A 124,724-nucleotide genomic window follows, 5' to 3' on the forward strand; every position below is an offset into this window, starting at 1 on the left:
CTGTTCGGAATGAACTACCTAATAAACGAACTACTAGGCAGTCCTTTTATCATAGAAGCCCTGAGAGAGATGCTAAGAACCCACGAAGTGAGAAAGTTTGGGACTCTGCCATGGGCATCCCACCCCACCCACGGAGGCAACCACAGATGCTGGGTTTTGGTCCGTCCTAGAGATATTTAATGCACGTGATAGCAGCTAACATTTATTTAACTTCTACTTTGTGTCAAGTGCTGTTCTAAGCTTTGTGTTGCTTAACGAACTTAATCCTAGAGATGAGGCCACAAAAGCGCCTGAATCCACATCCCCCCACCCTACCCCCACTAAGGGCTTCAGGGGCTGAGCTGACACAGACCTGCTCTGCCTTACCTCTGTGCAAAGTCGGGGCATTAGCTTTAAATACGTGTCCGTTTGATAGGAAAAAATAGCAGTTGTTAGAATATTAGTTTCGTTAAATGCTTTTTTGTGTCTTTTTTGGTCATTTATGTTTATTCTTTCCATGACTGTCCTTTGTGAAAATCTTTAAGCTTTTGAAACGTCACCGCTTTCTAGGTGTCTCTACAACATGAATGTGTTAATTATTTTGAAACACCCAGTCGTGCTAACTGGAACCTTCTCCTCCTCTAAACTTCAGTAGGTCGGATCCATTTTTAAAAATTAGATGTTTACCTGCTAGACTCACAAAACGAATCCTGAGCTTTTCCCTCATAGCTTCTAGGTTAAAATGGTTATTTGAGAAAAAATAAAAAGAGAAGACTCTCCCTACCTCATAAAAGAAACCTTAGGGCTTGCCTGGTGGCGCAGTGGTTGAGAGTCCGCCTGCCGATGCAGGGGACACGGGTTCGTGCCCTGGTCCGGGAAGATCCCACATGCCACGGAGCGGCTGGGCCCGTGAGCCATGGCCCCTGAGCCTGCGCGTCCGGAGCCTGTGCTCCGCAACGGGAGAGGCCACAGCAGTGAGAGGCCCGTGTACTGCAAAAAAAAAAAAAAAAAACCCAAAAAACCACCACCAACAACAAAAAACCCTTAAAACGTTTGTCTCTGACAATCCGTGACTGTGAGCACTGCAGAAGTCACTTCTGCTGCTTGATTTTCTGGTAACAGGGGATTGTTTTTTTCCAAGTCTGAGGAAGAAATCGATGCTGTGTGACATTTTCTTATCCAGGTTTTCTGATGTTCACAATTGACCTTTGCTGACTGTCCTTCACTTCTCCACGTGAGACCTTGTTCCGCATCCTGGTTGGTCTGGAAGGGCTTTGGTCTCGCACTGCTGAGGCCTCCATTTACTGGCTGGCAGCCCCCTGAGTTCATGTGAGGAGTGGAGTTCTGAAGAGTCATGTAGGTTTCCTTTTATTATGTTACTAGTTAGTCCAGACAGGTTTAGTCCAGACAGCTAACCTGCAGCACAGGTGTTACGAAAACAAACTTGGGTCTGCTTGCCCCAGCGCGGTAAAGCCAATCCACTACCCCCAGGTTGTGGTGAGGAAAGGGCAGTGTTTATTGTGCTTAATTGCAGGCACCAAGCAAGAAGAACAGGCAGCTCAATGCTCAAAAGACCCAAACTCCCTGATGGCTTTCAGGGAAGGCCTTTTAAAGACGGGGGAGGGAGGGGGCTTGTGGAGGGCATGATCAGCTCATGGACATCCTTCTCATTGGTTGGTGGTGAGGTAATTGGGAGTCAACATCATCAACCTTCTGGTTCCAATTGGTCTGGGGTCTCCGTGCTTGTGGGCAGCATGCAGTTAACTTCTCCCACCCGGAGGTGGTTTCAGTATCTGCAAAAGAGCTCAAAGAACATGGCTCAGAATATGATCTACAGCCCTGGAGGAGGAACTAAAGGTCCTTGACTTTGTTTAATGGCTAAACTATTATCGTTTTGTCTTGCTTGACTGTTTTCCTTTCTTTCTGCATTTTCTCACTTCTCTGATTAATTTACTCTTTGGAACTCGGGGAAGACCTATGAGGCAAAGGTTTCTCTACAGACAAGAGGCAGGTGGAGGGCATAGCGGGGATGGGGGGGTGGGTGTGTGTGGTGTGTGTGGTGTGTGTGTGTGTCTGTCCTGGGAAGGCCCCACAGGGTCCCAAACAGTCACACATCAGCTATGATCTGGACTTCAAGAAAAGGTTGTTCCCATAGAGCGTGCTTTTCTTGGATCACTTCACTTTTTTTACCCAAAGAGTGATTGTTGTATAAAAATATAAAGGATTCCTTTTTCCAAATAAACCTGTCTTTTCCAATTAATCTGGGGTCCTTAGAAACTAGTAAAATAATGTAGGTGAAAGACACTAGGTATATAGGTATAAACAGAGGAACAATATAGAAACTAAGATAATGCACTTTATGAGTGGATCTATGAGTTTTTTTGTTTGTTTGTTTGTTTTTTGCGGTACGCGGGCCTCTCACCGTTGTGGTCTCTCCCATTGTGGAGCACAGGCTCCAGACGCACAGGCTCAGCGGCCATGGCTCACGGGCCCAGCCGCTCCACGGCATGTGGGATCCTCCCAGACCGGGGCACAAACCCGTGTCCCCTGCATCGGCAGGCGGACTCTCTACCACTGCGCCACCAGGGAAGCCCTATGAGTATTTTTTAAATTATTATTTACTTTAATTAAGGAGAAATAACTAGAATCCACCTTGGCGGTTTCAAGAAGGCTTTAGTACTTGGAATGAAAAATAGTTTAAAGCTAGGGAAAGAAAATAAAATTGTTGCCCTAAATACAGCTGCAGGTTTTCTTCCTAATTAAATTAGTTGTTTTTCCCCCAGAATTGTGACCTTAAAGAGCTGATGAACTGAAGATGAAGGCTTCGGTTCAAGGCAGAGGTGGCCCCAGGGCATCATCTCAGCAGCTTGGGGATTTTCTGTTGAAGTGGCTAGTTGTTTGGATAAGTGGGGATTCACACCTAGGGGCTTTAGAACTCAATAGGTGGGGTTTGGCTACTCTGCCCTGATCTTCCACAAATAACTTACAGAGATCATTACAGAGATCATTTTGAATTTTGTTGAGCAGATTTTTTTTTCATGTTTCTCTTCTGGCCCATGTAATTTGTACTAAATAGATATAAATAAATGTTGCAAGTCATTTCTTCACAATAAGAGGTTATATGATCACAGCTGAAACAAAAACAGAGATACTATTGAATATAATAGTAAGAATATATAGAGAAATGCTCTTGTGCAAATGTGTTTGGTGGTTTGATTTCCTTTACTCTGGAATATACATACAGAATAGACTCGCCTGTGCCTACTCCAGTAATAATGTATCCTGAATTCTATACAGAGTTTTAGTCCAGAAGGTACCACAGATTCTCTGAGTTCCAAGTTCAACCAACAGGCAGCAGAGGGAGCTGGATGCTTTCGCTACTGAGATTTGTGCTCACTTTGAGGGCTCACAAAATGTCTTGGCGTGCCCTTTCCACGGAGAGGAAAGTAAGGATTCTTATTAAACCACTCGCAAATTGCAGTGTTTTCTTTTCACATTTTTAAAAAATTGAAGTATAGTTGATTACAGTGTTGTGCTAATTTCTGCTGTACAACAAAGTGACTCAGTTATACATATATATACATTTTTTTAATATTCTTTTCCATTATGGTTTATCTCAGGAGATTGGATATAGTTCCAAGTGCTATATAGTAGGACCTTGTTGTTTATCCATGCAATGTTTTCTTTATTTCTTTTTATATCTATATATGCTAGGAAGGTGCTGTTGAACCTACACAGTCACTTAGAAGTGATAAGTACTGTGCAGATTTCTATGTTAAGGCAAGTCTGCATTACGTGTCCTTCCCCTTCCCTCCTCCCCACAATTTAAAAACTAGACAATTGTCAAGGGACCCTGGAATGGCATGGCTTACTCTGTTCTTGAATCGCTGTGGGCACCTACTATTTGTTCATTACACATTGAGTCAACAGAAATATATCGGGCAGCACTGCGTTCAGTGTGTATATTGAGCGCCACCTGGCACATATTGAACCCTTCAAATGGAAGCTTGAATGTTTTAAAAGCCATGGGAGTCTCTACATAAATTTGTCACAAGTTTTTTGCAGGACGAACAGTATGAAGCAGATGGGATTAGCTGATTCAATGAATAAGTTCTCTAGTCATTACTTTCCTCAGACTTGGAGAGAAGATTATGTTAAGGCTACGGAAAGAACAGAGTTTTACCTGAAACGTGACTTTTCCTTTTATGTAAACAGTGCGGGGACACAGTCGGCCGAGCCGGCGGAGGCTGTCTTTGAGAAGGGGTGGGCTTGCACTTTGTTGGAGGCTACACAGGACTGCAGTCATCACAGGAGGCAGGGATGCGGCTCCAGCTGAGGGTGGCAGTCGTGGGGACCGTGGGACCAGACTGGCCAAGGTTGTTAGAAAAGCAAGCAAGCCAGCACTTGCCAAATGCCGTGTTCCTTCCTACCAGACAAATCGGAGGACGCTCTTCCAGACGGCTGCATTCACCAGTGCAGCGGTTCTCACAGAGTTTTGTTTTGGATCCTTCACGGTCTTTTTTTTTTTTATATATAAATGTATTTGTTTTATTTATTTTTGGCTGTGTTGGGTCTTCATTGCTGTGTGCGGGCTTTCTCTGGTTGCGGTGCGCAGGCTTCTCATTGCGGTGGCTTCTCTTGTTGCGGAGCATGGGCTCTAGGCACGCGGGCTTCAGTAGTTGTGGCACATGGGCTCAGTAGTTGTGGCTTGTGGGCTCTAGAGCGAAGGCTCAGTAGTTGTGGCTCACGGGCTTAGTTGCTCCGTGACATGTGGGATCTTCCTGGACCAGGGCTCGAATCCATGTCCCCTGCATTGGCAGGCGGATTCTTAACCACTGCGTCACCAGGGAAGCCCTCCTTCACACTCCTAACAAGTACTGACAGCCCCACTGAGCCGGTTGCTGGCTGAGCTGTCAGGTCAGGAGAGGAGCTAACCGCTCTCCTTCTGGGCCTCTGTGAGGCAGGCCCCTCACCCCCCGGGGCTGCCGGATTTACCTGTTTTGCTGGCATCAGGTCCACGCTGATGACACAGGGCTTTGTCCAGCAGGTAGAGGGATGGATCCAGAAGACCCTGCAGGGAGAGCCCATCCTCCCAGGAAGAACTGAGGAAGATAAAAATGAGACCAGAGGCTTTAAAAGGACCAGAATATTTTGGAATGTTTGGCAAAATATTGAAAGTTGCCATCAATAATGACACATAATACTCAGGTCAGAGGGTCCAAGTGCCAGTGTTAATGGCACCTGTGTCTGGTTGGAGGATGCTCTCAGGGCTCAAAGTGAGAAGACAGCTGGGTGGAGATGGCAGGACACCTCTGCCCCCAGGCCCAGAGCTCCTACGGGTCAGAGGACAAGGCCAAACACATCAAGAGCATGAACAGAAGCTGCTTCAAGACATGTATAAATTAAATCCCCGCTTTCTCAAATTACCTGTTGGCTTAAAATGTGAAGAACAAAGCAGAGCTCTGCTGACAAAGCCCCAGATCCTCTCTTGGGGGCCTAGTGATTATTCCCAGGGGCGTCCAGCAGGAATAGCCTCCCCCAGGCCTTGTTCTGTGGAAACCCAGCCCAGGCGTCACTGTCGGTTCCTGGGTCGCAGGGCTCGAGCCCCTGTGGCAGGGGCAGGGACAGGGTCGCAGTTGCTGTTGAGACAAACCAACCCCGTCCCTGGGGGGCCTCCTCCTGGCCCAGTTCCTGGGGACTCACGGCAGAAGCCAGGCCGTGTTGTCCTTGGATGTCAGCCCTCTGAAGTCATTTAAGAGCCCCATCAGGCCTGCTTGAGGGGAACTTGGCCCCAGGCCGAGCCTGCCCTCCGATCCCCTTGCTGCCTCCACCCTCAGCTCTGCCGGGGCCCCGGGCTCCGACCCTGATGTCCAGCAGCACCCCTGCTGCCGCCTCTCCATGACACCTTCTCAGTCTTGCCCCGAGGCGCCTGCAGTTTCCATCTTCTGGGCCCGGAAGCCCCTGCTCTTCGGTGGCCTTTCCATGCAATGACATCATGCACTCTTTCTTTTTTTTTTTTTTTTTTTTTTTTTGCTATATGCGGGCCTCTCAGTGTTGTGGCCTCTCCCGTTGCGGAGCACGGGCTCTGGACGCGCAGGCTCAGCGGCCATGGCTCACGGGCCCAGCCGCTCCACGGCATGTGGGATCTTCCCAGACCAGGGCACGAACCCGTGTCCCCTGCATCGGCAGGCGGACTCCCAACCACTGCGCCACCAGGGAAGCCCCCATCATGCACTCTTGAACGGTACAGCAGCCTTTCAGATGGTCACTCCTTAGACGGAGTCTCTGGCCAGGGCGTCAGGAGGACTCCCAGCAGCAGGAGGCTCGGTTAAAGCCTTTGGGAATCTGTGAACAACTCATGCCTTTAGGTTGTTGGGTTGTAGGGACAATTCCAGAGATTTGTCTGGAAAAACAGAGGTCTTTATCACAATCTCAAAAAATTTTAATGGGATGGATGTCTTATAATGTTGAGCTTTATAAGGAAGGTGGCATATTCTACTTGGTTATTGATTAGAAGCATTTTACTTAATAGGAGAGTTGCTAAGTTTTTACATATATAAATTTTAAAAAGAAAGAAAAAGAAAAATAGACTCTATAATTATGGTGCCACCCTGCTGAATACGGTTCAACAGCGTGAGAAAGTCTTGATTTCATGTTGTAAAATTAAAGTGGTTCAGAAATAAAGTTCAAGATGATAGGTTGTGAGAGCAGAAGGAATAAAGCCACTGACTACTTTTTGCAATTACTTTGATATACACACATCAAAACTGTGCTATATTAATCAAGTATTTAGTATTTAAGAACTCCAAAGAGTAACATTTCACAGACATATCATATGTGCAGAAATACACTTTCTGTACAAGAGAACTATTTTAAAGACATATTTCCCTTTTGGTTTCATGTTTCTGTTTCTGGGGAAATATATTAAGTTCCTATAAATTTGACACCATAATACTTTCGGTTCTATACTGCTACCTTGAAAGATTTCAGAACTTTGGGTTATAAGATCCTTTAACACTTTCTAGATCAGGTGTCTTCTATATCAAAAGGAATTATTAAGTGTTCCCATCTAATTTGGGCTTTAGAGATGCCTTCTAAAAGAGAGATTTTGATCTTTTATGGAGTCTCTCAAGTAAAATAGAATAATCTCTCACTCTGTTGCATAATTCATCTATATTTGTATAAGGGCCTCACTGTAGTTTTGATTTGCGTGAAATTATTTTCTTAATTTCCTTTTCTGATGGTTCGTTGTTGGTATATAAAAATGCAACTGATTTTTTAAAATTGATTTTGTATCAGGCAACTTTGCTGAATTCATTTATTAGTGCTAACAGATTTTTGTGGAATCTTTAGGATTTTCTATATATATGATCACATCATCTGCGCACAGAGAGAATTTTACTTCTTCCTTTCCAATTTGGTTGCCTTTTATTTCTTTATCATGCCTAATTGCTCTGGCTAGCACATCCATTAGTATGTTGAATAGAAGTGGTAAGAGGGAGCATATAGTTCGATCCTGTTTTTTATCCATTTAGCCAATCTATGTCTATTTTTAAAGTTTTTTAAAAAATAAATTTATTTATTTTATCTGTTTATTTTTGGCTGCGTTGGGTCTTCATTGCTGCACGTGGGCTTTCCCTGGTTGCGGCGAGCGGGGGCTACTCCTCGTTGCGGTGCATGGGCTTCTCATTGCAGTGGCCTCTCCTGTTGCAGAGCATGGGCTCTAGCTGCACAGGCCTCAGCAGTGTGGCATGCGGGCTCAGTAGCTGTGGCTCGTGGACTCTAGAGTGCAGGCTCAGTAGTTGTAGTGCATGGGCTTAGTTGCTCTGCGGCATGTGGGATCTTCCCGGACCAGGGCTTGAACCCATGTCCCCTGCACTGGCAGGCAGATTCTTAACCACTGTGCCACCAGGGACGCCCCCAGTCTATGTCTTTTGATTGGGGAGTTTAATCAATTTAAAGTAATTACTGATGGGATGATAGCCATATGAAAATTCTTTTGACCCAAGACCCTCTGATAGGATCTTAGGGACCTACTAGGTATTCTGGGACTTAACAAGTGTCCCCAGGCCACACTTTGAGAACTGCTGCTCTAAGGTATTTCATCAGTATGTTTATGTTGACAAGATGTTTATGACTTGAAAAAAACAAACAAACCCAAACTAAGCCTATGTTTCCAAGGAAAAATATATAATATACTCAACTAATCACTTTTGGTTAAGAATAAGTAGGAATAATTTTGCACCCCATGACATCATAGGTGTTAAAGGCATACCCTAAAAGTACAGGGGATGTAATATTTGTGAAATGTTTTTGATTCCAGGAACATTTCGAGCAGATTCTTAGGCCATAAATATTTTTCTTTTGTGTCTAGTGAGAAATTATTGGAATTTGCACAACTTTCTTCCCTTCTACTTCAGGATACGAAGAGCCTGTGGCTAGGCTGGACTACTACTCCTTACCCCGTCCCACCCCCCCAGGAGGGCGCTACTGTTGCATAGTAAACCAAGAAATAACAAGAGTCAGGCATTGGAGGGGAGGTTAAATTAGTGGGTAAATTCTAGAATCTTCCAACAGTGAAACTCTACAACCCTGCCCTAAAATTCATGGCTCCATTATGGGAGATGTAACTTCAAAATGCTAATTTGAAAGGAAGCATACTCATCCTCACATTTAATACTTTTCCTTCTTCCTCTTTCTTAAAGAGTGTCTAGATGGAAAGTTCTTATGTAATTGCACAAAACAAATGCTTTGGAATACAGGGCCCAATCTGAAGCGTTATAAGCCTCAAACATTTAATGTCACAAAATATTCATTTGTCTACACTTTTGCAGGTATATCATGGAACTGCCGTAATTACTATTTGTAGCGGGTAGAGACATTTTGTAATCTTTTTGTAGGTGACTTTATAAAGATCTTCCTTGACTTAGGATGGGATTATGTCCCAATAAACCCGTCGTAAGTTGAAAACATCCTAAGGTGAAAATGCTTTTAATACATCGAAACTACCAAACATCACAGCTTAGCCTCCCCTGCCTTAAACGTGGTTAGAACACTTAATATTAGCCTACAGTTGGGCAAAATCATCTAACACAGAGACTGTTTTAGAATAAAGTGTTGACTGTCTCATGTAGCTTGTTGAACACTGTACTGAAAGTAAAAACCAGAATGGTCGTAAGGGTACCAGTGGTTCACCCTCGTGATTGTGCGGCTGACTGGGCGCTGTGCCCCACGAGGGCATATCGGACAGCGCATCGGGACCGCACATCGCAGCCCCGGAAGAGATCAAAAATCGAAGCACGGCTTCCAATGAATATGTAACGCTTTCACACCATCGAAGTCGAAAAATCGTTAAGTCCAGACGTCTGTACTTAGTGAAGTATTTATTGAATGCCTACTACATGTTAACCACCTAGTTTCACACAATTCTTAAAGTAAAAAAGGCCATTCACTGCACTCACTTTGCCCTTTTGTAACGAAATAAAAGGTACTTCGTTTCTCAAGCAATAAAAGCCTTGTTAATTCACTTCCTCAACTTCAAGTTGTAGAGATGCCCAATATAAGAAACCCGTTTTTCAATGGAGCTAATAATGCAATTCTGTTGCAGCAACATAAAAAAGGGAAAACCCCAAAGTATGGCTTATGTACCACTGGAAGAGATAAAGGAAGACGTCAACAGAGGAAACTTAACGAACACTTTAATGAACGTGACTTTCTGTGCAGCCCCAAGAAGCAGAACAGCACCAAGAACTAGAAACCTATGCGTAAGTAGGTGTCAGCTCAGAACAGAACAAGGTTTCCAGCAGTTGGAGCTGGTGTGAGAGCTGAAACAGTGAGGGGAGGAAGGGTGGGTTCCGAGGTCCCCTAACGGACCTTCCCTCCAGGCTCCACACCGAACATCGCTGCCGCGACGTCCCCACACGGCACAGCAGGGGCGGCGCGCTCCACCGACTCCGGCTGCCCGCCGAGGGGGCTCCGGCCTCGTCCCCGTCCGGTGCCCGCAGCTCGGGGCTGTGTGAGGGGAGGACGCGAGCGGGGAGGACGCGCGCTCCGCGGGGTCGCAGACACTTCTAGTCCCGCAGGCCGCCCTGCCCCGGAAGGAACGCGGCCGCAGAGGACACGTTCGGGCCGGAGGCGCCCCCGGGGCGGCCGACAGACGGCGGGCGGGAAGGCGAGCAAGCGGGCAGGCGGTGACCGGCCCGGCGGTGACCGGCCCAGGGCAGGGGAGCGCCCCGCCGCGTGCCCGCAGCCCTAACCCCGCGACCCCGCGTCGACGTCGGCGGCGGCGACGGCTCCGGCGGGAGCGCGCGAGCCCGAGGCGCCGCGCGATTGGCCGGCCGGGCGCCCGCTCCCAGAATGCAGCGCATGGCGCGTCATTGAAGAGAGACCATGATGGCGGCGGCGCTGGGGCCCCCAGAAGTGATCGCTCAGCTGGAGAACGCGGCCAAAGTTCTGATGGTGAGTGGCCGCGCCCCCGCGCCCCGCGTGCGCTGCCTCCGGCGGCCCTGCTGCGCTCGGCCTTGGCGCCCGCCGGGCTGGCGGCCGGCCGCGGCCTCCCGGGAGCCCGGGGCTGGAGGGGGCGGCTGGCGTGGCGCAGGACTCTCCCTCCGGCTGTGCGCCTGCCTCCGTGCCCCCTGGCCGGACTGTCCCTTCTCTGGGTGTCCGGTGCCCCCGCCGCGCCGTGGAGTGGGGAGTCGAAGGAAAGGGGCTTCTTGCGCCCCAGCTCTCCCGTGCGGGGTCGGGGAGAGGCGGGCGCGAGGTCGGGGGCTTGTGCGCGCCGCTGGGGAGTGAGTGCTGGCCGAGGGCTGGCCCGGCTCGGGTGCTGTTAGCAGCGCTCGTTCCCCTCGTGCCTTCGGGTCCTCGAGTGCTTTCTCCGGCCTGCAGCCACGGCTGGGCAACCTCAGTCGGCCGCACGTGGAAGGACCGGCGGGCGGGCGGGAGGGAGGGGAGTCTTAGAGACCAAGGTCATTGGGGGAAAACTTTGTCTAGTACTGAGCTCCGTGCGGGTCGCGCGTTGAGAAGAGTTGGGTCTATGGCCCTCGTTGACTTCTTTCTTCCCCTTACAGTACAGTGAACAGAGCAGTTTAGTGAGTAGGTTATTTACCTACTCAAGGAGGAGGTGAGGCCGAGTCAGAGGGTAAAGCCTTCCACGCAGGGAGTAGAAGTAAGGCTAAACCATATTTAATTACTCAGTAAACTGTATTTGCTGTCTCAGTTTTGTTTTTTGTAAATCGTGACTTCCGTGCTTGTAGATCTCTTTGGAAGTTAGAGGCTTATTTGATTCCTTGAATTGACACAGTCTTTCTAAGAATTGAATGTAGCCAGCTTCGTTACCTTTTTGCACCTTTTTTCCCCTTTTGGTTCGGTGTTTGGGTTATGTTTTCAAGCATCACATTTTAAAATATTTGAACTAATTCTAGCATAGTTTGTAGTTCCTTTTCTCAAGTTTTGTTTTCACACACAACACCAGGTAGCTCATGAAATTTAGCTCATGAAACTGAGAAGCCTAATTAAAAGCAGGATTTACTTGCTGCATTATGAACAAAGTTAGGTGAATCCTAAATCTTACTTGGCTAGTCAAATTCATAGAAACAGTGTAGGATGGTGGTTACCAAGGGCTGGAGGGAGGTGAAAAGGGGGAATTTTGTCACAAAAACTGACTTAGAGAACGTTTTCAGACTCTTGCAAGTTAAGTCCAGAAAAAAGTAGCTACTATTCCCCCTTAATACAAAGTTCTTAAAATCTCTGACTTACAGCATTTCCTGAAATATCTGAAAAATGTCTAGGAGCTAGAGGCCCCATTTTCATTAGACTTTGGAAGGAGTATGTGACCCCCAAAACACTGCTTTAGTTCTTAGGTCGATAAGGTAAAAACGCGCCTTTCATCGTTGGCCTGAGTATTAATTAGCATTTGTGCTTGCTAGGACCTTCTCTCTTCCCCGGCAAAGCTAGTTTTATCACTTATAAAGGAGGAGCTGAGAAGGATCGGAATACTGTTAATTGAGTGCACGTTACCTGCCAGATGCTGTGCTTGATGCTTTACATACTTTGTTAATCCTTGCAGCCGCCTTACAAGGTTGAGAGAAAGCGTAAGGTGGCCCAGGTTATGTAATTACTAAGTGGCTGAATTAGGTCTAGAACTTGCATCTGTCTGGCTCTAATACTCGCTCTCTTTCTACTCTACCTTACCACCTCTCATATGTGTTGTATAGGTATCATTTACGTACTTTTAAACCTTTCCAGAAGAGAAGAGTATTGAAAAAAATGTTATTAAAAATAGGAAATTCCTGGGAATTCCCTGGCGGTCCAGTGGTTAGGACTCCATGCTTCCACTGCAGGGGGCCCGAGTTCCGTCCCTGGTCAGGGGACTAGGACCCCACAAGCCTCGAAGCACGGCTGGAAAAAAAAAAAAAAAGGAAATTCCTTTTTGGAAGTGTCCACTTACTATTTAAAAATGTGGAAGAGTAGCGCTTACTGCATGATTTCTCAGTATGAAAGCTGCATTCCATTTTATTATAATTAATAATAATAGCTCACATTTTATTGGGTGCTTACCGTGTGTGAGGCACTGTGCAAGCACTTTGCATATATTACCGTATTTAATCATCAGTAACTATGGTAGTTATTACTTTCATTTCCATTTTATGGACTAAGGGACTGAAACATGTAGATGCTAAGTAATTTACCCAGATTTTCAAGGCATTTAGTAGAGTGGGGACTCCAGCTCAGGTTTGTCTGTTATCAGCCTGTGGTTCTTGGCCTATGGGGTAGTGGGACTAGAAAGCAGGTAGATTAATTAATTTCGGGATAGTTAAGATTGTCAAATCTCCTTCAGTTACTTAGCATTAGAAGATTAAAAAAAAAAAGAATGGGTGATTGTAGCATTTATCGGTCTGCGGGTCAGATGGATATCCATCTGAAGAAATTTTTTTTTCGGCCGCGCCACGCGGCTTGTGAGATCCTAGTTCCCTGGCCAGGGATCAAACCTGTGCCCCCTGCAGTGGAAGCGTGGAATCCTAACCACTGGACCGCCAGGGAAGTCCTTGAGGAAATCTTGTTTGTAGAAAACTGCTGTGTATTTTAGCTGTTGATATGTTCTGGAATTCAAAGTAATTAGTGATGTCTTTCACAATTATTTTTGCTTAATTTTTCCATTTGGTAGGCTGTATATTTCTTTCATGAAAATCAGCTTGGAGTTTTAGTGTGTAAAACAATCTCAGGAGATCTTTTCGTGCAGAGGTCTTAGGGAGTTCACGATGGGTATTAGAAGGAAATTGTAAGTAAATTTTTGGGTGCAGAGATACATTTTTGGTAATAGGGTTATTTTTGGTAATAGGGTTTATAGCTTTTATCAGCCTCTCTCAGGAAATAGAGACCCTGAAAAAAAAATCTAGTTTAAGTGTTTTGCCTTCCATTCTACGGATGGGGAAACTGAGGTTCAAAGAGATAGAAGTGACTTGCCAAAGGTAGGTCACAGAACAAATTTGTGATAAGAGTGATCCAGAACCTAGATCACCAGACTCCCATTTTAGAACTCTTTTAAAGTTTACTTACCCAACCATGTTACTTCTCAAAGTCAACATATTATAATACTATAAATGTTAAATTTTATTGCTTGATGGGAAATTTCAAAATGTGTTTTTGGTTATTGCAGTTGCTTCACTGTGAACACCTATATTCTTTCCTCTTTAGGTTATTGGGTAAGCTGCCAATAAAGCAGTATATTAGACCTTTAGAGTAAAAAAGATATTTATGGGATGTATAGATGTAGGTCTCAACATAAAGCCTGATCCTCCCCCCCAAAAGTAGTAATAGGGAGTATTTTCTGTACATGTTTGTGAATACTGCTTAGTCTTCTGATTCAAGACAGTGAGGTTACTTGCTGGAAAATAAATTTGAAGGTGAACAAACTAGAATGAGGAAGGGCTTTTGTAAATTAGTAACAGTATGCACGTGACACCATCTATTCTGAAAACAGGGTGCAAATGGAGCGTTGTTTAAAGAGGTCTTGAAATTTTCTTTTCCAAAAAGATTCCAGTTGTGGGCTTCTGCTTAAGATACCTAACCATGCGTCTTTTGAGAGGATATTAAATACATACAGAGTAAGTAAAGTGGACCACACTTCTGTGCTGACATTCTCAGCAGTGAGAGAGTGTCTCTGACTGTAAGAACTTATAGCAGGTTACAGTTCCAGAGCTGAGAATTTGGTGTTGCTGATACATTTTATGTCATTTACAAATTAGGCCAGTAATACTGGAATGTGTTATTTTAAAGTACATCAACAGCACACAGTGTACAGAATAAAAAGTGTTCCCTCCTTTCCCCACTCTCCGTCCCCCTTCCTAAGCAATCTGTATTAAGTTTGAATGTACTGTGACCTTATTTCCTATGCTTTTACAATATACATTATGTAGTGCTTTTTGTATAAATGATACACTGTAAATATTATCCTTGATTTAAAAAAATCTTATCAATGCCTTTCTGAATAGTAAGAAATTCAAGCTGTGCAGAAAGGTATATGGGGAAAGTAAAGGCTCCCTAAGCTCCCATCTCCTCTCTTCAGGTCACTGTTCCTTGGGTATCCATCTTGAAGATCTCTGAGCATATAAGAGCACACATATGTCCTTTTTTAAAATAATCAATCTATCTATTTATTTATTTTTGGCTGCATTGGGTCCTCATTGCTGTGTGCGGGCTTTTCTCTAGTTGCGCCGAGCGGGGGCTACTCTTCCTTGCGGTGTGCGAGCTTCTCATTGCGGCGGCTTCTCTTGTTGTGGAGCACAGGCTCTAGGCGCGCGGGCTTCAGTAGTTGTGGCACAGGGCTCAGTAGTTGTGGCTCGCGGGCTCTAGAGCGCAGGCTCAGTAGTTGTGGTGCACGGGCTTAGTTGCTTTGTGGCATGTGGGATCTTCCCGGACCAGGGCTCAAAGCCGTGTCCCCTGCAGTGGCAGGCGGATTCTTAACCACTGCGTCACCAGGGAAGCCCCTAATGTATTTTTTACATAAATGAGATGGTGTGATCCATATCCTCCTGCACTTTTCTTTGTTGATTTCATTGTGGATGAATTTTAAAGAAGTTTATTTCCATTTTCTCCTTTATGTGAATAGATATAAAATAAAGGATGTGTTAGGATTTTACAGACACCATAATGGAGAAACTTAGTATTCTTTTGTTATTAATGTTGCATTTGTTTGAACCATAAATCCAAAGAGTGATTTGTTTATTGTCTTAAATTTCCTTGGTTTTGCTTCCCTGGCTTCCTTGGATAAAGGGTTGTCCATAACGAGTGTGTGCAGTGATAATATAAAATAATGCAGAGCACATATGTTAATTGATACTTTATAGGAAAGTAATTTCATATGTATGTTAATTGATACTTTATAGGAAAGTAATTTCATATATTTGTTTTAAAGCTGGAATGGATTTTTAAAATTTTTTTAAATTTTTTTATTTTTTTCCGGTACGCGGGCCTCTCACTGCCGCGGCCTCTCCGGTTGCGGAGCACAGGCTCTGGACGCGCAGGCTCAGCGGCCATGGCTCACGGGCCCAGCCGCTCCGCAGCATGTGGGATCCTCCCGGACCGGGGCACGAACCCGTGTCCCCTGCATCGGCAGGCGGACTCTCGACCACTGCGCCACCAGGGAAGCCCTGGAATGGATTTTAATATATCTAAATGCAACTTTAATGAGAGGGATTCATGATTGGTTTCCATGGCTTTTATTTTGGAATTTGGTTAACATTTTAAAAGCACCTGCAAAAATGTAGTGCTGTAGAAAAATTCTTACCATCTTGTTTGATTCACTTATTCTGCAGCATTTCTTCAGTACATGTGTGCTGGGCACGATGTTATGTATGCTGAGGGGACAGGAGAAACAGGCCTTGTTTTCAAGGAGAACAAAAGTCTAATGGGGAAGAAAGGCAAAACTATTAGCAAGTATTAGGTGGTGTTATAATAGGAGCGTATGCTGCTGCTCTGTGAGAGTACAGAGGAGGGACGTCTATCTGAGGCTGAGATGGGACCTAGAGAGGGCTTCTCAAAACCTAGGTGATCCTTAAGCTGAGACGTGAAGGACAAATTGGAGTTCTCCAGTTGCATAGGGGTGCTCCAGGTAGAGGGGTGTATTTGTGTGAAGGCCTGAGAGAACCAAGTGCAGTGTGTTTGGGGAATAGTTGAGCATTTATTTAGTGTTTCCTGAGCCCCTTCTATGTATAAGGTATAATGCTTTGTGTGTGTGTGTGCGTGCGATCAATAGTGCACATCAGGGCTTCCCTGGTGGCGCAGTGGTTGAGAGTCCGCCTGCCGATGCAGGGGACACGGGTTCGTGCCCCGGTCTGGGAAGATCCCACATGCCACGGAGCGGCTGGGCCCGTGAGCCATGGCCGCTGAGCCTGCGCGTCCGGAGCCTGTGCTCCGCAACGGGAGAGGCCACAACAGTGAGAGGCCCACATACCGCAAAAAAAAAAAAAAAATAGTGCACATCATAAAATTAATAATTTTGCTTATAGCATATACTTTTCGTATTGAAAAGATTCATTGTATCGTGTAAGCATTTTTATTTATTTCAACCTTGTCTTTTCATCTCTGCTGTGGCACTAGATATTAGACTGGCACTAACAGTTCTTATTCTCAAAAAACTAGGTAATGGGAAATTTTTATTTAAAATTCAGTTTAATTAAATTTGTATTTTTCAGTTGGATTTGTGTCAAACTCAGCTAACTGGAACATAGCCAGTGATCCAAAGAAATGTGAAAGACGTTTGAAATCATCCATAGATACCTAAAAGGCAGTTGATAAAATTTAACAGCATTTTATGATTAGAAATTCAATAAACTAGGAAATGATAAATATATGATAAAAAATAATTATTTGAAACCACCAGTAAATGGAGATAGTCTTAAGAGTAAAATAGGGAGTTCTAATAAAACTATTATTCAACACTTTCTGAAGGGGAGGGCCTAGCTGATACAGTAAGATAAGAGAAAGGAATAAGGGACTTCCCTGGTGGTCCAGTGGCTAAGGCTCCATGCTCCCAGTGCAGGGGCCCGGGGTTCGATCCCTCGTCAGGGAACTAGATCCCACATGCTGCAACTAAGAGTTCACATGCCGTAACTAAAGATCCTGCATGCTGCACCTACAAAAAAGAAAAAAAAAAAAAGATTCCACATACCTCAACTAAAGATCTGCATGCTGCAACGAAGACCCAGTGCAGCCAAATAAGTAAATATTGCAAAGAAAAGTAAAAAGATCATAATTTGCAGGTGATATTCAGAAAGAAGAAATCCAAGGAAATTAACTAAACTATTACTAGAACCAATAGTTGTTTGGTAAGGTGGCCAGATATAAGGCAAATCAACCAATTGTAAGATTTCCTTTATACCAACAATGATCAGCCTAAAAGTGGAAAAAAATCTCATTCTGTTAAGAATAAAAACTGGAGGAATAAACTATAGGGCACTATTTAATAAGAAATATACAACATTTTTGTGACAAAAACTAGACAGCTTATTTGAAGAATGTAAAAGAAGATCTGAATTAAATGAAGGTTATGTTCCTCAATCCAAAGAGTTAATCTGGTTAAGGTGGCAGTTCCTTCCTCATTAGTCTATCTACTGAATGTAATATCAGTAAAAATCCCTCTTCTCTCCTCACCCTTTTTTGAGGTGGGAGAAAAGCTTGACTGATTAATTAGAAAATATATATTATCTGGAAGAGTATTGCATGACAGTAACAAAAAATGTTAAGAAAAAGAAGAAAGGAGGGTTTGGGGGAGTTTGTACCAGTTATTGAAATGTATTCAGAAACTACAGTAATTGCAGGGTTGTGGTGCTGGCGTGGAAAAAGAATGGGAAGTTGGAATAGAATAGTGCAGAAACAGACCAGTGATTGAGATGATATTTCAGGCTGTGACTGTATGGAGATGGACAGCGTTCGTGGACGCGTAGCAGGCTGCAAGTTTGGAGATGGTCTGGAGGTGTGTTACAGGAGCCTTGAAAGTCTGCATGCCCTTTGACCCAGCTGTTCCACCTCTGCCCATTCATTCAGCCTTCCGAAAGACTCGCACATGTGGGAAAAGCACTTACTGTAGTGTCTATATACCTTGCTCTAGCAAAGAACTGAAACAGTGTGAATGTCTAGTTGGAAGAAATTTTGGTAAATAAACCGTGGTATTCTGTATAGTGGAATATTATGGAACTTTCAAGAAATGTGGGTCTAATACGTGATCTTTTTTTTTTGTTTGTTTTTTAATTTTTTGGCTGTGCCGCATGGCATGCAGGCTCTTAGTTCCCTGACCAGGGATCAGACCCGTGCCCCCTGCAGTGGAAGTGTGGAGTCTTAACCACTGGACCTCCAGGGAAGTCCCAAATTCAGGTTTTGCTTTTTGGAACTTTCTGGAATTTTTTCCCAAAAAATTTACCCTCTGTAGTTGGTTGAATCCACAGATGTGGAACCTGTGGATTCAGAGGGAAGATGATAATTATTTACAAGTGTAAATTGTAGTACATTTACAGCTCATGATTCTTGCAGAACATTTTTTCTAAAAAGATTGAACTCTTCACATAAATCAGTTTCATGTGAGTTTGAATTTAATTTTAGGTGTAAATTTATGAATATTTTAATGTTCCTGTGACAGTTCTTGTTACTTGCAGAGGTTATACAAGAAACCACAAGTAGCTTAATGATTTGTATGTAATTAAAAACGCTCATTTATGTATCCTGTGGTTGTGTCTTCAATTGTAGGAAAAAAGTAAAATTGTCTTCCTCATTAATAAATGGTTCATACAGAGCTTTATGTTAAAATAGCATTCTTCTCCATTGAATGTGACAATCTCTAAATTTAATTTCTATTTCTAAACCTGTAGATGTTTGCTTTGCTGTAGCAGTTTGAAAATCAGAGATTCTTTTTAAAAAATATTTGTTTATTATTTGGTTGCACTGGGTCTTAGTTGCGGCAGGCGGGCTCCTTAGTTGCAGCTCGCCAGCTCCTTAGTTGCAGCTTGCCAGCTCCTTAGTTGCGGCATGTGGGATCTAGTTCCCTGACTAGGGATTGAACCCGGGTCCTCTGCATTGGGAGCACAGAGTCTTAACCACTGCGCCACCAGGGAAGTCTCCAGAGAGAAGAATCAAACTTTTTGAAAAATTCTAATAACTCCCTGAAATGCTTTATTGTGGTGTCCATTTTTGTTTTGTAGTTTACTGAGAAAGTTTACCGAGTTCCTGTCACAGTGCTCAGGCTGGAGAGTTAATGTTTGTGCAGGTGCCTCAGGGACGGGCTCTGGGGATGGACAGGCAAGCTGTCCTCGCCATGAGTCCGGGTGCTGCTGCCTGTTTGGGCCCAGCTCCCACCCTAGCCACCTTGACCCGGTGCCCCAGGCTGCCTCGAGGCACGTGCACGTGTGCCTGGCCACCAGCCTGTCCTCACTACTCCCGTGCATGCTCCATTGTCCCATTGGCCTTCGCTTACAAAACACAGGTTCAGAGATAAAATGATTAAGAATTTCAGGATGGTGAGCGCAGAGTACCGCATTAAGCATGGGGCCCTGTGGAGAGTTGGGCCCCATGCTGCTGCCCCGGTCACACATTGAGGAAGCTGCCCTTGGGCTGCGCAGACTGGGCATCAGTCCCCACACTGGATCTGCTCCCTCCTGCCTGAACCTTACCCGCATGGATTCCCTCGGCTTGGAACACCCTTCTCCCTCTTTTGCCTAGTTGACATTTAATTTTTCAGATCTCAGTGTAGGTGTTTACTTTGACAGAAAAGTCTGACCACTCTGAACTAGATTAAATTCTCTTCCCATGGCACCATTTGCTTTAGTAACATTGATGGCATCCACAGTTTTATGCTGCTTATTTGATTATATGATTGGCTTCTCTGCTGGATTGTAAGCTCCTTGGGAACACGGATTCTGTTTGTTTTTGTTTATCAATGACTCACTGTTGTGTCTGAAGCATCTAGCACATTGCCTGGCATGTAGTGGACCTTCGATCGTAATTTGTGGATGGAAATATGCTGTAAGGGAAGGGTTCCAGAGACAGATTACCCAGGTTTGAACTGAAGTTTTATTAGTGCTTTCTCTTTGTGAGGCTTTGGATAAGTTTTTATCTTTTCAGCTTCTTCCTTTTTTTAAAAAAAATTTATTTTATTTATTTATTTTTGGCTGTGTTGGGTCTTTGCTGCTGTGCGTGGGCTTTCTCTAGTTGCGGCGAGCGGGGGCTACTCTTTGTTGCAGTGCGCGGGCTTCTCATTGCGGTGGCTTCTCTTGTTGCGGAGCATGGGCTCTAGGCGTGCGGGCTTCAGTAGTTGTGGCTCGCGGGCTCAGTAGTTGTGGCGCACGGGCTTAGTTGCTCCGCGGCATGTGGGATCTTCCCGAAGCAGGGATGGAAGCTGTGACCCCTGCACTGGCAGGCGGATTCTCAACCACTGCGCCACCAGGGAAGCCCATATTTCCAGCTTCTGAGGACCCTTCTCCCATCTCTTTTTTTCTGCATCAGCCACGCCAGTTCTTTCTCCATCCTTCCCTCTCCTGTCCTTGGTCCTGTCACAGAACCTTTCGTACACTGTTCCCTCTGCCTAAAGCACTCTTCCTCTCTCTCACCTGATCCTTCAGGTCTCCCTATAGTCGCTTTCTCAGGAAAGCCTGCCTTAGCTTCTCAGAAAGGTGAGACTCACCTGTCCTATACTCAGATAACACCTGCCCCATCTGGAATTTTACATTTATTTGTGTGGTTAATTAATGAATGTTGGTCTCCCTAGCTAGATGCTAATATGTGTTAGTTTAGGGACCTTGTTTGCACATAATAGTTGCTTGGTAATATTTGTTGAATGAAAGAAATGAATAAAGGGGGAAGGGAGATGAGCCTAGGGAAATAGGCAGGGGCTGGGCTATCTAAGGTCTTATTTGCACAATAATTAGCTTGGACTCACCCTGTAGTGTGACATGTCAGTTCTGTGGTTTCACTCTGACAGCAGTGTGAAAATCTGATCTGAGGGAAGCAAGATGTGAGGTGGAAGACCAGTTAGGAGGCTGTTAAGTTCTGCAAAGAGATGATGAGACTCTGAACAAAGCCAGGGTGGAAGGCAATATATTAATATTCTTAAAAATTTTTTACTGCTAAGGTGACTCTTATGGTAAAAGAGAGTGAATATATATTTGGGGGGAGCTAGGGAGTACCCCAAAACAGCTTGTATAAGCTAAAATTTCTCAATTTTTATCTTAAAAAGTTAATAGAGGAACTTCCCTGGTGGTCCAGCAGTTAAGACAGCACGCTCCCAATACAGGGGGCCCGGGTTCGATCCATAGTCAGGGAACTAGATCCCACGTGCTGCAACTAAAGATCCCGCATGCTGCAACTAAGACTTGGCACAGCCAAATAAATAAAATAAATATTTAAGAAAAGGTTAATAGAAGTTTTATTCTAGTCCATAATATATCCATGTTTTAATATAAAATTATTTGACCCTAGTCTTGCTGGTCTATCTATATTTTGTGGATTTGTGGCAGGGATTAGAGAACTAATTAGAAAACAACAGTAGTAAGATAGTGACCTAATCAGATAAGATGTTAGAAAAATCACCCTATTGCTAGACTAGGCAGCACACACGGAGCAGTGTTGACATTTAGGAATTGAGCAGCAGTAGAACATACAGGGTCTGGAGCCAGACTGTTTGCATTGCTCTCGACTCCACCCCGTGACTAGCTGTGTGACATTTGGCAAGTCACTTAACCTCTATGCGTCTGTTTCTTCATCTCTAAACTAGGAAAATAATTATTTCCAGGGAGTTAACGTGTAGATTAAATGATTTCGTTTACATTAAAAGGGCAGTGTTTAGAATAGTGCCTCGTACATAATAAGTGCTGTATAAGTGATAGCAGTTATTTTATTTATTTATTTATTTATTTGATAGCAGTTATTTTGCACATTAATCTATCACATAACATCGCATCAAATCATATGAATCTAGGTAACCTTATAGTAAGCACTCTGTAAATATTTGTTGAATTAATTAAATTTCTTCAAGAGTAGTGTCTTCTGTATCTGCACTCTCCAGTGTGGTGGCCAGTAGCCACATGTGGGTGTTGAGCTCTTGAAACGTGCCTTGTGCAGAGGAGGAACTGAATTTTTTACTTTAATTAATTTACATAGTCAGTGGGGGTAGGGGTTCCATATTGGGCGGCGCGAGTCTGGAGTGTGACTGTATCTCTTTGCGTTCATCTTCTGCTCTGTGAATACTGAGTTCAGGTTTCAAATACTCCTCATGGGTCCTGTCTCTACTCCTGGTTGTTACATGCTCACCCTCAAAATGTGGTACTGATTCTAGACATCAGATGAATCTTTAATACATTTTCGCTTATTATTCTGATTCTTCTTCCTGCTTCAGAATCATCAAAACAATACTTTTGAAAACATTGATGGCATTTAATATTTTATGTATGTATGTATGTATGTATGTATGTCTGTGTTGGGTCTTTGTTGCTGCGCACGGGCTTTCTTTAGTTGCAGCGAGCGGGGGCTACTCTTTGTTGCGGTGCGCGGGCTTCTCATTGCAGTGCCTTCTCCTGTTGGGGAGCACGGGCTCTAGGCGCGCGGGCTCAGTAGTTGTGGCACGTGGGCTCAGTAGTTGTGGCTCGCGGGCTCAGTTGCTCCGCGGCATGTGGGATCTTCCCAGACGAGGGCTCGAACCCGTGTCCCCTGCATTGGCAGGCGGATTCTTAACCACTGCGCCACCAGGGAAGTCCCAATGGCATATAATATTGATGAACAGAAGATGACCATACTTTTTGCTTCCTAACTGTGAGTCATTTTTATTTTTAGATTTATAGACACCAGTTAGAATGAGCAAGACAATTTTTAAATTATCTTTGTATACACACCTGCCTTTAGCATTTATCCTTTTTTTTTTTTTTTTTTTTGCGGTACACAGGCCTCTCACTGTTGTGGCCTCTCCCGTTGTGGAGCACAGGCTCAGCGGCCATGGCTCACGGGCCCAGCTGCTCCGTGGCATGTGGGATCTTCCTGGACCGGGGCACGAACCCGTGTCCCCTGCATCGGCAGGCAGACTCTCAACCACTGCGCCACCAGGGAAGCCCTAGCATTTATCCTTTAATGAACTGTATCAAGCAAACTTTTTACACAGATATCGTAAGAGAGTAAAAAATATTGTCATATCCTTTTAGCAAAATAAGTTGGTTCCAGTTCTTGTCACAGAATATTGGGTAATAAAGTAATTCTAGCGTAATGACTGACTGGATGAGAATACCATGTTTCCTTTTTGTCCTTGGAAGTATATTGTTCATTCACTGATTCTTGAGTTTGAGAAAATTCACCTAGGGCAGTGTTTCTCAACTTTGTCACTGTTGGTGTTTTGGGCTGGGTTGTGCATTGTAGGATGTTTAGCAGCATCCCTGCCCTTTATACACTAGTTGCCAATAGCACTCCCCAGTGTGGCAACCAAAAATGTCTCCAGACACTGCTAGATGTCCCTTGTGGGACAAAGTTGCCTCAGTTGAGAACCACTGATCTAGAATATCATCATCTCAAGACTCAAGTTCTGAGGTTATACTTATATGATTAGTTTTATCATCATTAATGGAGTTTGTCCGTTAAAACTTTCTGCAGTGATAGGAGTGTTCTGAACCTGTGTTGCAGTGTGGTAGCCACCAGCCATGAGTGCTGTTAAGCACTTGAAATGTGGCTAGTGCAGCCAAGGAGCTGAATTTTTTTTTGTTTAATTTAATTTTAACAAATGAGGCTAGTGGCTGCTGTTTTGGACAGTGCAAGTTTAGTGTGTTGCTGTATGTCTTTTTGCATTCAGCTTCTTACTTATCTCTTAATTGTGAAGTGCCTTTCCTTATCAATTTTTTTCTCTTTGTCATTATGGGTAGAAAATTCTCAATTCTCAACACTCTTCAATGAAACCTTAAAAAAAAAAAAAAGACTACAAAGGTGGTGTTCCCAGATTTCATTTATACCTTGTTGAAAGATCATATTATACTCTGAGCAATGTAGTAAAAAAGTTGAAGATAATGTAATAGTGCTGATTTATTTTTATTTTGTTATTATATTACTTTTTTAGGTGATTTTATCATTTCTTATTTATCTTTTTAATAAATTTATTTTATTTATTTTTGGCTGTGTTGGGTCTTCATTGCTGCGCGCGGGCTTTCTCTAGTTGCGGCGAGCAGGGGCTACTCTTTGTTGTAGTGCGTGGGCTTCTCATTGCGGTGGCTTCTCTTGTTGCAGAGCACGGGCTCTAGGCGCGCGGGCTTCAGTAGTTGTGACGCATGGGCTTAGTTGCTCCGTGGCATGTGGGATCTTTCCGGACCAGGGATCAAACCCGTGTCCCCTGCATTGGCAGGCGGACACTTAACCACTGCACCACCAGGGAAGCCCCCATACTCAGTATTTTTGTAGATTATATTCCATTATAGGTTATTACAAGATAATGGCCGTAATTCCCTGTGTATCCTTGTTATCTATTTAATGTAGTTCTTTAATGGAAATATTTTCATTTTTATCTAGAGAGCTGTAGAGGGTGCTATATCATTAGGAATAGTAGTCTGAACTGGCTTTAGCTAATTATAAGAATTCCTTCAGGCAAGAGATTCAAAGTTAATTTTTCTTGGATTTACTTCTTTTTTTTTCTTTTTTACTATTTTAACTGAAAGTAGAGTAACTAATGTTGCATAATTGATATAGTTTATAATGAATATTAATGTACCTGGTTATGTTTTTCATCTTCCAGAGTCTTTGAATACAGTTGAAATGATGGTTTCCCCACTTTATATTGGTTACAATAACAAAGGTTTATTTTCCTGCCACCTACCCTCACCCTCCCCTCCCCTCCCGAATTGAGAAATCTGATATTTTGATCTGTATGCTGTATAAGCAATCTCTTCTCCTTCCTTCAGATGGGTCTCAGTAAGGTCAGAGATAACCTTTGAATGTATATTTTAGGAATGTATATTTTAGGTACAGCTGGTTCAGAAGAGTATATTATCTTTGGAAGAAAGGCTATTAGAACAAAATGGAATTTAAAAACCTGAGCAGACTTTTAGAAGCTGTTTTTGTTGAGAGAGAAGTCTGGCTTTTCTGGCTGATTAATTTATTATTCAGAAAGGAGTTTTGTAAACTCCAAACTTTGCTGTTCCTAATTTTTCTGGTTTAATAGTGATTTTAGAAAACTTGAGGTAGAATTATCTGATAATATTTCGATCTTAAAGGATTGTTTTTAGAAGTCAATTTTTAGTAACTTTGGATTCAATTTCACCAGGGCTGAAGAATAGAAATTATTTGAACTTGGTCAATTGAGATGGGGTGGTATATTTTGGAATAAAAGGCAAGGAGTAGGCTATGTTTTTTTTTTTTAATTACAAAAAAATGTTAAATAAATAAATATATCTTTCTTAAATGTAGGCAACTTGAAAGGATTCTGATCCAAACCTTGCCAGGAATTTCTTTCTTTTCCCTGAAACTGTATTTTAAATATTTATCATGAAGTTTAATACTATAGTTACTTAAGAAAAATTAAGCAAGAATTTGTACTCCCGTAGTTCCCTGAAAGTGAAAATATTTCTCTTGTTGTGGGTAAAAGGATTGCGGTTGTTCAAGCTTCCTTATTAAACAAGTGTGCTCTGTGTTTGTGTTTGTTTTTAAATCTCAAGGCACCACCTTCCATGGTTAACACTGAGCAGCGCCAGCATGCTGAGCACATATTCTTATCGTTTAGGAAATCAAAATCACCATTTGCAGTTTGCAAGCATATTTTGGGTAAGTGTTTACTTTAAAAATACCTAGTTTTTCTATCTTGAACTTTAGATATTTTAAATTCCTTTAAAAATAAGCAGGTTTGTACAGTTATAACTTTCCATTAATAACCATTCCACTGAAGTGGCTTTAAAGATATTCCATAAAGCCAGAGAGAAGACTCTGATTTTGCTTTGGATTTTTCTTCCCTAAATAAAACATTCAATAAGTTGTTTTTATTATTGACCGTAATATCAAGGCTGTTAATGGTGGGAGGAAAATCTAATGTTTTTTCTGTTGTTTTCAAGTATGATATCACTTATAGGAAATGTACTATAATGTATCCCAGTGTTTTAAAATTAAGATTATTTTTTTGGGTTTCTACAGTTTCTTTTAGTTGTTTTTTCATCGTTTTTTAAAAACCATATAGTTTATACTCAGCTTGCTTAGCGAATATTGGTCAGTTCTGTGTAGGATCTTCATTGTGTGTCCTAAAATGAAGCATTGATTTTTACTCTTGTAAAAAATGTTTTGTGAGTACCTTATATCTGACATATGTATGGAAGTGATCTCTTTCCTTTAAAAATTATCACAGAAGTCATAACTTATTCAGAGATGGCATTTTCTCTGCCTCTTAGGTATTTTTCAATAATAGTTAAGAGATTTCATTGGTTACTGTTATTTTATAGTCTGATAATTGTTGGCTGTTTTTCTTAATTAGAGCCACTTTTTTTGTAACCCATATTGAAGGCTCTGAAAGGAAGGCTATTTGAGTTGTCCATGACCACAGAATTGGTTAGTTCAGTTAGGAGCTAAGCTATCTGACCTTTTATCCTTGTGCTTTTAGGAAGACTCATCTGTAGCCGCCAGCACTCTGGTTTCTGGATGGAAACTGCCTGCCATTCCAGCTCTTGTGTGCAGAGCGCTCTCCAGCTCAGGGCTGGGGCGAGGACTGTGGGGCTCAGTGGGCAGGGCCAGGCACCAGGGTGCCTGCGGCCTGGAAGCAGCTTGAGGAAGTCACTTCACCTCTCAGGCCCTTTTTTCATCTGTGAAATGGGCATAATGATGTCGTTTGCCTTCAATTGACTTGACTGTCTTAAGTCATAGTGAGGTGCAGATGTAGTGACATATGAAAGCACTTTGTGAACAGTCATGTAAATGTCACTGCCCCGTTACTTCATTTCAGACGGCCTTTGAAAATCGCTCAGTCCTCTGCACGGAGCTAGCATCGGCGATAAAGGCAGCCTTGTCTCCTTCAGGAGTTAGATCTTACATTAGAGAAGCAGTTTAATAACCACCTTTAATTCTAAATGAGGCGGGGATTTTTGTTTTTTTGGGTTTTTTTTTGAGTAGTCTGTTTTTATACTTGGTTGAATTTGCTTCTGGCACTGAGAAAATTTGTTACCTTGTGGAGAACAACTCGGTGTTAAATTAAAAGAAGCAAAACTAACCATCGTTAAGGATTTAGGGGAGCCTGACTTCATCCTTACTGACTTGAAACTGTTCAGCATTAATAGACGTAGAAAACCTCAGATGATCTGAGTGTGGCTTTTGTGGCTGTGCCTGCACTGCATAAACAGGGTCCCAGCGGTGTTTCATCTGACTTCCGACTGACTGTGACTCAGTTGTCCTTCTGGACTAGCTGGAAATACCCAATCTAAGTGATAAGTATGTTATTAGAGTGTATTTGCTTATACCGCTCTTTCCTTTTTAGAGTATGTATATTTTATGAAGAACTATTGCTTTGTTATGATGTGAGCTTGTTTTAGAATACTTTTGTTTTCCTGATAAAAATTTCTAAAGAATAGTATTGCTAGTTCCAGCCACGCTATTGGAAGCAGTTTGGGTTTTGAGACATTAACTGTTTAAAAGGTTGGGTGCATGTGTTACAAGCATAATCATTAATGTACTGCAAAGCCTTGTGTTACATTAATGTTTACATCTAAACTTCACAGAAAATCTTAACTCCTTACTCAGTTGCCACCAGCCCAGAAAGGTTAATTCCTCTAAGAAGACTTCTCATGCACGTGGCAGTCGATCGCAATCCAGAATTTTCACATTCTTATTTCGGGATTATAAGCCATTTTTATAGAATGTCTGGGTGATAGATTCTAATGAAGGGGAGACTTTCTCTTGGATGCTTCCCTTTTCTGGCCTCTTAAAATTCTTCCTTCTCACTTCTAACTTAAGTTTTATTATGTTTCTCATTTTATCTCATTTCCTTCTCGTCATATTCTTTTGTTTTCACTGTAGTTTTAATTTCTTTGCTCTTTTCTGTGTGTTTGTGTGCGTGTGTGTGTGTGTGTGCATGTTGCATGCTTGTGCGTTTTGTTAGAAGAGCACTTTCAGACTTCTTGGCCTCAGAAGTCTTTGGCACTTAGGAATTTACTAGTTTTGTAGGGTCAGGTGTTCCTTCAGAAAAACCTGTGAGTTCTGCTCTTGTTAAAGAAATACCCCCAGACCTTGAGGGGTTGGTCCAGCACTTCTGGAGCTAACTTAGCAGCTTTCTTTTGCCCTTTTCTCAGGGAGAAAAGGATTTCTTTCATTTCTTATCTCAGAGGTAGCCGAGACAAAACAGAACGAGCCTGAGACTTACTACATTACTGTTGGTGTGCGTGTGTGTCACTGTGCAGCTTACGTTGCCTCTGCTTTGGACAGGAACCCCAAGGCCAGAGAGGGGGGTGTAGTTGCTGGAAGCCAGAACGCAGTGCTTTTCCTCTCGGCCCTTAACTTCACTCTCGCTTTAGTCTTCCTGGCTCTAATTTCAGATGGCCGACAAGATACATGTGAATTTTATTTACGTAATTATTATTAAAGAGTTACTGTGGTAGGAAGTGAAAGCTTCCTGCTAAAGTGGCTTAAACTAATTTGTCATCTAAACAGTGTCCTAGTCAGTGGGAAATCATCCCTAAGAGTATTAGAAATTCTAGGTGAACTGTGAGTTCTGCACAAGGACCTTGCAATTTTGAGCATCTTTCCAGCAGAGAACAAGAATAAGGCTCCTGTATGTGTCAAGTCCTCATCTTCTGCTGGCAGGCTTCCAGAGCTCCGGTGAGCATCTTCTGCACATTTCTGTTATGTTTAAGTGCAGTTTATGAAGGCCAGTGGCAGTTTTTATGAGAAAGTATAATTTATTAGGTTAGGGAAACTTTTAAATTTGGAATCTGGCTTTCTTTTTTTCAGATTCCTCCATTCTTAGAGACAGTTTCTTATAGGAATAGTAATTTAGAGATCTTCATTTGATACCAAACAGAGAAATCTAAGGAAAAAGAGTTATCTTGAAAACTTCTGAATGTGATTTACTTTCTGTAATTGTCCCCCTACTGACCCCTGCAAAAATGGGAAGGGGGCAGAAGAGAGCTAGGCTGTAAGCACAAGGAGTCAGACGGGAGCGTGTTTCATGGCTCATGAGAAGCAGGAGGGTGTGCTGGGCCTGGGCTAGTTGGCGCCTGCATTTAGGGCAAGGCGCGTGTCACCAGAGGACATCAGCCAGCCACATGGCCTGCAGTTTCCTCTCACAGTCTCTTGGTGCATCAGTTTCTTCAACAGTCCAACGCAGGGATCGGATTAGATCATCTTCTGAGTTCTATTTCTAAAATTCTGTGAGTCCCTACAATTTTGCTTCCTTGTTAAAATCCATGGTTAAGAATTTCAGGTCCTTAAAATGTTTACTATTTCAGTATAAAGTGCAGATAGGCAAACAACCTTCATTTTCTTTCAAGAAGAGGTTTATAATAAGAGATGATTTGAATTATCTTTATGAGGCAGTACCATATTTCTCCTTAGTGAGCAAAATAGATAGAACTGGTTTCTGTTTCAAGTCCTCTTTGAATAAAACACTTTTTTTTTTTCTCCTGGAACTTTAAACACATCTTTTTATAATAGGTTTACATTTTTGGAAGCTGTTGCTTTATTTATTCATTATATTTTAAGGTTTCTCAATTTTTGTGAGTTCTGATTACCATCTCAATTAGAATTCATGTTAAGACGGCATGGACTAATCAAACTTAAAAAAAAATAAAGGTCCAGATTGGTTCCTCTTATTAGTTTTAATATGTTCAAAACTCCTGTGCTGTAGTCTAGTGTGATAGGAATTGATGTAGGCATACCTTTTCTCACACATTTTTATAGAAATTGTGTCAAGATCACTTGTAATATTTTTAAATGATCTGTGCTTGAAATGGAGAGAAAATGATGTGCCTGCCTGTATCTTCATGCTCTTCTGAGAAGTTCTTGAAGGTGCTATTCTGTGCCTAGAGGTATTTCTCGGGCTTCCAGGCACTCCTGTCTAGTGATCTTGGCAGATACCCAGGAGTTGAATCAGACTCTGCATGGGTTTCGCATGATGGTTATTTTGTAGAGCTTCAAATATTTCTGCTTTTTCTTGACTTCATTTTGACTGTTTCTCCCTTTTGATAATGCTATTTGGAAACTGATTGTAGTGGTATTGCTGAATTAAAGAAAAAATAGAAAATTAATGTAAAATATTTCTTCAGTATGTTAATTTTCTATTTTTTCCCCCTCCTGATCCAGTTCTTAGTTTGGATACTGTAACTTGCCAGTTAAAGCTGGATCTTTCTGAGTGTAGCTTTGGGATTTTACTCAGTTTGACCAGTATTGCAATCAGAAAATGCACAAGAACTTCTCACCTTGTGTAAATGTGATTCCCCCACCCCTTTTTTTTAAATTTTGAGAAAAAGAACATGAACATGATTGTGTTTATTTCTGAACTTGCTATTGGAGATGGGCCATCCTGCTGAAAGCTTAATTAATTACTGAACAAACAGATATTTTGACAGCATGGCACCTCACAGATAGTAATGTTCAAAGACTAGTTTATTAGATACTTTTCTGATACAAAGTTCTGTTTTGCACAGGGTGAGAATCTCTTAGGACATTTTCTGATTGCTTTATATTTTTATTTTATTTTTTTTAAAGCTGTGTTATTTTTTAGTTCTTCATGCTTTGGAAGTAACAGTTGAAGAGAGGTGAGGAAAGTTTGTGAAAATTGTGATCGGTGATTAGCTGCCACCTGCCTGAGGTGTCTTCTGAGAGGAACTAACCTCTTTGTGGTGCTAGAGCAAAGGTCACTGGATAAAAAAGGAACAGGTAACCATCTCATTCCTTGTCTGAAAGTTCTCTTTAAAATTAACAAATGCAGAATGTTCAGGGGAAGGTGAGCTGCTGTTTGAAGAAGGTGTCTGTTTCCTCCTTAGAAACGAGTAAGGTAGACTACGTCCTCTTTCAAGCTGCCACAGCCGTCATGGAGGCCGTTGTCCGCGAGTGGATCCTCCTGGAGAGAGGGAGCGTCGAGTCACTGCGCACATTCCTCTTAACCTACGTCTTACAGAGGCCTCAGTAAGTGCGCAGGGGAGGCGCCGCCAGACGCTTCCCTGAGCCATCCTTTGGGATGCTTTTTCCTTTGCTTTTTAATGATTGACATTTATGGTTAAGCTCTGTGTGGGCTTGTATTTTAAAAACCCACACACGATTGTAGGTTGTTTTGGGACTTAATGAAAGAATACATTTTAATTTAAGCTTGTGACACTGGGTTTTGTTTCTTTGAAGAGATTGTGCTTCGATGTTAGGGTTTTTTGATGTTGTTTAGTTCCGGGATTTTGGTTATAAATAAAAGTTGATCTTTGACTTTGTCGAAAATGCTTTATACTTAACTTGATCTTCTTTTGGTTCTTTGTATGTATTATAAGACGTGAGTGAGTAGCCGGGAGGGTGAGGGGGTATCAGGCACCATTATCAAACCATATGTTACACACATGTGTGTACGTGTCCGTACGTAGAAACGTGCAGTGAGAAGGTTGTAGAAGAAAAAGTACCAAATTCTTTAACGATGTTTTTCGGATAGGGGATCAGATTTGAGGAATGGGATGAAAGTGAATTTTCTTTTTATATCATACACATATTGTTTAAAAAATTTACAAGATTGTGTGTATTCATTGCTTGTATGATTTAAAAACAAATGAGGAAAACTATTAGCCGTACAACTTCGGGAGAAATTCATTCACTCTGTACCCTTTTTTTTTTAAAAGTCCCCTTAATTCCAAGTTGTCTTCTAAAACGAGGCAGCGTACATCGTATGTATGCAGTTTGTGCCGTTGAATACTTTTTTCATAGATACTTATTTTCACACTCAGTGAAGAAAATGTTACATAATCAGAAATGCTGGTAATTCGGAATGTTGATTGATGGTGATAAAGATTCATAAAACTTTACAAGTAAGTCGAGCGTGCTGTCACACCTTTGTTCCTGCTGACTTCACTGGCAGCCTCTGAGTTCATACTATTTAATAATAATTACTGGCATGACTTTTGCACTCAGTAAAGTGCTGATAAGTGCTTCACATATCGAAAAATGTATGAGAGAAAAAAACCAAGTGTTACTTAGCCTATTAGCATTACAGGTTTAATGGACAGCGTGTTCCAGGGATGAGCAGGTATACATATCTCTGAGTGAGAGTGTGGCTTATTTTTTCTGATTTTAACAGAATAAGGAAAACTTGCCCCCGTTTCAAACCTTTCTCTTCTCCTTCATGCTGGTTTTCTTCCTTTATTTAAATTTTAATCCGTTGTTTAATGAGCCCTTTTGGGTGGATACCAACTTGCCCTGGATCTGCTGATTTATCACAGCCCCACCTCCACCCCCCACCGAGCTCGGCCGGTTTCAGCTGTGTGTATGCATGTCATCTCTTGTGTTATCCAGAATCATCTCACCGTAATAATTTTGATTCAGGAGTTATTTTAGAGTTGATTGTAGGGTTCCACATTGAAATAGTTCACTTATATATTGTCTCCCAAACTCTTTCTTTGTTTTGCTGCGCAGCTTGTGGGATCTCAGTTCCCCCACTAGGGATTGAACCTGGGCCGTGGTACTGAAAGCCCAGATTCCTAACTACTAGGCCACAGGGAACTCCCCCAAACTCTTATTTTGGAAAAAAGAAAAAAAAAAGTTTTCAGCCAAGTTGAAAGAGTAGTACTGGGAACACTCACGTGCCCTCTCCTTAGTAGAGGCTCAGCCAGCATTTAATACTACATCCCTGAAGACTGCAGCATGTCTCTCCTAAGAGATCATCTCAATACTCTTGATATAATTACTATATTTATATTATTTAATATAATTCTGACCTCATATTTTGATATTCCCAATTTTCTGAAAAATGCTATTTATATCCTTTTTCTCCTTTATAGGTTACTTTTTTGATCCAGGATTTAGCCTCAGATTACGTGTTGTATTTAGTTGTTGTGTCTCTTTTTTTTTTTTTTTTTTTTTTTTAATTTTTTTGCGGTACGCAGGCCCCTCACTGTTGTGGCCTCTCCCGTTGCGGAGCACAGGCTCTGGACGCGCAGGCTCAGCGGCCATGGCTCACGGGCCCAGCCGCTCTGCGGCGTGTGGGATCTTCCCAGACTGGGGCACGAACCCGTGTCCCCTGCATCGGCAGGCGGACTCCCAACCACTGCGCCACCAGGGAAGCCCCCTGTTGTGTCTCTTTTAATCTAGAATAATTCTGCCTTTTTTTGGTCTTTCATGACACAGACATTTTAATCTTGTAGAATGTCCGATGAATGGATTAGAGTCAAGTTAAAACTGTTGGTGCTCTGTGCAGGTAGAATGCTACAGGTTATAGACTGTAGGATACTAAGTACGTAATGTTGTGTACTTCCCATTGCATGCATGGAAGTTTTCCTTTTCTATTTTTTTCCTCCTAATTGTGATTAAAATTTGCACAGAGTGAAATGCAGGGTACACTTTTTATTTTTTATTTATGTTATTTTTTGGCCACACCGCATGACATGTGGGATCTAGTTCCCTGACCAGGGATCGAACCCGCACCCCCTGCATTGGAAGTGCAGAGTCTTAAGCACTGGGCCACCAGGGCACACTTTTGTAAATGCAGTGTGGCAGAGTGGTTGAGAAGGGGACTGTGAAGTCCCCCTTCTGCCGCTTAACTCCATGACCGTGGGCAAATTATTTAACCTCTCTGTGCATTAATTTTCTGATTATTAAATAGAGTGAATAACAGTACTGATAGTACTTTACTAAAAAGATTGTGAGGATTAAGTGTACTAATTTTTGTGAAGTTAGTTCATATAAAGACAGGTCATAGGCACTCAATAAATGTTGGGAATTATTATTTATTTTTCTAGTAATTTATAATTTTTGCCAGTAACAATGTTTAAAGCTAGCTTTATGTACATTTCTAGTAGCAGTCAGTGTGTTTGAAACTATTGTGTCCCCTCAAAAGTACGAATATTCCCTTTGGTCAATTCACATTCTTGCACACAGTAGGATCTTTGCTTTTATTCCCTTAATGAATGCTTCAAGTCTGTTTTGAAGGAACACTTTTCGTTCTTGACAGAGCGAGACACGTTCGTTCGTTTGTATGAATGTCTGGTGAGTGCGTGCTACGCAGCAGGCGGCGTGCTTTTCTGTGGGACTACAGCAGCCTGCCCGGCGCGGCGCGCTTCGTGTCGTGTGAAGTGTGAGGGAGCCCTTCTGTGTATTGACCAGCCACGTGCAGAGAGTGGCGTTTACAGGCCAGGAACTGAAAGAGGTTCGGTGTAGCTGTGGTCGTGAGAGTGTGTGGAGGGGCAGCGATGAGAGGGGAGCACATCCCTGGCCGTGCAGGGCCTTAGAAGTGGGTGGCCATCTCGTTTATGTCCAAATGGGGACACCTTTCAGAGTAAAAGAAAGCACTGTTCATCATTGTTCTGGACAGCAGGTAAATTGGGAGTGCCCCAGGAAGGCTGGGATGGGACCCACTGCTTGCTATAAGCCGTGTTAGGGAATTTGGGTTTTATCCCAAGGGCATGTGGTGGTTGTATCTGTACGGCATTCTAGAGGCTGGATTATAAAGTTCAGGGTTATGTTTTCTGAGCCTTCTTTTTAAGAAACCGTTGTGAAAAGGCAGTTAAATCCGTGTGCCCTTGTGGCCCAACGGCCCTTTGTAGGAGGCCTCCATCTGAGATGGGTGCTTCTGCCACCACACTGAGGGACAGATATGAACATTAGATATGAACGTTTACAAAGGTTTAGAAGAACGTGTATGTTTCCATAATGTTGTATCTTGACTAGCTAGCATGTTGCCTTTCCGTGTTAAAGGGAATGGATCTAAGATGACACTGCTGGTTGGAGATGGAGATTAGGTCCGAATGTGTCTCTTAACTGGTAGAATGTTCATCTGGCTCTTAGTGAGCTGATAACACCGCCCGGAGCTGCTGACACTCACGTAGCGCTTAGTGCGCACGGGGTGCGGTGTTCAGAATATGTAATTCTTGTGACAACCCTGTTACTGGTATCCCCATTTCACACGTGAGAAAACTGAGGCTCTGAGTGTGAACGGTCTTGCCCAGGGTCACATAGCCAGTAATAACTGGAGTGTGGATTGGAACCCAGGTCTCTGGCTGTGGAGTCAGCGCATAACCAGGGGCACGCTACCTTAGATGTGAGCCGTGCTGTCAGCAGCTGCAGGCACAGTGAGAAATTTGGGAGTATTTTTATATTGGATTTGTGTAAAAGTTTTCACAATGATTTTTATGTTTTACAGCCTCCAAAAGTATGTTCGGGAACAGATTCTATTAGCAGTAGCAGTAATTGTAAAACGAGGATCATTAGATAAATCAATTGACTGCAAAAGCATTTTTCATGAAGTCAGCCAGTTGATAAGTAGTGGCAACCCCACTGTGGTAAGTGTGCTAACTATTCGTAAATACTTAAAAGTTTTATTTTGTATTACGCAAATACCGTTATAGCAACAGTAATGGGTATCTACATAAAAGAAAAAAGGCACAGTCTAAGAAATCAAGCAATTTCCATTTGTTCATGTTTTCCTCTAGTCCGTTTTTTACATGTGTACATACTGTAGATACAGTATACTTTGCTTTTTCATTTGATTCTGTTTTTTATGTTGCCAGTGTTCATAATCATCATAAGTTCATAAACCTCGTATAGTTTTCATAATCCTGTTTAAAGGTGTCAAATATTACAAGCTAATGTACCATAATATTCTTAACCATTTCCCTTCTGTTGAACATTTCCCCCATTTTTAATAAACCTTTGACAAGTACTAGTGATAATGGAAATGTGAATAAAATATAAAATGATATCTGACATAAAAATTCTTAAATGTTGCAATACTAATAGGCCAAGGTATGCCATGACTACCAGGTGTGACTGTCAGCTTCCTGAGTTTTCTGGGAATCCTGGTTGGTTTTTCCCCCCTCCACCTCCTGTCTGCCTGTGAGAACCGGTCAGCCGGGAGAGTGACGGGTTGTGGCCGCCCTGTCAGAGGACGGGGAGCTGGAGCCGGTGTTACTGATCAGCTGTGGTTGTTGGCTGGAACCACTGACTTTTATCAGCCGGGTGAGCTTTAACTCATGTTGAACTGGGGTTGGCAATACCTGGCTCTTCTTTGTTCTCTTGTTTCATTGAATCACAGGTGATTTACAACGTTGTCAGCCAGTCCTGGCTCTTCTGATTCTCAGGTGTTAAATCTTTAAATATTCTGGGGAGTCTTTTCACTTTCCCAGTTTCTTTTCTTTAATCATTTGAAAGATATCTGTGAGGCTGTACCCCTTACGATTCTGTATGGATGGTGTCTTCCTTGGGCCCTCAGCACGCGGTGTGATTTTGGGATGTTTGTGGTGTGAGTTGGGGTGCGGTGGTCATTTTAGGGGGACCGTGCGCACTGTCCCTTCCCTTTCCCGGTGTCTGGGTCTCTCCTTGCCACACAGAGACGTGCACTCACCTTCCCGCTCCTGCCGTCTGCCCTCTACTCTGCTGGGAGTGACCCAGCAGGGTCTCCACTGAAGGAATAAATGAGCAAGTTGTCAGGATTTCCTGTATCTACCCTAGGTATTTTTTGTCTTTCCTTTGGAATTTTCCTTATCAACTTTATTGAGGAATAATTTACATGCGTTACTGCGTCCATTGAAAATATACACTTCAGTGAGTTGTGACAGTTCTGTGTACCAGTGAACAGTCACACAGTCAAGATACAGAGTGTCTCTATCTGTGTTTTGGTTATCAGTTGTGTAGGTATATTGTGTTCTCTGTCAGTTTTGTGGCAGGTGTCCTCCAAGAGTAGTGCTGTCCAGTCGAACCTTCGGTGTTGATGCGGTATTCAGTATCTTTCCTCTCCAGGGTGTGGGACCGCCCTAGCCACATGCTGCTTTTCAGTGTTTAAAATGTGACTTGTGTGACCAAGGAACTGAATTTTTAATTTTATATAATTTTAATTAAATTTTATTTGAATTCAAATAGCCACATGTTGCTAATGGCAACCATATTGGACCATGTAGTCTAGAGACTTTAATATCTAAAGGTCTAATTTTATGTTCCTAACACTTCATCTTAGTATTCTAAAATTTAATTGTTTATCTAAAACTAACAACTTCGAAGATGTGCATGTTTGAATCATTACATTTTTCTTGTTTGTTTTGTTTGTTTGTTTGTGGCGGTACGCGGGCCTCTCAGTGTTGTGGCCTCTCCCGTTGCGGAGCACAGGCTCCGGACGCGCAGGCTCAGCGGCCATGGCTCACGGGCCCAGCCGCTCCGCGGCATGTGGGATCCTCCCGGACCGGGGCACGAACCCGTGTCCCCTGCATCGGCAGGCGGACTCTCAACCACTGCGCCACCAGGGAAGCCCAATCATTACGTTTTACGAGTTATTTTGGCTTTGTTTTATGTAGTGAGTAGCTCTGTTGAAAATAGTCCCCAAGTAAGATTCCATTTACAATTTTTTGAGGTGAAAATGATTGGGAAGCTACTTTTTACTAATAATAATCTATATGCTCTCAAAATTCTATTGGTAGACATAGTCTCCCATTTCTGATGAAGAGCTTTGCTCTCAAGATACTGATGCTTCAGGGCTGCCCACATTCATTGTATCAATATATCCGTAGTCTTACATTTCCGTGGATTTTTGTTAGCATTTCCTGCCTAACTAATGGCCGTGTGCGCAGTCCAAGGGGACGTCACTGTTGGTCAAGGGAAAATCAAGTGGTGGTCTGACTACCCAGAACTCGTAGGGAAAAGGCTTGGAACTGAGGCTCCTACTTGGAAATATTATCCCAGCCCCTACTGCTCTAAATCAAGTTACTCTTCATAATTTTGGTTCTCTTTGTAATGTGTCAGGTGACACATTGTTTCACTTGACAATCTGCAGTGAAGGAGTCCAGCTCATTACGGTTGACCAGGATTTAAACTTTAGGAACTTAAGCAGCAACTCTGGGATCTCTGCTTTTATGATTGTAGTTGGGTGATCATGTTGACTGGGCTTTCAGTACTAAGGTAGGATTTCTGCAGTCTGTTCTCGTCCCCACGAGTGGCTTCTTGGCAGCCGGATGCCAAAGGATCCGGATCCCTTGCCCCCCAGGAATGAGCACACACTCGGGAATTGTGTTCTCCGCTTCCTCTCCCCTGGGTAATTTGACCCACCACAAAAAGTAGGCCCACTGCAACCTGGCAATTGGCTTTTTTGAGCCACTGAAATAACTGATGTTCTGAGAATGATTGGAACAGATGTAGCTGTCTAGTTAGAGAGGATTTTGCTCTGTTCACAGTACATACACTTTGAGGGGAGTGGATAAATTTAATATCCTCGTGAAATATTCCAAAGCAGGAGGAGTTTTTTTTTTTTTTTTTTTTTTTTTGTGGTACGCGGGCCTCTCACTGTTGTGGCCTCTCCCGTTGCGGAGCACAGGCTCCGGATGAGCAGGCTCAGCAGCCATGGCTCACAGGCCCAGCCGCTCCGCGGCATATGGGATCCTCCCAGACCGGGGCACGAACCCGTATCCCCTGCATCGGCAGGCGGACTCTCAACCACTGCGCCACCAGGGAGGCCCTGGGAGGAGTTTTTTAAAGTTGAATTTCTGCTGACAGGGTTGAGAACTTCTGTAGCGCTAAGAATTCAGTAGCAGGAGGTAGAATTTAATTTCAAGGTTGCTGGATGAATTTATTTTGGTGACCACACTGAAAACACAACTCAGAAAGCATTCCTGCATTTATATGGCAAGTTCAGAATTCCTGCCTGGAGCCATTCCTGCTCATTCAGCAGGTCTAAAAAATGAGGTTACAGACCAGTAAAACATTTTAATCTATCTTCCTCTCTGTCTTCTTCTCAGACTGTTAAGAATTTGTGCGAGTGCTTCAAGAATTTACTTAAGATTTTCTTAGTCTCAGAGACATGAATAGCAGTGGGAGGGAGGTTTAAAACTTTGATAAGAAAGTAAAATGGTAAAATCAGAACATTGATATAATGTTGGCTAGAAACTTTCTTAAGGTGACTTTAAGATATATTTGAAAGGAAGAGATAACTGACTCTGGTTTTCTTTGGATGAAAGAAAGGGTTGACCTCATGAATTACTAAGTTAGGTGAGTAACTTTACCCTTGCACATCTTCTAGAATGATGCTTCCAGTCAACCCTAATTGACTGGAAACTGTATGTAGTCTGGCTTTCCTGCTTGCTTTCTAAGAGTGTATTTTTTGGTCCAGCATCATGCTAGTCGAGTATGCATGTTTAAATGAGTTTAGGGGCAGGATAACATGATACAACATGATACAGATTTTGATTTTGGATTCACACTTAGGTTCAAATCCTAGCTCTGCCATTTACTACTTACTTAACTTGAAAAATTGTTTAACTTCTCTAGGTGGTGGTTTACTAATACGTGGAATAAATGTGGTAATATCCAGGCCCGGAGGAGGAAAGACAATATTAAGTGCATTTAGTAAGCATTCAGCGAATGTTTTATGTCCCTAGTGGTTTCACAACCCTTTGTTTATAGAATCTTAGGACATGAACTATCATCTCTTTCAAATAATATTTTAAGTGTTGAAAATCAGAAGAAAGTATTTATACTATTATCCATGAACAGAAACTAATTGAGTATTTAAAAAATATATAACCAACGTATTAGCTTTCCTTTAAACGCTCTGAGAAGTATCTTATGGTCTTTGTTCTCTGTAGATATTTATGAGTTAAACGATTTCCTATGGAGATTGTATTTTGTAGCCCCATTCAGTTTTCTGTGTATCGTGATGTCCTCTCAGAGGGACGGTGCTCGTGCGGCTCTTAGGTCCTGTACTGTCTGCTCCAGTCTGTGCACAGGCTGCCCTCCCTCTGTGGCTGCTTCACCTTGCTTTGCAGTGGTTAGACCTGGGAGGGATACATACAGAGGCCTCACTTCCCAAAGGAAAGTGGTCAAATTTTTAATTTTAATTAACATTTAAGCTAAATTTTTAACCTATTTCATGTTGGTTTTATTTCCTTTGAGAGCAGTAGGCCTATTTAAATCACTTTTAAAGCTGTTGAACATATCGTTTAAGCCTCCTTTCTTCCTCTTTGCTGTGCTAGAGAGAAGAGGGTGAGAAATTCCCCGTCTGCTGCAGTGCTGCCCTGGACGTGATAGCAGCTTAATCTCTCTTATCACAAGTCTCATTGATGTTTGCTTAGAGGAGCAGCTGGAAGTCTGCTTTATGTATGGCAACCTTTCATAAAGTTTATTCTTGGTAATAAAGCTCCTGGGGTAAGAGCCAGGCTATTATAAGAGACAATCCTCTCTCTGAACAAGAGTATTTTATTTTGTCAGCTGGAGTTAGTGTTTGAGTATCTTGTTCTTGTGACAGTAAGCTGGAGAGTAAGGCAAACTATCTCTGAAGGGTGTTTTCCCACTGTCATGAAATTAATGTCTTTTACTGGAAATGAGAATTCTGCTGAAAGATTTTTAATGCGAAGGCAGCAGTTACTTCAGTTATTAGCCAGTGAATTAACTTGTGGTTTTTTAGTGCTTCAGTGAAAGAAAACATATTAGACTCTTTCATAACCTCGAGACCTCATTGAATTTCTTCTACTTGTTTTACATATTTAACTTTTCTCTTTGAAATTCATCAGTAGGGAAAAAAAATAGGGAGCACATCATTTATTCATTTTCCACCATCCCTTGTGTTAATGTTGTGTCAGGCAGAGAGGCAAACATTGGTTTATTAATCCAGGTGATGTTTAGTGAGTACGCACTCTATTGCTCTAGTGATGCTTTAGTTTTTTTTTTTTTTAATCGATAACTTATTTTGTGATTTTAATTTGGTGGATTGCAGGTAACAGTCAAGAAGGACTAAGACGCCAAAATAGGTGTTTTTTTTTTTTTTTTTTTCTTGCGGTATGCGGACCTCTCACTGTTGTGGCCTCTCCGGTTGTGGAGCAAAGGCTCCGGACGCGCAGGCTCAGCGGCCATGGCTCATGGGCCCAGCCGCTCCGCGGCATGTGGGAGGATCCCGGGGCGCAAACCCGTGTCCCCTGCATCTGCAGGTGGACTCTCAACCACTGCGCCACAAGGGAAGCCCCCAAAATAGGTTATTTTTTATGATAAGGATGAGAATACTGTTGCCGTTTCACCTTATCTTATCAGAACCTGCTACATTTACATAGTACGATTTGTTGCGTTATCTGATTTGAAAGTTAGGACAATCGTGTGAATTCTGCAGTGTCCAGGGTAGTAGCCCTTTTCATAGATAAGCAAATCGAGACTCAGGTAGATGAAGTGGTTTGCTCTCAGTTACTTGAAGTGATAAATCTTGGACTCTCAGAGCCCAGATTTTCTGACTTCTTTTTCTGCACTATTGAAAGAGACTGCAAGGTGTTGTTATTCAGAATTTATTTGGGAGATAGCTGTGATAACGATTATTGTTTGGTTTCTGACTTACTGTAAATGAAAGTTGTCACTTTGGGACTGCTTGTTAGTGCTGGTCAGGTGGCTAGCAGCAGCAAGTGACAGGCACAGACAGTGACTGGGCAGAGCTGTGGGCAGACGTGCATCGGGGCTTGGGGCTCAGCCCCCAAGTGTCGTAGGCTGGGAGCCCCGCCCTGTGTGTTTCAGCAGAGTCCAGGTGCTCTCCTTGTCACCACGTCAATCATTGCCTTAGAAATGATTCTCTTGGAAAATTTTACATGAAGTAAGTTTCATTAAAAGTGTTTGCTTGTTGCATTTGGAAAATTAACAGATACTACCTGAATTCTTTATGATCTTGGATAAATGAAGCATTGCCATGTGAGCCTCTTAGAGGTCTAAGATTTGTACTAATGGTACTCTATACTGGCTTCATCCCTGTTAACTTCAGTGTTACAACCTCATATATACTGCTTACCAGGCAGTCCGTCACCTTTCAACTGGTTTCATTGAGACTCACCTCTCTGCAGTACCCACCACAGGTTTTGTCTCCGACCCTCTGAAGTACTGGAGTCACCATCTCTAGTGCAGAAATAAGATCCAGCCCTGCCTGAGGCAGAGGCAGCCCTGGAGGCACTGGTCCGTCGGGGGAGGGAGGGGGTTTCAAGAGGTAACACACTCGGGGTGACCCCTGACACCTAGAGTGTGACGCAGGCAGACGGGAACCTCCACAAGGGTAAGGACGACAAGAACTCGTGGGTGCCTTTCCCCCGCTTCCTTCCTCCGTTTCTTTGTCCTGAGAAGGAGCTTCCTCTGTTCTCCCTCTCAGCTGCTTCCCTAGCTGTCTCAGTGCCCCTGCTCCGCAAGTCACTTTATGTTAGTGAGATTTAGTTGATAAATGGTTGTGGAAACGAATAAGCGTATCGGGTAATGCGTCTTAGACACACGGTGTGTGCTTGATTCCTCTGTGAATAGGGAGAAGTGCTTTGCTGATCTGTGCAGAGTGCTTTGCTCTTTTAATGTACAGTCAGTGCTTCCTATTCATCATTCACCAGGAATTTCTTAATTAGCACCTCTGAGCCACAGTAGTATAATCTTTTTTTTTTTTGGCCACACCATGCAGCAGGTGGGATCCTGGTTCCCCCACCAGGGATCGAACCCGGGCCCTGACAGTGAAAGTGCCAAGTCCTAACCACTGGACCGCCAGGGAGTTCCCTATAATTAATGTTTATGATGCTAATCTCAAATCCTTTCAGGGCTTTCAGGTTAAGGAGTAATTAAACTGTTTGGTTATCTTTTTTTTTTTTTTTTTTTTTTTTGCCGTACGCAGGCCTCTCACTGTTGTGGCCTCTCCCGTTGTGGAGCACAGGCTCCGGACGCGCAGGGTCAGCGGCCACGGCTCATGGGCCCAGCCGCTCCGCGGCATGTGGGGTCTTCCCGGACCAGGGCACGAACCCGTGTCCCCTGCATTGGGAGGCGAACTCCCAACCACTGCACCACCAGGGAAGCCCTGTTTGGTTATCTTTTAATGATGAAAATATCTTACTGAATTTTAGTTCTTACAAAGCTGGTAATTTTAGGTGGGTCAAGGCCAGGACATTTGACTTCTGGCATTACCACTAACCATGCTGCATAATTTATTTTCCTATGTATTTCTTAAGTCCTTGAGTGGTAAATTTGGTAAGGAGACACTTGTTTTGGAAAATTTGTCCTTTTATTTCATAAGTGGAAAGTGGAAAAAGTAGAATACAAAATAGTACATTGGATTAATAGTAATGGTATTGTAATAAATAATGTACAATTGCATTTCAAAATTGGAAAGCTGTAAACAAATGTTACAGTAGTAACCTATTGGTGGTTATTTTTGTAGGAAGAAAAAGTTATTTAAAAACAAAATATTCTTATGTTCAACAAGCTAAGTCCACAGTAAGAATGTGTTTTGTTCATACTTATGCACTAAGAACACACTTTCTTTTTTCTTTCTTTTTTTTTTTTTTTATGCAGTACGTGGGCCTCTCACTGTTGTGGCCTCTCCCGTTGCGGAGCACAGGCTCCGGGTATGCAGGCTCGGCGGCCATGGCTCACGGGCCCAGCCGCTCCGCGGCATGTGGGATCTTCCCGGACCGGGGCACGAACCCGCGTCCCCTGCATCGGCAGGTGGACTCTCAACCACTGCGCCACCAGGGAAGCCCAGAACACACTTTTTTTTTTTTTTTTTGCGGTACGCGGGCCTCTCACTGTTGCAGCCTCTCCCGTTGCGGAGCACAGGCTCTGGACGCGCAGGCTCAGCGGCCATGGCTCACGGGCCCAGCCGCTCCGCGGCATGTGGGGTCTTCCCAGACTGGGGCACGAACCCGTGTTCCCTGCATCGGCAGGCGGACTCTTAACCACTGCGCCACCAGGGAAGCCCCACACTTTCTTTTATGGGTGAATTTGTACTTCATTGTCGTGAAGTTTGTAGTTGTGGTGGGATGTCTTTATTGCTACATCTCAAAAGCAGTCCCATCCCACCGAGGGCTCCTTGTTTGTCTGCTGAGGCTTTTACTTTTAAAAACTCTTCCTTTTCCTAAGTAGTAACCTCAAAAAAAAGTTGTCCCTTTTCACTGCTCCTGCCCTTTCCTGCGCTCACTGACCACAAACACGTGCTTGTAATCCTAGGAAGTGTTTATTTCACAGAAAAATAAAGATTTATTGTGAGTACATGTTGGCTTCAATCATTAATTAGAGTCGTGTTACTAAAAATTTAAATATGGTTGTAGTCTAAAAATATGCCGTTTTGTGGTGAATATAATTTGGCACTAAAAAAAAATTTGTGGCAAGTTTTAAATTACTTGTGCAAAACTACTATAGATAATTTATTTGTAAGAACGATAAGTTTGTGTTTGATAGTGCTTCTGGATTCTTTTCAGCTTGCATGTTTTTGTATAAGTTGTGCATGAATTCTGTTTTCAGTACATTGATTATCTTACCTGAGATTCCAAAATTAGTTTCCTTTTTTTAGTAGGACACATTTTCTTAAACATTTAGGTATCTGTTCATAGTGTCCTGTTCACTGAAGTCTTATTTGGAAAGGGTAGGAGAAGAGCAGAAAATACGGGGAAAGATTGTCTTCAGAATCATACCGTCTTGTAATCCATCATGGTAGATCGTTGTAAATTAATTTTTCCTTTTGAATTTCATTAATTTGAATTTAATACTACCCACTTTCCCCACCAAAGCCTAGCTGTATTTAAAAACTGTGTTCATGGTTGATCCCGACGGTATTTAAATGTATCTGAACTTTTGATTGCTGGCCCTTTGATCATTAATCACCATTTTAAAAGAAAGCCATTTTTTAAAATACAATTTTGTTAACTAAAAAAATGAACGATTGTGCTTGATGTGTTTCTAAGGTCTCTTTCAACTGTAAGATGAAGTGAGTATGTGATAAACTGTGTCTCCATAAGAGGCTCTTTAGTGCTTGGTTTCTTCCTCCTTGTGCCTGGGTCCATGCAAAGGCAGTTGAACTTATGCACTTTTCTTGAAGATTGGGTAAAAGGGGACATTTTAATGTTAAAACAGATGTATCAATATATTTTGAAGTACAATTAGAGAGAGAGAGAGAGAGAGAGAGTGTGTGTGTGTGTGTGTGTGTGTGTGTGTGTGTGTGTGTTTAAGCTAATGGAGCTATAGTCAGAGGACTTACTGTTGAACACAGCCCTGTCTGTATACCCCCGGATTCCCAAGGGTATTTGCACGTATTCTGTGTTGTTAGGGCTTCTTGGTGTGGAAAAGTCTGAGAAACTGCTTGAGTCTGGCATAGTGTGCCATCATAATTGTTAATTATACATCATACTTACCCTAGTTAAGATTGAGGCAAATAGGAATTTAATTCTTTTTTACATTTTCTTAGAGGAAAATTTTAGACATATACAAAAATATACAAATATACTACAAATAGTCTATTGGTCACCTATGTAACCATCATTCACCTTCAACAAATATCAACTCATGCTAATCTTTAGGAATTTAATTTTATGTATATTTGCTAAGATTTGCCAAGATAAGCATCTGTAAGGTCAAGGTACTGACATCAGAAGCATTTCTGAGCAAAGATGTTGCAGTTGGTGGGCGGGTAGGACCGTGCTCAGCTGTTGTATAAGCTGCATAAATAGCATCATCTTGACTTTAATCTTTCGGTTGTTCAGAGGTAGTGTGCATATTTCTGTGTAACCCTTGGGAACTTGCCAGAATAATTTGTATCGTCCCCATCATGGCACCTTGAGTCTAAATAGTCCATGAATAAAAGCAGCGAGTTGAGAGTAGACGCTTGTTGGATACAGCCATTGAGAAGGAAAATCGTCATTTTCAATTTTAAAAACTTGGGAGTACTACGTGGTTAATGTTTTGGAGACTATAAAATCCGTTTCACTTTTCATCTATTTGGAAATACATTTTACAGACATCAGAACGTAGAGTCAGACAGACCTGGGTTCAAATCTCAGCTGGCCTGAATTACTTGTCCTTTGAATCTCACTTCTTTCAAATGTAAAATGGGGATAGGGATTGTTGTGTGAATTCAACGAAACGATATGTTAAATACTGATCATCTTAAAATATCATTTACACTCTGTAGTTGAGTACTAGCAGGAGTACTCAGGAGTGTGTCCTGAGTTCAGATCTCAGATAGGTTTGTATAACTGGAGTGAGGAGGAATACTAAGCAGTCTCAAGGCCACTGGGAAAGGAGAGCTGATCTTTATCTTGTCGTATCTGACTTTCTGTCGGGTAGGTATAAGATCTAAAGATACGATGGAAGATCTAAAGATAAAAATGTTTCATTATGTTTGAACAAATATTGTTTTGAAACAAAGCATCGGAAAAATAATGCCTCACAATAATTTGTTATCAAATAATTACAGCAAACTCTGGCCTGTTCTATTCTAACTGCACTATTGAGTGAATTCTCAAGTTCAAGTAAAACTAGCAACATTGGACTGAGTATGGAGTTCCACGGCAACTGCAAAAGAGTTTTTCAGGTACCGGTATTTTTGTTCTTGTGTTTTAATTATTAGATCACTCACTTTTCACTCAATTTGTTGCTAATGGAGTGAGGACATTGCTGTTATCTAGTTGAACAATAGCCTATACTTGAAGGTTTGCGTCGTGATTTCATAGGATATAGTAAAGCGATAGGTTTGGTGAGCATAGTTGACGGTTTAAGATTATTTGTTTAATTCTAGTCTTAAGACAAAGAGGAAATGCTACTATGAAGACGCTTAGCTTATTAATTTTGTTCTTATTATGTTTAGATAGAACTGATTCAATTGGTGGACTCCGCTGGCCTTAAAAATAGGCCTGGCTCTATGCCAGCGAGGGCTGTGTACTTCAGTGTTATTGCAGATGGTGTGGGCGCTTTGTTTCGTGTGTATTGTTAGGCTCTGAAGTAAAGTTGTGTGAAGGCACTGGTTTCAATCCGAGGGCTCCCACTGAAGCTGCTGAGCCCTCAGCTCTGTCGTGGTCGTCAAGACCTGCTTCTCTAGGGAGCGGCATTTATGTGACGGTAAATGTATTCAGACCGGCATCACCGTAAAGTATAAGCAGGCCTAAAAATGGAAGATGTCCTTAAAGAAGTGATGTTTTCCGTTGGAAGTTTTAAGGTTTTTATTTGTTTGTTTTGTTTTATGGTTCTAAAAGGGAACATATCTTGAATAAGCTTTAGATACAAAAACACATGTGGTTAATTTACTGCAGGAAGAAGACCTCCGTCAGATCTTCCTGCTGACGGTGGAAGTCCTGCAGGAATTCAGCAGGCGGGAGCCCCTCAGCGCCCAGATGTCGTCCGTGTTCCAGCGCTACCTGGCCCTCGCCAACCAGGTCCTGAGCTGGAACTTCCTGCCTCCAAACCATATCCTTTCAACAGCCAAACGGTCTATGTGTGGGCATTTTCATAGATTGAATTAATTATGGCTAAAAGTACTTTATCTCTGCAGGTTTATGAAACGTGTTTTTGAAAGAAAATAAGAATCCTTTAGAAATGGAATTTTACTTTATTTTATAATACCACAATGCAGTAGAGTACTTAGAAAATTTTCAATTTCATTCATAACTTTGTAGAGGAGGGTTGAATAAATGGAAGCATTTGGTGGATCCTTGGGCTGTTGCTAACCAAGGGATAGGCGTATGCCTTAGGAAGGGAAGGGAAAAAGGTGGGAAGTGCGTTTTACCAAGAAGCCGAATCATTTTCTCCTGTGACGTGTAAATTCCAATCAGATTTTGACTGACTTTCCTTAAGGCGGGTTTGGAGTTCTCTATTTGATCTTTGTGGATTACAGTTGCTCAAGTGTAGGTAATAAGGTAGTAACACGTTTACCCTTTGGAGAGTGTTCCCAGTATAAAAATAGGAAAATTCCATTTCTAGCAAGTTATTTATTAGGAATACAAATTAAGTTTAAATAGGTTATATTATAGATACAAAGTGTCTGCTTTTTTATCATTTACTAAAGTGGAGAAATTTGTGTTAGAAAGCAGTTCCTTAGTTCAGAGTTTATGATTTGCTTTTCTAGAACACTGCTACCTTGATAGATTAAAAGCAGTAATGTATGGTGGGCTGCCCGTGTGTATCATAGTTGAGTCACACAGATCCAGGCTCAAGGTTCAGCCGATCTCAGGCAGATTACTTAACGTCTCTGAGTCTCAGTTTCTCCAAATGTAAAAGGAGGATATGGATTGTTGAGCGAATTGAAGGAAACAGTACACTTAAAATACACTCAGGAGTTAGCTACTGTTTATTGAGCTCTTGGTAGCCTCCTTGAATGAAGAAGCTCCTCAGCCTGCTGTCTGTGCTGTGCTGTTTCTTCTTGATCTGGAATACTCCTTATGGTAGAGGAAATTACAGGAAGTTTACTTTAACCTGTTCTAGGTGTTGTTAATAGGAGGACGGGGTGGGGTCTGTTTAGGAGAAAAGGGCAGATGATAAGCAAATAGGATATAGATATCCAGCCATTTCAGAGATGAGGATGAGCCGGGAGCCCTGCACTCACCTACACATATCTGAGCTAATTACCTGGGCTGTAAACTGTGAGGTTTTTAAAGGAGCAGGGGCAGGGTGTAACTCCTCCTTCTGTTTTCAAGCTAATACATTCATGTAATAGAAAATGAGTTGTAAGATGCCGTGTAGGGTGATAGGTCTCTGACGGGAACCCCGAGTTCTCCAGTTCTTTCTCAGAGGCGGTCGTGGTGAGTGGCTGCCTTGCAGGGCGGAGCTCACAGGGAGGTTAGTCATGCCCCCTTCTACCCTAGTCTCTAACCCTCCTTCTCCGAATAGTCAATTTTATATCTTCAGTATATTCCTTTTGGTTGTCAAGAGGCACATATTGTCTTAGGTTTGCTTTTAAAAAATTTTCCCCTTTGTGTTTTGCAATCTAATTTTTGCTCTAGTTTTTGTTAGGGAAAAAAAAGATGTTGAAAAACTTTGAGACAGATTTAAAAAGTAACAGGCCATATGGAGCTATCAAAACATTAATTATATATGGGAAAATCAAGGAAAGTTACACTGCATATATTGTAGCCAATTTTAAAGTCTCTGTTTTAGGAGAAAATTCAGTTGGCTGAAAAGTGACTGTTTTGTAAAGGGAAACAGTGCTCTGGGAGTTTGGAAACAAAGTTTGTCTAAAGATACATACACACATAAAATATTTTTATAAAGCATGCAGATGAAGCTTTGGAAAACTTGTCATCTAAAAATGATAGGCAGGACTACAGTGTCGCTGAAGGAAAGAATTCATTGTTTAAAGAAAAGTAGATCTTGCACTTGATGTACAGTGTTCTCTTTCATGGCTTACAAGTGAGTTTCTTTGTGCCTATATATGTTCCTACAGCAGCCATTTGTTGGCCAACAGCTACAGTTAAGCATTCCTTCCTTTAAGTGGATTAGCTTAAGTGTAGGAGAAAGAATATGGCAATGGAATTAAACGAAGCTGCATTGTCAATGCTAATTAAGAAAACTAGTTTCAAGGAACCCAATTCTGTCATAATTTCTAATTTTGGCAATTACTTGCAGATCTGCTGTTCAATAAGCTGGGAAAGAGTTGAATAATTATTTAGTTTTTTAAATTAATTAATTAATTAATTAATTTTTGGCTGCGTTGGGTCTTCGTTGCTGCACGCGGCTTTCTCTAGTTGCGGCGAGCGGGGGCTACTCTCCGTTGTAGTGCATGGGCTTCTCTTTGTCGTGGCTTCTCTTATTGCGGAGCACGGACTCTAGGCGCGCGGGCTTCAGTAGTTGTGGCACGTGGGCTCAGTAGTTGTGGCTTGCGGGCTCTAGAACGCAGGCTCATTAGTTGTGGCGTATGGGCTTAGTTGCTCTGTGGCATGTGGGTTCTTCCTGGACCAGGGATCGAACCCTTGTTCTCTGCAGTGGCAGGTGGATTCTTAACTACTGCACCACCAGGGAAGTCCCAATTATTTAGTTTTATACCTTGAAAAAGGTCTAATGATCATATTTAACTTAATTAATATATTGAGTTGATGTCTTTTTAAAATATGATTTGTCTTTTAGGACAGACAGAATAGCAAGTAGACCTTGTAAAAAATATGTTGTGTGTTTTGTATCACACCTATTTGATCATTTAGAATGGTACGTTAAATGAGTCTGTGTTAAATTACCAGTATCAATTCCTATTCATAATTTTTGTAATCTGCAATCTTTTTTGTATCTTTTTATTTTGAAGTAATTTTAAGCATGCAGGAAATACTACAAGGGTAGTTGAAAGAATTGCCATATGCCCTTTACCAAGATTCACCAGCTGTTTTGTCCCATTTCTTATTCTTCCTGTCTCTGTCTCTCATTATACACACACACACACACACATGTGTACGTGTGTTTGTATGACAGTATGTGTATATGTAAACACATTTCTTCTGAATCATTTGAGAGTACTTGCAGACATTATACCCATATACCTCTGAGTACTTCACTGTTTGTTTTCTTGTGATCAAGAATTCTCAAATTGCACTGCGGTTCTTATAGGAGAATGTCTTACAAAACTCTAGTATGATTTTCAAAACCAAGAATTTAATGTTGACACATTGTTATTATCTAATCTGCAGTCCATATTCAAATTTTGTCAGTTGTCTCACTAATACCTTTTATAACTGTTTTCAGTACTTTGTATGTAGTTGTCCTAAGTCATCTTTGATCTGGAAAGCTCCTCAGCTTTTCTTTGTCTTTCAGGAATTTGACATATTTGATGTGTATGGATCAATTACTTTAAAAAAATGCCCCTCAGTTTGGGTCTGCTGGATGTTCCCTCCTGATAGTTTCGGGTTATTCATTTTCGTAGGACTACTGAGTAGTGGTTCCCTTATGTCAGGAGGAGTGTGATCCAGTTTGCCCCATTTGCGGGGTGGGGTGGGGTTCTCTTTGATCTCTTGGTTAAGGTGGTGTGTGCCAGGTTTTTCCAGTGTAAAGTTGCTGTTTCTTTTTGTAATTAATAAATGGTTTGTGGTGGTGTACTTTATATAAATATCCTGTTCCTCCTAAAATTTCAACCATTAGTTCTAGCATCCCTTGGTACTCCTGGCCTGAAACAGTTAGTATGGTCGTTGCACATTGGTGATTTTTCTCATCCCATCATCTCCTTTTGTGCTTATTTGCAGCTTTCTGCCATAAAGAAGAGGTTTCCTTTCTTCATTGGTTTATTCATTTATATCAGTATTGACTCAGGGATTCTTCTTCTTCAGAATGGATTGTAATCTGTTGCTGTCATTGTGTATTTTGCTGCCCAAATTGTGCCAGGTCTGGCCCTTGTCAGCTGACTTCTGTGTCCTTTTGGTTTGTCCCACTGTTCTGAGTTTTAACTGAAACAACCTGGGTTTAAAGTTTTAGGAATGAGTGACTTATTTTAGATGTTCTATGAAGAGTTCACTCTAACTATTTAAAAGTTTTCTTTTAAATGTTAAGAAATTTAAACACTGAGCTCCCTTAAAGAAAATATCTGCAGGGACCCACTTTGTCTGTGCTTGTGCTCAGGTAGTGTCTGTTGCAGTGATAATTGGCTATTTTCTAGAACAGCTTTATTGAGATGTATTTCACATACCAAACCATCTGCCCATTTAAAGGATACAATTCAGTGGTTCTTTGTGTGATCATAGACTTGTACAGCACGACTGTCATTAACATTAGAACATTTTCATCACCCCCAAAAAGAAGCCCTTGTATCTGTTAGTGGTCATTCCCTGTTTCCCCCAAATTCACCAGCCCATGACACTTACTCTTCTTTCTGTCTCTATGCTGGACATTTCATGTAAATCGAGTCATATCATATATGGTCTTTTGTGACTGGCTTTCATTTAGCCTGATGTTTTCAAGATTCATTCATATTGTAGCATGCATCAGCACTTCATTCCTTTTTATTGCCACATAATATTCTGTTGTAAGGATATACCATATTTTTATTTATTCATTGATTAGTTGATTGACAGTTGGATTGTTTCAACTTTTTGGCTATTATGAATAATGCTGCTATGAACATTCGTGTGTAGTACAAGTTTTTGTGTGGACTTAATATTTTCATTCCTCTTGGGTATACCTAGGAGTGGAATTGCTGGATCATAAGGAAACTCATTGTTTAACCTTTTGAGGAACTGCCAAGCTGTTTTCCAAGGTGGCTGTACCATTTTACAGTCCCAGTAGCATTATATGAGGGTTCCAATTTCTCCACATCCTGTTCAACACTTGTTATCTGGTTTTTGTTTATAACTGTCTTATTTCGTATGGAGTGGTATCTCATTGTGATTTTGATTTGCATTACCCTCATGGTTAATGTATCAAACATCTTTTTTGTGGTTATGGGCCATTTGTGTATCTTCTTTGAAGAAATGTTTATTCATATCCTTTGTCCATTTTTAAATTGGGTTGTCTCTTTAAAATTGAGTTGTAACAATTTTTTTTCTTTTTTTTCTTTTTTTTTTTTTTTGCGGTACGCGGGCCTCTCACTGTTGTGGCCTCTCCCGTTGCGGAGCACAGGCTCCGGACACACATGCTCAGCGGCCATGGCTCACGGGCCCAGCCGCTCTGTGGCATGTGGGATCTTCCTGGACCGGGGCACGAACCCGTGTCCCCTGCATCGGCAGGCGGACTCTCAACCACTGCGCCACCAGGGAAGCCCGAGTTGTAATAATTTTTTATATCTTCGGATAAAAGTCCCTTAGCAGATAAATGATTTTCAGATATGTCCTCCCTTTCTGTGAGTTGTATTTTTACCTTTTTTTAAACATTTATTTATTTAGTTAGTTATTTAGTTATTTATTCATTCATTCATTCATTTATTCATTTATGGATGGCTGCATTGGGTCTTCGTTGAGATGTGCAGGCTTCTCATTGCAGTGGCTTCTCTTGTTGTGGAGCATGGGCTCCAGGTGCCGGGCTTCAGTAGTTGCGGCACGCCGGCTCAGTAGTTGTGGCTCACGGGCTCTAGAGCGCAGGCTTAGCAGCTGTGGCACACGGAATTAGTTGCTCTGCGGCATGTGGGATCTTCCCAGAACAGGGCTCGAACCCGTGTCACCTTCATTGGCAGGCAGATTCTTAACCACTGCGCCACCAGGGAAGTCCCTATTTTTACTTTTTTATGGTGAACTTCGAAGCGCAGAAGGTTTTAATTTTTATGATATTTAATTTATGTCTTTTTTTCTCTTGTCCTGTCTCAGAAACCATTGCCTGATCCAAGGCCATGAAGGCTTATGCCAGTGTTTTTTTCTAAGACTGACTTCTTACATATAGCCTCTTATATTGAGGTCTTTGATCCATTTGAGTTAATTTCTGTATATCATGAGAAATAATGATGCAACTTGATTCTGTTGCATGTGGATATCCAGTTATCCTAGCAGATCACTGACTGTTGATGAGAAGGAGGAAGAGTCTGGTGGAGCAGGAAGCACTGGAGAGAGTGGTGGTGGGTGGTGACTGACTGCAACTTCGTTGCCCTAACATCATTTGTGGGTTATTCGTCTTTTTAAGATTTATGAGTTGTGGGACTTCCCTGGTGGTTTAGTGGTTAAGACTTTGCCTTCCAGTGTAGGGGATGCGGGTTTGATCCCTGGTAGGGCAGCTAAGGTCCCACGTGCCTTGCAGCAAAAAAAACCAAAACATAAAACAGAAGCAGGGCCTCCCTGGTGGCGCAGTGGTTGAGAGTCCGCCTGCCGATGCAGGGGATACGGGTTCGTGCCCCGGTCTGGGGGGATCCCATATGCCGCGGAGCGGCTGGGCCCGTGAGCCATGGCCGCTGGGCCTGCGCATCCGGAGCCTGTGCTCCGCAACGGGAGAGACCACAACAGTGAGAGGCCCGCGTACCGCAAAAAAAAAAAAAAAAAAAAAAAAACAGAAGCAATGTTGTAACAAATTCAGTAAAGACTTTAAAAATGGTCCACATCAGGGGCTTCCCTGGTGGCACAGTGGTTAAGAATTCACCTGCCAGTGCAGGGGACACGGGTTCGAGCCCTGGTCCCAGAAGATCCCACATGCTGCAAAGCTACTAAGCCTGTGGCCCACAACTACTGAAGCCTGCGCTCTAGAGCCCGTGAACCACAACAGCTGAGCCTGCATGCCTAGAGCCCGTGCTCTGCAGCAAGAGAAGCCACCACAATGAGAAGCCCGTGCACTGCAACGAAGAGTAGCCCCCGCTTGCCGCAACTAGAGAAAGCCCGTGCGCAGCAGCAAGGACCCAATGCAGCCAAAAATAAATAAATAAATAAAAATGGTCCACATGAAATAAAATCTTAAAAAAAAAGGTTTATGAGTTGTAAGAGTTCTTTGTGAACTCTGAATATCTAACACAAATTCTTTAGCGGATGTATGATTTTCACATATTTTCTCCCATTTGGTGGGTTGCCTTTTTACTTTCTTGATGATGTCCTTTGAAACATAGACATTTTTAATTTTGTTGATGTCCGATTTATCTATTTTTCCTTTTGTTGCTTTTGATATATTTAAGGTGGCTTTGCATAATCCAAGGTCACGAAGATTTTTTAAAATAGACTTTTATTTTTTAGAGCAGTTTTCGGTCCATAGCACTCTTGAGCGGGAGGTACAGAAAGTTCCCGTGTACCCTCTCCCCAGCATGTGCATGGTCTTCCCGTCATCAGCACCCTACCAGAGGGGGGCTTTTTTTTTAATAATGGAAGATCCTGTATTGACACATCATTGTCCCCAAAGTCTGTAGTTTATATTAGGGGTCACTCTTGGTGTTCTGTAGGTTTGGACAAATGTACAATGACATGTATCCACATTACAGTCTCACATAGAGTAGTTTCACTGCCCTGCAAGTCCTTTGTGATCCACCTGTTCACCCCTTCCTCTTCCCGTACGCTAGGGACCTGCTGATCTGTTCACTGTCTCCACAGTTGTGCCTTTTCCAGAACGCCATATGGTTGGGATCATACAGTGTGTAGCCTTTTCAGATGGGCTTTCCCTGAGTCACATGCAGTTAAGGTTCCTCCACGCTCCTCCATGGCTGATAGCTGATTTCTTTATGTCGCTGATGAATATTGGACTCAGCCATTCTACCAATGAAGGACAGCTTGGTTGCTTCCAAGTTTTGGCAGTTATGAATAAACATGTGTGTGCAGGTTTTTGTGTGGATATAAAATTTCAGCTCCTTTTGGTAAATTCCAAGGAGTGCAATTGCTGGATTGTTTGGTGGGGGGTATGTTTGGTAAGAAGCTGCTAAACTGTCTTCCGAGGTGGCTGCGCCGTCTGCGTTCCCACCGGCAGTGAGCGCGCGCTCCTGCTGCTCCACACCCTCAGCAGCGTTCGGTGCTGTCGGTGTTCCGGATTCTGGCCCTTCTCATAGGGGTGGAGTGGTATCTCATTGTTTTACTTTGCATTTCCCTGAAGACATGTGATGTTGAACATCTTTTCACGTGCTTATTTGACACCTGTATGTCTTCTTTGGTGAGGTGTCTGTTAAGGACCTGGCTCCATGTTTAACCAGATGGTTTGTTTTCTTATTGTTAAGTTTTAAGAGTTCTTTTTATATGTTGGATAATAGTCTTTTATCAGAGATGTCTTTTGTAAATATTTCCTCCCAGTCTGTGGCTTATTGTCTTAGTCTCTTGACAGTGTCTTTCACAGAGCAGAGGTGTTTAATTTTAGTGAGGTCCAGCTTATCAATTCTTTCTTTCATGGATCATGCCTTGTTATTTTGCTAAAAAGTCATTGCCAAACCCAAGGTCATCTAGATTTTCTCCTATGTTATATTTTAGGAATTTTACAAGTTTTTGGTTTTGTTTTTGTTTTTTTGACCACACTGTGTGTCATGTGGGATCTTAGTTCCCCGACCAGGGGTCAAACCCGCACCCCCTGCATTGGAAGCATGGAGTCGTAACCACTGGACTGCCAGGGAATTCCCTTACAGTTACACATTTTACATTTAGCTCTATGATCCAGTTTGAGTTGATTTTTGTGAAAGGCGTAAGGTCTATCCGTATCTTGATTCTTTTTTTTTTTTTTGTATGTGGATGTGCAGTAGTTAAGTACCATTTGTTGAAGAATTTTTGTTGCTCCATTGCAGTTTACTCCTTTGTTAAAGATCATTTGACTTCATGTATGTAGGTCTATTTCTGGTTTCTGTATTCTGTGCCATTGATCTATTTATTCTTTCTCCAATACCATACTGTCTTGGTTATTGTAGATTTGTAGTAAGTTGAGTTGTGTCAGTTCTCTGACTTTGTTCTTGTCCTTAAGGTCACAAAGATTTAGTCCTATATTTTCTTCTGAGACTTTTATGTAGGTCTGTCATACGGTAGGTCTATGTCTGTTTTATGTTTTGTGGAGATATAAGGTATAACAGGATCCTGTTGTTCCTGCATCATTTGTTGAAAAAGGTTTTTTTTTTTCCAGTCGAATTGTTTTGGCCCCCTTGTATAAAATCACCTGGCTGTAAATGTGACAGTATTTCAAGATTATTTAGTCTTCTCTCTGTCTCTTTCATATCCATTTGAAGTTTAGGATCAGTTTATCAATTTCTGCAAAAAAGGCAGCTGGGATTTTGATAGGGATTATGTTGAATCTGTAGATGAGTTTGAGGAGAACTGACATGTTAACAAATGGCAAAATATTAAGTTTTCCAATGCATGAACATGGGATGTCTTTCCATTTTTTTAGATCTTTAGTTTCTTTCAACACTGTTTCATAGTTTTCAGAGTAGAAGTTTGAACTTCTTCTGTTAAATTTATTCTGAGTATTTTATTTTTTGATTCAATTATAAATGGAGTTGATTTTACAATTATTTTTGTGTTCATAGCAGTGTATAGAAAAACAAATTTTTGTATATTGATCTTGTACCATGTAACTTTGCTGAACTTGTTTATTAGTTCAAATAGTATTTTTTTGGATTTTCTGTGTATATGTCTTCTGCAAACCTTTTTTTGGGGGTGGGGGCAGTGCCATGCAGCATGTGGGATCTTAGTTCCCCCACCAGGGATGGAACCTGTGCTCCATGCATTGGGAGCGTGGGGTCTTAACCACTGGACTGCCAGGGAAGTCCCTGCAAACCATTATTTTTCTTAAAGGATTATTACATGTAGGGTTTTTGTTTTGTTTTGTTTTGTTTTTGCGGTGTGCGGGCCTCTCACTGCTGTGGCCTCTCCCGTTGCGGAGCACAGGCTCCGGACGCGCAGGCTCAGCGGCCATGGCTCACAGGCCCAGCCGCTCCACGGCATGTGGGATCTTCCTGGACCGGGGCACGAACCCATGTCCCCTGCATCGGCAGGTAGATTCTCAACCACTGCGCCACCAGGGAAGCCCTACATGTAGGTTTTATACATGTAGAAGGTGATTTAGGAAAGCATCCTCCACTCCAGGCCTGGTGAAAAGTCTGTAGCTCCTGGGCTTTGGCAGGTGTTAAAATCATCTCCTGGCCCAGTGAGCTAATTGCTCTGGCCATTCTGCCCTGGTCTTACTGTCTTGAAAGATCTGAGATGAAATCCACCTGCTTTTCATTCTGTTTTAGATTATTATTGTCTAAAGAAAGTACCCTAGTCCTAGGATCCTCTGTTATACCACCACCCCATTTACAAATGGGCGCTAGGATTCTGGATGATCTGGTCTCTACCTTTCTCTCCGAGCTCTCTTTGTCCTCTTTCTGTTGGTGCTGCCCCCACAGGCCAAGCTTCCTTCTGCCCTGGCATCTTTGCAGGTGGACTTTTCTCTTGTCTCCTAGTTGCGCCTCCGTCATTCACTCCAGACCAGGTCAGGTTTCTTTTGATGTGGCTTTTTTTTTTTTAATTTACATTTTTGGCTGCATTGGGTCTTTGTTGCTGCGTGTGGGCTTTCTGTAGTTGCGGCGAGCAGGGGCTACTCTTGGTTGTGGTGCACAGGCTTCTCATTGCGGTGGCTTCTCTTGTTGTGGAGCACGGGCTGTAGGCGCGTGGGCTTCAGTAGTTGTGGGTCGTGGGCCCAGTAGTTGTAGCTCGCAGACTCTAGAGTGTAGGCTCAGTAGTTGTGGCTCACGGGCTCTAGAGCACAGGGCTCAGTAGTTGTGGCTCGCGGGCTCTAGAGCACAGACTCAGTAGTTGTGGTGCAGGGACCCAGTTGCTCCACGGCATGTGGGATCTTCCTGGACCAGGGCTCGAACCCGTGTCCCCTGCATTGGCAGGCAGATTTTTAACCATTGCGCCACCAGGGAAGCCCCTGCTGCGGCTCCTGATATGCATGTTATACACACTTCTCTCCCATTTGGCCCACTTCTCTCCCATTTGGCCCACTTCTCAATTGTAATTTTCCTTTTGTTAGCTTGCTGGAACAGTACCTGTTTACTGCTTGTCTGGAAGCTCAGGAAAGCAGAGGCCGTGTTTTGTCCACTGTGTTGTCCCCACTGTGCAGTATCTAACATGTAGTAACAGATGCCTGACAAATATGTATGTTTTAGTTATTGAGGCAAGGTGATTCAGAAGTAGTGTCTCAGTTCTTGGATGTTTGTTTATGCTGCTCATATTGTTTAGCCATTAGCTCACCTAGCGTCCATAAATGCTTAGGGGTTTTGGCAATGCTAATCATAAATGACAATATCATTTTGTAATAAGAATGCTTGGCAGGTATGTTTGGTATGTTGGCTTCAGTAATAATTCTTTTTTTAGTTTGGTTACACTGCCTTTTATTGGTATTCTATTTTTGTGTATCTGATTTGGTTTTGGTAAAAATTTTTTCAACTCAAGCTCTTGGGGAAAGCCAACTAGATCATAAAATAGTAACGGCACACAGAAGCTTTCACCTAAATTAGGATTTCCAGTAAAGCCGACGTTACTATTTGGAGGCAAGGCTTTGGAAAACATTCAGGTGAGGTCAGTTCTCCTTTATTTCAAAGGACTTTGGTTACTTGGACTAAGTGCTGTGTGAGACCGGGCTCAGTGGTTCCGTGCTGTGCCAGAAATAGCAGTTTTTGTTGTTAGAAAAATGAGTAGTGACAGAGATTAAATATATAAGAAGAAAAGCTGGGCTTCCCCTTGCTTCTGAAATTTTGTTTTACTAATGAGGTGGGATAAAAAGAATATGGGAAGATGGGGAAATTAAAGTATTCCTTTTGTAAAATGTCCATTGTTGCTACAGAATCTTCCTGTATTGTGAAGTTCTTATAAGAATAGGCAGTGGAGATTTTCAGACTGTCCGTGTTTGCCTGAGGGTAATTTGTAGCTGTTGTGTGCCTCGTTTGTTGTGTTACTGTTGGGCACCACCACAAGATGATCCCCATACAGAAGGTGTTCATAGATGGACTGGACCTCATTTGCATGTGGAAGGCCCGGTGTGTTTCAGAGGTGACCTCCCCCCTTCTGTTAAGAGCATGCACTTACAGGTCACACTGTGTGGTTGAGACAGAAGACTTTGTGGGTTTATCCAGTGGCAGTCGTGGCCGCTGCGGCTGAGCTCTGTCCTCCTGGCTCCTCGGGTGTGTGTGGCGCTGGCCGGCGTGTCCAGGGCAGGGCAGGTGCTGCGTGTCTGTGCCTCTGGTTTCTCAGGAGCGGGTGAGCTTCCCCAGCAGAGAGCTTTAGAGCTCGGTAGGATGGCCGTGGGAGAAGGGCCAGGAGACAGAGAGTTAATTCTTCAGTGTGTGTGTGCGCGCGCGCGAGGTTGAGTTGACTTCCAGCTGTGACTGATATCCAGGGGACTGAGAGCTACAGAGCTCAGAAGACAGGCTGGGTTTTCAGACTTCAGAATTGCAGCCTTTCTCGCAGACGGGCTTGTACGGTGTCCAGTGACAGGAGAGTCTTTGTATGGTAGCTCCTGGTTCTCGAAGTTGGTGAAAACATGGGAAGGTGAAGTGACGTTGATGCGATGACAGATTTTTAAAAAGACATAGGATTATTAAAGGCTGAAAGCAACTCTCTGTGACTGTCATGTGGGTTGAATTTTATTTGATCCCCAAATGAATGATTCTGATACAAAATATAAATTACCTGAGTTTAGTATTTATTTTAGAAAAACATGTAAAGCCATAGCCCCAGAAAATTCTTGGTTTAAAATCTGATTTGAATTTTGGTAAATGATTGCTATTTAATGGTATCAATCTGGTGTGCCTCATATGTCTCCTAAAATCTGACAAGCATATAATAAATGATCAATTAGTAAATAATCACTTCATTGTCAGACTTCTCTTTTATTGGTAATATATTTGGATAAAAAATAAAGCAATATAATGTTGATAGTTTGACATGGATGTTAAAGTAGTTCTGTAAACTGAAACTTTTGCAACTTTTAAATAGGAACCTGCTGTTTTATTAAAACTGTTAGAGACTATTGCTTTGTATAACAATTTTTTGGGAAAAGTTATTTTTGGATATCAGGAAAAGAGAAACATGATTAACATTTGTATATGATAGTCTAGGCTTGGAGAGAATTATAGGTTATTAAACGAGAACTTGAAAAAAGTAAAGATTTTTGAGGAGAGAAGGAATAAAGGAAGATGCAAAACTAAGGAAGAAGGAGGAAATGCTGCTTTATTTACATTTTAAATTGTTTTAAACAATGTCGTCTTAAGAGGAGCAGTGCTAGGATTTTAGTGATGGTCTCCTTGCTGTTTCTAGAGTATTCTACATTAAGAATTATCTGGGGAGAAGTGGTGTTTCGGGGGTCACTTATACATAGATACAGAAATAATTGGTAATACCAAATTAAAAGTTGAATTGAATGTGCAGAAACGGTCCAGATCTGCATGTGAAAGTCTGTTCACACTGTGATAAGCTTCTAACTAGCTTTTTAATTGAAAAGTAGTGCATGCGCCTTCTTAATAACAGTATTTCAGGCAACACAGAAGGGCCCTTATTCCCTCCTCTTTACAGACAGCGCCTTCAGCAGATTCACAGTCCAGTGTGCTGACTACAACGTGTATTTCTTGTTCGAATAGCACTGTTCTTAAAAATTTGTTCCATTCATTACTGTACTGTTCTTTTTGCTGTTTTTTTGTTAAGTTTGTATTAAAATGCTTTTGAAGATAATTACATGTTCTTTTCGTAGCGAGAGAGAGAGATTATTTATAACTAAGTCATACGGTTGTGTCTCACTGTACACACTGGAGCATGTGTTCATTCTTATTATGAACAACTGGTACCGGGTGGCAGTGCTAGGCTGGCTGGTAAAAGGGAAGGTGGGTTAGTCTGCAGTGCTGTAGGGTAACTCTTCAAAGAACAGTTAGTGTGGCCTCTTTGCCAGGAGCGCTACCAGTGAGCTTTCTTAATAGGAGGCAAATGTCATGCCAGAGGTAAAGATCGTTTCCAGGTTTGGAGTTAAAAACAAAACTCACATGGAACTTTAAAATAATTATTGGAGAAAAGTATTTTATGATTGTGTCAGATATTAAAGTCTCAGGTCTCCTTGTGCTGTGGGCAACATGTAAGGAATGACAATTCTAAAACCATGCTGGTTGTTGGCTTTTTAAGAACGTTTGGCCATACAGACTGGGCACTGGGAACAGTGTGTTTAAAACCGACCAAGATCAAGAGAAGCTAACATCAGGATTAAAAAAAATAAATAAAAGATTTGAGGATTATTTTGCACCTGATGTTTAGGTGAGCAATTGCATTTAATTCCATCTCATAGCTGGAAAAAAGGCTTCTCTCAAACTTACATCCTTCTGTTTCCTCTTAATATAGGTAACTGATATCTACAAGTATGTATGGAGTGTCCGCATTTTGTAATTGAATGAAAGATAGGAAAGAGATCTTGGTCTAGGTCTCCTTTCCTTTTGTAATATTTATTAATCTTTGACGTTAATCAACTCTCACTTGCTAAAGGACCTGGACGACCCCCTCGTTGTTTTGTAACTGGCAGGCTTGGTCAGTTTCAGGACTCTTCACTCACTTGAAATGAGCTTTTCCACATTTCCAAGACTAGCAAAGTCCATAAACACTACTCTTTGCTTCCGCCCCCAGCACCCCTCCTCTGTGTTGGGCCTCTGAGGGGCCTCCGCTGCTCTTCACCTGAGGGCTGTGTGCATTTGCTCTGCCCAGGTGGCTGTGTGAACGAGACCCAGGACAGGTGGCCTGACCACTTTATGACGGTTCAGTGACTCGGTCTCACATCCCACCTAAGGTAAAAGTAAAATCACGACACCGATAGTGAGCAGATAAAGTATTAAGACATTCTGTTATTTTCCTCATGGAAAGTGTTTAGTGGTTATACACATATTTTGTTTGTTAGATTTGGGTGTCTGACAGATAAACAGTTTCTTACCATTTTAATGTCAGATTGCGACTCCTTAAAAAATGTAACTAGATTGTCATAATTTGTGCATCTTTGTTCAACGTAGAACTCAATGTAAGTATTTAATAAATACTTTCCATTACTGAACAATTTATATACCAAAAAATTGCCTTTTAATTGAAAAAATAGGACATTGAAAGTTAAGGGAATTAACCTGGAAAAGAAGTGGAATATTTTTTATGAAGTACAAAAACTTTATTGCCTTACTCTCAGGTGCTTTATTTCATGTGCTTGAGCCTCCTTGTTTTATGCCCCAACTTTTACTGTGGAAAATTCCAAAGGTGCACAAAAATAGAATACCCAGCTTCACCAGCTGTAAGTTTTATTTCCTCTCTGCTCTCCCACCCCCACATTATTGTGAAGCACATCCCAGACATCAGATAATTTCACCCACCACCATTTCAGTTTGTTTCTCTAAAGGATAATCAAGCCCCCGTTTTTAGACAACACATGGAAAGACCTAGTGTTTAGCTGTTGTGTTCTCTTCTGGGTGAGAGCCCATTACTAACAGTCTCACACCAGCTAGGTGCCTCGTGAGAAGATGAAGTCGTTCTAGAAGCTACGGACACAGCAGTGGCTCCGGGTCAGGAGGCCCCACGCTGCTGCTGTTGCAGAGTCCGGCCGCTCCTTCCTTTTGGCCCCAGTTCTCCCTGCCCTCCACAAGGGGGCAGACAGAGGAAGAGAAAAGTGAGATTTAAACGAACCTGGTTTGAGTTTCACTTTTCTTCAGCAGTTACGTGCAGTCACGGAACGTTTCTGGAGTGATTGTTTAGAAACAAGCAATGGCTTCTGTTCTGAAAGAACTCTCGGTGCCCCTTCTTGCTCTTCAGACACAAAATAATATTAGATACTTTAAAAGAGGGTTAAACAAAAATCTTAAAAAAAATTTCCAGAGCATTGCCTTTAATTTTCTGTTAATGATTTGGGCTTTAATGAACATGTAGAGTTTGAACTTATATCTAATGTTTGCAAACCATAGTTTGGATAACTTGCTGAAATTTCTCATTGGGTGATGAGAATGGTCTCTAGCTCAGGGGTCCCCAACCTTTTTGGCACCGGGGACCGGTTTCATGGAAGACGGTTTTTCCACGGGCGGGGCGGGGGGCGTGTTTCAGACGGTGATGCGAGCGATGGCGGGGTGGGGGGTGGGGAGATGATGGGGGGGTGGGGGTGGGGGGGTGGGGGGTGTTGGGGAGCCGCAGATGAAGCTTCACTTGCTCGCCCGCCGTGTGGCCCGTTTCCTAACAGGCCGCGGGGCCGATGCTGGTCCTCGGCCTGGGGGTTGGGGACCCCTGGTCTAGCTGATGTATTTCTGTTGGGCATTTGATGAGCGTGGAAGGGGCGTAACGCCGTCTGTGCCCAGACGGCTTTCTCCTTTCCTGAAACCTCAGTTACCGTGTCTGTGTCCCTGACTGAGTTGTGTTCACAAACGCCTGCAGGTGTATTGTATGGTTACTCTCTGTGTGGTACAGACGGTGTTCTGTTTGAAGCAGCTCGACGGTGAACACCTGAACATCATAAGCATTGCTTTTTAGCCTGGGATAGAGTTTTATGTAAAGTGATCATTGTCTTTGTGTGGAGTCGGATACTCTGATGTTTGGAAGTTCTTCTTCTTCAGTAGGATGTATATTTGCTCTTCCTGTTCTTTTTTGTTTCCCAGTAAGTGTATTTCTTTTGGGAAAATGCTATTTTTCCAAGCAGACTGTATGAGGCTCACATTTTGTATAAGTGGTTTTAGCTGCTGTAAGATGTTGGGGGACATGATGGGATCAACATGTAGAAATTGGTTCTTTTCTTGCGTGTGTTTTGGCATCTGTTTTGTGTTAGTGTTTCTCCTCCTGTAGCCACCGCTCAGATCACCTGCGCTCAGACGTTATGTACCCCTGCAGCGTGACATATAATTATGATGAAACTGTTAGCTACATTCCTCTAGCATTCTTTTTTCCAGCACTTAATGCCTTTTATTCCTTAGCTTCAGGCATGAATTATGTAGCATATGTGAAGAGGCTTAAACTGTTTCCATTACATTCTTTCTGGATGGCTCCGTTATATTTAGGATATACTTACATTTTAGACAAAGTCGGAATGTTATTGTGGTTGACCTTGACCCCAGCTAACTGGGCAGACATTATATAGCCATGTTTGAGTCCTCGCAAAATGTGCTTCTGAAGCCCACGGAGTCCTGGCGGGAGGCCCTTCTGGACAGCAGGGTCATGGAGCTTTTCTTTACCGTAAGTCCTACCCTCCCTCGCCACAGGGAAGCCACAGAAAAGTGCCACGGGAAGAATGCGTGCTTTTGTATTTTTTTTAGGTAAATCAAGACAGATTGCTTTTCTCCTCCAAAGCCTTCTCTCCTGATCAGTATATTTTCTTAAACAAAGATTATATAGAAATGTTTTTGCTGGTTTATTAAAATGTTATATAATTATGAAGGGTTTAATGTCGTAGAGCTCAAGCTTTTTGGTCTCAGGACCTCTTTACACTCTTAAAAATCACCGAGGACCCCGAAGGGCTTTTGTTATGTGGGTCATAGCTATTAGTGTTTACCATGTTAAAAATTCAAACTGAGAACTTTAAAAAATAATTTGTTAATTCACTTAAAAATAGCAATACCAAACCACTACATATTAACATAAATAACATTTCAGTGAACAAATAGCTATGTTTTTTAAAACAAGCAGACAAAAAGTTTAGTGAGAAGAGTGGCATTGTTGACCTTTTTGCAGACCTCTCCAGTGTCTGGCGTCACAGAAGAGCCAGGCCCTCTCACCTGCTGCTGCGCTCGCTCAGCTGCAGTGTTACAGTCACGTAGAGCATGGGTGTGTGACGGTAGGAGTGGAAAAGGCAAACACTGCCTTAGTGGTGTTATGAGAGTAGTTTTGACCTTACAGACAACCTGACAGGGTGTCAGGAACCTTTGGGAATCCCTGGGCCACACTTTGAGAAGTGCTATTCTAGAGCAGTACACTTTTTGCGTACTGATTAGCAGCCATGGGTTAGTTAGTGTTACTGAATCACAGTTTCTTTCAGGTGTAACTTTCAGTGGTCCTGTTTATTGTTTACTAAATATCAAGAAGTTAGGAATGTGCTCCCATGTTTGCCCAAGAGGGCCCCCAATGTAATAGTCAAAAGCTGGAGAAAATATGGAAAATACGTGTGTGTGTGTGTGTGTGTGTATGTGTGTGTGTGTGTGTGTGTGTGTGTGTGTTTTGGATACAGGTTTGCAGATGTAGGGCAAGCATACAAGTTTGTTAGGTATAATGACTGGGGCAAAAGTCCAAATAAAGACCAATTAAAAAGAAAAAAGAAAGCTATTTTGCTAAATCCTAACCATTAATTATAGTTTACCTTTTCATGTGTTTTAAAGGTACTATTCACTAGCCTTACAAATTTCACCCCTAGGTGTACATAAAAATATTTTTCTATAGAAATGTTCAGACGGAGTATTACCTTGCATTTTCTTCTTTAAATCGAGAAATGATAGCTAGAAACGTTATCAGTATCAAAGATATTGTAACTACATTTTAACATTCTGTTGCCTGCCTCTGGCAGAAATTGTTTTGATGTGTATCCAAGTTCAGTTCTCTGTGTTATTCATTTGACTGAAATTGGATACCGTTCCAGCAGTTTTTGAAAAGGTGAAAAACTTGCTGGCAGTGCTGGAAACAACCCCCCTGTCTGAACAGCTGTCTGGACGCAGTAGACAGCTGCTCCTGTCAGCTGGGAGCCTCCACATGCAGATAACTTCTGCAGCTGAAAGTTAACCCCTTTCACCTTGTGATTTTAACAGTTTTGTGTTTGTGGCCTATTACTTTCATGTATGCACTTTATGAACAATTTTAATTTTGTTATTTGTTAGAAAAATGTCAGTGACTAATCTTTTTATTTCATTCAGGTTTTTTTTTTAAGTTTATCTTCAATTATGTGAATTCATTGCCTATTTGAAGCAGTTTTCCACTGCATGTCACTTTTTCTCTAGATTTGAATCACTGCACTTACGTGTACTATGTCGTGGCCTCGAGACCCAGATGTGACCCGTCTGGGTTCAGGAGACCTTAGATGGCCTTCTGCGCCCTGCAAGTTGACAAACTTCTCCAGTTTTCTTTTTTCCATTAGGTGTTGGAGAAACCACTCTCCTTAGTTTTTCCTTTTTGACATATTCTTCCTGATCTCATTTATAGACTCTTCTTACTCTGCTCGTTGGATAAATACTGGTGTTCCTGACTGTGTACGTGTTCCTTGGGCTTCTTTTTCCACTCGTAGCTCACCAAGCGCCACTTGTGCACCAAGGACTCCTCGTCTGTATTCAGCACAGGCTGCTTCTGTGTCCCAGAGCCTCGTAATCCTCGCGCTGGGCGCTTTAACTTGGATGCCCAAAGTCGTCTTGGATTCAGTGTGTTCCCATAGAACTCAGCGTCTTACTAACGTACTTTTCTTTATTTCTTGTCCGTATTTCTTGTCTTGCTTCTCCAGTCACCTCCCTGGGTCTTCCGCTAGACTTTGCTTTTCTTTATCCCTCTGCTTTTCCCTATTCAGGTGGTGAATTCAGGTTTTAATTTGTGTAACATAGTTCAGATATGGTAGAATTCTTTTGTAATGGAAGAAGAGCAAGAATCTACCATGTTACATAAGAATCAACCATTGATTTATGTTTTATGTGGTTCATATTTTAGGAAGCATAAGTATGCCCAGTAAAGTCAGGCTCTGAGGACAGTTTCTTATTTTTATTTTATTTAATTACATAATCCATGTTGGCTGTTTCTTTTGCTTCCTCATGTCTGGACCAGGATCGAGCAACCATTTGGCTGTGTGGGTGGAGAAGCAGCCCTCTGTGGTCCCAGGTTGCGTTGTCTCTGTCATGTTTAAATGTTGATAAGGTTAAAAAAACACGGTGACAGAAATGTAGTTACAGTTTTCAGATAAGGAACTTCAGAATAAGCTGTGTTCAGAAGTTCTTGAATAGAATGGATATATGGATTTGTGATTGTGCTTTAAATTTACTATATATAAAACTTAGAATGTATTTTGAAAAACACTTGTGTTGTTCTAGACCAGGGATTGGCTGGGTAGAATATTAGGCTTTGCAGGTCATTAGTTCTCTGGGGCAGCCTCAGCTCTGCCCTCCCAGTACAAGAAGTTACAGCAAAACTTCACTGATGGCTGTTAAAACGTGAATTTTGTATAATTTTCACATGTCTTGAAATATTATTCTTTGGTTTTGTTTTTCTCAACCACATAAAAAGGTAAAAACCATTCTTACCTCACAGGCCACACAAAAGCAGGCAGGAGGCCAGGTCTGGCCTGTGGGCTGTGGTTTGATAACCCCTTTTCTAAACCCCTTTCAGCATGTCAGTAGATAAATTATCTTTGTAACTTAACAGTGAGTTTTTAATATTTTAAATTTCTTAGAACCTTAAGAAGTTCAGGAATTAAAGATTAATGGAATCAACCAGTGAATTAAGGGTTTATGAGTATTCACTGTGTCCCCGCACTGTACCAGTGAATAGTTGGGAAGCATCCTAACTTCAAGTAATTTATAAATGATTTGCAGAGTCAGAGTGAAATAACCTGACACAGGTAGAGAATAACTGTTTAAATTGTGTGACACTCAGAAAGCACAGAGATTTGTGTAGGGAAAGGGGCTGGAAAAGTCAAATCCTTGTGGAAAGTAGAAAGTGGCCACAGTAAATGTGGTGGATTAAGATAACAATTACCTGTGATTTTTCTGCTAAAAATATTTTCCTTGTCTGTTTTAATTATGTAAGTCTGAGAATATTAATGACACTGTAAAATTAGGGAGCAATATTTTGGGAGTGTTTCCTTCATCAGAACACTGTATGCCAGGTGTTTCACTTCAGTATTGCAGTATTGAAATAAATTCTACGTGAGGTTTAAAGTGAATTTAAATATAATTTAAGTAAAATTTAAACATTTAGAAAATTTATTAATAGCAGTGATATAGGATAAAATGAGATTCAAATAAATTGTAGGCAATATCAGAGTTGATGAAAGACTATGTTAATATATTGTTTGAATGAGTGAATTTCTAGGGATTGAGGGGCATGTTGGTTTTGCGAGTGTGTAACTGCCTGCTTCCAGCGAAGCAGCATCTATATGCTCTTGCCCGAACTTTGCTAACTTTAGTAAGACGCTGCAGCGAGGCATAGTTAGCATAATACAGATGACTGTCGTTGCTGCTGTTTTTAGAAGAAGCTGTATGTCTGACTGGCCGGCATCTGTTTCTCTCTTTGTCATAACACGCCGGAGACAGTTCAGTTTTCAAAATGTAGGTAGCTCTCCACTGACAATTAATTGGTATGTTTAAAATCATGGCCTATAACATAAAATGGACTGAGGGACAATTTTCAAATTTAGTTTAACTCGGGAATTAGTTTTCTAGAAATGCTCAGCTACAGTGAATTTTTCTCTCACCTCATTTGGCGCGATAGACACGTGACCCTTACAAAAGAAGAATTTATGTTTATGGATTAGCGATTCTTTCTAACAGGTACATCGAAAAATCAGAGAAGATTCCGACATGGCACAAGACTCCCTGCAGTGCCTCGCCCAGTTAGCTTCTCTTCACGGACCCATCTTCCCCGACGAAGGGTCCCAAGTGGATTATCTCGCACACTTCATTGAGGGCTTACTGAATACCATCAATGGGTAGGTATCCTGGGCCTTAGAACCAAAAAGGAGCTTCAGTTCTTCTTCATGATTAACAGTGGAGGAAAAAAGAAACGAGCGCTTCCCCTGCTTTTATATTTTAGAGTAGAGTTCTCTGTGTCAGTTGAAATGAGTACACAGAGACGTGCCTTTGGAAATGAATGGGTGCGTGTGTGGAAACGAGTTACCTCTGCTTCACTTAACGCTGATGCTCATGCCTTGGGTTGTAGAATTGAGATAGAAGATTCTGAAGCTGTGGGGATCTCCAGCATCATCAGCAACCTGATAACCGTGTTCCCTCGCAACGTCTTAACCGCCATTCCACGCGAGCTCTTCTCGTCCTTTGTGAGCTGCCTGACACACCTCACGTGCTCTTTCGGGCGCAGTGCTGCACTGGAGGAGGTGGTGAGTGGCTCCGACTGCACCCGCGCTGTCTCGCAGGGGGACCCGCTCTGCCTCTGAAGCGTGTCTCATGGCCACTAAGTGTCTTAAAGGAGTGCGTGTTTGTTTATATGTGCAAATCACTTGGCAGTCTGTGCTTGGGAACATGACTTTTTAAAAATTTGTGGAAAATCACTTTAGTAGACTAAATTTTATTTGTCTCAAGATTTAATTTAATTTAATTAATTTATTTATTTTTTATTTTTGGCTGCGTTGGGTCTTAGTTGCTGCGCGCAGGCTTTCTCTAGTGGCGGCGAGAGGGGGCTACTCTGTGTCGCGGTGCGCGGGCTTCTCATTGCGGTGGCTTCTCTTGTTGAGGAGCACAGGCTCTAGGCGCACGGACTCAGTAGTTGTGGCTTGAGGGCTCTAGAGCTCAGGCTCAGTAGTTGTGGCACACGGGCTTATTTGCTCTGCAGCATGTGGGATCCTCTTGGACCAGGGCTCGACCCCGAGTCCCCTGCATTGGCAGGTGGATCCTTAACCACTGTGCCACCAGGGAAGCCCCTGGTCTCAAGATTTTAAGTTGAGATAACTTAGTACCTGAAAGTAGGAAATGGAATGAAATGTTTTTATTAAAAACTATGTTGAAAGCCATTTTAATAATAAACTCTTTAAGTTCAAGGGGCGCTAGGAACTTTATGGTATGGTTGTGATTGTGTATAATTTTAAGTGTTTTATGAGAATTTAAAAATCTTGGGCTTATCTGGAAATTATGTAAATATAATTTGGTTCAAATATTGTAACCCTGCTTATTTTGATTAATTTTTTTTTGGTGTTTTTTATGGTTTTAATAATATATCTTGGTAAATTTAAATTTGCATTAAAATTAAGACCAATTACTGTAGTAAAGATGTTTTTTGGTACAGATTTTTAAATGCTTATCGTCCACATTTTATATTTAATTTGGAAAACTCGTACTAAGCTCCTTGACAACACAGCTGTGTTTGTAACAGTTACTGGGAATAAATATGTTAATCTTGGGAAGTAATTGATTTTTTCCCTACCAAGTAGTTATTAAATTGTTGAAACTAATTTTTTTTTAATGAAATGCAGATTCTTTTCGAAGATTGTAAGGGTAAAAAGAATATTTGTAGACCTCTGATAGAATTTCATGTTCAGTCAGAGCGGTGGTTTTGTTGGGGGTTTGGCAACATGTGTGGGAGTGATTTGCGCCCCTTCAGAGGTGTCAGAGCATGAAGACCTAGGGAGTGACTGTTCACAACGGTGGGCGCCCCAGTGGTTTGACGGGAAAGGAGCCAGGCCAGGAAGTTATTTATGTGTTGGAAAGTGTCGGTCATGGAGGAATAGAAGTTTACGGGCCTCCATGTGAGGTCTGAATTTCTAGGGAGAAAAATTATGTACTAAGCATGGAAACATAGGGAAATTTCAAGTATTTAAGCTGTACTCAAACTCTTTTCAAATGACCACAAATTCTGAATCGGGTTTCACGTAACATCCCCCTTCCCCCCACCCCCTCCCCCTTGGTTAAATGGCACGTTGATCACATGTTTAGAAACACAGCTGCCTTTTATTATAGTTTGTTTGTGGGTTAAGGATGCTTCTAGAGGAATTGCTGGAAGATTTGTAACATTCTTGGCTTGCAGATTTGAGGTTTAGAATTTATTTATTTTGCCTAGGGGACTAACAACTTGGAAAACAATTTTTCTGCTGAGGTTTGACCTAGAAGTATTGGGACACAGGGAGCCTGGATGCGCTTTCAGAGAGTAGATGTTTAATTGTGCTTCACAGGGAGGCATGCACTGTACCTAATGGGCTTCATTCGGGAAAAGGGCTATTTCTTTTCCTTTCTTTTAATCGGTCGATTTCTTTTAATCTGTTTATGACGTTTAAAAAATGATGTTAGAAACAATTGGTTACCCATTGAAAAAGACAGAGGGAATAGATTTGTCTGATGCTTTTGCATGACTCATAGCAGTCAGATTGGCGAGGGTTGGTGAAGTTGAGGGCTGACGGGGGTCCCTGCACGATGAGTTACCAGAAGACTAAGCGAATCCTAAATGTATCTCAGCCGCGTGGGGTTTTCACTCTGGCTGTGTGAGCTGGGGGCAGGGCCTGGGGAGTGGGCGGCGAGGTGCAGGGACAGACCCAGCCAGCCGCAGTGGAGCTTCTGGGATGCAGGCCAGGGCACCTCGTGCACAATACGTAGTTGTTGACCTGAGATGGCAAAAGGTATAAAGAAATGAGCTTATACTAAAAATCGAAAAGTTGAGGCATATTAAAAAAACTGCTTTGGGGAGTCAGCGTGGTGAGAAAGATCATGAACTTTTGAGGGAGACACTGCGGTGTGAGCCAGAAGTAGTCCTCAGCTGCAGGGCCTTGGGCAGGTTGCTTCACCTTCTGTGAGCATGTTTCCTTGGGGTGTAGTTAGGATACTGGTCTCTTCTGATGTTTCGTGGGGTGGATTAACAATGTGAAAGTGCCCCTACGGTGTGCACAATAAAATGTGGAATTATAATGATACAAATGAACCTTTATAATGGGCTTTACTAACAGCCTGTATTATGTGTACTGTCCTAGGAGTAAGACCAGTTCTTGAGTTTTGTTGTTTCATGCAAATCAGTAATTTTATTTGTTTATTTATTTACTTTTTTTTTTTTTTTTTTGCGGTACGCTGGCCTCTCACTATTGTGGTCTCTCCCGCTATGGAGCACAGGCTCTGGACGCGCAGGCTCAGCGGCCATGGCTCACGGGCCCAGCTGCTCTGCGGCACGTGGGATCTTCCCGGACGGGGGCACGAAGCCGTGTCCCCTGCATCAGCAGGCGGACTCTCAACCACTGTGCCACCAGGGAAGCCCTATTTGCTTATTTTTAAAAATGTTGTCTTTTGTGATTTGCTCTCAAATTATATCTCTTTTTTTAAATACAAATTTATTTATTTACTTTTGGCTGTGTTGGGTCTTCATTGCTGTGCGTGGGCTTCTCATTTCAGTGGCTTCTCTTGTGGTGGAGCATGGGCTTCAGTAGTTGCAGCACGTGGGCTCAGTAGTTGTGGCACATGGGCTTAGTTGCTCCATGGCGTGTGGGATCTTCCCGGACCGGGGCTCGAACCCGTGTCCCCTGCATTGGCAGGCAGATTCTTAACCACTGTGCCACCAGGAAAGCCCCAAATCAATAATTTTAATATTAGGTTTTTAAAAACAATTTTAATCTTGTGAAATGTTTTGTTTTTCTTTAATATTGAAAGAGTTTCTTTTCCCAATAGGAAAACAGGTTCCGCAAAACACTTTTTTTTTTTAGTTGTGCTCAGGCAGGAAGGTTTTATTTTTATTTTTTAATTTTTAAAATGTGTTTATTTATTAACATCTTTATTGGAGCATAATTGCTTTACAGTGGTGTGTTAGCTTCTGCGTTATAACAAAGTGAATCAGCTATACATATACATACATCCCCATATCTCCTCCCTCTTGCGTCTCCCTCCCACCCTCCCTATCCCACCCCTCTAGGTGGTCACAGAGCACCGAGCTGATCTCCCTGTGCTGTGCGGCTGCTTCCCACTAGCTATCTATTTTACATTTGGTAGTGTATATAAGTCCATGCCACTCTCTCACTTCGTCCCAGCTTACCCTTCCCCCTCCCCGTGTCCTCAAGTCCATTCTCTACATCTGCGTCTTTATTCCTGTCCTGCCCCTAGGTTCATCAGAACCTTTTTTTTTTTTTTTAGATTCCATATATGTTAGCATACGGTACTTGTTTTTCTGTCTCTGACTTACTTCACTCTGTATGACAGACTCTAGGTCCATCCACCTCACTACAAATAACTCAATTTCGTTTCTTTTTATTGCTGAGTAATATTCCATTGTGTATATGTGCTACATCTTCTTTATGCATTCATCTGTCGATGGCCACTTAGGTTGCTTCCATGTCCTGCCTATTGTGAATAGTGCTGCAATGAACATCATGGTACCCAGCAATACACTTTTGTTTTACTGTGGTATTTTTTCAAAACTGTATTTATTTAGGAATACATATAGATTGTCTCTTGTTTTAGGAACTCATGTCTTAGATGGTGGTTATGTTGCTGTAGCAAGAAGAAAAAAAAGCAACTTCATGGGAAGAAAAATTCTTGATACTAACATGTATTCTTGAACTATGTCCTTGTTTGGTGGCTGTAGTGTGTGTATGAAGAGAGGCTGTTATTTATGACTGCCCTCAACTTGCAGTGAACTGAAAGTCTCTTCTCAAAAAGAGCAACTCCAGTCTTCAACCACTTTATTCTGTTGGCTGTTAAAATTTCTTGGTGTTACTTGAGGCTTCCTGAAGCCAAGAATTTTTTCATTGCACCCGAGAAATCAAATTTTTGTCTATTGCTAGGCTGGAGAGGTGAGATGGATTATAAGATGAAATTATTGCCTTAAAAATTAAAATCCTAACCAAATAATTGTTCATATTATTATGTCAACTATTTTATAAAATGTTTATAATACTAGTATATGCATTTGAATTGATTCAGTGAAATTTGAAGAGAATATGGCTTGAGCTCTAGACTCTCATTTGTTTCTTGGTTTCTTTTGTCTGTTAAGTTCAGCCCCCAGTAGGTTCATCAGCCAGAAGCCACATAACATGTTAACTGAACAGAGCAACCATCATGGTCCTTAAACTTTGAAGTGTGTGTGTGTGTGTGTGTGTGTGTGTACGTGTGTGTACGTGTGCATGGGGGCTGTGGGTTGGATATGTAAGGGAGGTGGGAGGTGATGGTAGTAAACTTTACAAAGGAAGAACTTCACATTTAATTTTAGTACATTTGTTCCCTAACCTCAAGACCAGCAGGACAAGGCAGAAGAAGAAGAATCTTGATAAAGTTGTTGGGAAGTCCATTATAGAATGTAATGCAGTAAAATAATTTTGCAGTTCCTTAGGTGAGTGAGTGCATTTAAAGTTCAGCATTCTTAACTCAAAATCTAGTTTCTCCAGCTCGATGGATAATTACTCTGTGGAGAGGAGGTGTGGTGAAAGAAATGCATTGAAGCCAAGTTACAAATGGAGAGGTGGGAAGCAGGAATTTGGGGGTATTTCAGGGAGAAGAGGGAATAACTTACCGTCTGGAATGGTGATGTCAGTACAACACAAATGTGTGGTCGACCCTGCACCTTAACTCCCGGGGGAAGGGATGGTTTGAGAAGCTGTGCCAACCTCCCTACCCAGCATTCTGCTGGCCTGGGAGGAATGAATGGATGATAGTCCGGAGGGCGACACAGCTGTCCAGCTGCACTGTGTGCACTCATTTCCTCTGCTTGTTGATCAGAGAAGAATTAAATGAGATGCATGAGTAGCCTTGAACATTTAAAGTATGCTTTTTTTTAAATCCTAACAGGGGCTTTACCTCTGTTCAGGATATTTGAAAGAAAATTGGTTACTATTACAACTTAAATACAGATTCTTATTAAAAGAAATCCTTAAAATAATTTCCATGGGGCCTCCCTGGTGGCGCAGTGGTTGAGAGTCCGCCTGCCGATGCAGGGGATACGGGTTCGTGCCCCGGTCTGGGAGGATCCCATATGCCGCGGAGCGGCTGGGCCCGTGAGCCATGGCTGCTGAGCCTGCGCATCCGGAGCCTGTGCTCCGCAACGGGAGAGGCCACAACAGTGAGAGGCCCGCGTACCACAAAAAAAAAAAAATAAAAATAATTTCCATGTTTCATTTAATTCTGGTTGGATCGTAATTTTGCCATGCAGTGTTTCCTAACTTGTATATGAGTCAGCCCTGATTTTTCAGTCTGCTTCCAGTCCTAGCACAGAACCAATGTTGGTTTTACAGAATTCTTGCACTTGAGATAGAATGTAGTGGATTTAGATTAAAGCTTATTTATTGTCATAACTGTGGTTTCATATAGTAACCTTTGTATTGCTTACAAGACTAGCATTAAAAACATAACCAGATCTAATGGGCCAGGGTTTTGAAAATGGACGCTAGAATGAGGTGGAAGAAGAGATGGCCCTCCTACCTCGGGTAAGGCAGGTGAGTCCCAGCAGTGCCGGCCCCTTGGGAGTACTGCTGGGTCATTTCAGTTCCGTGAATATTTACCCATCATCTACATGTGGCAGGGACTGTGTTTGATGAATATACGTTCTTTAGCATTAAGAATTTGGAAATACATATATGTTTCCAGAAGGAAAAAGTTATGTTAATCTAGGAGTGTAACATTTAAAAACTCTCTGAAAATTACACCTCGGACTCTTGGTGTTTTTGTGGGGAGTCGATTTTTTTTTAAGTGATCTATTTATAGGATTCTTCTAACAGCTGCAGTGCTTGTCCACTAAATCAATTTCTCTTGGGGGATTTCAGAAGCCAGGAATACTGTCAGCTGCATAGGTAGTCTGGAGTCAAATTAATTCTGTGCTGTAAGGACCGGCTAGGGAAAAAAAATGAGAGAATGAATTAATTTCTTTTGCATTTGACATTCAAAGACTTCTAAATTCTTTTTCAAATGGAGAGCTCGTGATCTGTTTGTGACATTTCTGCGATTTTTCTCTGTATTGCCGTTGTTGCTTTATATGATGCTACACTAGGAAAGAGTATTTATAGCAGATGAGTAGCAGCATAAACTATTATAATTCAGCCTTTAATCTTTCATATGCCCTTTCTTATTGTTTTACACTGTGCAGTACATGTATTATTTGACCTGTCATTGGACTTGGGGGTTATGGCAATGCCTGTAAATTTTAAACTTACTGTGGAATATTCTGTTCACGTAAAGTAAAAGCTTTATATATATATAAACATGTGTAAAGAATAAGAAAATGAACAACTGTGTGCCAGCCATGCAGATAAAGAAACAGTATATTGATAGGACCTTTTCCCCCTTCGTTTACCTGGAGTTTCCCCCTCTGTTGTTATAAGCACGGTTTATGTTGTGCAGACTTATTTCTGCCAGTTGATTTTGTATCATGTTTGCAAATCAGCGCTGCCAGGGAACCCCTGGCCGGTGCTGTTGGCTCCTTTCCCACCCTCTGCGACCTCTGATTGTTCAGTTTGCTTTCGTTACCAAGTCCTTATGAGAGCAGTAGAGGCAGCCCCAGGCTCTAAATAGGGAACAGAGTTAAACAGGGTTACTCCTCAGAAATGAAGCCTTCCATGTGTGAGAGCTAATGGCCCACACCCACCTTATTGCAATTTTTATGTCTATGAATCATAATGCTTTTCTTTTTTGTTAATAAATAAATATTTTTTTTTGGCTGTGTTGAGTCCTCGTTGCTGTGCATGGGCTTTCTCTAGTTGCGGCGAGTGGGGGCTACTGTTCGTTGTGGTGCGCAGGGTTCTCATTGCGGTGGCTTCTCTTGTTGCAGAGCACGGGCTCTAGGCGCACGGGCTTCAGTAGTTGTGGCTTGTGGGCTCAGTAGTTGTGGCTCGCGGGCTCTAGAGCACAGGCTCCGTAGTTGTGGCGCACGGGCTTAGTTGCTCCATGGCATGTGGAATCTTCCAGGACCAGGGCTCGAACCCGCGTCCCCTGCATTGACAGGCGGACTCTTAACCACTGCGCCACCAGGGACGTCTCTGTGAATCATAATGCTTTTCTTAACTGACTCATGTAACTTATGTTTACATGTGAAGATAGCACTCAAGTTCAAAGAAAGAGCTTTCCAGTTTCATGGAAATGATTTGGAGTTGTCACGTTGGTTATTTGCTGTTTGTAGAAAAAAAGCTGTAGGAGTTCTTTGTAGCATAACAGATATTAGAACTACTCTAGCACAGGATTTATCATGTATACTTTTACAGTATCTAACGTTAGGGACACATGCACACACTTAATTTTTTTAGAGCAGTTTTAGATTCACAGCAAAATTGAGTGAAAATACAGAGTTCCCACCCCTGCCCCAGTACACCCAGCCCCCCACCATCAGCATCCCTACCAGAGAGTGCATGTGTTACACCTGATGAACCTGCACCGAGGCCATCATCATCCCGAGCCCATGGTCTACATCAGAGTTCACTCTTTGTGTTGTACACTCTATGGGTTTGGACAAATGTGCAGGGATGTGTAGCCACCATTACAGTCTCATGCAGGCTAGTGTCACTGCCCTGAAAATGCTCTGAGCTCTGCTCTTCACGCCCCCTCCCAGCCCCTGGCAACCACGGATCCTTTTATTGTCTCCATAGTTTGGCCTTTTCCAAAATGTCGTATAGTTGGAGTCGTACGGTAATGGTAGATTTTAATCTGAAGTTCACGTCATTGTTAAAAGGCGGAGCAGATCCCATACTGAAGGCGGTCTCTCCCAGGCTTCATTTGCCAGCATGTCCAGAGACAAAATGAACTGCTGTTTCTATGTGTCCAAATAGTCACCAGACGCAAAAGCAGATTTCTGTCTGCGGCTGAAGAGCTGCAGGTTCACCCCCAGTACGCTCGCAGGTTAATTTTGGGCGTTGACATGTCAGTGCTGACAGCACGTTTTGGTTACCTTCTCCACCCTCCGTTCCCAACTGGGGGAGAGTGGACTCAAGTAGCCTCCTAAGCTCTGCGCCCCTCTCCAAAGCCCTCCTGGCAGCAGGCCCGAGACACCCCAGGCACGAGCAGAGTGTCTGGCTTGGGCCCTCGTCATCCTGGGGCACGTGCTCCGGCTTGGCCAGAGGGGCTGTGGGGCACGGCCAAGGTATTAGGAGAAACCACTCGGCTGGGTTTCAGTTCTCGGTGATGAGACTGAACGATTTGGCTGCCCATTGTCATCAGCCAGATTTCTCACACTTTGCCTGATGAGTTCCTTGTATTGGTTTCCAAGTGGAACGGAGGCCCTATACAAGTCTGCAGTTCTTACTTTAAACCAGCATCCAGTGAGTAGGGGCTCTGACGGTCCGCTGTGATCTTCTCTTTTGTCTAGTGTCAGGGCTCTATGGGAGGAATTATGGAATGCTCTTCCAATAGTAAAAGGCTTATAAGGCTTTTCCATTTTATTTGTACTTTTCTGTATCTGAATGATTAAACCGTGATAAGCATGCATTGTATATGTGCTAGGGAACAACAGAGAGAGTTCTTAGAAATGCCCTGCTGCTTCCTTCTGAGCGGTGGGGTCAGAGGATGCTGTTCCTCTTAAGATATGTCACCAGTCTGTTTATTTTGGCAACATAAACTGTTAAGACTTAACAAATGAGTTCTGCAAAGCACATGCTTTAAGTGTGCAGAAACGGTCTTATTCATCTCCTGCTCCAGGACTTAGCTGGCATTAGTGTTTTCTGCTGCAGGCACACATCAGCTGCTGCTGCGACCAGATGGGCACTTACCTGGCCTTTTGTTTAAATTTTTTTAACATCTTTATTGGAGTATAATTGCTTTACAATGGTGTGTTAACTTCTGCTTTATAACAGAGTGAATCAGCTATACATATACATATATCCCCATATCTCCTCCCTCTTGCGTCTCCCTCCCACCCTCCCTCTCCCACCCCTCTAGGGGGTCACAGAGCACCGAGCTGATCTCCCTGTGCTATGCGGCTGCTTCCCACTAGCTATCTATGTTACGTTTGGTAGTGTATATATGTCCATGCCACTCTCTCACTTCGTCCCAGCTTACCCTTCCCCCTCCCCGTGTCCTCAAGTCCAACTTCTATGTCTGCGTCTTTATTCCTGTCCTGCCCCTAGGTTCATCAGAACCATTTTTTTTAAGATTCCATATATATGCGTTAGCATACGGTACTTGTTTTTCTCTTTCTGACTTACTTCACTCTGTGTGACAGGCTCTAGGTCCATCCACCTCACTACAAATAACTCAATTTCGTTTCTTTTTATGGCTGAGTAATATTCCATTGTATATACGTGCCACATCTTCTTTATCCATTCATCTGTTGATGGACACTTAGGTTGCTTCCATATCGTGGCTATTGTAAATACTACTGCAGTGAATATTGTGATACATATCTCTTTTTGAATTATGGTTTTCTCAGGGTATATGCCCAGTAGTGAGATTGCTGGGTCATATGGTAGTTCTATTTGTAGTTTTTTTGTTTTCTTGGGTTTTTTTTTTTGGCGGTACGCGGGCCTCTCACTGTTGTGGCCTCTCCCGTTGCAGAGTACAGGCTCTGGATGCGCAGGCCTAGGAGCCATGGCTCATGGGCGTAGCCGCTCTGCGGCATGTGGGATCTTCCCGAACCGGGGCACGAACCCGTGTCCCCTGCATTGGCAGGCGGACTATCAACCACTGCGCTACCAGGGAAGCCCCTATTTTTAGTTTTTTAAGGAACCTCCATACTGTTCTCCATAGTGGCTGTCTCAATTTACATTTCCACCAACAGTGCAAGAGGGTTCCCTTTTCTCCACACCCTCTCCAGCATTTATTGTTTGTAGATTTTTTGATGGTGGACATTCTGACTGGTGTGAGGTGATACCTCATTGTAGTTTTGATTTGCATTTCTCTAATGATTAGTGATGTTGAGCATCCTTTCATGTGTTTGCTGGGAATATGTATATCTTCTTTGGAGAAACGAGGTCTTCTGCCCATTTTTGGATTGGGTTGGGTTTTTTTTGTCTTTTTTAAATTTTTTTTTTTTTTTTTTTGCGGTATGTGGGCCTCTCACTGTTGTGGCCTCTCCCGTTGCGGAGCACAGGCTCCGGACACGCAGGCTCAACGGCCATGGCTCACGGGCCCAGCCGCTCCCATGTGGGATCTTCCCAGACCGGGGCACGAACCCGTGTCCCCTGCATCGGCAGGCGGACTCTCAACCACTGCGCCACCAGGGAAGCCCTAATTTTTTTTTTATTATTTTTTTTTGGCTGCATTGGGTCTTCGTTGCTGCACGCGGGCTTTCTCTAGTTGTGGCGAGCATGGGCTACTCTTCATTGTGGTGCGCGGGCTTCTCATTGTGGTGGCTTCTCTTGTTGCAGAGCACAGGCTCTAGGTGCGCGGGCTCAGTAGTTGTGGCACACGGGCTTAGTTGCTCCGTGGCATATGGGATCTTCCTGGACCAGGGCTCGAACCCATGTCCCCTGCATTGGCAGGCGGATTCTTAACCACTGCACCACAAGGGAAGCCCTGTTTGTTTTTTTGATATTGAGCTGCATGAGCTGCTTGTATGTTTTGGAGATTAATCCTTTGTCAGTTGCTTCATTTACGAATATTTTATCCCTTCATGTTGTTTATGGTTTCCTTTGCTGTACAAAAGCTTTTAAGTTTCATTAGGTCCCATTTGTTTATTTTTGTTTTTATTTCCATTTCTGTAGGAGGTGGGTCAAAAATGATCTTGCTGTGATTTATGTCATAGAGCGTTCTGCCTGTGTTTTACTCTAAGAGTTTTATAGTGTCTGGCCTTACATTTTTTTTTTTTTAAGTAAATTTATTTATTTATTTATTGTCTGAGTTGGGTCTTTGTTGCTGTGCGCGGGCTTTCTCTAGTTGCGGTGAGCAGTGGCTGCTCTTCATTGTGGTGCGTGGGCTTCTCATTGTGGTGGCTTCTCTTGTTTGGAGCACAGGCTCTAGGCTCGCGGGCTTCAGTAGTTGTGCCATGCGGGCTCTAGCGCGCAGGCTCAGTAGTTGTGGTGCACGGGCCTAGTTGCTCCGCGGCATGTGGGATCTTCCCAGACCAGGACTCGAACCCGTGTCCCCTGCATTGGCAGGCGGATTCTTAACCACTGCACCACCAGGGAAGCGCTGGCCTTACATTTAGGTCTTCAGTCCATTTTGAGTTTATTTTTGTGTACAGTGTTAGGGAGTGTTCTAATATCATTCTTGTACATGTAGCTGTCCAGTTTTCCCAGCACCACTTATTGAAGAGGCTGTCTTTTCTCCATTGTATATTCTTGCCTTCTTTATCAAAGATAAGGTGACAATATGTGCGTGGGTTTATCTCTGGGCTTTCTATCCTGTTACACTGATCTATATTTCTGTTTTTGTGCCAGTACCATACTGCCTTGTTTACTGTAGCTTTTGTAGTGTAGTCTGAAGTCTGGGAGCCTGATTCCTCCAGCTCCGTTTTTCTTTCTCAAGATTGCTTTGGCTGTTCGGGGTCTTTTGTGTTTCCATGCAAATTGTGAAGTTTTTTGTTCTAGTTCTGTGAAAAATGCCATTGGTAGTTTGATAGGGATTGCATTGAATCTGTAGATTGCTTTGGGTAGTATAGTCATTTTCACAGTGTTGATTCTTCCAATCCAAGAACATGGTATATCTCTCCATCTCTTTGTATCGTCTTTAATTTCTTTCATCAGTGTCTTATAGTTTTCTGCATACAGGTCTTTTGTCTCCTTAGGTAGGTTTATTCCTAAGTATTTTACTCTTTTTTGTTGCAGTGGTAAATGGGAGTGTTTCCTTAATTTCTCTTTCAGATTTTTCATCATCAGTGTACAGGAATACAAGAGATTTTTGTGCATTAATTTTGTATCCTGCTACTTTACCAAATTCATTGATTAGTAGTTTTCTGGTAGCTTCTTTAGGATTCTCTGTGTATAGTACCATGTCATCTGCAAACAGTGACAGTTTTACTTCTTCTTTTCCGATTTGGGTTCGTATTATTTCTTTTTCTTCTCTGAATGCTATGGCTAAAGCTTCCAAAACTATGTTGAATAATAGTGGTGAGAGTGGGCAACCTTGTCTTGTTCCTGATCTTAGAGGAAGTGGTTTTAGTTTTTCACCATTGAGGCTGATGTTGGCTGTGGGTTTGTCATATATGGCCTTTATTATGTTGAGGTAGGTTACCTCTATGCCTACTTTCTGGAAAGTTTTATCAAAAATAGGTGTTGAATTTTGTTGAAAGCTTTTTCTGCATCTGTTGAGATTATCTTTTTTTTTTTTTTTGCGGTACGTGGGCCTCACTGTTGTGGCCTCTCCCGTTGTGGAGCACAGGCTCTGGATGCGCAGGCTCACGGCCATGGCTCACGGGCCCAGCCGCTCCGTGGCATGTGGCATCCTCCCAGACCAGGGCACGAACCCATGTCCCCTGCATCGGCAGGCGGACTCTCAACCACTGCGCCACCAGGGAAGCCCTATCATATTGTTTTTATCCTTCAATTTGTTAATATGGTGTATCACATTGATTGATTTGTGTATACTGAAGAATCCTTGCATTCCTGGGATAAACCCCACTTGATCATGGTGTATGATCCTTTTAATGTGCTGCTGGATTCTGTTTGCTAGTATTTTGTTGAGGATTTTTGCATCTATATTCATCAGAGATGAATATAGTTTTTTTCTTCGTGACGTCTTTGTCTGGTTTTGGTATCAGGGTGATGGTGGACTCGTAGAATGAGTTTGAGAGTGTTCTTCCCTCTACTATATTTTGGAAGAGTTTGAGAAGGATAGGTGTTAATAGAATTCGCCTGTGAAGCCATCTGGTCCTGGGCTTTTGTTTGAATTTCAGTGCTTGTGATTGGTCTGTTTATATTTTCTACTTCTTCCTGGTTCAGTCTCAGAAGGTTGTGCGTTTCTAAGAATTTGTCCATTTCTTCCAGGTTGTCCATTTTATTGGCATAGAGTTGCTTGTAGTAATCTCTCATGATCTTTTGTATTTCTGCAGCGTCAGTTGTTACTTATCCTTTTTCACTTCTAATTCTATTGCTTTGAGTCTTCTCCCTTTTTTTCTTGATGAGTCTGGCTAATGGTTTATCAATTTTGTTTATCTTCTCAAAGAACCAGCTTTTAGTTTTATTTATCTTTGCTGTTGTTTCCTTCATTTCTTTTTCATTTATTTCTGATCTGATCATTATGACTTCTTTCCTTCTGCTAACTTTGGGGTTTTTTTTTGTTCTTCTTTCTGTATTCTTGTTTCTTGAGGTAGGATTGTATTGCTATAAACTTCCGTCTTAGAACTGCTTTTACTGCATCCCATAGGCTTTGGGTCGTCGTATTTTCATTGTCATTTGTTTCTTGGTATTTTTTTATTTCCTCTTTGATTTTTTTCAGTAATCTCTTGGTTATTTAGTAGTGTACTGTTTAGCCTCCACGTTTGTGTGTGTGTATATATATATATATATATTTTTTTTTTTTTTTTTTTTTTTTTTTGCGGTACGCAGGCCTCTCACTGCTGTGGCCTCTCCCTTTGCAGAGCACAGGCTCCGGATGCACAGGCTCAGCGGCCATGGCTCATGGGCCCAGCCGCTCCGCGGCATGTGGGATCTTCCCGGACCGGGGCACGACCCCATGTCCCCTGCATCGGCAGGCGGACTCTCAACCACTGCACCACCAGGGAAGCCAACGTTTGTATTTTTTTAGTTTTTTTTCTGTAATTGATATCTAGTCTCATAGTGTTGTGGTCAGAAAAGATACTCGATATGCTTTCAACTTTCTTAAATTTACCAAGGCTTGATTTGTGACCCAAGATATGACCTATCCTAGAGAATGTTCCATGAGCACTTGAGAAGAAAGTGTATTCTGTTGTTTTTGGATGGAATGTCCTGTAAATATCAGTTAAGTCTATCTTGTTTAATGTGTCATTTAAAGCTTGTGTTTCCTTATTTATTTTCATCCTGGATGATCTGTCCATTGGTGAAAGTGGGGTGTTAAAGTCCCCTACTATTATTGTGTTACTGTCAATTTCCCTTTTTATGGCTGTTAGCATTTGCCTTATGTATTGAGGTGCTCCTATGTTGGATGCCGAAATATTTACAATTATTATATCTTCTTCCTGGATGGACCCCTTGATCATTATGTAGTGTCCTTCTTTGTCTCTTGTATTAGTCTTTATTTTAAAGTCTATTTTGTCCGATATGAGAATTGCTACTCCAGCTTTCTTTTGGTTTCCATTTGCATGGAATATCTTTTTCCGTCCCCTCACTTTCAGTTTGTATGTGTCCCTAGGTCTGAAGTGGGTGTCTTGTAGACAGCATATATACGGGTCTTGTTTTTGTGTCCATTCAGCCAGTCTGTGTCTTTTGGTTGGCGCATTTAATCCATTTACATTTAAGGTAATTATCAATATGTATGTTCCTATTACCATTTTCTTAATTGTTTTGGGTTTGTTATTGTAGGTCTTTTCCTTCTCCTGTGTTTCCTGTCTAGAGAAGTTCCTTTATTTGTTGTAAAGCTGGTTTGGTGGTACTGAATTCTCGTAACTTTTGCTTGTCTGTAAAGGTTTCAATTTCTCTGTCAAATCTGAATGAGATCCTTGCTGGGTAGAGTAATGTTGGTTGTAGGTTTTTCCCTTTCATCAGTTTAAATATGTCCTGCCATTCCCTTCTGGCTTGCAGAGTTTCTGCTGAACTATCAACCGTTAACCTTATGGGGATTCCCTTGTATGTTATTTGTTGCTTTTCCCTTGCTGCTTTTAATATTTTTTCTTTGTATTTAATTTTTTTTTTTTTTTTTTTTTTTTTTTTTGTGGTACGCGGGCCTCTCACTGTTGTGGCCTCTCCCATTGCGGAGCACAAGCTCCAGACGCGCAGGCCCAGCGGCCATGGCTCACGGGCCCAGCCGCTCCGCGGCATGTGGGATCTTCCCGGACCGGGGCACGAACCCGTGTCCCCTGCATCCGCAGGCAGACTCTCAACCACTGCGCCACCAGGGAAGCCCTGTATTTAATTTTTGATAGTTTGATTAGTATGTGTCTTGGTGTGTTTCTCCTTGGATTTATCCTGTATGGGACTCTCTGCGCTTCCTGGACTTGATTGACTGTTTCTTTTCTCATGTTAGGGAAGTTTTCAACTATAATCTCTTCAGAAATTTTCTCAGACCCTTTCTCTTTCTCTTCTTCTTCTGGGACCCCTGTAATTCGACTCTTGGTACGTTTAATGTTGTCCCAGAGGTCTCTGAGACTGTCCTCAATTCTTTTCATTCTTTTTTGTTTATTCTGCTCTGCAGTAGTTATTTCCACTATTTTATCTTCCAGGTCACTTATCCGTTCTTCTGCCTCAGTTATTCTGCTATTCATTCCTTCTAGATAATTTTTAATTAATTTATTGTGTTGTTCATCATTGTTTATTTGCTCTTTAGTTCTTTTAGGTCCTTGTTAAACCTTTCTTGTATTTTCTCCATTCTATTTCCAAGATTTTGGATCATCTTTGCTGTCATTACTCTGAATTCTTTTTCAAGTAGGCTGCCTATCTCCTCTTCATTAGTTTGGTCTGGTGGGTTTTACCTTTCTCCTTTATCTGCTGCATATTTCTCTGTCTTCTCATTTTGTTTCACTTACTGTGTTTGGGGTCTCCTTTTCGCAGGCTGCAGGTTTGTAGTTCCTATTGTTTTTGGTGTCTGTCCCCAGTGGATGAGGTTGGTTCAGTGGGTTGCATAGGCTTCCTGGTGGAGGGCACTAGTGCCTGTGTTCTGGTGGGTGGGGCTGGATCTTGTCTTTCTTGTGGGCAGGGCTGCGTCCAGTGGTGTGTTTTGGGGTGTCTGTGAACTTATTATGATTTTAGGCAGTCTCTCTCTTAATGGGTGGGGTTGCGTTCCTGTCTTGCTAGTTGATTTGCATGGGGCGTCCAGCACTGGAGCTTGCTGGCCATTGGGTGGAGCTGCGTCTTAGTGTGGAGACAGAGATCTCTGGGAGAGCTCTCGCCGATTGATATTATGTGGGACCGCGAGGTCCCTGGTGGTCCAATGTCCTGAACTCAGCTCTCCCACCTCAGACGCTCAGGCCTGACATCAGGCCGGAGCACCAAGACCGTGTCAGCTACACAGCAACTCGTGCAGATGTCGCAGTGCCAACCTGGTTCCAACTGACGCTGTGAGGAAGAAAGGAACGCCGAACCGCCCTCACCAGCAGAGCGGGAGAGGCGAGCGCCTCCCCCATCCCCCGTCATGCCCACTGTTCCCGTGCTCTACCATCCGACGCCTCTATCTGGCCATTTTATATGCCTTTTCTTCTGTCCTCAGAACCAGCATCGATGACTTTATTGTATCATATATGATGAAGAGAAAAAATAAAACAGATAATAAAGTGACTGTGGGAGAGCCCACAGCCCAACTCGAGAACTTTCCTGGTCCTGAGGTTGCTGTAACTGGAGTGGTCATCCACTCCTGTTGCTAGCTGCCCCCACCCTGCCAACCCTGCAGGAGAGGTGGCCGCTGTGCTAAATTTTAACATTCGTTTGTCTTAAGTTCTCTGATCATTTATATGGTACGCTGTGTCGTTGTGTGAATATTATACCACACCATGTTTTCCTATTCTGCTGTAAAGGAAATTTTGGGTTTCCCTTTTCTGCCATTACAGTGTTAAAGTAAACGTTCTTCCACGTGTTTCCTAGCACACTTTCGTGAGACTTTCCTAAGGTCTAAACCTCAGAATGGAAGTTTTGGATCATAGGCTATGTAACATTCAGTTTTCAAAGATAGTTTCCTGGGACTTCCCTGGTGGTCCAGTGATAAGACTCTGTGCTCCCAGTGCGGGGGGCCCGGGTTCGATCCCTGGTCAGGGAACTAGATCCCACATGCTACAACTAAGAGTCCGCATGCCACAACTAAAGGTCCCACGTGCTGCAACTAAGACCCGGCGCAGTCAAATAAATAAAATAAATGAATAATAATAATAATATTAAAAAGATAGTTTCCCATTGTTTGCTCAAGTGACTGGACTCCATGCTCACGGTGGTGTATGCATTCCCATTGACCCACATCTTCACCAGCACAGCTTCTGCCAGACTCACAATATGGAATATGATCTTAATTTGCTTTCCCAGGTACTAATAACATTGAGCATCTTTTCATAGATATCAATACATAATACCCATGATTATTCTTATGAAATGCTTGTTTACTCTGTTGCTTGTTTTCCTATCAGATTGTCTTTTCCTTACTGATTTAAAGAAATTCTTCATATATTCTGCACACTAGTTTCTTATTGGTTTATTTGTATTGCAGATCTCCTAGTTTTGTGGCTCCTCTTTTCACTTCATGGTATCTTTTTTAAAATTTGGAATACTTTTAGATTTACAGAAAAGTTGCAAAGCTAATATGGTATTCCCATATACCTAGTTTCCCCTAATATTACCATCTTGTATAGCCATGGTACATTTATTAAAACTAAGAGATGGGCTTCCCTGGTGGCACAGTGGTTGGGAGTCCACCTGCCGATGCAGGGGACACGGGTTCGTGCCCCGGTCCGGGAAGATCCCACATGCCGCGGAGCGGCTGGGCCCGTGAGCCATGGCCGCTGAGCCTGCGCGTCCGGAGCTTGTGCTCCGCAATGGGAGAGGCCACAACAGTGAGAGGCCCGTGTACCGCAAAAAAAAAGAAAAAAAAAAAAAAAACTAAGAGATTAACATTGGTGCATTTTTAAAAACAAATTTATTTATTTATCTATTTATTTTTGGCTGGGTTGTGTCTTCATTGCTGTGTGCGGGCTTTCTCTAGTTGTGGCGAGCGGGGGCTACTCTGTGTTGCGGTGCACAGGCTTCTCATTGTGGTGGCTCCTCTTGTTGTGGAGCATGGGCTCTAGGCGTGCGGGCTTCAGTAGTTGTGGCACACGTGCTCAGTAGTTGTGGCACACGTGCTCAGTAGTTGTGGCTCGCAGGCTTTAGAGCGCAGGCTCAGTAGTTGTGGCACACGGGGTTAGTTGCTCCATGGAATGTGGGATCTTCCTGGACAAGGGCTCTAACCTGTGTCCCCTGCATTGGCAGGTGGATTCTTAACCACTGTGCCACCAGGGAAGTCCCAACATGGGTGCATTTTTATTAGCTAATACGTAGGCTTTATTTGGGTTTAACCATTTTTCCAACCATGTTCTTTTTCTGTTCGAGGATCCAGTTATACCATATTGCATTTAGACTTAATGGTATTTTTTTTCTTTTTAAATATTTATTTCTTTTGGCTGCACTGTGTCTTAGTTGCGGGATCGTTTAGTTGTGGCATGTGGACTCCTTAGTTGTGGCATGTGGACTGTTAGTTGTGGCATGCATGTGGGATCTAGTTCTCCAACCAGGTATTGAACCCCAGCCCCCTGCGTTAGGAGCGTGGAGTCTTACCCAGGGGACCACCAGGGAAGTCCCTAGACTTGATGGTATCTTTTGATGAACAAATGTTCTTCATCTTAGTGTAGTTGTCATTGTCAAATGAACTTATTGACATTTCTTTTATAATTTGTTTTATTAGTTTCCTGCTTCAGACACCTACCCTTCCAGTGTTTTCTTCTAAATGCTTTAAAGGCTTGCCTTTCATGACATTTCCATCTTAGAATTTACTTTCGAATATGGTATCAAGTAGGGATCCCATTTTACTTTTTCCCATATGGATAACAGGTTTTTTCAGCAGCATACATACATACATTCATTCATTCATTTATATTTCTGTTTCCTTTTCTTTTTTTGCCGCCAGTTTTATTAAGAAATGATTCACATAGATCACCATATAAGTTTAAGGTGTACAGCATAATTTTGATTGACACATCTATTGTTTGGTTTATATGTATTGTGAAATGATTATCACAATAGGTTTAATTAACATTCATTATCTCATAGACACAATAAAAAGAAAAGAATAAAATTTTTTCCTTGTGATGAGAACTGTTAAGATCTTCTCTCTGAACACTTTCCTGTACACCACACAGCATTGTTAGCTGTAGTCACCATGTGTGTGTTACATTCCCAGAACTTATCATATGACTGGAAGTTTGTAACTTTTGACCACATTCCTCCAATTTCCCTCCCCCGATACCCCACCTCTGGTAACCCCAAATCTGATCTGTTAAGATTCCATATAGCATTTGTCTTTCTGTCTGATTCCTTCACTTAGCGTAATGCCCTCAAGATCCATCCATGTTGTCACAAAACATGGTGGGATTTCCTCTTTTTTTATGGCTGAATAATATTTCATTGTTATGTGTACCACAGTATCTTTATTCATTCATCCATCCATTGACACTTAGGTTGTTTCCATGTCTTGGCTATTGTAAATAATGATGCTATGAACATGGGAGTGCATATATCTTTTGGAGTTAGTGTTTTTGTCTCCTTTGGAAAATACCCTGAAGTGGAATTGCTGGATCATATGGCAGTTCTGTTTTTAATTTTTTGAAGAGCCTCCATACTGTTTTCCACAGTGGCTGCACCAGTTTCAGTCCCACCAACAATGCACAATGGTTCTCTTTTCTCCATATTGTCACTGATGCTTGTTATCGCTTATCTTTTTGATGGTGGCCATTCTAACAGGTGTGAGGTGATAATCTCCTTGTGGTTTTTATTTGCATTTTCCTGATGATTAGTAACGTTAAGCATCTTTCATGTACGTGTTGGCCATTTGTACATCTTTTTTGGAAAAATGTCTATTTGGGGGCTCTGCCCAGGTTTTAATCAGATTCTTTTTTTTTTTTTAAATTGGAGTATAGTTGATTTACAATGTTGTGTTAGTTTCTGGTATCCACCAAAGTGATTCAGATATGTATATCTGGATATGTATATGTTCTTTTCCTTTATGGTTTATTACAAGATATTGGATATAGTTCCCTGTGCTATACAATAGGACCTTGTTGTTTATCTATTTTATTTATAGTAGTTTGTATCTGCTAATCCCAGACCCTAATTTAACCCTCCCTCCCTCCCTTTCCCCTTTGGTAACCTTAAGTTTGTTTTCTATGTCTGTGAGTCTGTTTCTGCTTTGTAAAGAAGTTCATTTACATCTTTTTTTTTTTTTGGCTGCGTTGGGGCTAAGTTGCTCTGCGGCATATGGGATCTTCCCACACCAGGGATCTAACCTGTGTCCCCTGCATTGGCAGGCGGATTCTTAACCGCTGCGACACCAGGGAAGTCCCTGCAGAATTTTTAAGGATGGCCATTCTGACCGGTGTGAGGTGATACCTCATTGTAGTTTTGATTTGTATTTCTCTGATAATTAGCGATGTTGAGCATCTTTTCATGTGCCTGTTGGCCATCTGTATGTCTTCTTCGGAGAAATGACTATTTAGGTCTTCTGCTCACTTTTTTTGATTGGGTTGTTTGTTTGTTTTTTTGTTATTAACTTGTTTGAGCTTTGTGTATATTTTGGAAACTAAACCCTTGTCAGCTGCATCATTTGCAAATATTTTCTCCCAGTCAGTAGGTTGTCTTTTTGTTCTGCTTATGGTTTCCTGTGCTGTGCAAAAGCTTACAAGTTTGATTAGGTCCCATTTGTTTATTTTTGCTTTTATTTTTACTGCCTTGGGAGACTGACCTAAGAAAACTTTGCTATGATTTATCTCAGAGAATGTTTTTTTGTCTATGCTGTCTTCTAGGAGTTTTATGGCATCATGTCTTATATTTAAGTCTTTAAGCCATTTTGAGTTCATTTTTGTGCATGGTGTGAGGGTGTGTTCTAACTTCAGTAATTTACATGCAGCTGTCCAACTTTCCCAGCACCACTGCTGACTCTTTCTCCCATTGTATATTTTTGCCTCCTTTGTTGAAGATTAATTGACCGTAGTTAGTTTATTTCTGGGCTCTCTATTCTGTTCCATTAATCCATATGTCTGTTTTTGTGCCAGTACCACACTATTTTGATTACCGTAGCTTTGTAGTATTGTCTGAAGTCTGGGTGGGTTATGCCTCCAGATTTGTTCTTTTTCCTCAAAATTGCTTTGGCAATCCTGGATCTTTTGTGGTTCCATATAAATTTTAGGATTATTTATTCTAGTTCTGTGAAAAATGTCATGGGTAATTTGGTGGGGATTGCATTAAATCTGTAGATTTTTTTGGGTAGTATGGCCATTTTAACAATATTAATTCTTCCAACACAAGAGGATGGGATGTCTTTGCATTTCTTTGTACCATCTTCAGTTTCCTGTATCAACTTTTTATAGTTCTCAGCATATAAGTCTTTCACCTCCTTGGCCAGGTTTATTCCTAAGTATTTTATTTTTTTGTGATTTTAAAAGGGATTATTTTTTTTACTTTCCCTTTCTGTTATTTCATTATTAGTGTAAAGAAATGCAGCCATTTCTGCATGTTCACCTCGTATCCTGCTACCTTGCGGAATTCATTCATCAGTTTATGAAGTTTCTGTGGTGGCCCTGGCCCACCCTTCATGGGCACTAACAATGGGGCTTTTGTGGTGGACTTGGGCTCATTCCTGCACACACCCCTGGTTGTGGCTTGGACTACACTTCAGCCCCTTTAGGCTGTCTCCATGCAGCCAACCCCAGTCCTCCCCCTGCATGTGTCCTCTGAAGCCCGAGTTCAGCCCCCAGTCCCTGCCCGCACCAGCAGATGCATCTAGGACTGGGGAGTGCAAGGGAGATGGCCAGGACCCTCTGCACGTCTCTCTGTCCTGCCTGCCGCAGTCCACCTGCTGTGCTCTCCTCCGAGTCTCTGAAGCTCCCTGTGTGTCCTGCTCATCTCGCAGCTGGTGAAGGGGGTTCCCAGGGTGAGGGCACCTTTCCTTTTTCAGAGCTCCCTCCCAGAGGCACAGGTCCCACCCCAATTCCTTTTTTTTTTTTCCTTTTTGTCCTGCCTAGCTACGTGATGATCTTTCTTCCAGTTTTGGTTGTATGAGGTCTTTTGTCAGCGTTCAGTGGGTATTCTGTGAGAATTCTTCCACATGTAGATGTAGTTTTATGGGAGGGGGTGAGCTCCACATTCTTCTCTTCTGCCATCTTGATCTCCCAGCCTTAATCATATTCTTTTTTATTTATTTATTTATTTATTTATTTATTTATTTTTGGCTGTGTTGGGTCTTCATTTCTGTGTGAGGGCTTTCTCCAGTTGCAGCGAGCGGGGCCACTCTTCATCGCGGTGCGCGGGCCTCTCACTGTCGCAGCCTCTCATTGCAGAGCACAGGGTCCAGATGTGCAGGCTCAGTAGTTGTGGCTCATGGGCCCAGTTGCTCCACGGCATGTGGGATCCTCCCAGACAAGGGCTCGAACCCGTGTCCCCTGTATTGGCAGGCAGACTCTCAACCACTGCGCCACCAGGGAAGCCCTAATCATATTCTTTTTTTTTTTTTTTTTTTTTTTTTTTGCGGTAGGCGGGCCTCTCACTGTTGTGGCCTCTCCCCTTGCGGAGCACAGGCTCAGTGGCCATGGCTCACGGGCCCAGCCGCTCCGCGGCATGTGGGATCTTCCCAGACCGGGGCACGAACCCGTGTCCCCTGCATTGGCAGGCGGACTCTCAACCACTGCGCCACCAGGGAAGCCCCCTAATCATATTCTTAATCTGTTTCTTGAATGTGTTTTTCTTTTTGCTTTTATTTTGTTGGGTTTTTTATTTAATTTATTTTATTTTTGAGTGGCAAGAGTTTCTTATGTATTTTGGATATTAACCCCTTATCAAATACATGGTTTGCAAATATTTTTTCCCCATTTGTTAGGTTGTCTTTTTGCTTTGTTGCTGGTTTCCTTTGCTGCCAGCAACATTCACCGAATAGCCCTTCATTTCTCAATTATTTGTAGGACTATTGGTGTCATATATCTAGTGTTCACATATTAGTGGTTCCTTCCTGAGCTCTCTAATCACTTCCATTGGTCAGTTAGTCTAGTTTTGCATCTATGTTTTGCTTTGTTTTTTATTGATTGATTGATCGATTGATGGCTGCGTTGGGTCTTCGTTGCGGTGCGTGGGCTTCTTATTACAGTGGCTTCTCGTTGAGGAGCATGGGCTCTAGGTGCGTGGGCTTCAGTAGTTGTGGCTCACGGGCTCTAGAGTGCAGGCTCAGTCATTGTGGTGCAGGGAGTTAGTTGCTCTGTGGCATGTGGGATCTTCCCAGACCAGGACTCAAACCTGTGCCCCCACTGCTCCATCAGGGAAGCCCTGTTTTGCTTTGTTTTAAGGGGATGTCAATTCCCATCCCCCTCCCACCCCAGATTTTCAGAAGGAATTTGGATGTATTTGGCTTTTTATTCTTCTATATAAATTTTGTCAGTTTTTCAGATTGGATTGTGCCTGGGATTTTAGGGATTCTTTAGTGAAGAATGGACATCTCTATTGTATTAACTCTATCCATAAATGTGGTACTTATACTAATTTAGGTCTAGAATTTTCTTTAGTACCTTTTATATTTGTTGCTGTTATAAATAGTATCTTTTGTAAGCCTCATTTTTGAGATTGCTGCTGGCATAGAGAAGTGAAGTTGGCGTTTGTATGTTGATCTGATATTTACTACTTTTTCAAAATTCTTATTGATTCTAACAACTTGTCCTTAGACGCTTTTTAGTCTTTTCAGTCGTCACAATTTGTATTTCTGATGCTTATCATATGATACGTTTCTTTTTCTTACAGTGCAGTGTTGAATACAAGTGGTAATAGAAATCTTTTCTGGTTCATCATTAGGAGTAACGTTTGCTAAAGGTTTTTGAGCTCTCCTTTATCAGAGCCGCAACATGACTGAGTATTGAATATTATTAACTGTGTTTCTACTTAATCCGTTGGTGTGATAAATTGGTTTCATAACGTTTCTAATCTTAAAATGGCCCCTGCATTTCTGGGGTCAACCCAGCTTGAGCATGTATCATGGCCGTTGTGAACGGCTGGGTTTGTTTGGTATCAGGGTTATAGCACTTACTGGATCATTGTCCAGCTCATTCTCTTTTCCTCTCTCTGTGGATCAGTTTGTATAAGGTTGGTTGTTTTTGTTTTGTTTTTTGCTAGTTCAGTAGATCTCACGTATAAATTTACTAAGCCTGGTATTTTCTTCGGGGGAAAAATTTAAACTAAAATGTTTAAACAGTTAGTTATGGGAGTATTCAGGTTTTCTTTTTTCTTTTTTTCCTTGATCCAAATATAAAGATACATTTTTCTAGTAATGCATTTATTAGAGTGGAATATATCTATTTCTTGTAATTTTGTTCCTAATATTTCAGAATACAGTTTTAATGTGAAAATGGTATATGCTCATTGGTGAAAATAATTCAAACAGTGCATGAAGTTAAAATTCTCCAATAATCCATCATTTATTATTTTCTTGGCATCTGTTTATTCACACGTAGACCTATATACTACCTTTATATTATGATAATTTTATGTCATTAATTGGTGTTAGAAGTTATGTTTTTAATGTAAAAAATTAGGGGAATCGTGCAGTGAATGGTTCAATAAAGTTATTTGTACTGTTTTCAGTAATGCTGCAGCAAATACTCTCATACACTAATCACCGAGTGACTCTCCTGTTAAGTAGACATTCTTAAATCAGTTCCATTTTCAGTTAAGCCCTCAAATGGTGTCTTGGTCTAGGTAAGGCTACCTTTCACAGCTGCTCTTCCATGAATCGGGCAGCCTTTAAAAGAGTGGATGTGTCCTAGAGAGATAGAACAAAGGTAATAAGCATAGTCATGAAAACTATAATAGAGATTATTTAATTTTTTTTATAATTTTTTGTTTCATGCAAAATTTCTGATGGCTTATAAAAAGAACATTTAGAATGAAATAATCTTTTCAGAGCTTGCCAAAGACAGAGTAGAAAGTCAAGCCTAGAGAAAAAGAGCAGTCTTGATATTCAGGCTGTAATATCTGTACATACAAGTTTGACTTTTTAGAAGGGTCTGAAGATACAGTTCCTTAGGAGGATCTCATGCAAAAAGAGGAAGCACACCTGCTTCTCAGAGGAATGTTTCCGAATAATAAGTAAAAAGAAAAAAGAAAAAATCTCTTGCAAAGCTTCATATAGTGAATGATATGGAATCCTCAATCCCATGACAACACATGATGCTTGAACAGGTTTTATTTGGCTCTTTCTTACAACATTGTTTAACCCTCAGTATACCACCAGGGTCTAGTTTTTGAGTTTCGTTTTTGAACAGTTCTATTTTTTTTTTTTTTTTTTTTTGCGGTACGCAGGCCTCTCAATGCTGTGGCCTCTCCCGTCGCGGAGCACAGGCTCCGGACGTGCAGGCTCAGCGGCCATGGCTCACGGGCCCAACCGCTCCGCGGCATGTGGGATCTTCCCGGACCCGGGCACGAACCCGTGCCCCCTGCATCGGCAGGCGGACTCTCAACCACTGCGCCGCCAGGGAAGTCCCTAACTATTTTAAAATGTCAGTTTTTATGACTTTTATTCTTTCTTAGAGACTTCAGAACGAAAAGAACGTTTATTACCATGTAATTATCTTAGTATAAATCTAAAACACATTATGGATTTTTAGTGATCTGATTTCTTGCATATCTTGAAGCATTTTGCTATTTCATGATCTTAGGAAGTATTTCACCATTACTCATCACCTCCCATCCATAATAAAAAAGAGACTAAAAGAATAAGAAAATGGAGGAACGATAGAGTCACCTACAAGGATGGATGGTATAGTAGTGAAATGAATCCCCACAAATAGAATAAATGGCTACTCTTCATTATTTTTCAGTTTTCTAATTGCATTTTCCAAAATATAGCACAGTCTTTTTTTTTTTTTTTTTTTTGTGGTACGCGGGCCTCTCACTGTTGTGGCCTCTCCCGTTGCGGAGCACAGGCTCCAGACGCGCAGGCCCAGCGGCCATGGCTCACGGGCCCAGCCGCTCCGCGGCATGTGGGGTCTTCCCGGACCGGGGCACGAACCCGCGTCCCCTGCATCGGCAGGCGGACTCTCAGCCACTGCGCCACCAGGGAAGCCCATAGCACAGTCTTTTAAGAAGTCTTGAGGTAACCATCTTTTACGTTTTGTTGTTACTTGTTGTTTTTAACATTTCATTGGATGCTATTTGAAATTCAGAATTTTTCATTTTCTGCCCGTAGTAACAAAGAAAAGGAAATTGTCAGAATAAGATGTTTCAGTGATAAAACAAATCAGAAGGTGAATGTAAAGAGACAGCAGCACTCTGAGCTGTAATAATGTTGGTAAAATTGATAGTATAAGTAAAATCTGAGACCGAGTTTTAGGTGATCAGTTTTCTCAAACTCAATAATTTATGAGCAAACAGTATATTTCCAAGGACAAAACGAAAATATGGCATTCCTATCCGGTCAGTTATTCCATGGAAAACCTTCACCCAGTACTTTGTGAGTTTAGAGTTTACTAAAGGATATTGACAGTATTTCTGTATCTTTTTTGATGTTCATGCAACAGCATTTACTTAATATGGTTTGTAATTGTATTGATGGTGAAAGCAGTATTTACAAAAGGGGTTGGAAGGAAATAAATGATGTAATGAAAAATATTGGTTGAATTGATCATTTTTATTGGTATTTATAAAAATGAATATGTTACTGCATTTATGGAACCAGGAATATGGCTGTCCTTCAACAAAATTATGAGCTGTCAAAGTTTTAAAAAGTGTAAAGCATTTTGATGGTACATGAGCGAGCAGAGCCAGCATTAGTAGTAAGTTAGAACCTCCTAGAGTTAGATTTTGCAAGTACAGTTGGTCCTCATCATCTGTGGATTCCATATTTACAAATTCACTTCCTTGCTAAAAATCCTTTGCAACCCCAAAATCAGCACTTGTGGAACTTTTCATGATTATTCGTGGACATGTGTGTGCAAAGAGTGACGAAAAGTGTGATCCGCCGGCTTGCTTGTTCCCAGCAGGGGTCAAGCCGGGTAGTCGTGCTCTGCCTTGTTGTTTTCACCCTCACACCATAAACAGGTGTCCTTCTCACTGTCTCCAGTGCTTCATTTTTCGCATTTTTGTGTGAAACAGTGTTTTCCAAAATTCTGTCACAAAATTTGAAGTTCTTGCAGTGCGATGACTGATGAGATGATTTTGCTGTTTCCGATGACCTCCAGGTGTTGTGCCCAAGTGCAGGGAGGGTGGGGTGACGCTTAGGGAGAAAATGTGGGTGTTAGATGAGCTTTGCTGGACAGGCTGCTAGCCATGAATCAGCAGTGCATGTGAAATAAGGTGTCTGTACACAGAAACACATATAAACAAGGTGGTTATTGACCTCTCCACCTGCGCATGATGAAAGCTGCAGTGACCAGAGTATTAGCTAATTCAGTGTTTGCGGGGAGTTTGTAGGACACAAACACCACAGGTAATAGTAAGAGTCCAGTATTCACAACGTGAACATATCCTAGTTAGTTACATTCAAAGAATGTTGCCTGTTTTCAGTATAAACACTTTCAAGGCCAGAAAAATAGGAATAAAATTTGGGTTTGCTATTTTAAAATTCTTAATAAAATTATCTGTGAAGTTTTTTTCACTTTCCCTTTAGTCTTATGTAAAGTTTTCACAAAATTACTTTAAAAATTATTTATTTATGCTTGGCTGTGTTGGGTCTTCGTTGCAGTGCACGGGCTTCTCATTGCGGTGGCTTCTCTTGTTGCAGAGCACGGCTCTAGGCGCACGGGCTTCAGTAGTTGCAGCACGCGGGCTCAGTAGTTGTGGTGCGCAGCCTCAGTAGTTGTGGTGCACGGGCTTAGCTGCTCCGCAGCATGTGGGATCTTACCAGACCAGGGATCGGACCTGTGTCCCCTGCATTGGCAGGCGAATTCTCAACCATTGCGCCACCAGGGAAGTCCCCACAAAATTACTTTTAAATATTTTTATTTTTATTTTTATTTATTTATTTTTTTTGTGGTATGCGGACCTCTCACTGCTGTGGCCTCTCCCGTTGCGGAGCACAGGCTCTGGACGTGCAGGCTCAGTGGCCATGGCTCACGGGCCCGGCCACTCAGCGACATGTGGGATCTTCCCAGACCGGGGCACGAACCCACCCGCATCCCCTGCATCGGCAGGCGGACTCTCAACCACTGTGCCACCAGGGAAGCCCCATTTTTAAATAGTTTTTAAAAATTTAAAGGTTCATTTGATCCAGAGTATGACAATTTTTCTTTGTATTCCGTGGGCTAATAAAAGCAAAAGACATAAAACACCATTCACTGGAAGCAGTTCCTTAGGTGCTTGTGTATTCTCACCTGGAGGTGGTATTCTGATGGTCCAGCTTATTACTCTGGAATACTAGAAATAGATCTCCCATTACTTTCTTTTTTGAGTCATTGACAAATTGCTGCAATAACAGTTTGGGGTGGCGTTCTCTGATGGAGGTTCTGGAGTTGGTGTATTTGTAGGCTGAGGCCTGTCTGCTTTGGAAGCCAGGAGAGCACGTTGTAGACCAGAGCTGTAGACCTTTCGTGTTCGTGGTTCCTGGTTCGCTACCTGTTAACATCAGAAACTGGATTGTGCCAAACAAAACCTTAAGGTCGGATACATAGCTCGCAGGCGCTGCTCCTTTAGTTTTAGCAAATTACTTACGAGAGACGCCATCGTTAACAACTGACCCCGGGGTGTCTGCTTATCTCTTGTGGCCTGTAGTGTATTTTCTGCAAGTGTTTTGCTTGCTTCTCACTTTTTTCCATTGGGTTGAGCTTGAACGTCAATGAATGGTGTGTTATTTATGTTCTTGCACCAAACACAGCGCTGGACACCTAAGTGTTCTGAGTTTCACTGAATAGCGATCTAGTGAATTTGTGGATGAAGAAGTTGATGCACCACGTTACTAACGAATGGCAGAATTCAGACGTGGATTCTTCCAGGCGTGTGAGACGATGAGCAGAGCTGCCTGGTGTCCTCCGTGTGACCTCTTCCTCCTCAAGTGGCGGAATCCTTTGCTCTGAAGCTGTGTTAGGGCCCAGCCTGTACATGGTGGTCGCATCCAGGCCTGGCCCCTTCCGGTCCATCTGCTCGCCGTCCGCAGGGCTTCCCCGGGGGTCCTCACACACGCTGCGCTTTTCCCGAGTGTCCTCCTGCCTCGGCGCCCTCCTGCCTCGGCGCCCTCCTCCGGCTTCTGTGAGGCCCATCCTTGCCTTCCTGGTTTCTAATAAAATGTCAAGGAGCATCTGTGAAGCTCTCCCTGTGTGTTCTTAAATATGCTAATTAGGCCAGTCTGTGCTCATCATTCTTCAGTTTTTCTAAAATCATTTAATCTTACTTTAATCTAACAGTTCTCATCTTGACTACAGAAGAAGGTTAACATTATTTTTGTTTGAAAAACACATGATCTGCAAAGCGCTAAATGGCTAGTCTTTTACAGAAATAAACATTAATTCTTGTTTGCCTAAGAATTTAGATTAAGTTAGAAAGATTTTAGAAAGTTTAATAAAAAACCTACACATATTTACTGCAATGTTTGAATTAATCAGTTAATTTTAAGACGAGCCCAGTTAGCTTGATCATTGATTAATAATTGGGAACCTTTGTTAAAGGAAAACCTGTAAACCTGTCTGTCTGTATGGCTGTGGGATGCTTGCTGTGATGTCGGTCTTACTCTCTGGCCATCTGTCTTGTGAATGTCCTTTGCTCTTAGCTGGATAAAGACGACATGGTGTACATGGAAGCATATGACAGACTGCTGGAGTCCTGGCTGACGCTGGTCCAAGACGACAAGCATTTCCATAAAGGCTTTTTCACCCAACACGCAGTTCAAGTGTTCAATTCCTATATTCAGTGCCACCTAGCAGCTCCCGATGGCACAAGGAATTTGGTAAGTTTTAGGCCAGATTGTAATTAACAATCTATTTCATCATATAATAAATACTAGAAACATAGGTGAGCTCCTTCAGAGGACTTGCTGAGAGCATAAGATGGAGAGCAAAAGTCTAAACAGGTTCGTGTTTTGAGGGATGTGGCTTGTAGTTACCTTCATCTCCTTAGTTTTCAGTAACCCACCTGTGTCCTGCTGGTTGTCAGGTGATATCCAGAGGACTGTGAATCTTAAAGGTTTCAGATCTTTTCAGTGACAGAAGTTGAAGTCTCTGGTGTGGGAGGCAGGTGGTAGGTGTGCACCGGCTGTGTTTACGTGCGATAGTGGGGGGTCCGTACCCCCACTCTTGCTCTACGAGTTTCCCCCTTTTGGGTACCTGCCTGGGCGGCCGGCATGGCACTGCTCGGCCTTCCCCTTGGCGTGTGGTGTTGCAGTTACGTGACAGCTCGGTCTTTATTTCTTTCATCGATAACAGACTGCCAACGGAGTGGCCTCTCGTGAGGAAGAAGAGATAAGTGAACTTCAGGAGGATGATCGAGACCAGTTTTCCGATCAACTGGCCAGTGTAGGAATGCTAGGACGCATTGCCGCGGAGCACTGTATGCCTCTCCTGACAAGGTACACACGGTCCAAAGACCCCCATGGACAAACACTGTCTATTCACAGACCCCCGGCGAGCACTTACAGTGTTTAAGGACTGTAAACACCCCCTGCCCGTACCCCAGCACACGGAGCAAATGGACAGAAACACACTCATGATTGCGTTCCTTGGCTTGTCCATTTGGAGCCCAGGCACTACAGCATAGATGGCAGAGAGATTATGGAAAACATGGTATGAGAAGTGATGGGACCCGTATGAGTAACAACTTGGAATAACCGGTTTTCAAATGCCTGTTGTAATAAACCTTGATTGTTTGTAAAGCGATGTTTTAATTCTATGTCATAAACAATAAATCACAATTCTTAGAGCGCCATGAGAACGTTGTGTACATAATAAATATTTTTGTATATGTGTTTTGTGCTAACATCTTAATTTCTGCTGTCTAATAAGTGGCAATAGGTCGTTCTGGGTCTTTGCTTACTGAGCTTCATGAAGCCGTTGATATTTTCCTTCTTGTAGTTTATTAGAGGAAAGAGTAACGCGGCTCCACGGGCAGTTGCAGCGGCGGCAACAGCAGCTCCTCGCTTCACCTGCTTCAGGCTCTGCTGACAGCAAGGTGCTGGATGATCTGTATGAAGATATCCACTGGCTTATTTTAGTTACAGGTCGGTTGGTTGTTTCTTTGTAAAATGTAATTGCCAGCTGAGCAGTCTCAGCCTTAAGAGAAGCTTCATGAGTTAATAACAGTAGTTCATACGTAGGGTTGACCTTGAGATCTGGATCCAGCTGTTGTATGTCACAGAGCTCTGGATGCTTTTCCTTACAGTATTGGCTGGCATGTGTTCAGTGCCTGTTCTGTACCACATGTTCTATGTGGAATTCATTGTAGCCCCTGCAGTAGTACTATTTGTAGGTATTATGGTTGTCCTTGTTGCTGTTACTATTACTGTCATTATCAATTATCACCCCATCTTATACGCAGAGAATCTGAGACTTGGAGACCAGCCCTGGTCACACTGGTGTTAATGTTTGGAGCCAGAGTTCAAATCCCAGCAGTCTGACTTTTCTTTAGGGTCTTCTTCTGTAACCATGTTGTCAGTGTTTCTGTATTTTAAATAATCAGGAAAAAAAAAAAACAACCTTAATGTTTGGAAAGGCATTCCCAAATATTGACTTTTGATAAAGATAATAGTAGAATTCCTATTAACTTTACAGAATATAGTACTGAAAATTATTAAAAGGTCACAGAGTAAAAAGCCTACATGTCAGTATGAATTATCAAATTGGTGAATAAAACTTTTGTCCTTTGTCCTTTCCTGTGTTTTTGAGGGTTAATTATCTTAGAAACAAAGTTTCTTCTCATCAAACTTGAATTAACATATTAACATTTATAATTTACTTTTACATCAATTTATATGGTGTATATAAATCAAATAAAACTGAAAACATTTATAGTGCAATTTGTTAAATGTAGATTGTTAAGTGTTCATTTTTAATTTTTTTTAAACTGAAGGCTACCTCTTAGCTGATGATACTCAGGGAGAGACTCCGCTAATACCTCCAGAAATAATGGAATATTCCATTAAGCATTCATCTGAAGTTGACATTAATACAACACTTCAAATTTTGGGATCTCCAGGAGAAAAGGCTTCTTCCATCCCAGGGTACAACAGAACAGATTCTGTGATTAGGTAATATGACCTCTATAGCTGTGCTCTTGTAATTTATTCTGTTTTGTAAGTTCTGAGTTGACGGGTAGATGACTCGAGTGACAGGCGGGTTGTTAAGCTGACACACGAAAGAAGACAAAACTCGGAGAAGCCTTGAAACAAACAAGGATGGCAAGTACTCAGCACATTTAAGCAGTGCCACTCTGGTGGGAATTGACAGCTGTGTCCAGTACCGAGGAGGACAAGTATAAGATTATTCTGGATGCAGTGAGGCCTTGAAGGGACATTTGGTCTAATTCCTGCAAACACATCCCTTGACCATCAGAAAGCAGTGCTCATGCGGGTTCAGGCACCTGAATGAAAGCACCAAGAATGGAAATTCTTAGAAACCAGGTGAACATGAACACGTATTTATTGTTCAGGAAGCTGGAATGACTTTCCAGTGGCTTTCCTGGCCTCTCATAAAGTAGAAATATTTGTCCTGAGTGTGTGCGAACCTTGAGAGCCCTGTTGTAAGATGGCAGTGTGCCTCAAATGAAAGAATTCACTGTGATCTTCCTGAGAGGAGTGGTAAAACTTCCATTAATTCTTGATGGTGAAGTTAAGGAGGGATGAACGTGAACTAAATATCCTCCTAAAAGTGGATTTGAAAACAGCAATTTAAGTTTCAGCATCTTAAACTTTAAATTTAGGTTGCAGACAGAATAATGACATAATACTGGTTTTAGTCTGTTGCAAAATCATGAACTCAAACAAGGTGCTGTCCCCTCATTCTTTTTATTTTAATGCAAAATAACATAGATACCATTTAAACCTGTGCAATAGAAAATATGTTTTTTTTAAAAAAATTAAACTGTTAAGTGGATATCAAGGAAATGTTTGGGAATTTATTTCCTTTATTGTTGCATTCTCTGATTTGCAATAAAATGTCAATGTCATTGTCAATGCTCTATTGGAAAAGTTTTATTTCTTCCTTTTGGGGATGCTTTCAGCATTAGATGGAGTAATTGCTTTGGTCTGGTTCATGGTGAATGTTAACTGCAGAGTCAGTTCATTTCAGGGTTGCTGTCCCGTTGTGTTCTGTGCCACTGTTGTTGCCTGGGCAGTACCCTCAGGAATGCTTTCCTTGTATTTTCAGTGCTTTTACAGTTTTTGCCAGTCTTGGGTCTCAGTGAGGGAGCAAAACATTTCGGTGTCTGAGAGCAAAGCCTGTGAAGGGTTGAGGTGGGGACCGGAACAGCAGGAGTCACCGTTGTCCTTCAGTCCAAAGAGCGAGTGTGACATTGAACGGCCGGAGGGAGACAGGCCTTGTTTACTAGGAAAGTGGTTCGCATTTCTTGAAGAAATCATCATTTGACAAGTAACTATCGAGTGCTTGCTACGTACCAGGCACTGTTCTAGAGCAGACAGATCGCTCCCCCTTTCAAGCTCCTCGTGTGGAGAGGGAGGAAGGAAGGGAATGGCGCTGTTGTTAGCCGACTGTCGGTGCCGTGGGAAGGAGGCCGGCTGCCCGAGGGCCAGGTGTGCAGGCCTCAGGGCTGTGTCGGTGTTACAGGGTGCCGTCAGCGTGAGCTTTACTTCACGTACTTGAGGGGCCCCACTGTTCTAAAGACGCCTCCCATTAATTTATGTGAACGTGTTTTCTCAGTGCTCATATCTATTGAAGTGAAAAACAGGAATTAAATAACACATGGACTAATTTGGAAAAATCAAACCCTGCCACATTAATCTTATTAAGATACATCCATTTTATTTATTTATTTTTAATTTTTTTAAATTGCAGTATAGCTGGCCTACAATATTGTGTAATTTACTGGTGTAGAATATAGTAATTCACAATTTTTAAAGTTTATACTCCATTTATAGTTATTATAAAATATTGGCTATATTCCTTGTGTTGTACGTAAAGTTTTATTTTTAATAAATGTGTTTAATAATTTATTTAAATTTGTGTGATATTTTGCTCAATTGTGTACTACTAAGTTTTGTAACGATAACTCAATCCAGAAGACATTTTTAACACAGTCTTATCACTGGAAATTTTAAAAAATTATATCTTAACATCTATACATACTTGTTTCAGAGAAGTATATGGTGTGATCGATAAAGCAAGTATAAGAAGCTTATTATATTAGGATAATAGTCTGTGGGGAAATGAAATAGGAATAAAAATTTAAGGAGAAAAAGAAACAGTGTAAAGCTTCCAACTGTGAAGGAAAAACTTGTTTCTCTTTCACATGGATGGTGATGGGTATCAGAACTCTAGGATGATTAAATCCCAGTGCATACATTTACATGGTTACTGTGATTGCTTAATGCACGTTCTGTGAGGCTGCAGATCACATCCTTTAAGCTGTTTATTCTTAAGGGGAAAATTTGATACTTCAACTTAAAATGCATTGTGAGATCGTTGGGTTAGTTTTGCTCACATACGCTCAAATCATTTTTAAAACTTTGAGCACTGTTGGCGCAGTGAGTGTATGTAGTGAAACAAGAAGACCGTAAACCCACCTGTGTAAAGAAGAAGGTCAGAGAAGGGGGATGTCGCCAGCTGGGAACGAGGTAGCAGTGGGTCAGGGGCTGAAACTGCCCGTGAGGTTTCACGGCAGGGAGATGGCTTCACTCACCCTGAGAGCAGCGATGAAAGCAGCGTTCCTGCCTTCGCGCCGATATTCCTAGAATGGTGTCATGATGGGCTCTTTCGCTTAAGTCCTTTGCCTCTTTGCCTTTTAGCTAAAGTCAGGTTAAATATAGATCCCTTGTGCCTCCCCTCCAAACCCAGAACAAAGCCTTTTTTTTTTTTTTTTTTTTTTTTTACTGGTCTGCATATCGTGCTGTGTTAACGCTGCTCAGCGTATGAATTCTGTAGTGTAGAAAGGACAATACATGCACTTATGTAGGTAATTCTAGCAACGTTTTTATTTTAAAATACCCTTAAAAGTCAAGTTTGTTAGGAAATAAATAGGACTGTCAGATTTAGAGGCAAGACTGAATATTCAGAACATTCTGGATAAGTCACTGACCCGTCCCCACACCATAAAATGACCAGTGTCCATGGGTTTTAAGTAGCTTTTAACTGTGTGCATTTCTCTGTTTTGAACCTGAAAAATCTCTTTAGACAGTAGTGCTGAGACTCGCACGTGTGATCACAGCCCAACAGAGGCCATGACTAGTCTAGCCATGACTCTCTTCCTTTTCTTTTCTCCTGCTTCCTGAAAGGTCAGCAATAAAATGGGGCATTTGTATCCAACCCTCTTGAAGAAAATTTCAGTTGAGAAACAGAAAAGGGCTTTTTAGGAAAAAAATATGGTTAGACAGCCAAGAAACTGATAAAGGAATAAATGACTTCCTTTTTGTACCTACAGGCTGTTGTCTGCTGTTCTCAGAGTTTCGGAAGTTGAGTCTCGGGCAATAAGGGCAGATCTCACGCACCTGCTAAGCCCTCAGATGGGCAAAGATATTGTTTGGTTTCTAAAACGCTGGGCAAAGACTTATCTCCTGGTGGATGAGAAACTGTACGATCAGGTCAGAATGTAAAACCGTTTGACTTCGTTTGGATTTATGAGGATGGGAATTATAGAAATGAGAACATTTTTCTTGGTGATTTTCTCATCAGAATGTGAGTAAGAGCTGAGCATCTTCCACACCGGAGAAAACTGTGTGGACAGCATGCTGTTTTGTTAACTTCTTCCTAGAGCATATCATGTGATTTCTGCTTATTTTAACCTATATTAAGTTCAGAGCACTGTTTGGGAATGGATTAATTTATGTTCTTTGTATTTGGTGTGAATATGTGACTGTGTTTGTAATATGAGAATAATGAAAGCTAATAGGAAAACCACACTGGGAAACGTCAGTGCATTGACGATGTCCTTTTTTGGACTTCGGAAATGAATACATTTAGAAAAGTGGTGTGAAGTCAGCAGTACTTCAGATTTAGTGCTCATTTCAGTTTGATTTCTCTACGGGGTTTTTTGTTTTTGTTTTCTTTCCTTTTTCCGGCAGATCTTTCTTTCTGACCTTAAAAAATGTGTTTTCTCTGAAGATAAGCGTGCCGTTCAGTACAGCGTTTGGAGCAGACACAGAGGGCTCTCAGTGGATCGTTGGCTACCTCTTGCAGAAGGTCCTCAGCAACCTCTCCGTGTGCAGCAGTGAGCAGGACCTCGCAAATGACACGGTGCAGCTGCTCGTCACCTTGGTGGAGAGAAGGGAGAGGTGAGCTGACGTGTGTGACTTCAGTGGAGTCTTTTCAAGTGGTGAACGGTTACACGGTCCTAAGGTCTAGGTAGACCCTGCGTTTTTGGAGCAATGTGTTTTAAAAAATATATCATAGTCTTGTTACAAATGCAAACAGGGCTTTTCCATGTTATGACTGAAGATTGCGTAGATGTTCAAGGACTTGTCATCAAAGAATCTTTGTGAGTAACATATATATTTAATTTAGTAATTTACAGTTTTAATATAGAATAGTCTTATTTGAATTTTCAGCTATCGCATTAGTATTATCCCATTTTAAAGATGAGAAAAACTGATAATTTGACAATAATTTAACTGTGCAAAGTAAAATTTTTAGTGCTTTCTACAACAAATTCTGGAGATGTTTTCAGTTTTCTTACTACATAGGAAAATGATTGTTGTTACTACTGTCACTGGCTACTATTTGTTGAATTCTTATAATTTATTAGGTACTGTTGCAAACACTTCATATGTAGTATCTGATTTAATCATTTCATCAGTCTCAGCCATGAAATTTAGGGCTGTTATTACTGTTGTTATCTTTATTTTACAGGTCAGGAAACTGATAATTAAGAGAGATTAAATAAACTACATTGACAAACGGCTAATTGGGTCCGAATACAAGACTCCAAAGTCTATACCAAGTTGTCTGTGCTGGACTTTAAACAGAAGTTGAAGCCCGTAGCCCTGCACTTTGTTCACTTAGTGCACATGCAGTGTAAGCAAGTAATGCGTCTTGTCTCTCCCTGCAGGGCAAACCTGGTGATCCAGTGTGAAAGCTGGTGGAACCTAGCCAAGCAGTTTGCGAGCCGAAGCCCACCTCTGAACTTCTTGTCCAGCCCCGTGCAGAGGACGCTGATGAAGGCTCTTGTCTTGGGGGGCTTCGCTCACATGGACGCAGAGACCAAGCAGCAGTACTGGACAGAGGTAACCATTCCCCTGCCTTTGGCGGCTTTTCCGCGTCGCCTTGCCGGGGTTTCATCTGTGTGTTGCCGCAGACGGTCTGTGGAAACATAGCTTTTCTGGTATTTTCCCTCCTAACGAGTAGGTTGGCGCTTAGGGTTTGTCTGACCTGCTGACCTGCTTGCGTGAGGACGTTGAATGCTGTCGAGTGCCCGGCAGTTTAGACACCTTTTCCCCAACGCAAATGACAGCCTGAGCTGGTGTGTTGCTTCTCCATGAAGAACCCGTGACGTGTTCCTTTGTCTTGGACAAGGACATGCAAATTAACCACTGTGTTGGCTTGCTGGGGCTGCTGTGACAAAATACTGCAAACTTAGTGGATTAAACAATGGAAATTTACTGTCTCACGGTTCTGGAGGCCAGAAATCCGAGATCAAGGTGTGGGCAGGGCTGGTTCCTTCTGAGGCTGTGACAGAGGGCCTGGGGTTCCCGGCCTTTCCCGGAGCTCCTGGTGCTTTGCTGGCAGTCTGCGGTTTTCCTCGGCTTGCGGGTGCACCACCCTGATTCCCCTGCATCTCTGTGTGCCCATGTCTGTTCCAAATTTCCCCTTCTTGTAGGAACACCAGTCATACTGGGTTAGGGGCCTGCCCAAAGGACCTCATCTTAATAACTAATTACCTCTGAAACAGCCCTATTTCCAAATAAGGTCATGTTCTGAGGTACCAGGGGTTCGGACTTCAACACATCAGTTTTGGCGGGACGTAATTCAACCCATAGCCACCACCCTGGACATGTCGTCTTATATAATAAGGTTTAAATTGGGAACCAAGAGTTACCAGTGCATGTAGGTTGCCAGCCTGTAATCCCTGTGACTGGATGCCCTTAGTGTTGAGAAAGGGCACAGTAACAGAAATAGGCAGTAGTCTGTGACTTCAGAGCCAGAATGAAAATCAGCCTGACCATGTGTTTCCAATTTAAATAATTTATTTTCATAGGTGCAGCTTTAAATAGAATTAAGAGATCCTCTTCATGAATATGCCTGTTTACTCTTATACCCAGGGGAGTTGGAAGGGGAAAAACAGGCTGGAGCTTTGTGTTGGTCTTCACCCAGTAGGACAGAGGTTGGAGACTGCAGCCCACAGACCAAATCTGGCCTGCTGTTTTTATAAATAAAGTTTAAAAAAAATATTTATTTATATATTTGGCTGCGACGGGTCTTTGTTGCGGCATGTGGGATCTAGTTTCCTGACCAGGGTGGGGATCGAACCCGGGCCCCCTGCATTGGGAACATGGAGTCTTAAGCCACTGGACCACCAGGGAAGTCCCTATAAATAAAGTTTCATTGAAACGCAGTTATGCTTAACCGATTACATCTTTTCCGTGGCTACTTCTGCACTACAGTGAAATCGTAATTGAATAGTTGGGCCAGAAATAGTATGTCCTGTGAAGTGTAAAAGATTTATCCTCTGGCCCTTTATGAAATATCTTTTTTTGTTGTTGTTAATGGGAAAGAGATGAAGATAGTGGCAGAATCCTGTGAATGGCGTCGAGGAAGTCTTTTTTTTTGTTTTTTTTGCGGTACGCGGGCCTCTCACTGTTGTGGCCTCTCCCGTTGCGTAGCACAGGCTCAGCGGCCATGGCTCACGGGCCCAGCCACTCCGCGGCATGTGGGATCTTCCCGGACCGGGGCACGAACCCGTGTCCCCTGCATCGGCAGGCGGACTCTCAACCACTGCGCCACCAGGGAAGCCCAAGGAAGTCTTTTTTTTTCTTCTTTTGAACTTAAATTACATAAGGAAGTATGATGATAGCATACACTTATATTCTTTTCCATAAGTAATAATTTCTTTTTTTCAGTTTTACTGAGATGTAATTGACATACATCATTGTATAACTTTAAGGTGTACAGCATAATGGTTTGACTTACATATATTGTGACATGGACAGCATCCGTCATTTCATGGATACCAAAAGAAGAAAAAGAAAAAAAAATAATTAAGGAGAATTTTTTCCCTTGAGATGAGAACTCTCCGGTCTTCTCTCTTCACTTTCCTACATCTCATATAGTCATCATGATGTACGTTACATCCCCAGGACTTACTAATCCTGTAACTGAAAGTTTGTATCTTTGTCTTCCTCCCTCCTCAATTCCACGTATAAATGAGATCGTACAGTATTTGTCTTTCTCTGTCTGACTTATTTTACTTAGCATAATGCCCTCAAGATCCATCCATGTTGTCATGAGTGGCACGATTTCCTTGCTTTTTATGGCTGAGTAATATTCCATTGTATATATGTACCACATCTCCTTTATCCATTCATCTGTCGATGGACACTTGGGTTGCTTCCATGTCCTGGCTGTTGTAAATAGTGCTGCTGTGAACATAGGGGTGCGTGTATCTTTTCGAATTAGTGTTTTCACTTTTTCAGATAAATATGCGAGGTGGAATTGCTGGATCCTATGGTAATTCTATTTTTAATTTTTTGAGGAACATCTGTACTGTTTCCAAAGTGGCCGTACCAATTTGCGTTCCCACCAACAGTGTACGAGGGTTCCCTTTCCTCCACACCCTCACCAGCACTTGTTATTTCTTGTCTTTTTGGTGGCCATTCTGATAGATGTGAGGTAATACCTCATTGTGGTTTTGATTTCCGTTTTCCTGTTGACTGGTGATGTGGGCACGTGCTGTGTTATTTATTTGTTTGCCAGAAGTTAGGATCACCTTCAAAGTGGGGCTTGTAACATGTGGTTCAGGTATTTTTTGTTTTTTGTGCTTTTTTGCCTCCAGCAATTAGAAATGTTTTGGAAAGTGAATATTTACCCAAGTTGAAGAAATAAGCATGTGAATCAGACATTTAAAAAAATCTACGCTTTATGTTTGTAGGTTCTTCAGCCTCTTCAGCAGCGATTCTTAAGAGTGATAAACCAGGAAAACTTTCCGCAGATGTGCCAGCAGGAGGAGGTGAAGCAGGAGATCACTGCCACGCTGGAGGCCCTGTGTGGCATCGCTGAGGCTACCCAGGTTGACAATGTAGCCATCCTTTTTAACTTTTTAATGGACTTCCTTACCAATTGCATTGGATTGATGGAAGTTTACAAAAATACTCCCGAGACTGTCAATCTCATTATAGAAGTTTTTGTTGAAGTTGCACATAAGCAGATATGCTATCTTGGAGAGGTGAGCACGGTCTACTTTGATCCCTTCCAGATCAAAACTCCTTATAGCTATAACAAAATGATAGATACTTTGCTTCAGATTGAATGAACGTTATTTGAAACAATATTTTTATGCCTCCATAAGATTTTTCAAAAGAACTCAGAGTTCAGAGGAAGGCATGTTGAATGAATATAAATTCTTGTCCTAAAAATGTTAATAATCAGGCATTTCTTTGGGCTAATATGTTACTCTGTCAAACTCATGCACATGAGGAATATTTGATAAAACAAATGGATTAGGGTAGAAAATTTTAACCAATTTCTCTGTGGTGGAACCCTAGGACTTAACCATTTTAAGTGGCAGTTTGCACCTTTGTTTTGTAAGTCAGATGAATGTTCAGATACACTACGTTCTTTTATATTCATTCAGCAAAGATATTCCTGATTTGTGTGTTTGTTGTTGTTGTAGATCAAAGGAACCTGCTTAAAAGTGAGGTTACATTTGCTCAGTGTTACACAGGTTGTCCCAGGTGCACTGTTCAGAGGCTAGGCCGGTGCTGTGTATTCTGATGCTTGGAGCTCTGTGCTTCTGCACGTTAAACCATTTTACATCTGAAAATAATACACGTTGTACCAGAAGTTGAACAGCAGGAGTAAAGCAGTTCTGTTGCCAAAATTACATTGCCTTTCTAGTGGGCACAATCAAATGCACAGAAAAAGAGTGTCAAATTTTATTGTTAGAAAACTAATATTTTAAATATAACTGTAATCTTTATGCTTTTTCATTTTTGTTAATGCTTTAATATAGTTTAAGACAAGCATTAGAGCTGCTGTTGGAATTCAGAGTAAATTTATTAGATTACATCTTAAACTTCTGTAGTATTTATGTTTGTTTCCCAGCCAGGCTCCCCCAGTAGCCTGATTTCTGCCTGCTTTTTCCCAGTCCAAAGCCATGAACTTGTACGAGGCGTGCCTCACCCTGCTGCGCGTGTACTCCAAGAACAACGTGGGGCGGCAGAGGGCCGACGTCACCGCGGAGGAGGAGGAGCACTACCAGGACCTGCTTCTCATCATGGAGCTCCTTACCAACCTCCTGTCCAAGGAGTTCATAGACTTCAGCGACACAGGTAAAGCCTGCACAAGGGCTCCTGCACTTGGCTGTCGTGCTCGTTTCTATTAAAGCAAAGCAGTGTTTTCATTATGTGACATCCCACGAGGTGGTCCCATTTGCAGAACAGGTGGAAGTCGGTCCCCGTGGCCACGGAGCGGGCGGGACCAACAGCCCTGTGTGCTTGGCCTTCCTGTGGTAGAGGTGAAAGTGCTGGTGTCTTCCCTGCCCTAGGCTCCTAGCCAGTGCCGGACACTGTCCCTGTCACAGCAGCATGAGGCTGGTGCCACTGTTGCACGCATTTTAGAGGCGAGGAAACAGGCCCAGGAGTTTCCACCACTTGCCTGCAGACACGCAGCTCGCGCGCCCCAGTGTCTGACTTCAGAGGCCAGTGTCCAGAGCTCGCTTTACTGACGAGTTCCCCCTCCGTGTCCTCTGAGGAAACCCCAGCCCTGTGCCCACTGCAGTTTGGGAGCCACTGGACTTGGGGGCTGAGAGGTGACGCTTCGAAGCCCTAACCTGGGACTCTCCAGCAGCATGACCTTGCGGAGTCTGGTGCCTTCCTGGGCCTCCCTTGCTGTTACAGGGGCTGTGACAGTCGGTGCCTGCCAAACCATGCTCACGGTGTGCTGGCAGGTACCTCCGGTGCCTGCCGTTGTCGTTGTTGTCACCGCTGTTGTCACAGGCGGGCATGTCCGGGTGCCCGGAGCCTTGTGTGTCGCAGCTCTCCTTCACCGCCTCTTGCCCACTGCCTGCCTCGCCTCAGGACACCAGGACCTCCTGCTCCACGAGGAAGATATGCTGTCCACGTCTCCCCCCTGGGCTGAGCTGACCCCCGGGCAGCGGGTGCTGCTGCCCCTTTCTTCTCCGATCCCTTCTCGCCCCCTGGGCTCAGCACACCTGACACTGGACACTGTTCCTCTCTGTTCCCTCCACCGGTTCACTTCCCTTGTTCACTCAGCACCGGTTTCTGGCAGAGCTGCCCTGTGCCAGGCACCGTCAGCTTCAGCCCGGGAGCTGTACTGCCCTGGGCAGGTGACGGGGCACCAAGGTGAAGGGCTTCCGCTGCCGCTGTTTCCAGGCCCAGCCACTCATGCGGGTGTCGGTCCCAGGTTTTCTGATTCCTTCAGGCCGGGGTTGCTTCACCTTTTCTAGCTCAGATGTGCCTCTAAGGCCTCAAGTTGTTCTGAGCCTTTGCCTTGAAGGGTGTATGTTACACGACCCGCTGAGGTTCACATGCCGTGTTAGTTGATTTGTAGACTTTGCAGGGGTGTAAGGACCAGGATACGAGCCCTGTACCCTGAGGAACTGACTCTCAGTTAAGAACTGGTATTGAGAGGGATGGGAGAGCTGTGTACGAAGGGCATTTGGAGGGGCCAGAAGCCCTCTCAGGCTCCCCTAGGGGCGAGCTGTGGGGTAGACAGTATGGGTAAGTGTGGACGGGCAGGTTTTCAAAGTAAAAAAGCAGAAGGATTGAAATCGTAATACAATGTTAGAAAAGAAATTGAGGCCAAAATGCTCAGGATTGAAAGTACAAAATAAGGGTAAAAAGAATAGAATAAGGTGGATAGGGTTGAGGTCTAGAAAAAAGAAAATGAAGACAATTAAAATAGGAAATGATAAAGCAACAGATAAAATAGATGGTAAAAAGGGAGAGAATATTTTTAAGTAATTATTTTAAAAATAAAATACAGATAATAGGTGAGATAAGAGAAATTTTTTTTTTTTTTTTTTTTTTTTGCTGTACGCGGGCCCCTCACTGCTGTGGCCTCTCCCGTTGCGGAGCACAGGCTCCGGACGCGCAGGCTCAGCGGCCATGGCTCACGGGCCCAGCCGCTCCACGGCATGTGGGATCTTCCCGGACCGGGGCACGAACCCGCGTTCCCTGCATCGGCAGGCGGACTCTCAACCACTGCGCCACCAGGGAAGCCCGAGAAAATATTTTAAATATTATGAAATAAAATTAACATACCAGGTGAGATATAAAAGCATAACTGAAAATGAGCCTCTGCATGACATTCTTGAGCCCCTGGCAGAGCCCGTGGCTGCAGAGCTGAGTCCCACGGCCCAGGCCAGGAGCCGTCTCTCAAGCAGACCCAGCGGCGGTGGCCAGCCTGCCGTGGCCCCGGCCCAGCAGGCCCAGGCTTCCTACCAGATGGATCCAGGCTGGCCAGTGCCCAGCTTTGGAAAATGGGATTCTTCCAGCTAGAACTGAGGCTCTTGGAGAAAAGTACAGAATTAGGCTGAAAAAGTGGTTTTTAAGTAGAAGTGCTTTTTTACCACATTATGTCCTTTTTTTCCCCCTTGTTGTGAAAGTAAATATGCTCATAATAGAAAAAATTTGAAGTACAGGGACAGAAAGATCACCCATACTTTGACATAATCCAGAGTAATTGCATTTTGTTGATTTCCCTTTTGGTTATTTTGTATACTTTTTTTGTGATTATGCTCCAAATATAATTTTATATTCTGCCTTTTTCATTAATGTATTATTAGCCTCTTCCTTGTCGTTAAAATTTTTCATGACTTTTTGATGGCTGCGTGGTAGTCCACATTTTGGAACCTAACCCTGTTTTTGTAATATAGGACATCTGGAGTATTTACAACTTTGCTGTTACAGTGATAAACTAATTACTTCTGTGGATGAATCACTGTCTAAATTTATGTTTATATCCTTACTATATACAGTGCCCAAAAGTCTCTTACTATATTGCTTTTGAGGGTAACTATCACACTGTATCCTCACCAGCATTTAAATGTTATCATTCAGAAGTCACTTGTAATCTAATGAATCAGAAGTAGTATCTTCAAAAACTTTGTATTGCTTGCTTAATGATTGGATTGAACTTGTTTTTCATTGGGCTTATGGTTTTGTTAGGTGTTTGTTTGTGGATTTTGGTCCTTTATCTGTTTAGGTTTTAAGATTCTGAGTAATTTATATGCCTCCTTTATGGATTAAGGGTAACAATCCTTTGTCATATTAGTAGCTTTTTAAAAAAAAACTTTTTTTATGCAATATTTAATTCCTATATTTCCCCCCATTCCTTTCCAGCTTAGAAAAATCCCACACACCTAGGAGAAGAGTGAATAGTGCTGTGGAAATTATTTAACTCACAGTATGACCGATGTGTCAGTGGGGTCAATTTTACTTTTCAAAAAACATGGATTAAGCGTTAGTTTTACTTTCATCGTCGTAGAATGATAATGTAAACACAGAATATCTGCATCCAGTATTCAGACCCTAAACAGTACAACACGAAAGCCTGTATTATCCTCTTGTAGATTTATTTAGTCTTAGGGGCTTGACTCCACTTTCACTTTCATACAGGAGAACATACCCACCTTCGTAGGTTTATTGATGTTACAGCTGTAAGACTGCGTTGTTCTCATTTTATAGATGAAGTATTTAGGGGTCAGGAGCCTGGGCCAGCAGCAAACAGATCTGTGTCGGCAGCCGATGTTGTGTTGTATGGAGTGAACCTGATTCTGCCCTTGATGTCACAGGACCTCTTGAAGGTAAGTGAAGAAAGGAATGTGAACATTAAAACCGCATATGCTTGAACTCGAAGGTTCAAGATATTTCAGACACGAATACATGTCCGATTTAATTCAGGGGGCCAGTACCTACTCATCTGTTAAGTGTGTGTGGAAATAAAGTGTTTGTGTTGCTGTTCTGTGTCCTTCACACCCATGCCTTCCCTGGAGCCCTGCACTCACTGATGGCTCAGTGTCAGGGAAAGACTGGTTCTTCCAGAACCTGAGTGCCGATGTTCGCGGTTTTGATTCCCTCATCATTTGTCGTTCAGCACATACAGTAAGTTTCATGTGTAGTGTATTTCTCTGGTGCTTTCCCAACATCATTCTCAGGCTGAGGGTTTGGGCAACAGAAGGCATTTCCCAGCCACTCCGTGGAGAAACGGGATGGTAAGAAACCAGGGCTCATACAGCCGGTCAAGTTCCGTACGTTCTGACTGCACTGGGCCTCGGTTTCTCTCACTGGTTGATGTCAAGGGTGTGGTGGTGATGAGGCTGCCCTTTCTCCCCCTCTGAGTACCATCGAGGGAGGGTCTCTTCTTCTGCGTTGTCAGGAGGTGGGAGGTTGGAGAGGAAGAGTGAGGTGGACACAACAGAGGGGCAGAGGGAGGGGCCTGGGGAGGAAGCAGGGCTGGGAGGGGCCTGTGCAGGTGAGGCCAGAGTGAGAGCTGTTAGGTGCCCGGCGTGCGGCTGTGACTAGGCTTGTCCCTCTCTCTGCGGAGAGCAGCCAGCAGGATGGGAAGTTTAGGAAGCTCTGTGTATTGATTTGCTTTTCGGGTTTTTTTGTTGTTTATTCATCAAATAAACCATTAGACATTTAGATGTGTATTTTCTTAAATGAGGTTAGCTGTAGATTACCTACTTTTTACCTCAGTTCTCCAGGACTGTGCAACCAGGAAGTAGATGTTGGAAGTGCAGGACTGAATACTCCGTTCTAATCACAATTTTAACAGTTTGTATTACGTTCTTGTATTTTTCCAACATGCTTGAATGCAAATAAATACATTTGCAAAATGGTTTTATTCACAGGTCATTTAATAATTTCAGATTTGGCTGCTTTGTTCAATTTTTCAAGGTAAACATAGAATATCTAGAATTGGCTATGGCTTTTGTAACTATCCAGAAGATGACTGTTTCTACTACGTATCACTTTCATACTAGTTACTAAAGTGTTCCCGTTCTTGTAACTCATTTTTACATTTAATTAGGTCTTTATGTTTTCTATATCCTGTATACCTTTTAAACAAATCATTATACTTAGAAGCTTGATGGTTATTACTTTATTACATTAATGAAAACAAGTAGTTTGCTCATCTAAATGTTTAATATTTCTTTTTCAGTTTCCAACCCTTTGTAATCAATACTACAAGTTAATCACATTTATCTGTGAGATTTTTCCTGAAAAGATACCACAGCTTCCTGAAGATCTTTTTAAAAGTCTGATGTACTCGTTGGAGCTAGGAATGACGTCATATCCTTTGCGTGAACGTCGTGATGATTTGTCACGAGGGAAAAAGTTTGCTAGGAGAAACGTTTTCAAAATTTGCATTTTTTCTTGTGTGGTTCAGTCTTATTTCTTTAAAAAGCAGTCATGCCTATAGCGGCCCCACTTCTGTGTTTCTTTCATTAACGTGCCCCCTCGTCCTCCTTTCACAGACCCAGAGGCGTTTGGCCCCTGGCCCCAAAGCCACTGTCTCATGGAGCCCAAGTAGTAGCGCCATGTCCTGTTGCCGCGTCTCTGATCTTTGCCACTTGGTTGTGTGCGTCACAGTCAGAACACTCACAAACCTCCAGTCCTGGGCCCCAGACACATACGGATAATCTCGGAAACACTGGGACTCTCCTGTCCTCACCTAGCTCAGTAAAGACACACCGAAGTACTCACCTTCTAGAAATAGCCATCCGTTGGATAATAGCTTTAATTTTTTTTATCTTTTGTAAGTCAAGTATCTCTAGTTTGTTCTTTGACCTTCGTGATCAGAATGAGTTCGGAGGTTTGCCAGCTGTGCCTGGAAGCTTTGACCCCGTTAGCTGAACAGTGTGCAAAAGCACAGGAGACAGACTCGCCACTTTTCCTGGCAACACGGCACTTTCTCAAGGTGAGATGTTTGGGTGCAGTCATTGCCCAGGGGTCTTCCCTCCAGGGGGCAGTGCTGACACCTTCATCCACGAGGAGATCATGCCTTTCTGTTCACTGCAGTTTTGGGAGATCAGCTTTCTTGGATACGTTATCCTCCACGGTTATTTTGAGTTCTTGAAATTTTATGTGGTGAATATAACATGGAATTTGATAATTTGATTATTTCATACACCACAGCAAGCAATAACGGCTTCACGTTATCCTTGGATTTTTAAAAAACCGTTTTCTTTACTTCTCAGATTTACTTAATAAAGAAGAATAACCTCTTTTCCCCTCATTTTCCCTTTTGGAATGGGGAGGGACTGGAGGGTTATATGGTCATCGTGTGTCTTTATTGAGAGTTGTTACTGTGTACTTTCAGCTGGTGTTTGATATGCTGGTTTTGCAAAAGCACAACACAGAGATGACCACCGCGGCTGGCGAGGCGTTCTACACGCTGGTGTGCTTGCATCAGGTACTGGACACGCCTCCCTGGGCCCCTCGCTCTGTGTAGTGAAGGGATTTTCAGAGAGATGGGCCGTTTGTCCCTCAGTCCTCAGAGGGTCTGTGCCTCGGTGCTTCCACACCATTCACTGAGGCTGTATTTCTTTTCTTTTTTCTTTTTGGCTGTGTTGGGTCTTCGTTGCTGCGCGCGGGCTTCCTCTAGTTGCGGCGAGTGGGGGCTACTCTTCGTTGTGGTGCGTGGGCTTCTCACTGCGGTGACTTCTCTTGTTGCGGAGCACGGGCTCTAGGCGCGCAGGCTTCAGTAGTTGTGGCTCGCAGGCTCAGTAGTTGTGGCGCACGGGCTCAGTAGTTGTGGCTCACGGGCTCTAGAGCGCAGGCTCAGTAGCTGCGGCGCACGGGCTTAGTTGCTCTGTGACGTGTGGGATCTTCCCGGACCAGGGCTCGAACCCGTGTCCCCTGCATTGGCAGGCGGCTTCTTAACCACTGCGCCACCAGGGAGGTCCAAGGCTGTATTTCTTCAGACTCTCAGTAGCTCTGACTCTTTGTTTTGTGTTTATCTGACAAGCTGTTAGTAGCAGCTCCTTTCCCTTCTCCACTGTTGTGAACCGTCCTTTATGGCGATCGCTGCCCTAAAGCTTGTCCTTACGCAGTGTGCTGGGAACCAGGACTCAGGACAAAGTAACGGAGACACAGTCTCTGTCCTTGAGGAACTCACAGCTTTGCAAGGAAACAAGATGGATAAACCTGGGGACCCCGACGAGTCTGCCTTCAGAAAGTATGGAAAGCCGCAGTGTGTTATTTCATAGCGCAGTCTGGAAAACTGTGGTTGGTTGGAGCCTGTAAAGCCTCTGCAGCGCTCCGTGACGGGGGCTACAGCAGGAGGAGAGTTAGGCTGGCTTGCCTGTCCCTCCCTGTCCCTGTGGAGGGTGCCCATCAGGTGTGCGAGAAGAGCCGTGTTGGGTCCTCAGCTGCCTCGGTTTCCAGTCTGTACCCCCACCCCTGCTCCCCCCACACAGGCACACAACCCAGTGTGACCAAGTCATAGGCCAGGGCAGCTTTTTTTTTTTTTTTAATCCTTCAGTATAGAGGCTGTAGCATTTGCTGTGACTGGTGCGCAGGGTTTGATTTTATTTCCCCTCTTTTGAAAAGGGAGGATTTTGAGGAGTCTTGCGTGCTATCTAAAGACCCCTTCCTGCAGCACCTGCGCCCCGGGCGGGGCGCCTGTGCCCTGGGTACTGCCTCCTGCAGGTGGCGCCCTTGTGGGTGGACCTCCGTGCTCCGCATACATAGGCCGTTGCTTTCTGATGTCCTTTTTTTTTTTTTTTTTTTTTTTGCGGTACGTGGGCCTCTCACTGCTGTGGCCTCTCCCGTTGCGGAGCACAGGCTCCGGACGCGCAGGCTCAGCGGCCATGGCTCACGGGCCCAGCCGCTCTGCAGCATGTGGGATCCTCCCGGACCGGGGCACGAACCCGTGTCCCCTGCATCGGCAGGCGGACTCTCAACCACTGCGCCACCAGGGAAGCCCCCCGTGATGTCCTTTTAAAAACCTGGGTGCACGTTGTAGCCAAGGGAGCAGGGACTGGGGCTGGGCTGGCCCTGGAGGCACTGCCGTTGCTCGGGCAGGGGGCGCGGGGGCACTTGAGTTTATACTTAGCCCCGTGCGCAGGCCTGCCTCTGGGAAGGGCAGCTAGCGCGGCCCCCTGGCCCCGTGCGGGGGGTGGGGGGCGTGCCTTAACTGCTCTTTTCCAAACGGAACTAACGTATGGTTTCCCCATTTGCGTCTATCATGACATCCCAAGAAGCTAATGAGGAAGAGTGGCAGGCCTGCCCTTCTCAGGAGAGCTTCGCTTGGAGAGCTGCCCTGGTTGCGTTCCCCTTGACCCCACACCCTCTCCTCTGTGTAAGGCTGTACACGCAGGGCAGTAAAACCAGGAAAACTCCAGCCACGCCCTCCTGTTCTGTGTCGCTGAGCCCCTTCCTCAGGGACCCCTTCCTCAGGGAGCCCCTCTGCACAGCGCTCCCTTCCGCCCCTCGCCACCTCCCACGCAGCCCCCGTCGGCACGTGTGTGCACCTGCTGTGTCGTGGCTGCCGCCGTGTGGGCAAGACGTCTGCGTAAACCTCCAGGAAATCTTGAGAGTCAGCTTGCAGACTTAGGGCCTGAGAATCTACCATAAATCTGTCGTACTAAGAATCTATCATAAAATGCAAAAAAAAAAAAAGTGCTTTGAAAACACAGAACGAAGAGGCAACGTGACAAGGTACGTGATCGTTTGGGTTCTGTAGCCGCACGGCCGGTTCTTGCTCAGAGGCCTGTGCTCTTGGGTAGGTTATGTAATGTCACTGTGTAGAAGAACTTTGGTGTGCAAAACAGGGATATAAACTATATCTTCCTCACACGGTTGTTATAAAACAGTGAGTTACTAATGGAAAAGCTTGGAACAGTACCTAGATGACAGTAAACTTTTAGTAAATGTTAAATATTAAAAAGAGCTGTCAGACCCTGCCTTTTGGACCCCCATAGCCCGCTAATTTGTATTTCGTGTGGTATTTGAGGAAGGTGCGTGTTCTTATGTGTACTTATCTCTTCAACAGGCGGAATATTCTGAACTGGTTGAAACATTATTGTCAAGTCAGCAAGACCCAGTTATTTACCAGAGATTAGCAGACGCCTTCAACAAGCTCACTGCAAGCAGCACGCCCCCCGTGCTGGACCGGAAGCAGAAGATGGCCTTCCTGAAGAGTTTAGAAGAGTTTATGGCAAATGTTGGTGGTCTCCTTTGTGTAAAATAAACGACAGAGCTTTATGCTTAATCAGATCCTTCCTGCAAAGTGCACTGAATTGCTAACAGTTGACTTGAGTCTTGTCCTTTTTGTCAGTTCGTTGGCCGTTTGGATTTTGGGAGCCTGGCAGGGCACTGTGTGGTGCAGGGAAGCATTAGCCTCAGTCCGTCGTAGGTCTTGTAGCTTTTGAATGGTGATTTCAGATTCTCAAAATGAAATTCCACATATGTGCAAAGAGATATGGGCACCATGAAATACGTATTCAGTGCCTTTTCCCTCTTTATCAGAGCGTTAGGTGGCTACCCACAGTTTAGCGTTTTCATTATCAGGTGTCAGCTGGATATCTGCCCATCTGCATCACTGAGGAGCTGGTTGAAAAGACAGATTCTTGCGCCCACCTGTAGGCAGACCCTCGGAGTCAGCATTTGTTTGTTGGACCTTGGATTCTTGGTTTTCATAAGCTCCTCTCCTCTGCCACCCCTGCGGTTTTCAGTCAGTGCAGAAGACCCGGCAAGCTTTGAGAGGTGTGTGCTTTCCCAGCCCTCCCTTTGATGAGGAGGAGGTGATTCGGCAGGGGGAAGGGCACCACCAGGTGTTTGTGGCTTCTTGTAACCACGCTCTCCCTGTCTGTCTTGTGTCACAGCAGCCTGGTAATTGCAGGTTTTGTGAATCTACTCTGATGCCTGAACTTGAGGACGAAAATACATGTATATTTTTGTTCCATAAGAAGAACTTTAGGAACTGTAGCCATCTCATTGCCTTAATTTTAAGAAGAAATTACAAAAAGCAGATTTGTTTTAGTAAGAAATCAAGTCTTGACGCTTCAGAGTCGGTTTAGGGTGTTAGCTGCTGTGAACGTGGGGCCCTTTTGATTGTGTGTATTTATGTGGTTTTATGGGTGAAATGAAAGGCTCGTTCAGATGTAGTCTAACTTTCTGAGTATGTTTCTGTCCAGCCACGTAGCCCATGGCTAATCATCTGCTCTGAATGGCTTGCTTAAGCAATAACTATTTTAAAGGATGTGAATTACTGATTCAGACAGACTCTTACACGTTGGGACATTAGGGCAGTAATTATTCTAGAGTGGGTATTATACTCATTTCATAGGAGCCACGAAAATTTAATTTAAGAGATTAAAAAATTCACTTTAGATCCTCCAGTTTGATTTTTCTAATCAGGATTTTTGTACTGCTGCCATGCTCCCCTTAACTCTGTGTGCCAGCTTAAATTATGGAAACGAAAGCTAACATAAACACCAGGCACGTGACACTGTGCCCACTGCAGTGTCAGAATCACACAGCACAGTGACAGAGGACCCTGGTGCAGGCGCGTTCTGAAACTGCGCCTCCGAGGGGCGGGCTTTTTCGTCCTGTCCTTAACATCGTGTGCTCGACTGACCTCCGAACGTGGTGTTAGTACCTGGACTGCACAGAGTGGACGCGCCTTCCCGTGCACTGCTGCACGGCGGTGAGGGTAGCTCTGTGCTCTTGGCAGTTGCAGTTAACCAGACGGAGCATCTGAATTCCATCCAGCCTGGGCAGGTGCCGCTGGACGCAGATGAAGGCAAAGCCTAGAGCCACAGCTTTCTGAGGAACATTTCTCTTAATTCGATCACCACTGAGTAACAACTGAGGTGGAGCAAAAAGTCTTAAAAGACATCTAGGGCAAAACTAGTATCACTCTTTCTGAAGTGTACGTATTATTGTGTTCTTAAACATACTTTGGACACTGCATTTATTTTTAGATTTCTTCTTCTTTCCCTTAAAGAACTTGAAGTCAGAGGCAGCGGTAGTCACTTTGTTTGCATTGTTTCTGGTGTTTCATGTTTCCTAGCTCCCTAGCGCCCAGCAGTTGTGAGCTAAATATGTCCCTGTCCCTTTGCCTAAGGGCACCAAGACACGCAGCCGACTGGATTGGTCCACTGACTGCGACAAAACTGTAATCAAGTTGTTATTGAAAATAAAGATGAGTAGGAAAGGAATGCCATGTAAACAAAAAGGGCATCCGTATTTAATATCTTTTATCTAGACAGATGTATTTGCTGTTTGCCCAGATTTTATTACAGTCCTGCATTTTCATTAGACCACTTTTAATTGAAACAAGATTTTCTTCAGATTGGACCAAATAACACATAAGATATCATCAGAATGTTGGTTAGTGGCAAACTGGAAGGAAACACCACCACCGTTTTTAGGTAGTGGGAAAGGCCACTTAATTGCAACAGCCAGGCTCTTTTCAGTTGTTCGCATTTTGTTTTCCTGATTGGATATTTGTTTAGTTTGGGGCTTTTGTTTTATTTTGTCGAGTTTGTCTTCAGCTATGTTTGCTGGCTTTTCAGTGTTGGGGGGTTTTGTTTTAATGCTCTTGGCCCAGTGGGTGTCAAGAAGACTGGCTTAATTCTAGTAAATTGATTTTTAGTGCTAAAACTGTTGTCAAAGGAGTTTAAAAACAAAAGCATTATTTGTGCCCCTTTTTATATATGTTAAAGGGACACTGTTGAGTATTTGATTTTTTATAATGCTGTGTTTTATAAACTTTCTCTTATTCATACACAGTATTCTATCACCTCCGTTTTCAGTTCAGTCTTTGCTTGATTTTATTTTCCTTGGCCCTTTTATTTCTGAAGGCACAGTCTCTGCAGACTTTGTACCTTCACAGTTTGTGTTTGTGTGGCAGCACCTGTAACTAATTCTTGTAGCTCTGTTGGAAGGATTGGTTTGCGTTTGTGGTCCTCGATGGGTGGCTGCCTGGGGGGTGGGCCACCTGAGACAGTATCTGACAGTGTCCTTCCTGTCTCTTCGTCTGTTGGGAGACAGTGGCATGTAACCATCACTGCAGTGAGTTGTCAACAGTGTGACCTTTTATGTAAAAAAAAACTTTGCAATTTTCTCCAAACTGGTTTTAAGAATTTAGTCTTATTTTGTTGTAAACCGTGTTTCTAATTATATTACATTACTCTGTTCAGAGGAGATGGTTACTACTATTTTTTCACAGTTTGCATTTCAAAACCAAACATCTCTGTGATGCTTACCCCAGTCAGCATTATTTAACTTCCCTTACTGTCTTTGGTTGAACTTTCTCTTTTACCAAAAATGTCAAGTCTTCGTATTTCTCCTATCACCATATTTCCCATTTCTGTTAATACTTGTATGAACCCCTCAAGTATTGAAGGGAACAAGTTGTCAATTTCAAGGATTTCAAGTTTGAGTATCTTAATTTACAGTGTCAGTTGGAGCCTTAAAATACTATTTTTGTCTGTTACAATTTTACTTCTTTCTGTTTGCCACCTCTGTCATTGGAGGTGTTGTCATTAGACCTAGTAAGTCAGCGTCTCTGACAGATGATTATCGTTATTAGCTCCTGAATAAAATATTAACTGTTTAGAAACCTCAGTACTTCTTAGGGGTTTTTCAAAACCAGAGAATAAGGCACTGATTTGGATATGAGTTCTTAACATTATAATTTTCTGTAAATTCCTCTATAAAACAACATAGCTGATTTGAGGATGTAATAATGTTTTAAATTATTTAAAAATGTAGGTGGATATTCTCTGACTTGGTAACTATATTCTGAAAACACTGCATCTAAGAATTCTTGAAAAATTGATTTTCTAAAATTTTAAAATGTCCAACTTAGGTATATTGCTGAGCTCAAATTAATTTGCAGTGACTGCCATGGTTCACGTTGAACTTTAAACATTTTAATTTAGATGTAAGAAATGTGAAGTATTCCTGATTGATTATAATGGGAACCCATGACATATTTAGCCAAAGACTGTATTTGGTTCAGGTAAAGATAAAAGCTTAATAATGGGCATCCATTCTGTTCTAAAGAGGATGGATGAGGTGATGTGTTTCTGGCCCCTAGCTCTGTACACGTAAGTCTTTGTAAAGGCGGAAACGTGGTGACGGGAGGCCTGTGTGTTAGCCCCCCGAGGCTCGCACTGCAAACCATCTTTGTCCCTCTCGTCCTTTGTGGTTTGCTCTTCGCCTGGTCCCAGACTTCCCAGCAGTGGAGAGATTTTGTTTTTGGGTTTTCTTGTAAGTCTGTTTTCTTAGGCCTCTCAGCTCTTAGGAGCTGTCAGAATGTACTAATAGCTAATTTTCCTAGCCTGACATTCAACGCTGCATCTGCATTATGTACCTAATGGGGATGTGACCTCAAGTGTGTCCTGAGCCCAGGCTACCTGGTGTGGTGTCTTTTACCACATACAATTATTGACAGATTGCAAAGGTTGGTTTTGTAATTTGGTTCTCTGTACAAAGGAAAAGGCTCCATGCAGTGAGTTTCTGGTTTAATGGTCACAAAATGTTAGCACTGCTACCATTCAGCACGTGTAAAATTTTTTAAATTTATAAATATTAAAATTTTAAACTTATACTGACTTTTCAGTTTTTTTAAGAGACCCAGGGATGAGTATACTGTTTAAATATTTACCTCTATTAACATTATTAATAAAGGTATAAAGTTGCATTTAATTTTTCAAAAGATGCTACAATACGATTTTAGGAAATAAGGCCATGTACTGAGCCAGTTACAAGCTGAATATAAAATTTTATTTGTATTTTTTAATCCATAAATGGGAGTTAAAATATGTCTTTTCACTAAATATTTTTATGACATTTTTGTTTTGACCATGTGTGATTTGTTCATGGGTGTCTAGCTAGACTATTGTATGAAACTTATTGAATGGTGCTAGTTCATTTACCAGCCTAGGGTGACTGACAGTGGGGACATTACACG

At 42.5% G+C, this 124,724-nt stretch overlaps 1 protein-coding gene across 4 annotated transcripts; it reads left to right on the top strand.

Moving 5' to 3' along the window:
- Positions 1 to 10,368: 10,368 nt before the first annotated feature.
- Positions 10,369 to 120,048, top strand: XPO4 (exportin 4; the record flags this gene model as incomplete). Of its 4 annotated transcripts, XM_079721806.1 has the most annotated exons (24): positions 10,369 to 10,437; positions 25,641 to 25,746; positions 30,939 to 31,080; positions 35,282 to 35,420; positions 46,301 to 46,417; positions 47,133 to 47,314; positions 64,256 to 64,361; positions 67,398 to 67,478; positions 68,639 to 68,796; positions 69,027 to 69,201; positions 99,230 to 99,406; positions 99,882 to 100,024; positions 100,527 to 100,672; positions 101,521 to 101,698; positions 105,043 to 105,202; positions 105,723 to 105,892; positions 106,666 to 106,840; positions 109,702 to 109,995; positions 110,917 to 111,100; positions 114,479 to 114,597; positions 115,956 to 116,086; positions 116,597 to 116,714; positions 117,117 to 117,209; positions 119,793 to 120,048. In XM_079721806.1, 24 exons carry the CDS (start codon positions 10,369 to 10,371, stop codon positions 119,988 to 119,990), a joined length of 3,561 nt encoding a protein of 1,186 aa, XP_079577932.1. In that variant the 3' UTR covers positions 119,991 to 120,048. The 4 variants fall into 4 exon arrangements, with proteins under 4 accessions (XP_079577932.1, XP_079577933.1, XP_079577934.1 ...); XM_079721807.1 differs by lacking the exon at positions 67,398 to 67,478 and having other exon boundaries at positions 114,410 to 114,597; XM_079721808.1 differs by lacking the exon at positions 67,398 to 67,478.
- Between the last annotated feature and the right edge of the window lie 4,676 nt (positions 120,049 to 124,724).

This window comes from Hyperoodon ampullatus (genome assembly GCF_949752795.1).
Source record: "Hyperoodon ampullatus genome assembly, chromosome: 16".
NCBI classification, from domain to species: Eukaryota; Metazoa; Chordata; class Mammalia; order Artiodactyla; family Ziphiidae; genus Hyperoodon; species Hyperoodon ampullatus.